At 41.4% G+C, this 144,179-nt stretch overlaps 1 protein-coding gene and 2 long non-coding RNA genes across 11 annotated transcripts; 1 reads left to right on the top strand and 2 right to left on the bottom strand.

Annotated features, from left to right (window-relative positions):
• Positions 1-17,784: 17,784 nt before the first annotated feature.
• On the bottom strand, positions 17,785-19,751 carry LOC130160668 (uncharacterized). The gene is made up of 3 exons (XR_008826042.1): positions 19,249-19,751; positions 18,459-18,531; positions 17,785-18,016 (listed from the first exon to the last, which is right to left on the bottom strand). It is a non-coding gene; the product is annotated as an uncharacterized LOC130160668 (long non-coding RNA).
• Positions 19,752-24,885: 5,134 nt separating this feature from the next.
• Positions 24,886-35,452, bottom strand: LOC130187262 (uncharacterized). Its single transcript, XR_008830427.1, has 3 exons — positions 35,382-35,452; positions 26,742-26,837; positions 24,886-25,092 (listed from the first exon to the last, which is right to left on the bottom strand). It is a non-coding gene; the product is annotated as an uncharacterized LOC130187262 (long non-coding RNA).
• A 12,566-nt stretch (positions 35,453-48,018) lies between these two features.
• Positions 48,019-142,385, top strand: epha7 (eph receptor A7). Of its 9 annotated transcripts, none has more exons than XM_056404979.1 (17): positions 48,367-49,034; positions 50,540-50,604; positions 51,195-51,864; positions 72,213-72,368; positions 81,492-81,827; positions 117,128-117,252; positions 119,627-119,795; positions 122,542-122,686; positions 125,404-125,459; positions 128,450-128,563; positions 129,002-129,187; positions 129,508-129,569; positions 129,806-130,015; positions 131,191-131,406; positions 136,330-136,523; positions 137,158-137,313; positions 138,871-142,385. In XM_056404979.1, the coding sequence occupies exons 1-17, from the start codon at positions 48,941-48,943 to the stop codon at positions 138,983-138,985; spliced, it is 3,069 nt and encodes a 1,022-aa protein (XP_056260954.1). In that variant the 5' UTR covers positions 48,367-48,940; the 3' UTR covers positions 138,986-142,385. The 9 variants fall into 9 exon arrangements, with proteins under 9 accessions (XP_056260961.1, XP_056260960.1, XP_056260954.1 ...); XM_056404981.1 differs by having other exon boundaries at positions 48,368-49,034; positions 122,542-122,650; XM_056404978.1 differs by having other exon boundaries at positions 48,368-49,034; positions 128,438-128,563.
• The last annotated feature ends 1,794 nt before the right edge of the window (positions 142,386-144,179 follow it).

Genomic DNA, 144,179 nt, shown 5'->3' with positions numbered 1-144,179 from the left:
CATCCAATCAGTCAATTTCATTCAAAACCCACAAATTTTCTTAAAGGAGTTAATTTGTAAGTTCTGCTATTGCGACATAGCTAACGTTAGCATAGCAGCTGTTGACTCAGCAGCTTCAGCCATCATTGTGCTTACAAGACAAGAGGTCATAACACGTCCTCTGAGCAGCGCTACTTCTTCAGGGCAGACTGGATGTCACAGTACCAGAAAGTGACAGCATGGGCTGACTGGGCCAAAGCTAGCTGGTTAGCATGCTAACTTGGAAAAAGAAACAGACGGAAAACAAAAAGGTTGCTTTCCAAAGCTGGACACAGCTGTTGGCGAGTAAAGGAATGAAGTTTGATGCTGAGCTCGCAACGTTTCTTCTAAACTGGAAAGTAAACAGCTGTTAATGCTAATGTTAGCTATGTAGCAAGAGCAAAACCTACATATATAGCTCCTTAAAGCTATACTTCAAAAAGCAACGGCTGTTATTTGCATTGGAAGTTTATAATTCAGTCAACTGTATGTGTATTTTGGTCATTTTTTCCACAGCAATAAATATTAGATATTAAAAAACTGAATGACCTATTTCAGCTCCCTTCACATGTTTACTATTACTGACCCCCCCCCCCCCGATGCACAACACATGGAGAGCGGTGTCAGTGACTCCAGAGTCACAAGTGACCAGACAGTTGCAACTGAAAGGTCATTTAAAATGGAAGACCTCTCTTCACGCTGACTGGCGGCTGACACGGTTGTCCACTTGTTTGAACCGCTGGCTAATGACGCAGCAGAGGCAATGAGGAGCGAAAGGATGGAGGATGTGAGGACAGATAGCTCAATGCACTAAATTAGTACTACAGCTACTGCCACTGAGGTGATGGGTCAAAGTGCCCACAATGCACCAGGCTGCAATTTTTTTTTTTACTGACACTGTTCTTTACAGATAAAGTGGATTTATTTTTAAGTTTTATTTAACCTGACTAAGAGTCATCTTAGTTTAGCATGTTAGCATGGTAACATTTTCAGATTTTAATAAGGTATATGGATTATGTTCGCATTAGTTTTAGTGAAGTACAGTATGTGCCACTTTGAATTTGTTCCATTTTTATTTTATTTTTAAAAAAAGTGACAGTTGTAATTAGCACTTAACAAATACGCAGCTGATTGGAAAGTCTAGTTTTAAATGAATTTAAGCATTGCTCAACGTATTTATTCAAGTTACAATTTTGACCTGATGGTGGTACTTGATGATGAGTCATGAGCGTGCATCTTCATGCAGGTAATACTTCCTCGCTGCTCAGGTTTTTGTCAGACTTTCACTTACTTTAAAAGGACAAAGCTGCTTTTTTCTTATTATCTGCAAATCCCATTTAAAAAAAAAACACACACAACAGCAATGAATCCTAGTAAATATTGGATAAGTGTTTGTAGGTTCTCCAGCTTCCTCCCACAGTACAAAAACATGCACATTAGGTTAATTGGAAACTCTAAAAGTGCCCATAGGTGTGAATGTGAGTGTTTGTTTGTCTCTATATGTCAGCCCTGTGATAGACTGTCGACCTGTCCAGGGTGAACCCCGCCCCCACGCCCCATATCTCAGCTGGGATTGGCTCCGGCGGTTGATGGACCGACGCGTTTATGGATCACTCGTTTGTCCGTGCCATAGAGCTCCACTGTTGTCCATAAACAAGCCACAGTGTCACGTTGAAAACACAAAGAAAACAACAGCGACTGTTTACAATAAAAACGTATGTTCCTGATTGTGCACAGTGGCCTCTGCCTTTCAGGAACTAACTTTCCAGAGACTGTGAAAGTCATCGCTGTTATAAGCCGTGGAGCTGCTTCAGAGTAAACTACAGAGACCATATTTTTTGTGTTGCTCACTGATGTGTTTTTTTTTCCTAGTGCTTTTTAGAAAAACACCGAGCAGCTCTAAGGCACAGATGAATCAGCTAAATCAGGTTCTAGATACACAGACAATCCTTGTTAGTAGGATGCATTTATTATGGGATTTGCACACAATAATAAAAAATTATAGACAATCAGAGGCCTTATCCTTTAATACAGAAAATACACTTGATTGTGTGAAGATATCACGATCTTTTAACACATCTTAGTTACGGGATGTGGCGTTTAAAAAGAAAAAAACTGAGGCAACTCCTTCCTGACTAGATGTCATCAGTGTGAATGCTCTGAGAATAAAAGAGAACATTGTATCTGTGGGTAGAGTCACAGCACTTTGAGCTTCGAGCTGCAGTGAGAACATTTCTTTCCTCCACCAACCTCCCCCCCCCCCCCCCCCCCCCCCCCCCCCCCCCCACCCCCCCCCCCCCCCCCCCCCCCCCCCCCCCCCCCCCCCATCTCAGTGTGTAGTCGCTGTAGGCCCTGCAGAGGTGACCTGCTGCCATGCAGCACAGCGTTGTGTTGGTGGAGAAGGCGGGTGCGGTGCCAGAGGCATCTCTCTGACAAACAGAGCAGATGCCTTACACTAACAAACAGGCTGGCGGGGCTCGGGCGGCCTCCCCGTCAATCCTCCTCCTGCTACATCAACTCAAAAGTGCTGAGATTTTCAGCCGCTGCAGCAAAGACTCTGTGCCCTTACCACTCACTACCACAGCCAACACGCAAAGCTCCCCGACGGGTCACTTACTTTTATTTGTCTGTGATAAGCTGCTGCCTCTGTCACCTGCAGCTTTGGAGCTTCATATGATTGTATTTTTGGTCACTGGCAAAAGGCTATTGTGAATATGCAGCTTGTATTTATCTACACAAAGGGACTATTGTCAGAAGCTTATCCAGACATTAAAGTTAAGCTGTTTATGCACTGTGGGCTGCGATGACTGTAATCTCAACTGACTGCAGAAAAGTGTGGGGAGATTGTGATTTCACTGTTTTAAACTCAAGCACCAAGTCGGCCTTTTCTTCGACGTTTTCAGCTCACACATGACCAACAGATTTACAGATCCTGGTTAAAGCTGAACACAGCTTTTCTCCCCCATATGGAGAGTGTTTGTTGCTTTAATTGTTGGATCAATCCCAACTTCAAACAAGGACACCCACCTACTCACCCACATAATACACAAAATCCCAAAACGCATTCAGAAATATCCACATTTTTTATTTGCACACATACACACATGATGCTGCCAATACAGAAGCTGAAATGAAGTCTCATTATTAGGAGCTGTGGGTTCGGCCAAAGTGCACTGGAGCGCCTTGGGCTTTGAAATAAGACACAAACAGACATTTAATTAATCTATCATGAATTTTTCAAATTTACACGCCTTTAAAGCAGAATTATTATTATTTTTGAGTGTCTTGGGTTATGGATAAATTATGAAGAGAAACAGGCGCAGCTTGCATGCATTTTAATTAATCTCAGACTGCAGGGGAAGTTAAAAAAAAAAAAAAAAAAGACTTTTTATCTGCTGCCAAGTGGTGGACCACCTACAGCAAGTGGAGCAGCGCTCGTGCTGATGGGTGTCAATCTGCCCGGCGCTGCTGACCGGCGGGTACGGAGAGGTTTACAGTGCAGCATCAGCATGACATCTTCACACACAAATCCTGCACATGACGCGGGACTCACTAGTCACTATGCGAACACCAACAGTCGGTTACAGGTAAATCCAAGGGTGTCACCTTTTACACGGATCCAGGACGGCAATTGTAGTTTCAGTTGTAGCGGTTACACATTAGTGTGAAACAGCAGCTCATGTAGAAATCCGCGAGCTTTGCTGTGCTGTCAGTTCTGACGTCAGTCTAAGTGAACAACATGCTGTTACTTCAGGGCTTCTGTAGTCATCGTCAAAGGTTCTTGCAACCACTTTTGTTCTCCTGCAGAACTAAGAGTCTGCATAGAGGTGCACCATCAGGAAAGGCAAATGCTTGGGGCCCCTGAGGGGAAAAGGGGCCCCTGATGGCCCCTCATATTGGCACATTTTGCAATGACAATGATAAACCCCCTTAAACCTCACAGGAAGACCTTATACTGACTGTGCGCTGTAGTTGGCGTCTACCCATTGCCTGCATGTGAGGCATTTAGGGAACATCTGTAAATTGCAGCATTTTCAGATTGTCTGCATGTGAGGTGTTTAGGGAATATCTGTAAATGACAGCATTAGGCCCCCCAGAGTCTGGGATCATCACTGATTCTGCGACAGTGTTCTGAGCTAAAGGCTAACGCATCTTAGTTTAGCGCTTTAGCATGCAAGTATTTGCTAATTAGCACAATCATAGCTGTAACGGGCATGTCATTAGTTTTGTGGTGATAAACCAAACTACTGGACAAATGAAAGTTTTGACCTGACGAGGACATTACAGAAAATGTTTACAATTTATTCCATCCTTATACGAAAAACAGAATCAACAAGTGCAAACCAATGCATTTGTAAATCATTGTAATCAGTAATATAGCACGTTAAAGGTATTTTAACAACTCTGTACTAACTCTGTACGACATACAGTCATTACTGTGTGCAGCTTTTAAGAATATTGCAAAACATCATTCAACAGCAAAGGTGGGCGGCCATCTTTCCCTGGCGCCTCCACTCAGAAATGATTGACTCTTTTACTGTATTTCATAATAAAAACAATCAAATAAGATCTCATTGGAGTCATGTATTATAACTAGCACTCGTCCAGTCTGTTCCATCATTGAAGCTGCTTAATAAAGCTTCCATCAATATGCAAAACTGATTTTGATATGGATAAATATGTTAAATAATAACTAATTCTGAGTTATTAAACTTTTCCAATGCCGCTCAATGTTTACTTCCATCAGTAAAACACTGCAGGAAACTAATCATGTTACAAAAGTGTATTACTTTATAAACATTATGAAGTGCAGGCATTGTAAAATGATGATTTAAATAATATTAAACAATGCTTATAATGAGCATTAAAACTGACTACCTTATTATGATAGTGCTGCAAATCTCCTCTGCTGGAAACAACTGTTTGAAATTACTTTCAGTTTGAACTTTATGAACTCACCTTGACTGATGGACCAGCAGCTGATTCTCTGTGGCTGTTTCTCAGACGCTGCTTCGTTTATCAGCAAGCTGCCTGTTATAATTAGCTGATTAGCCATGATACATACAAATATTAAACCAGTCTGTCAGAAGCTCAGATACTGTTTTTGATTTGAGGCTTTTTGATGCCCCCCCCTCCCCTCTCCCTTTCCCCCACTACATTGTCCCTGGAGAGACAGACTGACAGCCAGGCCCGGAGCGTGGCTTAAAAACAGGGTGGAAAGATTTGACGCTGACTCCGTGGTCTTGATAATAGAACACAACACCACACTGAGATTCATTTTACTTACTCGACAGCTCTTCATTGTTCTTTCAAGGTAGAAGTTTTTCCAAACTTTTCAACCATTTCACACAATCTTCACCAGCAGAAAAAGTCTGCTGAGCGATCAAATAGATAGATCTGTTGACATGTGAGCTGAGAGGCGTTAAGGATTCTGTCTATAGCACTTTTAGGACTCTTAAGTTAAAGGTCCCATATTGTATAAAGGTAGATTTCCATGTGTAGTTTGATAATAGATCAGGTCCAGGTTCTATATTAATACTGTGAAAGTATCAAAGCCTCAGTCCACAGAGAAATGCACACAGCCTGTATTCAGAAACTGAGCCTTAAAACCAGCCGTCAGGACTTCTGGAACTTTGTGATGTCACAACAAAGCAGTCACCGCCATCCGCCATGCCCCAAGCCCCGCCCACCTCGACCCACCATCCAACCTTGCAGGATTTGGTTTCTCTGAGTGTTTTACCTGAAATCTGCTTTATTTTTATTGGATCACTCAGAAATGACTAATCTACTTATTATTTTGTCAAACTAGCTCACTGGCTACATCTGGATGAGTTGATTTGCATAAATGACTCTTACACTCTAATTTTAATTTTCACTCAGTTGTCTTGGAAAAACAATGCGTTAACTGATCCTAGCAACAGCTACCACAGCTTCTGTGTTGACTGAAAACAACATTCGTGTGAGGGATGAATCAGCTGTAGCACCAGGAGGTGGGCTAGCTCGAACACAGTGTCAGGGCTGTGAGTGAAGTGAAGCAAAACAGCAATTCACTCAGATTATCAGGCTAATTTCTAAGGAACTTTGCGGCTGTAATATTACTGTCACAAGAAATTTGGGAGCTAAACTCACAAGGACAAGGCTCAGAAACAAAGTGGTTTTCGTAATTGAAAAAAGTGGCTGACACGACCACAGGTAGCTCCGATTAAGTTCTACATATTATTGGGTTTGTGATGTCACTTAAAGTTTAGCCCTTAAGCGTCACTGTCAGAGTGTCAGTCGGCACAAACTCATGCTGTGCAGCCACACACTGTAAAACTCACGGAGCCGTATCACACATTGTAGCGGAGTGTGGATCAGTCCTGGGCTCGGAGCCAGCTCACATCTCCTTGTTAAACCATTTTAAAAAGAAAAAGGCAAATCAGGCTTTTCTGAGGTCCTTGGACTCAGGGACTTAATAGGGATAATAGTGATGATCTAGATCTACAGACATGTTTTTCTATGCTCGCAGCCTTGTCATTACAAAGTACACAGCAGAAGGGTCGTGACAGCTGCTCTGCAGAGGAATGCATCTCGTATGTGATGGATCTGAAGAGGCAGAATACCTGCCTGCGAGTCTCCCCTCGCTCCGTCTCCGCCATTGAAGAGACGTCAAAACAAATCTGATCACAGTCTGTAACCTTAGCTAAGCATAATGGACTTATTTCAGGTAATTTACCCTCTCTGGTGTTCATAACGGTTAAACACGCTTGAAGAAATAGCTGACTACAAGCATCAGTCGAGACCGGGAGTTGCACTCAGCTCCCTTTGTTATGCTAAGCTTTTTAAGCAGCAACTGCTGCCTATCAGATGACAGTGTCTGTCTTGAAACCCTGTACTTTTGGGTTAGTTTCCATTATTAGGTGAAACTCTGAAAATTGGTCATTCAGAGGGAGCTGGAGTCAGCAGCGGTCGCCAAATGATCTCTCAGGGTGCACTGGGCCAACATGTGGTACGCTCACTACAGGACATGCCATGCATCCTAGACCAAAAGAAACAACAAAAAAAAACATTTTATATTACTGCTGATTATAGCAATTACACAAAGTGCAACATTACTGAACAAATAAGATAATTGTCACACATCTCACAAAACTGACACGCACTGAGAACTGCCTGAGCCTGGCAGCAGGAAGCCGGACAAGATGCTAATAATGAGGGGCCACACTTTGATCCTGAAATAACTTAAACAAAATGCAGACTCCCTCCAGCCGGGGTTCACACTCTACATCTACAGAACTGAATATGGTTAAGCAACCGCATGGCTGTTTTCTCACCGCAGATTGTTTCAGGAACAGTATTTGTGTGGGAGGGCCGGGCCTCACCGGGGGGGTGGGGGGGGCTTCAAACAGTTTCCAGGGGAGGATCAGTGGATGGAAGGTAAGTTAATACATTCGTTATCAAAAGGAGATCATGAAATTTAGCCTTAATGTGTGTGATTTGATTATAGTTCACAGATACAATAGTTTTGGGGAATTTTTTTTTTTTACTGTTTTTCCACTTTCCCAGAGTCTGTAACTGATAAAAGACTCTTTTTTTTATGTATTTGGTTTAATCTCAAGTTATGTCTAACAGCAGTATTAGACTATGTTGGCTCAATTGTCTATGGGATCAAATAATATAATCGTGATCTCATAGGCAGGGAGGGGAGGCCCACAGTCTTGGACTTTAGAAATCTGTGGTTTTAGAGGAAATTTGGCGATTAGACACAAAAAAGGTTTATAACATTGGTCAAATATAAGGCACTGGTTATATCTACGACCACTGATTCTGTTGGTCATGATAACTTCATCTCCACAGTGGTGCTGGGTATTGTATCAGTAATGATATACATGATTATGGTACAAATTTTTGTGTTACTTTAGTTTTATTTTCAGTCTTTACACACTCAAACGTGTTTGTTTTGATAAACAGCCAATCACCAGCATTATTAGATCTTGGTCCAAGCATGCTGCGTTCTGATTGCCTCACTGCTGCTAATGAGTTTTACTCATTTACTCCTTAGATTTTGAAATTTGTTAATGAATGACAATCCAGTTTTTGATCTACGACAGTATCAAACCAATTCAGTCCATAAAAGTGTCAAAGTTCAGCACCTAGACCGACACCAAAGTCAATTAGCTTCTTTATATAGCTGATTTTATTTGGAGGGAAAACACCAAAAAATGAAAAGCAGTTAATGTTGCTGCGAGTCAATCAATGTGCAGACAGTAATATAATTTTACTGACTTTGCTTTATACCTTTATTGAAGGTTGAACAATCTATACAATTACTTTCAATGCTATATCATTGAAAACCAAGTTGAATTAAACCACAAAACTTTTCCTTTAACTCACTTTAACAACTATCTGTCTTTGGTTAAAGGTCAAGCTTTTCTTTTTTAAAGGTTTATTAGTTCACACTTCTGAACTCAAACATACACCTACAGTGTTTTTCGAGACACAATGAGCAAAGCTAAATGTGACTGAATGTGCAAGGCTGAAGGAAAGAAAAAGCTTTAGTGTCAGCCACCGGTCTCAGCTAACAAACTGCAGGCTGTGAGTTCAAATTGCATCGTTTCTAATCTCTACAAATGAGCCTAGATAAAAAAAGGTTTCCGGAGTCTGAACAAACCAAAGTCGGGACGAACATACCCTCACCGAAAAGATAACCAAACACCATTTGATACAGCCAGTTGTCTCATTTACACACGTTAGCTGTCGGCATTCCCACACGTCTGTATTACAACATGACGAACTAATCTAGTACCATGGGAACGGGGTGAGCCTGGGAGTCATCTGCAGACGTATGGAGGGTGGGACTGAGCAAAGCTACTCCGTTCTCTACGCCTCGTTCTGTTTCTAATAAGTCATCAAGTACCGTCCTGCAGGCCTCCTGAGCTGTTAAGCTCTTGCTCAAACATGATCCTTGCCATGTTGGTGATTTGCAGGACAATTGGTCCACTAGGGGATATGAAAAGGTCAGGCTGAGGTGCTTGTCCGGTCCCCCCCCCCCCACACACCCTTTAAAGCTGATACACAAGCAGTCCTAATCTCCCTCAAACCGTGCTACCGGCCACCCTGGCTGGGAATGGGAACCTCTGCTGTTCCGCTGTCTCTCAGAGGACACATGAAACCTCCTGGTCTGCGCTGGGTTCAGCAAGGGTGAGCTGCAAACCTGAAAATAACCAACACAGTTTGTTTAAACCTGCAGTTTGGTTGGTTTCAATGCCAAACATACAGTGAGCGGTGTTTGTTCACTGTACACAGTACGCAACAACACTGAGTGCACCCCTGGTCAATATCGCTAAAATGTAAATGTGGAGTCACTATAAATCCTGTTCTTTTTATTCATTTTAATTTGGTCCAAGAAAAAGATGATTAATTATACTAAATTATAATAAATTAACCCATTAAGACCTGAGGTGCTCTCTAAAAAATGCTCTCCAACCTAAACATTGCTTGAAAACAACCTCCTAAAACCTGAAGAACTTGACTAAAACATTTATTTCTCAGCCTCTGAAGCAGATAAAAACATGAGATAAAAACCTTTTGAGATCTTAAACCTTTGACTTTTATTGTAAATCACTGGCTTTGCCTTTGGAATTTGATATAGATGGAAACTAAGCACATTTGTTAACATTCACATCAGCTCTATATGAAGTTAATCTTTTTTTTATGTTGTTGAACATTAGCATGAATGCAATGATTTACAATAAAAGCCCAAGGTTTAAAGTCTCAAATGGTTTTTATTTCATGTTACTATCCTCCCCCTCCTCCGACCCTGAGCCTACGCTAGCTGGTTAGCAGCTTAGCAGGTAGAAAAATCAGTGTCTGAATCTTCTACAATGTTTTTGTGGCTTAAACCGCAGAAAAAACGAAACGAAATTTCCCAAAATGAAATCATAAACTACGTGTGCACGTCTCATCCGGTCTTAAGGAGTTAATGAATTAACTGTAATGAAAAGTGATGGTTAACAAAAGTCAGCACACCCTTAATTAGTGAGATTACATTTTTTTATATTTTGTTTGTCAGCCAGATTCGAGTGCAACAAAAATCTGCGGAGAAAGGTTCTGCTTCTTTTCAGCTGCTCGTTGCTGGAGGGGTTTTCTGTTGCCTTCACTTTAAAATACTCCAAAGGTTTTCTACTGGATTCAAGTCAGGGGACAGACTGGACCAGGTCATAGTTTTCAACTTGTTTCTTCTTCACAAACTCTTGTGTGATTTCTGCAGTGTGTTTCTTGAGACCGGGAGTTATCGTTTCATTGAGTATTTGGGTTTACAGACCTGCAGCCATAGTGCCATCTATAAATGTCATCTCCCCTACAGCTTTTACACTCATGCAGCCCCATCAAACACACTCCCATCAAACACCCTCCCACCTCCATGCTTCACAGTCGGCACTGTGCAATCGCTGTGGTGGTCCTGGCCCGGTACACACCAAACATACTGCACCCCATCTGATCCAAATTAATTTATTTTGGTTTCATCTGACCAAAAAATATGCTGCCAACATTCATCAGGCCTCTATTCATGTCCTTGGGCAAAGTTTAATCTGCAGTTTTGTGCAGAGCGATGGTTTTCTTCTTGGAGTCCGTCTGTAGAGTTTGACTTGATGAAATGTCCTCACTGTCACATTATTTTTCAAGGCCTGCCACTGGCTCTTCCAATACCTCCTTAACCTCTCCTGCAACTGTGTTTCAGCTCATGTTCAGTAGCTTGCCAATATTATTGTTCCCTCTCCATCTTTATGGAGTCTCACAATCTGGTTTTTTACTTGTTCTGGGCAGTTCCTCGCCATGTGGAGCCATTTTGCATTAAACACAACCCAGGCCAGAGCTGAGGAAGCCGTCAGTCAAACCAGATTTTATTTATACAGGCCAAAATCACAAATTTGCCTCAAGGGGGTTAACAAGCTGTACAGCATTACGACACCGTCTGTGCATAGATCCTCACATCGGACAAGGAAAAAGCCCCCGCCCCTTAAAAAAAAAAAAAAAAATGGGAAAAAAATGGAAGAAACCTCAGAAAGAGGTAGAAATAGATGTTGTGTACAGAATACAGCAACAAAGTAGATTTTAAAAACAAGGAATCATGGAATTTTCTTGTTCCTTCTACAAGGGAAAATCAAATATTGTGCAGAAGTTCGCACACATTTGCACTTGCAGGTTGCTTCGTACCACCTGGTTCTTGTGATTATGCTTCTTATAAAACAGATTTTCTGTTTCAGTTTAGATGTGAAGAAACATAATTATGTGTGTGTGTGTGTGTGTATTGTGGGATTGCTTTGCCACTGCCCTAGAGAGAAACAGTGCATGGCTGTTGCGTTTTGCAGCTCATTGTTGACTGAGCGAGACATGGAGGGGCATCGTTAATTTTAGGGTTTAATCATTTCCTTTTTGTCATATGTCCTGAATGTATCTGTAGTTAATAGTTTGTTTGGCTCGCTTATACTCCTTGTATGTTGGTGCTCTAGTTTTACAATGCAAAATGTCTATTGTATGACTATATATTAAAAACCACGGCAGGCTGGTGGTGGTGGAGTTGGGTTGGGAGGGCAGGAGCTAAAATTATCTGCAAGCTAAAGTTGCCAAATGGTGTCAAAATACTAGAAAGCTTTTATTTTTATTTATTTTTGTTTTTAGCCAGAATTTAAAGCAGCTACTTTGTGGTTAATAGTAAAGTTTGTTTATTTAAATATTTATTTTAGATTAAATTTTATATTTATTTAAATATTTTACTCACAAATAGCTCTTCTATTATCTATTTTCTTCTCCTGAAGTTAGCGTGCTAACCAGCTAGACCCAGTCGCTTTCTGATACGGAGTCACTGTACTGTCAAATCTGCCCTGAAGAAGTAGCGCTGCTCAGAGGGCGTATTGCAAACGCAACAATGGCTCTTGGTAAGACTGGTGAGTAAAGAGCTGTTAATGCTAACGCTGGCTATGGAGCAATACGAAAACTTAATTGTAAACCAAACCGTAATTACAATCGCTTTACAAAGGTAAAACATAAGGAAAATAAATCATTTTGTGAAAACTTTAAATGACTTAAATGAATTTGAAATTGTTATGGCTCAAATAATAATTAAAAAAAGGTGTATAAAATATTTAACACCAGTGTAAAGAAAGTGTATGTGATAAACAACATCCTGAGGCAGATCAGAGTGTGTATCTGCTTGTAGTGACAAATATGAAGAGAGAAGATATTCAAAGGTGATGTAGTGTGAATATGTGAAGGAAAACATTCATGTGATTTCTATTCTGCCAGCGGTGTCCCCCGTCTATTCGGAGGAGGCACCTCAGCTCACTCTTCATATGTTTTATGGATTGCCATAACTGCGATACTGATACCGACTATTTCGACAGTGTATTTTGTTTCTCCGCTCTGCAGCGGGAACACAGCCACTGTTATTTCAGCCCTGCATGCCTCCACAGCAGTTTGCAGTGTGGGAGGGCACCTGCGGGGCTACAAATGATACTGCTGATACAGGGTGCCGGATGTCCCCAACCTTGATACGCCCGGGCACCTGCTTGCGAGCCAGCGCCGCCCCCCCCCCCCATGTCCTCATCCGGCGCCCATAAATTTTGAGCGAGGGATTATGGGTTCATTTGGCCGCCCCCCCTTTAGCCCCACAAAGCGGCAGTTGGCCTTTGACTGGTGGGGATTCCAAAACACGAGCCCCGCTTGCACAGGGTTTGCATGCTAAATCTGAGCCTGGGATTCAGGAAGCAGGCCCCCTTTTCCTCCGTGACAGTCGCTGCCCTGGTGCTTGACGTGGTGTCAAGCCCGTGCGCCATGGTGGCTCAGCTCCTCTCAGCGCTCCAGACAGGCCAGATCCAGGCTCTGACAGGCTTGGTCTGTGGGGAGAGGCTGAGTCCAGACGCTGCTCTGACCCTGCTGCCCTCTGTATGTTGTTTACCTTCAGGTGTTGGCACCTGCTCAAAGAAAAAAAAAAAAAGAAAAAGAAAAAAAACAGGTATGTCTGCTTCTACCTTTCCCAGACAGGAATCAGAAATTGACATTGCCGGAGCTCATAACACCTCAGCCAGACCTTGTGGGCCCTGTGGGGCTGCCAAGAACTGACTGGAGCTTGACCATGGCTTAAGCAGGTTCTCCAGGCCAAATGGACCTGGCTTCATCCTTTACCTCACAGAGCAAGTTTAATCACAAGTTTGCAGCTCTAAGGAAAAAGCACTTACACAACTTAACTTTGAATTATTGCAGTTTTCAAGCACATAATGAATGGCTTTCAGGTCATACAGCATAAAGGGGAAAAATAAAAAATAAATAGAAAAAGAAACTCAGCCATGTTTTCAGTCCTGATGTGAGCTCATGCTGAATAAATGCCTATGTGGGCAGGACCAAACTGCCACCTTGTTTCCCTTCACCTCGGTGTGAATAGGTTCTTTTGCAAAAGTCGATTTGATATCATTCCCCGCCTTTTGTTCAACAATGTGATTTCCAAATGAGAATTTCTGACAATACAATGCAGATTTAAATACATGTGGCCTTTCAAATTGAAGGTTAAAAGGAGTGGAGAGCAGCAAACATACTTTCTTACAGACGCTTTCCTGCACAGTTCTATTCTTGGTGAGCATTAGTGCATGAGTAATTATGGAGAATTATTCAACGGGAGCAATAATTATGCAAAGTCTTTTAAATGATGGACAAATCTGTCGCATTATGTGCATTGTTTTGCAAATGCGGTTGATGATTCTGTTATCTGTCTCATGCTCAGCAACACCTGTTTTGTTTAATTAAAGCAAACTTTGACATGGGATTTTGACTGTGGCAATCCGCGGTATCACAAATACTATTCAACCTCAGAGAATAGCTGGCAAACGGCTGTCCACAGGTGATTTGTTTTTCATACGGACGCTCTGTCTTACAGCTGTGTGGGCAGCAGCAGCAGCACGCTCCAAACTAGATGAGAAATGTGGATTTGAATTTATGCATCTTGGTTGGAGACTTCAGAATTGTAGTTTAAGGATCCTCACAAAATAGGCTTTTGCTCATCATTTGCATTTTATATTTCGAATCGCATGCCTTCATTTTATGTTACGCTCAAAGACGCCCACAACCCTGCTGGTCTATCCTCACTTACAGATTTATATACTTACTCTGAAGTACTGTGTAGGAAATGATTTTCATGATCGGATACTCATATTGGCACATTTTGCAGTGACAACTATAACCCCTCTTAAACCTCTACCCCTATTTTTATTAGTTTTGCTATTGCTACATAGCCAGCGTTAGCATTCACAGCTGTTTACTTGCGGTCTTGGCAAGAGCTTTAGCCATTGTTGCTTTTACAACAGGCTACAATACATCCTCCAAGCAGCATTACTTCTTCAGGGCAGACTGGAAGCGACTGAAAAAGGGGGGGGGGGGGGGGGATGCCGAAGTTAGCACTTAGCTCAAAGCACCACCGTGCCTAATTGCAGCTATACAGTGTAGCCGTAGACTTTTTTTCTTTTTAAACAAACAACAGTCTTTTCCTAACCTTAACCAAAAGCTATTGTTGCACAAACACAATCATCAAAATGTTTGCTTTGGCTGCCACATGCAGATAATGTGAGAAAACACACACAGACAGTGAACATCTTGCAGCTTTTTACATTGTTAAAAACGTAATCCAGGTGGCACCGTGTGTTTTTTCTTAATGTATTTGCCGTTTTAAACGTGAAAGCCACTTTTAGGACACGGGGTTGCAAAGCACATCTATTTGTATGTGTCTGAATATAGAGTGGATAAATAGTGTAGTGCAAATTTATGTAACACTGACAAGAAAAAAAAAAAAGAAGAAATTATGTGGAAGTCCCAGAATGAATTATGGCCTACATGGCCCCACACAGTTTATTTCTCTCAACACATACACTTACCTGGTAGTAGAGGCAGTAGAGATGGTAGAAGTAGCAGAAGCCTATATTTCTACTATTTGATGGGTACAGAAGACACTTCAGCAAAATATAGTCCTCTTCAGCAAAATGGCTTATCTGCACTTGTGACAGAATCCTAAATGAATGAGTAAAGGTGAGAAAATAGAGGTGTAGATCCATTTGGATTGTTCTATTGCTTGAACTGTAGTGTAAGTAAAAAAAAAAAAAAAAAGTGTCATCCTATGTCTGCAAATATATTCCCCCTGAGGTCAAAGTCAATAACCCATTACATGGATTAAAAGAGCCTCTTCTGTCCTTCACCGTTCACTTCTGGACGGCAAATGGCTTCTGATTTTTATTCATTGGTTTCTATCACAAAGAAATAGTTGGTTAAGAATGTGTCAAAGCAATTTACTCCCCAACATATACTCCCACACAGAACAAGGCTGCTGTTCGTCTAAGCATTGGACTTCCTGACTCACAAAGAGAGAGGAGGAGGAGAAAAATCTCCGTCTTGAAGGAAATCTTAAGCAGATGCATAGAAGCAGGAAAATCCCCCTGGATAAGCCGTTATGGTGTGAAACCCTCTCTCTGGTTATGAGCTGACAACACACTACCTTTATTAAACATGGGTTTCATCTGTGACAGATCTAGAGAGGTATTTCAGAGATACACAGCAGGTTGCGTCTAACCCAAGTGCCGGATCTGCCGGTAACGGGCTATTCGCAGCATTTAAGGTACTGCGGCAGAGAAATGAGACGAGATTCGAGCCTCCGGTCTCGCCCTTGGAATTCCAGGTTCATGCTTGACAACCTATTTACCACTTTCTATTTGCTCAGAGCACACCTGGCTTTTAATACACTTACATTTCTCACCAGTGTAACAGTATATCCACAGGATCCAAGAATCCTTTCAGAGCCTATTTTGAGCTGAGTTTATCCTTTAGTTCTAATCCTTTGGATGTACACTATGAAAGGTGTGAATGTTGGATAACACTTAAAGGATAATTCTGCTTTATGACACGAACAGTCTTATTTTGTCGCTGTACAATTTCTTTTAATTATTATCCGAACTGTCTCTTGTCAACATCCATCAAAGTTCAGAGAGAAGAAACTTTAATGTAAACAGGTAAGTTATACTCTAAAGTTGCGTATTCTTAGTTTGTGGGTCTTAGCAGTGGAAACATTTTAAGTGGGTTTGGATTTTCACCGTTTCCCAACTTTTTATCTGTTCAAAACTTTACTGCATAGGATCCTTAGTATGTAATCACCCACAATTATTCTCTAAAACCTTATTACAGCTCTACAAGTTCATAAGCTGCACTGTGGCTCACTGTGGTCCACACACAACCCCTGCTTGCCCTGATTTGGCTTCCACAAGCTGTACAGTTACTTGGGGGAATCATAGCTATTTGAAACTTCAGCACAGAACTACAATATCCAAACTTCTCTAACCCAGCTGTTTCTCCAATACATCCACAATGACAATGAATTCAATATTCTTATTTGCCCATTTAGTTCACGACATGCACCCCACACCAAAGTTGTTAAAGCAAAGCAGTGATTTATTTAGCCAATTAAACTTGGGGATAATTAGGTGGAGTTGGGGGAGGGAGCCCGGCTGGGAATGGGTCCAGTATGCAGAGGTTAATGATAATCCTCTTTGAGATAAGTGCCATGTGACCAATGGGAGTTCAGACTGGAGTGGCTGATCCAGCAGACATCGTCGGGGTCTCTGAAGTGCACCAAATGAGCGTTGGGCGAGCCCCTGGCTGATTCACTGTAACTCCCAAGTGTCACGCTCATTATTGTAATGTCTTCTCCTCACTACAATACATCCTGCCACTTATTTGATCATGTTTATTTCAACTTGATTAACACCAATGCTGTTTTTTTTCCTCTTTGCACAAAATTATGAATAATGGAACATGAAAATGCAATTATTCTCTCAGTGCACATGCTGAGGGTGGATTAATTGAAAGAAGACAGACGCGGCCTCCAGTGCTGAACATCACTGGTCCTCCTTTGTAGATTTAACATTATTGACAGTTGTGTATATAATGGAAGGATCAATACCTAATCAGACAGATTAAGTGCTATTTTCTTTCCCTGCACTTATTCAAAATTCAAATGAAATTTTGTGCCGTAACATTTAAATACAGACGATTGATATAAGTGATAAAAATGAAATTCAGCATCGGACATAATCATATGCTGTGTTAAGGTCAAAGTTTAAAGTAGTAAAAATTATAGTGGGTAATTAGATTCATTAGCCGACTACTGGGCAACGTTCCTCTCAGCTGTGTATCATCATTGCTGCAGTCAGCTAGAAGGCAGATGTCTTTTATCTGAGCTCTGTTTCAGTTGTGTGATGATTTTTATGGTTTTATTCATGAAGGAGCTTTTCAGCTTCTCTGAAAACATGAAAATCACCAAAACTGAAAGTGTTCTCCTGAACTGGATTATAGTTAAAGTGGTCATCTTGAAGATTTTCATTTAAATAAGTGTCTTTTAAGTCATAATCTATCGCCAATGGTGATTGAGCCCATGACCCACTGATGATGATGTCTGGTATGACTCACCCGCAAAATCACAAGGAACATGGGTCACAAACAAAGTTTGTGACGTGTGATTGAAAACACAAGTGGGGGTTCAAAAATCAAACCTGCAGTGACCAAGTATGGCCATAGGTGTCGCCAAAGATAACATAACTGAGATCTTTGAGGCGGCTACGCTACAAACGTGTCTGATTATTTATGCCACTAAATATGATGATGTAAAGTTTATTTAGTGTAACTTAAGGCAGGTCCACACAGTAACCACTTTAAGAAAAACATTTATTAAGGGTAACTGAACCCAACCTAAACAAACTAGAACATCAGGTCAGTAGTCAGTAGAGTAGTGTAGGCGTTGGATGCAAGGGAAAAATGGAAGAGCTCACTTAAACTACCTGTGCAAGAAGTGAGGTCTTACCTAAACACAATTCAAAACCAAACAAAACCAAGTTGAGAGGAGGGCTAGGAGAGACGGAGGCCATCTTGAGACCTCCCAGCTGAAATAGGCTCCAACCAGGTGAACCCAGTCAGAAAATCAGGAGGGAACCTGGAAGAAGGGACAGACCAAATCAAATGGTTTCATGCAGCCTTGGGCAGTCACAATGCACATATACTTTATGTATGCATACAGTCTGCATGTGTGTAAATATGTATGTAAATAGAACATATGGGCACAAGGCAGATGAAAATGTGCACTGACAGAACATAAATTATACACCCAACCAAAAGGCTCGTTCTCTAAGGTCGTGCTCAGAGTGTCATTAGCTTTACATGAGCCACATGCAGCCTCTTTATTCACGGTCTAAATTATCTGTAAAGTGAATGCAGCATTGCTACTGTTTACTATCAATCATCACAACAAGAGATAAGATCGTTGCCACTGTGATAACTTTCCAGAGCAGTAAAAATCCTGTCCCTCAGTTTTATAAACCACTGTACAGAGTTTTTGGCATCTGGACCTGGATCAGATTTCATCATCTCACCAGTACCTGGAAAGCGTCTCCATCCACAGAGCTGCTCCTCACTGGATATCTTTGTTTTTCTCACCGTCCTGAATAAAAACTGAAAGTGGAAAAAAAAAAAAAAAAAAAAAAAAAAAAAAAAAAAAAAAAAAAAAATCACAATATCAGCAGTTTCAGAAAAACTCAAACCAGCTCTTCTGACACCAACAATCACGCTGCGGTCAAAGTCACTAAGATCATATTTTCTCCTTGTTCTTATGTTTGATCTGAATATTAACTGCAGGATTTTATACATTGCACTGCTGCTGGATTATTACGTGAATAAGCAGGTGCACAGGTGTTCCTAATGAAGTGCTTGGCTCAGATTTGGAACTGATAGATAAAGAGATAAATGTTTATAATTTGCTAATAAATGGACCACATCCACCGTGTTCTTATCAAGTTATAAATGTTACATAAAGCATTATAACCTGATTTATTAGCCATTAAAAGCCATTATAAACATTTTCTATGTTAATGTTTGTGTGAAAACTGTCAAATGAAATATAATTAAAATCAAATAAAGCTTTGAAAACTCGAGATACAAGGTATACATCTGACACTGACGTTAACTACAGTGCCCTGCAGTGGAAAAAATGTTATGTGCTAATATCTTAGCAAGCACGTCGACACTTGTTTGTGCAAAATCTGTTACTGTGTATCCATAAAGCAGCTGTTCAGGATCCAAAGCAACACAGTGAGTCACAGCCGAATGCAGAGGAGACACACCTTAGCTTTCCTGTTATATACTGTACAAACACGCAGACACGGGACTTACCAACAGCGGCGGAGAGATTTGAGTCAGAGCAGACAAGTGAGTAAGGAGGGGATCACAGCTACTGTAGCGACACGTCATGAACGCATTAGCTCCTGTGAAGTTAAAAATGCAGGTCTGGACTGGAGGAAAGTGAATAGTCAGACTTTGTGTGATGATAATACTCCACGCTGTGGGAAAAAAGCTGATGTCATATATTTGGTGTTACACTCAAGAAGTAGGACTTAAACAGAGTCTGCTCATGACAGATGATATGATGCACTACTGAGTCTTTCGTGTATTCTGTAAGTACATACAAAAAAACTACCAAAAAATAAAGTGGGATCTGAGCCACAGGTGGACAGAGCAGCAGACTGGGCTGTTGTGGCATGTTTATTCCTACTCAACCCCACCCTCCACCCCCTCTATCCAGCAGGCCTGTGGAAAGTGGTTGCATTCTTCAGCCAGCTTCCATAGGTGGACCTGCAGCAGCCCAAACAAACAAAGGAAATGCTGTGGAGGAGGAGATGGCTGCTTGTTCTCCCTCCTTACTGTAAGACTTCCTGCAACATGAGCACAGACTAAGAGCCTTAATAATAACATACCCATATTCACATTCCCTCAGTTTCTTCATTGTTGGGAATAATGATGAGTAACGCCTTCATGAGTCAATGGAAAACAGGGAATTATCGAATGAATACTGTAACTTTGCACAATGTAGTTTATTCCAAAAACAAATGCAAAATTACCCATATCAAAATTACAAATATCTTTGTAAGGTCTTATGTCTACCAACAATCATGTGGTAGAGACTGTGAGTGGTGACAGTGGGACAGGGGAGCAGTAACCCAGTAGATGGGGCATAAATGACCTGGGGGCACCTACTGACCCTATAACCCCTGTTCTCACTGTGCATCGTGTACATATATAAAATATAAATTAGTTGAAGAAGAGCTGTGTTTTATGGCAGCACCTGAGGATTTAAGGCACCAAGTATGTGAACTGAAATCACAGCATTATATTCAGATAGCGGCTGTAATGAAGCCAGTGTTGAACTTCAGTACGACACCTCTTTTTTCCCCCCCCACTTTTCGAATAATAAAAAAAAGAAGAAAGTGTCTATAGAGCTTAATTAAATTTGTAAATTTTTCTGTTTTGAGTTTTCCTGCTTTATGACATAGTTTTAAGTTGAAATGGTAAAACAAACTCACATTGATCTAAATAATCTCTGTGATTCTGCAATAGTTCGCAGTAATGTGGCAGTGACTGGGGACTTGGATGGACTGCTAGGAGGAAGTTCTACTGAAAGTGAAGTTGTTCCGGGATTATGACTTTAGTTCAAACGTGAACTACTTCATTTTAATTTGTGTGAGCTGAACTTTGAGCTAGCTCTTGTGAAGTGTGGACTTGCACTATCGACGGCCGTGGGGTCATTAAAATCAAAGCGTTTTACCCCACTGGGATAAATCCTAAAAGGTTTTATCCTCTGGAGAGCATGAATGTGCTAATCTCATTACAGTCCATCATTTATAATCTTTTATGCTTTGGAATTTCAGCCTGGTGGTGGTGCTGTAGATGGTCAGGAGGGATCATCATCCAGAATCATCCTCTGGGGAATCATTAAAACTCTCATATTTCACAGGAATCTGAGCTGTGGTTGTTAATACGTCTTGTGTTGGATGGACAGATGTACTGAACCACCAGCGGACATCATCATCCTTTATCAGGCTAAAAATTTTTATTACTTTCCTCTGAGGGAAGCTTCATATCTTCATGACCTGCAAGCACCTCTGGAGCAGTGGCCTTTTAAGGATCATTTTCACGGCATTTCTGCTTTATTACACAGTTCACAGTCCGTAGAAATGTAAAGGGAAATGGGGAAATAGAGCATCAAAGGTCTAAAGCTGAATTTGTACCTTCGACTTTACAATTACACCTCAGCCACCAGCACATCCCACAAGAGCTCTTTATAAAGATTTTGGCCCCTGTCCTCCTAACTCCATAGCTTGTTAGTAAGTGCCCCATTTGAAGTTTTAATAGATTTTTGGTATTTGCCAGGAAAACATAACCTGGGGTGAAATCCAAAGGGAAAGCTGGGAAGCTAGAGCATGTGCTCCTCAGTACTTGCGATGACAAACTGCAGGTAAAAATAAAGTTGACAACAATCTGATGGGATGTCTGAACTGCTTAGTACTGCGAGACATCAGAAAGAGGAATGATTGCATATGACAGATGTCAGCGTGGGATATGTGGAATTCTAAACAAATGATTATGAGCGGCAGTGAAAGACGAGTGGGGACAGGGAGAGGAGGGAAAACTCATCTGTGTGTGTAAATGCTGTGGGTGGGACGCACAAAAGAGTCGATCCACACTCTCTCTAGCAGCTCGCACTTTTGTGGCTGAGTGTTGGTGACAGGTCATGAAAGGAGAGAATGCTGAGAGAGATATTTATCAGGATCTGAAAGACGAGAAACGATAACAATAAGGACAGGGAGAGAAGAAGAACAAGGTAACAACAGGTTTAGTTTAAGGGAAATTCTTCTGAAGAATGTTCTTGTGAAAGCAGGTTAAAACAGGTAAAACCTGATAATAAACCCTATAGATAAAAGAGCTTAAAGGCATTTCTTTTGTCATAAAACTTCCAAAACTAAAAACAAAACAAAAATCACAGATATCCTTATAACTCAAGGTTACATGTATAACAATGATTCCCTGATGGAGCACAGGTCAGCTCTACACATATGATTTATGTAGGGTGGGGAGAGGGTCCTGGGAGTATGGACTCAGCTGCAGATTCATGTAAATACAAGATACCCACTTCCCATATTCTGAGCATTTATGAAGCACCCACTTACTTTATACTTGTTAGTGTGCTCAAACTGCAAGAGGGTCAACAGTTCTTTAAAATTCTGGGATCCCTTGTTTTGTTTTTTTTGTTTTTTTACATACTTGTACTGAGACCTTGGTACTCTGTCCAACAACCCACCACCCACTTGGATGCTATGAGTGAGTTGAAACTATCTGAGTAAAGAGAGACATTCAACACCGTCTGATACTTGCTGCATTAAATGATAATCCTTCAAATCTTTCAAAGGACTAATAAGTAGGTAGCCGCTGTAGCTGAGCCTTTAAGTGAGGTTTCCAAAGTTCATCATTTAAAGCTGGAGCAGGTTACCCTGGAGATACTATCGTGAGTTAGCCCAATTTTGAAACTATCAAACTGAAAAAAATTCCACCCATTCCCTTCAGCCCCATTTTGGCACAACAACCTTAACCCTCCCAAAATATAACAAACAAGATAAATACCTGTCTCACAGAAACTCAGCAACCATTACCAATGTTTTGTTCAGCTTCATGCATTGTCCAATCAATTTTTGGTTGTACCCTTTTCTGCTACTGTCTTCCTCTTCCGAGTGCAAGCTGCTGTTGAAGTCATAGCTTTAGCTGGAACTGGCTTTCTCTATTCCTGTGCAACTTCTTGTTCTTCTTATTTTTCTCCTCCTTTAACCAAAACTGCCTCTTGTCTAATTCAACTTCCACTACAGTGGTTGCCTAGACGCCGAAACATCGGTCATGCTCAAGAGTGAGCACGGCCAGAGTACCCGCAGGCAAGCTGGTGGTAGGTCAACAGACAGGTAGATAATCTAATCATAACATTGGACCACACCTATTATGCATTAGCATAACATCACAAAAGTAAAGCCAAAACCACGTAGACAAACAAGATTGCAGTTTGCACAATTTCAGCCATATGTTGCCACACTTAAATGAACTTGAGCTCATAAACGTACATTTCACCTAACTTTACTGCCTGAGAATCAAACACAATGAATGGCTTACCTTGTGTAACAGAAGGCACTTCTTCTTCCGGCTGGCATAGATGTCCACTATCTTCTCAAGTGACAGCTTTGAAGTCAGATCACCCTCAGGCTGCAGCAGAGCCAGATTAGAAAATCTCTCTTGGGCCATTGTAGATTTCAGCCAGTTTCTAATCCTCCTCACAGAGGAGAAACTTCTCTCCAATGCTAATGATCCAATTGGCATATTTAAATCCCTACATGCGTTACTGGCTACGTCCACAAGTTTGGGTCCATGTATTCGTGCTGTTGATGCCAAATTACGACCCTACCATCTGCTGCCTCAGCAGAAATCCAGGTTCATCAGACCAGGCTACGTATTTCCAGTCTTCAACTATCCAGTGTTGATGAGCAGGGTCCACCTCAACCTCAAGGTTTCTGTTCTTGGCTGACAGGAGTGGAACTCGACGTGGGCTTCTGTGTCTACTCACCACAGTAGAGTTACCGAAGCCTTTCGGCCAGTTGCAACCAGGCTGATCCAATCGTCTCTTACCTCACTCCAACAAGGTATTTCCATCCGCACAGTTGGATGTTTATTGTCTTTGGCATCATTTTGAGTAAACTGTAGTGAAAATCCCAGGAGATCATCAGTTTCAGAAATACTCAAACCAGCCAGTCTGGCACCAACAATCATGACACAGCCAAAGTCAGAGATCACATTTGATCCCCATTCTGATGTTTGATGTGAACATTAACTAAAGCTCATTGCTGTATCTGCATGATTTTATGCAATGCACTGCCGCCACATGATTGAAGAATAAGAAGGTGTGCAGGTGTTCCTCATCAAATGCTTGATGAGCATAAATGCAAACAAAACGGCCCCAAGACACAAACTTAAAACTGCTCTAAAATGATTGACAGAACCAGACCAATAAACACAACCATATTTAGAATATTGTTAAGCTATTAAAAGGCTGCTTAAATCAGGGAACACAGCAATGCTAGTGAAAGACATTTTCAGCTTTTGTCAGCTTATTATGTCCCCGGTGTGCATGGCTCTATTAGGAACTGAAAGAGTTAAATTATGACTCAGACTAGAAGTAAAGATGTGGGCTGTTTACTTGCTCATTTTCTTCAACTTGGTTTCTTACACTGCTTTTCCTCAGTGAAAACTGAAACTGAAAGTAAATACACAAGAAATGTTCTAAATCCAAGTACAAAGAGTGTGTAAATGTAAATACCTCCTTGGTACTAGATAATTAAATGGATGGCTGCACTACGTGTGGTTTAGGTAATTATGTAAAAAAAAAAAATCTCCCCAAATATGAAATAAAACAACAAATTATGCATCAATCCACATCCATAAAGATGAAACATGTAACTTTCAAACAGAAATCCTCCAAGGCTCAACACAAGTGGATGCAAAGGATTAAAAGGGGCTATTTGTAAGTTTTCTCCACAGCTAAACATGGTTTCTTGCTGGAAGCGGGTGGTGGAGATTGTCACTTGACAAGAGCTTCAGTCATTGTTTTCTTTGTAATACAAGAGATTATAATGGGCCCTCTGAGCAGCGCTATGTCTTCAGGGCAGATTTGAGGCTACAGTTAGTCGCTATCAGAAAGTGACAATGGAACGGCCTGGGGCTAGCTGGTTAGCATGCTAACTTCATTGGAAGAAAATAAATGACAGTGACAAGAGTTACCATTGGCATTGCTATCCTCCTCTGGAGACAGCTCTTGTGAGTAAAGGGCTGATGAAGTTTGATGCTGAACTCGCAATGTTTCTTCTGGACTGGTGAGTAAACAGCTGTTAATGCTACTTTTAGCTATGAGGCAATAGCAAAACTCACAGATAGCTCCTTTAGAACAGGACGAGTTGCAACTTGTGCAAAATCTCAAGACAAAATGGCAGGTCTTAAATTATGATTTATTTATTTTATTTCTCGCCTCCATCTCTCCCAAAAGACATTTGCCAAGAGCTGGACTAGTTCCCATTGCTGGCAATAACAGATCTACATTCTCAAAGGATACTGGAGGAGGAGGACGGGTGAAGACCTTCTATGTTTTCATCGCTGGAGTCAGAGAGAAAGGTGAGTCTGCATCAGTCGAGATGTGCTTGAGAGGTCTTGCATTTATTATCACGGTAACCCCAGACATATGCATCACTTCTTATCCATACAGATGAAACGTGTAATATCATCCTACAAACAGCTCAACACAGGCGAATGCAACGGATGAAACAGAGACAGTTCTAGAGCACCTTACTGTGCAAAATGTCAAGACAAAATGACTCCTAAAAATTGTATTGTAAAAAAAATGTAGCTTAAAACTGGGTAAAAAGTCAATTTCGAGGATCTCTGTTCACTGCTTCTGGCAGATAACCACAGCGCTGATGCATGCGCTTCAGGGATATGATGCCATTCACCAAACGAAACGGGCCGTTACCTCAATTAAAATCATGGATTTCGATAACTTTTTTATAATGTAAATACACAACTCTACAAAATATAACATAGGTCTAGTCACTTTTAGACATTTTAATGCAAAAATGGTTACATACATAAAGACCATAGTTTTCAAAGCAGCCACTAGGTGCTAAATGCTCTTCACCCACATGTAACATCGCACAGCGAATAAACTTTCAAAATGCAGATTTTTTTTTTTGTTTTATAGTTATTCAAACTATTTATGTTTGTGATTTCACAGCAAACACATTTGTTATTCCAAACATTGATCTATAATAAAGACCATATTGATTGTGTTTCTTTTAAGAGTACTAGTAGCAGCAAGAGGGCCTTTTAATGCTCCAACATAACACTTTTAAAAAGCAAAGCAGAAAAAAAAGCATGAAAACAGAAAATACACAAAGAGAGAAAAAAGACTGGGAGCCATACGCCTGACAAATACAGGATTATGAGGAAAAAAATGAGAAAAGTTTCCTTTATAAATAAGTGAATGAAGCAGATATCGTAATGGTAGCAGTGAAGAGAGATCTCCATAGTGTTCTTTTTTATTGCTCAGAGAGCTTTTTTTTTATCAGTCAGGTGTTTTCTCAGTTTGCACCATGATCTCTGCAGTGTTATTGTTTTCTGGTATTAGATTACAAATATCTTCAAATGAATTTATATAGAATACATTTTGTATTCCAAAGTGAAAACGTTTCACCCTGCAGTGGTCAGTGCTGACACGTCTGCTACAGCAATAACGAACCTCAGCAGTCCTTCCACTGCTGCTCCATTTGTGAAGGGGAACAAACAAATCACTCTGCCATTAACTGTAAAAGCAGGAAACAGTCTCTTTTACTGCACAGTGCGCTGCTCTGTTTGACCGTGTGGATAGATGTAACCTGCATACATACAGCACGATCAGTGTGCCTGTGAAGATTTATTTATATAGCAACTTTCAAAACAAGTGCTTTACAAGATAAAATTGAGGATGAACAATTAAAATATAAATGATAAAATAAACAGATTTAAAAGAAGTTTGAAGGTTTTACAACATTGGGGAGGAGATATAAGAGAATAGTGCAACAATGAGGTACAATAAAAAAAATCAGACAGTCTAAAATTATGAACTTAATCAATAAAATAAGAAACAGGAGAATGACTTAATATAACAATAGATTTAAGAAGTTAGAAATAGATTCAGAGCCCAAGCCCTAAACAAGCACACATCTACAATATGTCTTTAAGAGGGATTTAAAAGAGGCTAAAGAGCTCACCGGTCTAATCTCCTCAGGGATGTTGCTCCAAAGAGTGGGGGCCAAAACAGAGAAGGCCCTTGGTACGGTGGCCCCTGAGAGCTTAAAGCACTGCATCTTCAGAAAACACATGCAAATTCAGAAAACCAAAGCCTGACGACAGCAAGCCTTAAAAGTCATCAATAAAAATCTTAAAAATCAATTCTAAAGTTTACCAGAAGACAATGAAGAGAAGCTAAAACTGGAGTAATGTGCTCTCATCTTGTGGTTTTAGTGAGAAGTCAGGCTGCTGCATTTTGGACGAGCTGTAATTTATGTAGCCTGTTGGCTCAGACGTATAAAGAGAGTTACACTAGTTGAAATAAAATGAGATTAAGACATGGACAAATATGGAGATATGGACAAAAAAAAACAAAAAAAAAAAACAAGATCATCAAGCCCCGACAAGAAACTGAAAAGGGAGTCAACACATTATTATTTTTTTTAAAAAACACACTGTGCACACTCCATCACATTCTGCTGGAAAGTTTTGGATTGTGAGACGCTGCAGCGGAGAGACTAATGGGATTATCGTGAATATCATGTGGTGATGTGGCAGCTACACTGATGACTAGCCCAAGGGTGTGGAAAAACAATTATTGTGCAAAACCACCAAGGGGAGGAAGAGGGAGCATTTTCAGAAGTGATGCATTTTTCTTCCCCTGCTCATCTTCATAAACCTGTGGCGGAGGGAGATGCTTAAGAGAGATGCTGTGTTATAATAGCTGTCACGGGGACGTCACTCAGGTATCCGCACTTTCGACGGGTCGAACATTATCCCTCAAGCCATGAGAGTGTCGAGCAGCGCACATGCCCCAGCAGCTACTGTAAAGTTGATGAGCCGTTAAAGTGACGCATTATGATTTCGGATGCCTTATCTATTATGTCAAGGGAACAGGATTTCAATTTAACGGGAAATATAACTTTACAGCAGCTCCTTCCCATGAAGTGCATTTTTCACACTTACTTTGTTATATGGTGGCTATTATTAAACAGAGCTCTTGAAATGAAGAATAAGTGCTGCTCTTGTTCTTTGTAATCCTCTGATGCTGCGATATGTCTGGAAATGAAGCGCCAAGCGTCTCCTCTCGGGCTTTTGTGTTTGTCGGAGTGGCAGTTGCGATTTCACATGTTGAATCTGACATCTTAAGAAGATGTGAGGCACAATTGTTTTGAGATTTAATTATCTGATAACATTGTATGAAGTATGCGTTTTCCAATAATTGTAAATTCATGTGTGCTGTCCCCTGTCTTGTCAGTCCTGACTCTGGGTCAGGCTTCCTTCCTTGCCTGTTTTTCTGAGCATCTTTTTGGATCATAAAATGATCAGTATCTCTATCTCATCCTGCGTCTGCCGTCCTCATATTTATCCTCTTAGTCACAAATCATACTGTCACTTTTTTATTGCCTCTATCTTTTGATCCCACATTGTCTGCTACCCTCAGGACTTTCTTTGAAATAAGAGGAAACTGTATATGATCTCAGCAGCATAGACTAAGGTTATTCTCGTGTAAGGTAGACAGAAACAAACTCTCTAACTTACGTGTGTAATAACTAAGGACTGTACGCTTGCAGCACTGCAGTTTGTTATGTTTCAATCCAGTGCCAGCTCAAGCCATTTAGAGGCACTCAGCTGCAGGTTGTGTGAGGAGGTCTGCCATTACCCTCACCTCTAAAATGTGTCTTTAAAAAAATAAGAACAGCAGACCAAGCAGCTCTCCTCCTCACATGGATGTTGCCATTTTATCATGATTCATACTGCACGTGTGCGGAATATGACGATGTTCCACTGCACATGTATGGAATGTGTCCTCCAAGCGGAGTATAAATGAAAACGGCTATGTGTCCATGTACATGTCCGCAAGCCAGTATAACTGAGGCCTTAGTCAAGGTCAGAAATTGACAATTGTTCCCCCAAAATAGCAAGTATCCCATCACAGTTTAACAAGCATTTACCGTCGACAAGGCAGAGCAGGTCTGTCTAGTTTTGGACTCATTATCCAGAGTAGTCATAAGTTTTTGTTTTGTTTTTTTGCATTTCAAAAGTTTATCTATGAATGTCGGCTTCCTGTAAATTAGGCTGAAAATGTTAGCATGACTCACTAATTACCTTACTACCAACCAACTCTTGCAGCTAACCTTGATTAGCTAGCTACAGCTGATAAAATCTGCCTGATAATTTCAAAATCAATAAAAAAAAAAATCTAGAAGGCCCCATTCTTTCAAAGAGTACTGTAATTTTCACTGGTGAATTTTCCCCTTCCTCTATCATTGTAAACTGTATAGATGTGCTAGAATGCGAAGCTTGGTAGGTGTGGCAACAGTAACTAAAAGAGGGACGGTTTATCTGTCAATTAGCCACTTTACACCGCAGGAACTTTTTCCAGGAAACCACAACATTTCAATGAGTTAAAGAAGCTCATTGTTTAGCTGCCTAGCCCCCAACTTTAATGTTCTGGTTCACTTTCATTGCTCTCAGTTTTCTTTATAAAAAATAAATAAATAAATAAAAGAAAAATCCCACTGTAAACTACTGTCTCAGCACCAGTTAGCAACTAGCTGCTAAACATGGTAGAGCAATCTGCAGCTAAATAGCCAGATATATTTTCCTCAGGTAGAGACCAAAGTCTGAGCTAAAAGAGTAAATATTAGACTTCAGGTTGACACAAACACGACTCCAAATTTATGATAATTTCCATCCATAACTGTTGGACGAGTGAATAAGCAACTGTTGCCGTTCTGACATATAAAATATTGTCTAAAATTAGTTGTGAGACAAACACGACGTCTGCTTAACGTCAATGAGCCAACGTTGAATCTTGACAATCTTTTTCTCATTTCCAACCAGAATTTAACATCTGTCCTTGCCGATAAGTGAGCTCAAGCCTCGCTAATTAATTGACGTGTTCATGTACTAAAGCAGAAATATATAACTATAAAAGATCTAATCAGCCAGACAGAATGAGTTATCTTAGCCAAGGTTGGATTTAGCTTCTTAACCAGGCATTCAGACAGATCTGTGGAAAGTTAACACAGCAACAATCATCATCTTCCCTTGAGACACTTGCCAGGAAAAAAGAAAAAAGTAGTATTTACAAAAGGTTACAAAATAAATCACCCTGAAAAAGTTAAAACTTTTTTGCCTGTTGGTGTTTTAATATAGTCTTCAAGGTTGGCAACCTCGCTTTATCAACACCGTGACCTCATGGAAATGAATGAGGAGGCTGCAATTTTTCAGACAGTAGTAATGTCTGAACGCAGCTTTAGGTAGGTGATTTGTTAATGCTGACAAACATATCTGTGAAGGTAGTTCTCACTGAATGTTCCCGAAAGCTCCTTTTCAGCCGGTAGAAACTGTCTGCTTTAGTGTGGATGAAGCCCAAAACAGATTAAAAAAAAAGACAAGCTTTGAGCTTCATTCACAATGGTGTGGAAATGCTCAGAGGCCCATAGTCATGAAAATTCACTAGGTAGGAACATGCATTATGTTCTATTAAAGGGGTTCAATGTGAACATGTTTTATTGCGCCAGTGAGCTTTGCCTCTGCCGTCTGCAGGGCAGGTTTATACTAGTTTGATTCTATTCTATTTTTCTCTTTCTAAATTAAGTAGCTACACATTGATACTGGTTTAAAGATCCCATATAGTAAAAAGGTAGATGTCCATGTCTTTGTTGATTATAAAGCAGGTCTAGGTTCTATATTAATACTGTGAAAGTATCAAAGCGCTCAGTCCACAGAGAAATGCACACAGCCTGTATTCAGAAACTGAGTCTTAACTTCTGTAACTTTGTGATGTCACAACAACGCAGTAATCGCTCTCAGCGATGCCCCAAGCCCCCCCCCCCCGTCTGGACCCACCATCCAAGCCTTAAAGGATTTGTTTTCTCTCACTGTGTCCCAGTCCAGGGGCAGCATCCTTCAGAGGCTGCATATGAAGACCGTCTCATCTACGACGGACCACGAAGGGGCCACACCTTCATAGGCCGCGTCCTCCGAAGGACATGGCCCTTCAATTGAGACACAGCATCCGAGTGATTCCATCACTCAGAAAACACTCGGCCACATTGGGGTGGTTTTTGGTTCTTAAAACCACAAATATATGTAATGAGACCTTTAAACAAAGCGATGTTCAATAAATTAATTTCATAAAACACGTTTCTCATGTCTCAGTAGAACATTTTTCCTTTTTGGACTGATATTGGTAACTTTTTCTTCATTCTCAACATCCCATAACAACCTGCAATAAACCCCTCACTGCTTCCTGTTGGAAATGCTTATTGGCATAGTGGCAGGATTTATTTATGAAACGCGGAAGGTTACGGGCTTCACACTATTTCACACTGGATATGTTTGGTGACAGCGAGCTGTAATGGATTAAAAGGTGCGAATCCGTATGGATTCACTGTAAGGGAAGTAATAACATGTTGTGCCCGTTCTTTCAGGGGGAGCGGGTGACCGAGCTGCAGACCCTGGAAGACGAACGGTCTTTTTCTTTTTTCCGGGCTTAGCGGGAACGCCGACACATGTCACATAATCACAAATGTGCGGTTTCAATCCCCACCTTCCATCAAACACATTAAAAACGGGCTGCAAAGGTTTTACACTTCGACTTTACAACTTTAGTGTTAATCAAAAAGTTTCTCCTGTGATTTGGGATTTCAAAATTTTACCTGTTAATTTGTTCATTTTTACTCCCGTTTTTATTTTATTTACCGTTTTAAAAATCTACTCTCCCCTGTCATACACCACTTTTCCCAATTACCTGTATGTGAGTTTAATCTCTCTCCAGTCCTTCATTTATGCTTGATTTCTTATTAAACTTTCTTCTTTATTAGAATTTTATTTTCTTGGCTCTTTCTTCTTCCTTCAAAAGGACTATTGAGGTTTCTGGCGCTCACCCACACAGAGTTCATTTCTTTACTCTGTTGTTCTGGCGCTATTAGTTGTATGCAAATAAAGTAAACATGCAAAGCTGTTCATTCCAATGAGCCTGGAGCATGACAATATGTTAGTAGATAATAATCAAATGACTTGGAAGAAACAAGTGGGGAAGTTGCCTGGGTTCAGTATTAAAGCCATTTACCATTAAAGAATAACTTAAAGTCACGACCTGCAGTTCTTGTGCTTTACAGTCCATAAAATATCTAAAGGTGTTATGTCAACCAAGGGAAAGTGCTATTCCATCATCTTTAGTCTGTTTTTTTATTTTATTTTATTTGATATTTCTTTCTAAGACCATACAGACAACCTTCAGCTCAAATGCACTCTTCATTGTATCCTTCAGACTGTGTGAACATCTGTGCACCCCCCCTTCCTCCTTTCCTTTTCCTTTCTCTTTGTCTACATCACAAAACGACAGACAAAGTCTTGCGTCTGTGGTTCTGACAGCAGCACGAAAACCAAAGTCACACAAGTTAACAAGTGGCATATTTCCACATGGTAATTCAGCCGCTCTGGGAAGTGGGCACGCAACAGTGACCTCTCTCTGAGTCAAAATATGCCACCGGCATATTAATGCCAATGTAAACAGAGTTGAGGGCTAAATTACAACGCTACAACTGTATCCTCTGCATTTTAATCAAAATGATATACTGTTAGTACTTTGGATTTGTTTTCAGTTGAGTGTTCTCCAAATCTCAAAAGGTCAGTGTGGTCAATCCAAGCTATAATTGTGAAATAAGCTTCAGGGTACATTTTACATAGCTGTAGTTCATGCAGCATAGCCTCCGTATCCCTAAGTGACCAGCACTCTTAAACTAAAAATAATATTAGTAAAAATCTGGAAACATTAGTGCAGAAGAATTTGCATTTTTCCAGTTTTCCATTATAAAAACTCTATTTAATCAGGTTAAGTGCCACTAAGACTGAGATCTCATTTTCAAGCGAAATATGAGTATATGTAAAAATTAATAAAAGATACTGAAGAACAATTATATGCATTGAGATGTAGTAAAATGAGAGTTAGAAAAAAAATAAAAATAAAGATAATACTAAATGAAATACCATAAACCTTTAGGGTATTAATGCATTAAAGTTTGAGCAGAAATGTAACTATTTTATATACTGTATGTTAGTCTAATCATAAGTATACATCCGATGTTATAAGCTGATTATATGTTTTATTAGAAATATGCTATGGTTACAATGATTCAAAATCACAACATGGAGTATAATAAATAAATAAATAACAGCATTTAGTGGTGCACCATATAGCAAGGATTTGATGCGTCACAAAATATGCATAATAGGAGTTTAAAGCAGTAGATAGAGACTGGATACAAACAAAACAGCAATCATATACAGGAGTTGAGAAAATGTTAATTTCCACTTTTACAAAACAGACATCATTGCAACAGTTAGCATGCTAATGGGGAATGCTAATGTTGGCTTGCTAAATGTTACGTACAAGATGTCAGTGAAAAGTGATAAAATAAAATTCTGAGATTTTAGGAAACATGTTTATTTGCTTATCTTTCCAAAAGTAACATGTGGGCGGGTTAAACACTGAACTGTATGTGTGTTAACTTAGCATAGAGAGAGGAATCAAGGGGAAACAGTTAGCCTGGTTCTGTCCAAAGTGATAAAGGGACGTGACACCCATCAACACCTCTAAAGCTAGATAACACATCGTATCTTGTTTGTTCAACACACAAACAGGACCACTGAAAATTTAGAAGGTGAGATGCTGTCTGTCTCCTGCTTCAAAGCTGCTCACCATTTCTTTCTGCTGCTTCCCCTGACCAATAATTATCCCAATCAGAAAATAAAAAGGAGCGGAAGTGAGGGGCAAGGTGTCGGCCTGTCCCTATAAATCTTACATAACCCCGTTTTGTTTCCCTAAAGGGCAAAAAGAACTGAATCTGGAGTCAAAAGTGCATGTGGGGTGGTTTAATGACAGAAACGAGCCGAAAAGTTTGGAGCTAGCCAGTGGCGTCTCATTAATATATACACACAGGCGAGAGCCGGTGTTAAAGGATGACTACCTGCTCCCATACTCTGTCTCAGTCACTGCTGATGTACTGCAGTTGAAACGAGTGGTGATGAGGAAGGAGTTTAAGAGAGGCGAGTGGCGATTGATGTTATAATGATAGCAGGTTTCTCCCAGGGCTACTGCCTCGCTGCTGGAAAGCTGATTGAAACCTGCTGAGGATTCTGACCATTTTCTCTGACTTGTTGAAGGATGGAGACTTTTTTTTTTTTTTTTTTTAGGGCTAAAATCCTACATAGTGGTAACATGTATGAGAAAAGATCAGGTGTTGTGGGTCCCACGGTTGGTCAAATCTTGAAGCAATGAAGACACAGAGCTCAGATCATCGTCTTTATAACAACATCAAAATAAAGTACTCAACATGAGCATTTTGTTACATTTCTCTAAGTGTATCAGTCTGGATTTCAGTCATTATTCCACAGAAAACATACATTACCAGAGTATTTCTTACACTTTTCTACTGCGAGCAACGTTAAAGTACCCATTCTCACCTATAAGTGACGTTCAGGCATAATCATAGGGGGCAATTTACAGCAATGGGCAGCAGTACATAAAGCAAGCTAAATGCAGCTGTCTGAAATTATACGGGACTTAAACACTTTTATGGGACCCACACAGCTCACAGAGAAGCTCAAAACAGATTCAGTATGAAACAATTAGGTAAAATCTACATTATTATTTATATTTTTAACAGGACAAAATGACACAACCTTTTTTCTTAAACAGGTGCAGCTCTGTAATGTTGAACACATGGACATCTACCTTTATACTATATGGACCTTACAGAGGCAGATGTTAGTAATTTTCACAAAAGTACTGAGTTGAAAATTACAGGTAAAGTTCGGCAGCAGCGACTACACGGAGAGCTTGGTTTGGTTTCTAGATTACATCTGAGGTGTCACTCTGACACGTTCACAAGTTCTCAGTAAATATTAAAAAATATATGTTATTATCACCTCTACAGATGTTCCCTCAAGGCAATGGGTAGCTAGCTTAAACACACATTGTCTTTGCGAAATGTGCCAATATGAAGAAACCCTCGGGGGCCCCTCTTCCCCTTGGAGGCCCCAAGCATTTGCCTCCTGATCGTGCACCTCTGCGGCTATATGCTATCATAAAATAATAAATGCAGATATATCCTAGATTCTCAAGTGTAACCATTCCTGCTAAAGTATCAGTATCTCGGGTTCTCAAAGTATTTCCAACCTAAAATCTTACAGTTCAGTTAGGTTTTTTTTTTTTTTTTTCAACCATATCCACTCAACTCAAACTTACCATGGAAATAAAAATCTAGTACATGCAACCAAGGAAATACATTAATAAAAAAAATAAAACTTGAATAAAGAACATACTCAGCCCTGGTAATAAGTGTAAGAAAAATTACATTTAAGTCTCTGTTAAACCCAAATAGCTCAGTTATAGTTTTTGTCTCTTTGATTTTTGCACATTCCTTGTTTCCTTTAAAGTTTTTCAAGTTTAACTGAGTTTTGAGTTTCTCTCCTTTGGAAAACAATTCCTTTAAAGTCGTCGGTTGACCATGGGTGTGTTCAAGAGTTTAATCAATATTTTGGACCAACAAAAATTAATCTGAGATCTCAGAAAAAAGTGCAAATAAATGAATGAATCCTCCTACCTCCCCTTGGTGTCCACAATCAGCAATGACGATGTGGCAGCAGCTGGAGCTGTCACATAATGAATCCTCCCTTAAAAAAAAAAAAAACACAAAGTGTGCAGAACAGTTATCATATTATCTTATTTTTCTTATTCAAGTGTCCACAATAACAGCATTAACACAACTTTACAATAACTATCACATTTATGAACTTAATAGTCCCTTTTACTGTAACCCAGTTTCAAAATATACATATATAATACACTGACCTTTAACAATTGTGTTTTTGTTCTTTTAACAGCACCACACATTAGCTTTAAACACAACTCACAATTTAAATACACACAATTCACTCTGTGCCTCACTAGAGCTAGCTTACACTTAACGTAGCCTTTAGCTACGCGATTAGCCGGCAGAGGTTAGCCGGCTAAACAGCTCATAACAACTGTAAACACTTTCACATCACATAAAAGCGATTATATCCCGACTGGTTTTGCTTATTAGGTTTCTCAAAAATACATTAACACACAGTTCTAATCTGTAGCAATGAAGTGTTGATGCTAATTAGCTAGCTTTAAGTAGCTAATTTACCGGGATAAGCCGTTTAATTGGATAGAAACGCCCAACAGTTGGTCCGATGATAATTCCTCTGTCAACAGCCACATCACAGTTTAGCAAGCTTCTTTCCCGGGAGTACCGTCATCTCTTCTCCATTTCACGTCACAAAAACTGATAAAAAAACAAAAAAAATGTGTTTGAAAAGTCTTATTTCACCCTCCTGTCTCACACTTGTCTGCACCACGCGCCCTCAGGTGGCTGTGTATGTGGGGGGAGGGAGGGGAGGAGCGCTTCAAAGTCCCTAGCAATATCCTGCGTGCGAGACGTTTAGGGGTCATCTGTAAATTTGGGCTACAGAAAATAATCTGGGTTACACAAAGGTGTGGCAAAGTCATTGTTTTGCAAATCGCAAGTCGTGGCTATAAAATCCAAAAGTAAAGTCCTGAACTAACAACTAAACAACTCATTATCAGCCCTTCACCAAATGTAATGTCATTTTCAAAAATTTAAAGTGTAGTAGTGCATAGAGAAAGAAATAATAAATAAAATCCCAATTTTACCTTAATGTGACATCCACAAAAGCGAACTCAGTAATAAAACTCATTTTGCAGAGTTTATCAGGGCAGTGGTTTCTCCCAGGGCATTACCGCCACCGCCTAATAAAGCTCAGAGAAAACAATCAATATTTGCTCAGCATACACATTTACTTTGACATCTGTTCTGTCATGTCCCAGTCTGTGTGAAGCGAAATGAAGAGAATACTGATGCACCCACGAGGTGAATTTTGAGTTGCTGTCTAGTCACCTGCTGGGACAGTTATGCACTACTCACTGGATTTGAAAGAAGAAATTGCTACAGGTACATAAACATAAACTTGTCTGTTGCCTCTTTAAATTCCAAGTCTTTGATGGGACAAAAGTCACACAGCGCCACACACACACACACACACACAGACACACACACACATCCACCACCACACCAACTTACTTTCTGCTTTGCTACATAAAGGACACACCGCCCCCTGCACTGGCACTGAAAGTTGGCACTGGACGTAAACCGCCCACTGCAGATCTGTTGAATGTAAATGCAATTCCTAGACATACTGGGTTGGATAACAAACTCTTGTTGACACTTAAGCCAGCTCCTTTCACTGAATAGACCGTGACACCTTTGAACAAAGATTATTTTGTTATCATACTGTTCCCAAATATCACAAATTAACTCATATATTTAGGCTACTGACTTTACACCATCTGGTTTAGAAGACAATCATCAGAATTTGCTACAATTATATTATGTTTTCAAATTTCAGTTTAGTGTCTGCCCACTATTTCAGAATGAACTACACAAATTTTTGTTTCCTGTTCTTATCACATCTTTAAATATAATGGATTGTGCCAAACAAATCTGTAAGTAATAATATAGCTGACTCCTGAGTAACAGTGTCTGGATTTAAATTTACAGTCTTGTGCTACGTCTCAATTCGTGTACTTCCATACTCACACTCGCTGTATTGAGTGTATAAGTGCGTTCAAGTACAGCAACATAGAGTGCACTCTAAATACCCGGATGGTGCACTCAAAACTGCCTAAAAATTGCGAAACAATGGACACTTCTCACTGTCAGCGGGTTGCCATCTTGGCTACGTAGCAGAAGGGGAGGGATCACCAACGTCTTTTCAAGGAGGACACATCATCGGGACATTGTAGGCACAGACAGGAGAGTAAGACGTTCATTTTTGAGTCAAGTGAGAACTAGAATTGCGGCCTCCTATCCCTCCGCCATCCAGCCGAGTTGCAGGAAATATGCTCACAGTCTCTCCTTCCTGAGTTACAGCACTGAATAATGGCCAGAAGTGTTTTTGCAGAACATGATGATGTCACAGTAAAATTGACCTTTGACCATTTTGATGTAAAAGGTCATCACTTCATTTTATCCTTATGGACATTGTGTCCTAATTAGTGAATGAATTTGTGAGTGAGGTCACAGTGTACTTCTGGCACAAAAACCTGAGATCATTGTGACCTTTGACCTTTGACCACCAAAAACAAATAATTTCATCCTTGAGCCTGAGTGAATGTTTGTGCCAAATTTGAAGAATTTCCAGTCGGCAGGTGGGCGGCAATGGTGGTCACATGTTGTGATCATCATTTCCAGTGAGTGCACAATGAGCAGTGTTTGATTTGGGACAACACTGCCCTGTTGAAATGAGTTCACAGTGAACTACATGTGAGCATACGGACTGAAGCATCTGATATGAGACACAGCATTGGTTTTGGGCCTGAATTTGAATCCAAATCTTAGTCTTGATTTAGGTTGTAATCACCACAGCTCGAAGAAATACATTTCAATTGACGGCAATAACGTGCAAACGATGATGATGATGATGAACACTTCAACACTCTAACGCACACTGAAAAGACGGAAAGAGACAGACACTTTTGCATTTTTGGCAGAGATTTGATGCTTGCATGCAGTAAAGTGCTGCTCAGTCCAGATGATTTCTGAGTTCAAGGTTATATTCTGACCTTTTTGTGCCTCTCAGCAATATATTTGACTGTCTGAGTCAAATGAACACAGGGCATGAACTTTACTGCATGTTCCTGGTATTTGCAGGGACATGAATATATTGGCATGCCGTTAGGTATGCTAATTTTGCCCGCTTCAGTACAATGAAGTCATTTCAAAATGGCCTTTGCCTGTTGGATGTTGTTATAAAACAGAAAAAAGACCAAAATTTACTTTTTTTTTTTTCCTCCAGTGGCAAAATGCAGCAAAAAACACAGACATGGGATAGCAGAGCTGGGCACGGAATTTCCCCTACAATACCTACAACAGCTTCAGCTGCATGTTAAAACAGTCAGGCCATTGTGTGGCCAGCTGACTAAAGAGCAATTGTAAAAAAAAAAAAAAAAAAGAAAAAAAAGGAAGAGGACATCTATTTCTCAGGGGTCGGGAAAGCCAGACAGGCAGTGTTGGTGTGGGCTGTATCTGGACGGAGGACAGCCGTTGGACAGACTGCCCGGGGGAGACTCAGGCCAAACGTCACCTTAACTGGATGCTGTCAGCATTGCAGCAAAGGCAGCTGCAGAAACAGAGGAATAAAACACCTTTCTGCTGCGCATCCTTCACATTCTTCTCTTTCATGCCACGGACACCCTCACTGACTCCTTCACCCCTAATGCCGAGCGCTCATTGAGGAAGTTCATTTCAGGGACGCTTGAGTAACACAACACTGCTGCTACATTTGGATTTGGGTGATATACAGTAGACCTCACAGTCTGATGTGTTGAGTACCTGAGCAGGGCAATAGGAGCCTTGTGAGCCTTGTTAATCCTATTTCACTTCATAAAAAGAGATTTATTGCCGAACGAGCAGCTGAACAATCCTATCACTAAACTGTGTTTCCAGTTGTGCCTTCACATCTCCTGTGATGGAATTCCAGGAAGGAAAATTCTGACTAAACAAATAAGACAGTATGAGTAAGTACAGGAATAAATGGCAAAAACTACAGAAATTACATAGCAAATAGTAAAACATCTTAAGAAGGCCCACACAGTATGGGCATGTACTGTACATATACTGCACATACAATATATGACCCTGTATATGTCACCTATAAGGGGAATATATTGTTATCACATAATCACATATACATCCTCTGGATATTAAGAAACATACAGATATATAGTCAAAACACACTTTCACATTAACTTTAAAGTGTGTCCAAACTGGTACTGTACACACACACACACACACACACACACACACACACACACACACACACACACACACACACACACACACACACACACACACACACATATATATGAAAATATTCTCAGTTCATGGTGAGTTCAAAGATCACCAACTTATACGTTCAGTGGATATAATGCTATGCTAGCTTACAGCTAACATCTGTACCGCAGAAACAATCCTACTATTAATCATATTCATTAATTAACTATTAATCAACACTGTGTTATAAATTGTACTGATGAAATTTCACTATGAAATAAATAGATTTTAATAAAAAGATCATTAATAAATGTATCTATGTTATTGTTATAATTAATGTTTGATAAATATTCATATATATATACACTTTTGGACTTCAATACTAGCATCAACACACTGTAAACACAATGCAGGGAACTGTACATGTCATGCCATAATATAATGCATTAAAACCCTATATCATAGCACGCTCATGTTTCACTGACGGTGGTTGCTTGGAGTCGCTTTCAGACGTCTCGACAGCGGGATTCTGGGTAAAAGCTAAACGGAAGCCATAATCAACCACTACATAAACAAACAAGAAAATGAGCCGGGACCCGTCGCTGCACATAAATGAATGAAACTAAACACGTGTTTCCCATAAGTGTGGACGTCTGGATGTCTTCATTTGTCAACTCTGATTTCAGCATCTAACAATCGCACTGAAAAGAGCAGTGACAAATGAAACAAAGCAGTTGTCAGACCAGGACGCCGCAGCATCCTGACATCCCACTGACTGAGGTGATTTTTGTATCAGACCGTTGTATCGAGTCTAAAGCAAACTAAAAACCGTGATCCTGGGACACTTTGAAAATGGACCATAAAAGCATCGACTTATGTGAGCAAGGCAGATTAATTAGTGGCTTTAATTAATTTTCATTTGCATGGAAATATCAAACTAGAATTGAAAGGGATTGTCTTTGCATGTGGTTGTCTTTAATGTGAATACATCAATTACGACAGTTGTGTTTTATGAATAGTGAGAATGTTGAATCATTTGAGGCTCCATTAGTCCTCTTTGTGTCTCATTTTCCATTCTGGCTGCTGTTCTTCCTGTAATTACAGCAAAAAAAAACCCCAAAAAATCAGTATTGCAGCAAAAATGAGTAAATTATAAGATCTTGTTCACTCAGAAGTTGCAATATCACACATCCTGTGACCCATTAACTAAGATTCAAAACACCAAACTTCTGCTGTACCTACATAACTAAAAACTAGAGCAACATGCCAGACAGAAATGTGCTTAATAAATACAAGTGCATACTTCTCTCTTTGAATCTCCTAATTGGATCACAAAGAAATGTGGATTTCTGGTGTACTTCCTTGTCTCCTGATGAACCAATTTTCATAATTGCAACCCAAGGCACATGAGTTTAAACACAGGGGAAATTTTGTGTGGAATGATTACTCTTTCTCCGGTGCTTTGCATTTTAAAACTTCCACCGGAGCCGCAGTCAGACTCCAGCAGGAATGTGATTATATCAACAAAACGGTGTCAGGTGCAAATGGCTTTGAGCTGCCCCACAACAATACCAGTTGAATTTTCAACACTTGAGATTTCCTCTGGGACAGCCATTCCATATTACCGATCTATAAAAAGAAGCAAATTGCCTGCTTGCACAACCAAACCACCATTTGACAGGGCCTCTGGGCTGCTTCTTATGGTCGCTATTAAAGCTCTGGGTGGTGTTTTCCTCCAGGGCCTGACAGGCAGACTTCAGACTGCCCCCACCCTGCCTGGATGCCAAGATCGGCCTGCACACACGCACGCGCGCACGGAGGCCCCACCGGCTGTGGGCGGCTTGTTCGCTACTTACCGACACAGCCCGAGAGGTGCATGGGAACAAGATACAACTGTGTACTTAAGTATTTCCAACTTCTTTACACATCTCAGCAGTCTGTGGGACTGTCGAGGACATGTAATTCGAGCCTGGAGGGCGGAAACACTGGGAGAGGAGTTAAGTGCTGCCTGCCGACGAGGACACTGGATGAATGTTTAACAGATTTCTCTGGAGAGGAATACAAATTGTGTCTGAGTGTGTGTATATGCTCGTGTACTTCATACATGTTAAAAAGGCCTTTAAACATTTGGACCATCATCCCACGTCACACTAAAGGTTCCCGCTGACACCAGGCATGATGAAATCCTTCATGGTGGGTTGGCAACTCACTTGGCACCGGGAACATGGAGCGGTGACCTTTAGCCCGTAGTTCATAGTTCGTTTAACTGTTCATTCAGCCACATTGTTTGACAGAAAGAAAGAAAGAAAGAAAGAAAGAAAGAAAGAAAGAAAGAAAGAAAGAAAGGAAAAGAAAGAAAGGAAATCCTCTAACTGGCTTTTCTGGAGATTTCAAATTCATCTCAGAGCCTTCATCATCAGTGGATTGAATTTGCTCAGTCATTTACATCCTGATTGTAAGATGCATTTCCTCTGGAGAGAGGCTGTAAATTAATCTTAACATTACATTTTTTTCTAAATCTGTTCATGTATTTTCTGTGCAAAACAAATGAACTTTCACGCTGATTATTTTCTGTAAATCTAATTTCCCCACATGATGGACTAAATTCTGTTTCAGGTTATAATTTCCACAGAGAAACATTACATTCCTTGTTTAATTATTATCATTGTTTGATTTATTGCAATGTCTAAAATATTTAAAGATACATTTAAAGATAGAAAGATATTGAGTCTAAAAAAAAAGGCATTAAAATAAAATCAGTGTGCAGTGTAAACTCCCCCTCAGGTAATTTAAATTATAGAAATTAATATGTGAATATTACAAAGAATGCATTTTATTCTGTATTATTTGTTTTCAGAAATATATTAGGGAAAATATAATGATAATGTTATAAATAACGTTATGATTAACAATCGCTAACATTATTAATAATATTATTAATAAGATTATTAGCCCCATCTCCTGCGTGAAACAACAAATCAGACTTAACAACAGGTAAACACCAGTGACATCTGTCATGCAACACTGATCAAGAGCCGTGGAGAAATGCTTCTGTTTGAGAACAAATGATTCTCCCCAAATATGGTGCTGCGTGGGGAGGCCAGACTGTATCCGGAGGGAAAATATAAGTGAACTTAAGCTGAATAAATGAAATGTTGAAAATCCAAATAACTGCAAATGAAATTTTGGACGGAGGTGGGGGTGTTGGGGAATTTTGGGACCGTGACCTCAGTCTTTGCCGTTTGCTTTGTTATGAATGATATATAATGATATAAGAGTGTGTTTTTCCCACTTGTCAAGCAGATTTATGGTTTTCTATCCATTCAACTTGAGGAGACATGTGATATATCTGATTTAAATGAAACTCATCTCAACAGAAATATGGACATTTGACTGACAGACTGTACAAGGATATATGCTACTTGTTGAATATAATTTTTTCTATCGTTTGTGTCCAGTGATTATATAGTTGCTTGTAGCATAAAGTAAAAATATCCTATATATATATATATATGTATATATATATATATACATACATACTGTATATATTAGAATGATAAGACTATGTTCGGTTTCATTATATGCAGGTACAAGAGCAGTAAAATTGAATTGAATTGAATTGAATTGAATTAATAAACTGTCTGTACCCAAAACTCTTTGTAACACAGTGTTGATGGTGAGTGGATTATCCCGGGGAAATTAAGTAATTGATTGATCAAGAGAGTTTGTTCGCTGGTCGATCAAACGCAGAGGACACAGAATAAAGAGGAGAATGTGTAAAACAACGAGATATAAAATTTATATCCCAAGACTATGAGTGTCAAATCCAAAAATAGATGACATGTCATCCGTTTGAACTGGTCCTGTCATGGCCATAAGGGAAGTTGTGTCCATTGTCAGTGATATGTACACAGGTGGGTCCGTAAACACTAACTGGGTCCATTAGGTTTGTGTCCGTCCACAGTTTGCAGTAACAGTCTGCCTCGGCGCATCTTGTTGTTGCGACAGCTGCGTCTTCCACTCCCCAGTCATTGTTGCCATTTACGACAGAGCACCAACTGAACCCAGATTAGCTTGAAACGGCTGCGCTGACAGGGAGCTGGTACGTGCTGACACGCTAAAAGTTTCACAGCTCTAACTTCCTCCAAGTGACCTCCTGACACGTGGCACACTTGCACTTTTCTGTGTTAGCCGATCAATTTGGAAAACAACAAGGCAAGACGATAGCGGCTTCATTACTGTCAGTGCTGAACATAATACCTCTAATGCTTTCTGTCACTTTCATATGAAGATAACAGGGAGGCTGTAATTAGAGGATAACATGGCGACAGTTAGCACGCTTAGGTTCGGCACAATGAGGTGAAACAGACAGCTTCCAATTTAGAGAGATCTCTCACATTAGTCGAACACTAAGAGCTTCTGTTAAGATAGTCAGGGTGGTCGGAGAATGACAATGACAAACATCTTTGCTGGGCTTCGACTTGTTCTTGACTTTTATATACTGTTAATCTACGAGGAGAAGTGGAGCCTGTGTTTGTCACAATGGAAGCAAAACCAGTCGAGGGAGGAACGGATACTGAAACAAAAGCGTTCTGGTGGGTCAGAGGTCAGAATATTTGTTACAGGAAGACTTGATAATATTAACACGGTAACCTGCAAGAACTGGATTTAATCTTACTGAGAATGGCATTGTTTATAGTTATATTGAAGATGTTTATGTGCATATTTTATTATATATTCATATATTTTAATGATTTAATTCTTTATTTGTTTTTATGTATGCTGCTAAGAGGATTGCTGCCAAACAGTGTGAAATATTTTTCTATTTTTTAACTTAAGGAAATAAAACATAACAGCGCATTAACATTTGGAGAAAGCTTCATTTTTAGTTTTTCCTGACGGCTGGTTTTAAGGCTCAGTTTCTGAATACAGGCTGTGTGCATCTCTCTGTGGACTGAGGCTAATACAGAACCTCGACCTGATCTATAATCAAACAACACATGGACATCTACCCTTAGACTGGATGGGACCTTGAAGCATTTTGGGATTGAACATAAAAAAAAAAGAAGCTTGCATTGGGTTTTGCAAAATTCTTCAAAATGAACGTGATGTCTGGCGGTAGAGGTGAAAAAAATCCTGATGAAATTTTCGATTAAACACTAAAATATCTCAGAATTCAGTTTTTTGTAAATTTGATCTCCTTACATGAGGGTGTAAATGCTGTTTGTCCTCACGGGCTGGGAGATAATTCTGTGGAGGAAAAACAAAATCCCTTCGTCTTAAAGCAAAGATTAAATATACCGACTCTAAAGAACATCGGAATAAGCATTTTCTCTCACACACTCTCACTATGTGCAATTTGTGTAACGTCCTCCTCAGGCCCTTAAAACAACCCCCAATTTCACAGGAAGACGACACTGAGGACAAGAACTCAGAGAAATAAGAAGTAAGACCCAAGTTGTAATAATCCAGAATGATCCTCTCAGGATGTAGGGCGCTAAAATGTTTGCTGCACTTCTTCTTAACTTTTCAGAAACATCTTTTAAAAGAGGAAACCTCCTGTCACCTGGTAGCAAAGCAAAACTGCCATATTAAAAGATTGTTGATTGAAAAACGAAGCATTGACACTCTTGACATCCCGTCTCTCACAAAGTCTGCACCAAACACTGGCGTCGTGACGGTGTCATCCAGACAGTTCGCGATCAAGGTAACATTAATCCAGATTAATTCAGCAATCATTGTACACTTCCATGCAGGATTCGACTGTGCATCAAGGGCAAACGGGATTAGTCGCAATTTGCATAATAAACAGGCCAAACAAACAAACAAAAAGACAAAAAAATAAAAAAAAGTAGAGGTAAATAAACCTTGAAGTGAGTCCTTGTCTGCTTCTGTCCATTTTTATGTACACAGTTTATTAATCAATATTTGTTGGCCATAATTACAGCTGTTTTGCTTGTTTCGGAGGTAATGGAGATTAATTAGTGACCTGCAACAAATGCTGTATGTATAAAGGGATAATGAGCTCTGCTTTATGCTTTAATTTTTAAGTGATATGCCAAGTCATCTGAGAAAGTGGGGGAATTAACTTTAGACTCTTTAATTGTATTTTTTTGTTTATCTTTGTTGTTTAAGACTCCCGCCGCTTCCGTCTTCATGGCCAAAGTCTCTCGAGCAGCTGAGCAATAATGAATCAGGTGCTGTCGTGTGAATGGCCCGTCTCAGTGGGACTTTCTCTTACTTAAGGTGACCTTCCACAGATGAAAACACCATTTAATCTCTCCGCATCAAATACTGTATGTGGCTCAAATGTTCAGACACAGTCACATGTTAGAATTCAGGAGCTGAATGGAAAGGCTTTGACACAAAACTCTTTAACTAGCTCATTATAATTATGTATTTGCCTCCATATTCTACCTTTGTATATATGACACATATTGCATGTTTTTCTTAGCCAATTCAAGGTGATAAGAACTGACTTGTGATTTGAGATTTTGAGCTATAAAAACAAATAAAAAATTCTCTATTTCTTCTGTGTTGATGGTGAATAAGCTACACCTTTCCAGTGGCAGCAGAAAACTGTGGGTTCACTTATGACCCAAACCAAGTATAGCAAGAATGGAGCACATCTTCCCTGACCTGAAGTCATTGGGTGTCACGATCAAGTGTGACAGCGTGACGCACAACGTGGTACAAATGGAGGAAAAAGAAAATGGAAGGAAAGCACTTGTTTCCTCAACGACAATGGAGATATTCTGTGCAAATGTGAAAAAATGCTATTTGTCAAGACGCAACAGTTGAAAGGAAGTAAGAATATTAGTATTTTGAGATACTTGTACTTTTTTTTTTAATATTTACATTATAAGTAACTTTATATTTGAATTTCAGAGGAAAATGTTGCACTTTCTTATAAACTACTTGCTTATATGTCTATGTCTACTCTTATGTCTACTTACCAGTCTAGAAGCAACGTTGCAAGTTTCCAGCGGTGGAAAGCAACAATTTTGTTTTGCTTCTATTTCTATCACTTCTTTTGTTCTACTGAAGTTAGCATGCTAACCAGCTAGCTCTGGCACAGTTGAATTGTATTGTCACTTCCCTATACCGAGTCACTGTAGCCTCCAGTCTGCCCTGAAGAAGCAGCGCTGCTCAGAGGATGTATTATAACCTCTTGTAGTTGTAAATGCAACAATGGCTTACGCTCTCAGCAAGACTGGCGAACAGTTGTAAATGCTACTGTTGACTATGTAGCATTACCAAAACTTACAAACAGCTCCTTTAATGTTGTGATACTTTTACTTAAGTATACTGACACTTCAAATAAAAGCTTTCTCCAGTTTTCATTTCATCTCTATCCATCACAGTGATGCAAATAATTTGGGGCAGCATCACTGGAAAGTGATAAACAAGGTCTGCAACAAGTCATAGTTTTAGTAGCAGAGCTTCTCTTTGTCTCTTTGTGTGTTTTTGTTGATTTTCAATTAATTTTCAAATGTGTTGTTGTTGGTTCACATAGGCGTTAAGTTGTTGCATCTTATCTGGAATTAAAATAATGCAAAAGTCATGTTAATCGTTCATTGATTTCAGAAACGAAGTTTATTAGTGGAAATGTGCAGTGCTGGAAGTGGGCACTGATACGATGCGTACCGGCACTTCTCACTAGCTGCCGGTACTCCTCCCTCTCCATTTCAGGATGTGGGTCATTTGTTTTTGTTTAAATAAATAAAAAAAAAATAAAAATAGCTGGAGCTCCGACAGTAAACTCAACAAGCGCCTGTCGCGGTGTCCCGCCCACAGCACCACCTGATTGTTCATACGTCACGAACAACAGCCAATCACACTGCAGGCTGCTGTGTACGCGGATGGTCACAGACCGGAGCGGCTACGGTTAGCAGCGCAGCTGTGTGTCGAAGGTAAGAGAGCAGACATCACCGAAGAAGTAATAAACATCACAATCTTCTACACTGAAGCTACAACAACATCTCACTCTGATGAACTAGTTAATTTGTTCAAGATACACTGAGCAAGAGAGAGAGAGAGAGAGCGAGAGAGAAGCTAGCGCTAACTGCTAAGCTAAAGTAACTAGCTTATCTGCTAGCATGTAAACAACTTGAATCAAATGAGAAAGTCGCTAGAAGGAGCAGAAAGCTCTGGGTGCTGGAGCAGAGCTAGTGTAAGTTTAAATGTACAGGTAGTAAGACATTGATAAAGAAAAGAAAACAGCGGCATTAACTGTGTTTAAAAGAGCAGCAATAAACTCTACCAGTAATCTCAACGTCACTAACTACGGTTACTGAAAATACATTTTACTACAGGAAAAGTAACTGTGTTGAAATATTCTCAGATAAAAGTACAAAGCAAATCCGTTGAAATGTCTGAGTAAATGTGTTACATTTTAATAGGGGAAGGGGAGGGTGTAAACATGGGATACGGCGATAATAATAACATATGATGAAACTATTAAATTAAAGTGCATATTTATGTTACCAGGTGAATCAGTTCCCAGATGAAAACAGGACCGATATCAACCAATTAATTCCAGTCAGGCACTTTGCAGTCTGTGCCGGCATGTTTTTTTTCCCACTTCAAGCACTCAAAATATGTAAATAATAAATAAAAAATATTCAAATTCCTGTTTAAGATGGAAAAGGTATTTGGATGAAAGCGGCTCGCGTGTTAAAAAGGATATAATTGTGTGTTTCTGATCGACTCTCAAAATCAACAGATCAATACTTAAATATTTAATTGGAAAATGAAACAAACTTAAAAAAAAACTGTGAAAGTGTGGAGCTCGGTGTTTGTCAGAAGAGCTGCTCCAAGTGTGTGTGTGTGTGTGTGTGTGTGTGTGTGTGTGTGTGTGTATATGTATGTATGTGTGTGTGTGTTCTTTGGTTCGTGTACTGGAGCGTCCCTTGCCCTTTTCCTGAAGAAAACCAAAAATATCTGATCCAAGTTGTGACAACATTTCCTCCACCGCGGACCCACCACCCCTACCACCCCTCAAAAAAAAAAAAAAAAAAAAAAAATCCCAGCCACCTCCGCGCGCCGAGTGGCCCTCTTATTTTCGTGACGTTTCCTCCTGCAGGTTGCGATTGGATGTTCCCTCCGCCTGTGTCTGTGACTGACATCACCGGAGCCACAGTCTCCTCCCAGCGGCAGCAGACGCTATTTGAGTGGGGACTAGCGGATTGTTGTACATAGAGCCGGTTTAGTGTCGTCAATGGGAAGCGTACGAGACAGTGGCAAAGCGAGTTACGGTCTAGAGTGAAACCCGCGGCTGCACCATGCTCTCCAGGTCTTTCCCGTGTGTGTGGATTATATTTTGCCTTCATTTATGCTGCTGTGTGGACAGCGGGGAAGCACAGAACGCGAAGGAAGGTAAGTTCTTAAAGTTTGGACTCTTCTTCCATCCCGCCGCGTTTGGAAGACATCCTTCAGAGATGTGTCCAAATCCAGCAGACAGCGTCCTTGTTTTTTTAAATGATTATTTCTTAAGTCTTTTTTTTTTTTAAACCCCACGCCATTTTAATAACTTCAAAAATGTGGATGTTTTATGCGCCCGGCGCAGTCAGATGAGGCCGGTGACAGCGCTGTCTGTGCCCGGGCTGTTTGCGAGCGACCGCACGGTGTTTTTACGCACCGCAATTAAAAGCCATAGAACGCGGGTTAGACGCAGAAGCTGCTGTTTTTAAAAAAAAAAAATATTTTACTCAGTTGCCACTGAGCTACCCTTCTCGTTATAGATTAATTACCCACCACGACAAACTAATATCCAGCGGATCGATCGCTCCGGCAGGCTCGCCTCGCTTGAAGTGAGTGAGCCGTCTCTCTGGACGCAGCTTCGGGGGCTCACTTCCTCCAAAAGTGGCGTCGGCTCCAATAGTCCTGACTGGTCTCGTTTCTTGGAGGCAAAAAAAAAAATACAGCAGACTGATGCGGAGTCGTAATCAAGCCTCAGACTCTAAAACTGACCAGAATCAAGATAATAAAACACCAAGAAAAGATGTGATGTAATGACTCCAAATTATCACTTTTAATTGATCGGATTAGTGGTTAAATTAATGAAATAATCTGATGCGTAAAAACAGAAGACCACTCTCCAGGTATTGATTTCCTCACCGTGAGAACTACAGCGTAATAACCGAGCGCGGTGTGGATGTAAACGCAGATATGAACTGAAAATCCTCGCTGTTTATAGAAAGGATTTCGCAGACCTCCATCCATATCAGTCACCTGTAAGACGTAACGGAGAATTATTTTTTACGGCAATGCGTCCTGGCTGCTGTCCCCCCTCTCCCTCTCTCCCCCCGCTCTCTGATACTGGATCTATATGCTGTTATTACACAAAATTAAAACAACTTCATTTTTCTTACAGTCGCCGCGGTGCTGCTTTGCGCGTCCTGGACTTAAACCAGGCTGTTTGTTTTTTTTTTTTTTCGTGCTTCGCTTGGTTAAAAAAACCTGCGAACAAGCCGCCACTTCCACGGCTCCACTAGTTTTATGGCCCGTTTTTGAGCTGAAAATACAGCAGCGCATGTTCTGTGAGTGCAGGATGGATACAGAAGCAGTCGCGTTTGACGTTAACGCAACAACTTCCACTTCCAAAAAAAAAGAGTTTTAATGAGCTGCTGCGTAAAATAAACCCACGAGAAGTAGATTAAATGCGCGCAAATGCGTATGCGTAACGACTCCCACCACATCTTAACCTGCTTGTCTGTTACTACACTCAGATTTCATTTTTTTTTTTTGCTTTAGCTGCTGCTGGTAGAAATTAGGTCATTGGTATATGCGCTATAGATATAGATGTGTGGCCTATCACTAACACCCAGCCACCGGTGCCCCGGTGAGATTTAACCACCTGCCTCTCGGTTTCCTGTCACTAGTGATTCTGCTGGACTCCAAGGCACAGCAGACAGAACTGGAGTGGATCTCCTATCCTCCCAATGGGGTAAGTCTGCAGAATCTCTGCATAGCAGGCAACACAGATGTACTCCCCATATCTATATACTGTATATATGTTTTATCCTGATGTCCCACATCTGTGATAGGAATTACAATATTTAAAGTAGGCTTGAAATATACTCAAGGATCCCTGCCCCATATTTCTTACTCAACAGCAAAAAAATCTCACAAGATAAAGAATACAGGACGTTTCTGCCACTGAACTCTCCTGGCTTTTGACATTCAGAGCACAAAAGCCTGAAGCAATCCACTTCCAACTTGCTAGCCAGATTAAAAGCAGGCTGCGAGAAACTTCGTAAATAAATAATGTGGACAGAAGCAGATAAACTGAGCACAGTTGTTCTTTAAAGATGTGTTTGTGCAATAAATACGCAGCCACTCATCTCCCTTCATTCACTGCAGCATTTCATATACCTTTGTCATATTCATTACAGTGTAATCGCCTCCCCATTTGGTTTGATTGCCAATCATTTAGACGTCTACCTAATGATAGATGGACGTCTTTTAGGTATAAATTCAACATGGCGTGATCCCTAATGGGTGCATTCATTTACAAAGTGTGTTATCTTGTTGCAGTGGGAAGAAATCAGCGGCTTGGATGAGAACTACACTCCCATTCGCACCTACCAGGTTTGCCAAGTCATGGAGCCCAATCAGAATAACTGGCTTCGGACTAACTGGATAGAGAAGGGCGATGCTCAGAGAATTTTTGTGGAACTGAAGTTCACCTTGAGGGATTGTAACAGCCTACCCGGTGTGGTGGGCACTTGCAAGGAGACGTTCAACTTGTACTACCAGGAGACGGATTCAGAGGTGGGCAGGAGCTTACGGGAGAACCAGTACGTGAAAATTGACACAATCGCCGCAGATGAAAGCTTCACCCAGGGTGACCTGGGCGAGAGGAAGATGAAGCTGAACACAGAAGTGCGCATAATTGGGCCCCTGTCCAGGCGGGGCTTCTACCTGGCCTTCCAGGATGTAGGGGCGTGCATCGCCCTGGTGTCTGTCAAAGTTTATTACAAGAAGTGTTGGTCTATCATCGAGAACCTGGCCACGTTCCCGGACACCGTGACGGGATCGGAGTTTTCCTCGCTGGTGGAGGTCGAGGGCGTGTGCGTGAGCGACGCCGAGGAGGAGGCCGACAACTCTCCCAAGATGCACTGCAGCGCCGAGGGGGAATGGCTGGTGCCCATTGGGAAATGTATATGCAAAGCTGGATTTCATCAGAAAGGAGACGCGTGTGAACGTGAGTACCTGCATCTTCTATTTTTGTATTAATGATCAGGAAAGAAAGTGACTCATTAGCATTCCTACAGTTGATTCTTGTTGAATTAACTTTTAGCAATCTGTCAGGGGCATCCTGGATTTCACACAACAAAAGGTGTGCCAAGGAAAAAAAAAACTGGAAATAAACTGGGGCAGTATTTATGATTTGATTATGCAAAGCAGGTAAATGACAATTTAGGCATAGCGGACTGAATAGTTGTGTTGGCAAATGGGATTAAAGCAGCTGATTTGACAGCAGTAAAGATGGATAAAGTATTGAGGCCAAACATCCTCGGCGTAATAATTGGAATCCTTGTTAATTGATTACGAGGCTCTTAATTTATAGCCACCATTCTGTTGACACTGGGATTAAATAATAACTTGAGTTTAGTAGCTCCTCAGTTCAAACACTCTCCTCTCCGTCTCGCTGGCAGGGAGCCAAGACAATCACCAGCAGAATACACAGGTCTAGAGGAAGTCCAGCCAGTCTTTTCAGTATCTCTCTTATTCTGCCCCGGCCAAATGACCTTGACAGAAAGGGAAACAAATAGCCGCCGTGCTGTGGCATTTAGGCCTCGGGATATTTATGAAGGAGCCTAACAAGAAGGTCAAAAGCAGGCAGCCTCATTTATGCTTTGTCGCCGCCACCGTCGTCGTTGTTGTTATTGGTGTTGTGGTGGATTCCTTCAGCTACAACTAACAATAAGATGCCTTCCGTCACTCAGAGGATTATTTTCAGTGGCCACCTGATTTTAAAGATAAAAATCACTATGGATTAAAAGCGGGGCGACTTAGGTCAAAGAACTTAAGTGGCCCGCCTTGTAGCCGTTTTTTTTTTTTTGCAAAGAGGGGCAGCCTCAATCTAAGCAGCTTATGAAGGAGCAGCAGCCAGTAATAATTGAAGGGAATGCGTCTAAGAACAAATTAGTGTCCCTGGCAGACAAGCTTTTATGCCACGCTGTCATCCATTAGGGACCCCTCTGAGGGAGGTGTGTTAATGAAATATATTAGGACGTGTAATTTAGAGCAACACAGCCCGCCTCAAGTTGTGCTACGTCTCTAATGTTCGCGGGCTATCAACCCCTGTAGAGCTCCTGGTTTTTATTGTTCCTGTTGTTTTAATATGCGTAGATGTGTGAGATCCAGTTGTGCCCTCGGGAGGAAAGAAAGTCCATGATTTATCTCCACAGGGGGAAGCGATGCAGCACAACAGCCAATAGCTCTGAAGCTAACAGAACAGAAGACCGCTGCATGTCTTTAATAATTAATCTGCTTGTGTGTCAGTTAAAACAAATACCTGTAGCAGCACAATGAACCCACCTTCAGGTTGTTTCTTAATGTGTGTGTGGAACAAGTTCCAGTCTCGATGCTGCACCTTTATGAGCTTTATCTCCACTGAGGCATGAGAAGCCTTTGTATTAAGGGCTAGTTAATCTAAATAAAATGAGAATCACGGTGCACCATCAGCACTTCTTCCAGCGGCTCCACTGGCATTAAATTGTCCATTCAGTAACCAACCCCCCCCCTCCCAAGAACAATCTAAAAGCTATTCAGACTATTTCTTTCAGCTGAACAGCGCAGCAATAAGTCCAAGTGGCTGTGACCGTTAGAGATGTGAGATCCTGGCTTTTGGACACTGGACTAGTTTGTCTCAGTGCTGTAAGAGCGCATCATCTTACAGCTGATGGGATATTTTTTTAACAGTTGCCCGTCAAAAAAACATTTGAGGTGTTATACACTACTCTGCTGTACTCTGTTGTACAAACAAACATGAGCAGAAGAAGATCCACCCACCTGGTCAATGGCTGTGTGCGGTAGATGATGATGGATTTTTTTGGTTTCAGGAAGTAGCAAATATTGTCCTTGATCACCTGATTCTGACACTTGAGAGAGGGTTTCAGATGCTGTTAGAGGATCTGACAGGCACTTTGTTTGAAGCATTCTGGGGTTGTGAGGGATTAGTTTTCATTTAACTTTTCAAACAAGTTTTCTGCTGTTTTGTCCTCATGGAAAAACTTAAAGGTCCCATATTGTACAAAGGGAGATTTCCATGTCTTTGTTGATTATGAAGCAGGTCTAGGTTCTGTATTCTTACTGTGAAAGTATCAAAGCGCTCAGTCCACAGAGAAATGCACACAGCCTGTATTCTGAAACTGAGCCTCAAAACGAGCCGTCAGGACTTCTGTAACTTTGTGATGTCACTACAAAGCAGTCACTGTCCTCAGCCATGCCCTAAGCCACACCCACCCGGACCCACCAACACACCATCCAACCTTGCAGGATTTGCTTTCTCTGGGTGTTTTTACCTGAAATCTGCTATATTTTTGTTGAATCACTCAGAAAACAGTCAGCCAATCAGAAGATGGGCTCAGAGCCTCCTCTCTTCTGATTGGCTCACTGTCCTGTTGTTATTATTAGAGCTCCAGAGAAAAGCCTGAGAGAGGAGATGTACAACTACATTGAGGTGGTTTTTGGTTCTTAAAACTACAAAAATATCTTCTTATGGATCATAAACCTTGTAGTTTTCCAAATTCCAGCATTCGAAAGGTGACTTCAGATGCAGTTCGGTGATCTGATAAGCACTTTATCTGAAGCAAACTGACTCCTCAAGAGAGTCCTTAACTGGCCTGTTTTAGTATCTGCAGTGTGCTATGATTGTAAAACGGTCACCAAGTAAAATATTCAGAGGGTGGGTGCAGGTGGAGCGAGCGAGTCGAGCTGTCAGTCATGTCATTTGAGGAGCTCCCCGCGAGGACGCTAAAGGCCTCCTCTGAAATGTGTTGTGATCCTCTCATTCATCACCGTCAGTGATGAGGGACCCCTTGTCTCTCACCCCTACGCCCCTCGCCCCCTCTGTCTCTCTTTAACTCTTTGTGTGGCGGCCTGTGGCAGTAAATGTCACTCTTCTTCTTCTCCGCCTGCTGTGTTCGGCGGGCCTCAGTCGCGATGGGTGTTGAGGGAAAAAAAAAAAAAAAAAGGGCCCAGTTGAAGTGTCCCCGGCAGCCTTGTGCGGCCTTCATTTTGCGAAGAAGTGCGTGTTGTGAAAATAGCGCCCATTCATTCTCTGGTCCTGTTTAGCGCTGGCTACTGGTGGCAATGGAGCCACAGAGTCGTTTAGGCAGAGAGAGGGCCCTTGTGGGAGGACACTGGTCTCTTTGTTCCGCTCAATCCCGGGAATGTATGTTGTCCGATTTTGACACATCGGATCACTGTGGTACTAAATAACCAGTGGCTGCGACGTGATTAACTGTTGACCCTCGCCCAAAAAAAAAAAAAAAAGGAAAAGGGGGAGCCCTCTATCTGGTGGAAAACAGATAAAACTGACGGTATCTTGCTGCTATCAGTGCATGCTAACAAGAGAATTAATGAGAGGATACAGCATCCTGTAGAAGCTGGCACCATCCATCTTGACTGTCAGAGAGTTGGACAGAAGTTAGTTGGAGACTGATTGATGGTTGAGCCCCCCACCGACCCCCCCACCACCTCCACCCCCTGAGGGAAGGGGCTGAGCAGTCAGGGTCTGACCACGACAGTTAACATCTATGGAAGCCACCAGGCAGCCCGGGCAACCAGACCCAGCTCCAGGGGCTGCAGAAGAAAAAAAACAAAAAAAAAACAAGACGCATTTAGCATTTCAAATGAAGCCAGGAAGCCAAGAGTAAGGAGGTCTTCATACATCTCGACGTCCCCCCCCCTCGCCCCTGATTGATAAGGTGTGAATTTAATACACAAAATGGCTGTCTTACAAATGCTCCTAAGCTTAATTATGCAAATGACAGGTGTGCGCATCCACAGGAGACCCAAATGGGTCTAAATCACTCAGGATTGAAATAAATTGTTGATGGATGGGAGCTGAACAGTAGCATTCTTCCACAGCCCGGGGCTTTTTCCCTCCTTGCAGCCACACACAGATGTGGTCACCTCTGCTCTGGATGTGTCTTCAAACTGATCACTAAGGGGAGCACTTGAGATAGGAGATTTCGGAGAAACTAAAAGTGATTAATGGCTTGACCATTTAAGTAATTTAATTTCAAATATCCACTTGTTCCTGTGTCTCAACCGTGTCTTATATAATTGTAACTGGAATATCTTTGGACTTTTGTTCAGCCAAAACAAAATATTTGAACACATCACCTCCGGCAGGGACCTTGTGATAGACATAATTGAAAATAATTACAAGTTGTAGCTCTATGCCGATTATTTTTTTTAGGGCTTTTAGAGTCCGAACCCTGCAGATATTAAATCTATTATCATGGAAGACAGAGAAAAACAGAACATTTTCACATTTGAGAAGCTGCTACCTTTTGATTTTTTGTTTAAAAAAAAAAATTACATGATTGCTGCACAGTAATTTTGTAATTTTGTGACGTACTAATGAGTTAACTAAATAATTGGCCTCAAAACAAGTTTATGTTTGAATTTGTAAGTTGGATGTTTCACAGCTACAGGGGTCCAACCAACCACTTTCTCTGATTTTGATTTTCAATATTTTCCAAGAGTTACTGTATTTTACAATCAAGCATAATCCTTCACTTTCTTGCTGCAGCCACCGTCTTAAAAGTTACTTGGACTGTGAACAAAACTCCCCATGCACAGCCAATGTCAGCGATCAGGTGCTGGTTGGTCGCAGGAACAACTGACCAATTATCATTGTCTTCATTTCGGCAGCTTTTTTCAAAAGGTAAACATTTTCCAAAAAAACATTAGAACAATATTACATATTGTCAGAAATCACAAATGTTGCACTGTTTTTTATACAGTATTATCAAAAATAAGAAAACTCACTACTGTGTACACAACTGACTGCATGAAAAAATTCAAATGTCTTTGCAGAGGAAGACTTTAGTTCTTACAGCTGTCCCTTACTTGAACTGTCTTTACCCAAGCACTGATTTCCTTACATTAGAGGATTTTCAATACTGCCCTCCCCCTCTCAATTTTTTTTTTCTGTGCTGTATATTCTGTAACAGGGCCAGTCAAAAAGGGTGTTACATTTCAGTGGAAGTTACGCTGCTGAGAGGAGATGCCGACTAGAAGTTATTACTGTACAGTTCTTTTCGCTCTATCTAGTTCCCTCTCATTAGTGGAGACCAAACCACAGCTGCTTCCTCAGAGGATGAAGAGACGGCAGAATGTTTGAAATTGTGATTTGGCAAGTTGTAATGACGAAAATTTATTTTACTTCCACATCCAATGACCCTTTTTCTTATATAGATACACATTTTCAAATGAGAAGAAGTTGTTTCCCTGGATACACTTGCTTGAACCAGTGCCAGCAGCGCTTTCTGTGGCATCCAGCTGCCTTGTCAACACGTCAAATTAAATACAAATGCCTCATTTTACTTACGAAAAACATTCACTGGGGGGGGGGGGGCTCATTCACAGAGTCATCTGGCTAGGCAAATATTTGAGTCAGAGTTATATTCATTTGAACTGTACTTGTAGAAAAAGGCAAGGAAACAAAAGGCCTGTCATGACTAATTATTTGCTCCGACTGGTTCCTGCGTTGGTAGATATCACACTGAGGTAAAAGATGGGTCTAAAACACACAGTGTTAAGCGCAGAGAGAGCTGAGCTTAAAAGGAGGACAGGAGGCTGCCAGAGCCTGGTCACTGGTAATGGGTTTGTCTCTCCCCTCTGCTGATAAGCTCCAGCTACTGACTCATGCATACATGAATATCAAGCAGCTGATGGAAAAGGCTCAATCCACTCAACTGTTGTAGGCGCACAAACCTTGTTCAGAAAACATCACTGGGATCTAAAACAAATCGTACAGAGATTTCCTTTCCCCCAAATACTTCTAACACAGCGTTTCTTTACTCTTAACTCCTCGTCACTATCATGTTGTTGTTATTTTTTAGATTATTTATATGTTTATGGCATATTTACATATATATTCACTCTATACCTGCTCAATTTAGTCCTTATTCCAGGATGTAGCACCCTGTAGCAGACACTGACAATTTTAGATAAAAAATAATAATTTTGAGGTAACTGTCAGAGCATTGCCTGTTTTTCAAACTTATGTCATGTTTATATGTAGACATATTTCATGCTAGTTGTCAGTGCTAATGTGTTTGCATTTTCAACGCGTTGACTTAAAAGAGCTCCAAGATAGAGACAAAAATGTCAAAAATGTTAAAGCCATCCCCGGACTCCCCCGCTCAGAAGCAACAGTAGTTGGCACGTCAGCGGTATGTACTTGTTGTAGGACAGGTTTTATGAAAAATAAAAGTTTCCTGTAACAAACGAAAGGTTTGCAATGCAGTGCGAACATCTGTGTCTGCCTGGGCTGAGGAGAGGTTGATGATGGTGTGTGTGCTTTCTGGTTCTGACAATGAAAAGACAGGCCATGATTTTAAATGCAAATCGCACCAACCAGCTATTTAATGCCGCTTCAAGATGGCAAGGAAGCACAAAAAGCGGAGGAGTCACGACTTATCATTATCTCAGGTCTTGGAATCTGACCTGTCAGTCCAAATTTGAGACCCCATGTCGCATCATATGAAAAGACAGAAACCCAGTAAACATCCCTCATTCTCACGCAAACAAAGCCATATGGTCAGTTGTACCGATGAGGGACTTTGTTAAACCCCCTTTTAAAAGGGAGACCTTTGTGACTTCAGCGTCAGATAGTGTTATTTCCAAGGTGACATCAGGGTCCGCATTAGTCCATGCATGAGGTCAGTGGATATTAACTTCATTTACACATGGCTGCAGACCAGTGCCAGCGCCACAATGGAGGCCTGCCTGTTGTGTTTAGTAACACGAGCGCCCCGGCTGACAGGACACTGTCAAGACGGAAGATGGATGATCGCAGCAGTTGACCCCTGATCGCCAGCAGAGTCACCTCTCCGGCCCCCCTCCACTCCCCCTCTCCCTGCATGACAAAAGAACCCTCCCCACGGTTGAGCGGCCCTCATCTCCACTTGCACTAACAGGTTCAGACATCTCCATCGATCCCTGCCTCCATATCTCTTGCGATTCCACGCTTTTGCCCTTTTTAGGTATCCAAACTGTGGCACAGATGCCTTTTTTTTTTTTTTTTTTTTTGTAATTGCTTGCCTGCTGACTGCCTGAAAGGCATGTGCTCAGACAGGTGAACCCCCATGTCAGAAGACAACGTTTTGCGGTGTTTTGTGTCTTGTCCCCGTGACATGAGGGTGAAAGTGATATGTGACTGGGCTCAGGGTTCCGCCACCTTAAGAGGGAAACGGGTAGGGCCCTGTTTGTCAGTGGAGCTGCTCCTCTGGGAGGCTTCAGACCACTGGCTCTGTACTTCAGTCTTCCTTTAAGAGGAAAATCAATAACTTATTACATAACTTCACACTTTTTTGCCCCACTCACATCCAGAGCAGAGGAAGCAGAACTTAAAATGTGCCTAGGATGGCTCTGTTGTCAGAAACCCTCATGTCTCTTCCAGAAATGAATCAATTTCTGCAAAACAGGAAGTCTTAGTGTGTGAGAATAAATAAATTGAAGGTTAGTGAATTATCTGATGCTGATTCATATAATTCCCTATCTGTTTACCCCATTCCTCCCAAGTGGTGTCTGGCTGAAAAGGGGTGAATGAGAAAATATATTTTCTTTGTAATTTGGATGAACCAACCCTGAAAGAGCAGTCCAGGTCTGAGTCAGCTCTCCTGGGTCATCTGAATCTAAGTGTCTAAGTGTCTTTTGTCAGGGAGGAGGCCACGGGGGCCTGATGAGCGGCTGGTTTGACATTGTTTCATTCCTTTCTGTTGCAGCTCTGGGACCAGATGAGAGGTTGTGGTGGATTTGAATGGGCAGGGTGCTGGGTCAGGAGGGGAGGGTTGGGTTGGGCAGGCACTGGCACAATTCAGAGATAATGCTCAGTTGCTGACAGGGGACATTTTCAGTGCCGATTTCGCTTGGGCTGCAGGGGGGCTGCGGATCGGTCAGACCTTTGGACCCCTGTGCTTTTCATCCCCAGAATGCAGTGCTTTCCTGGCTTCATCTGCAGTGTCTTTTTAGCACAGCTGCCTTTCAGAGCTGACCACCTCATCCATTAAAGGTAGCTGCCTGGCTGGCCTTAAGGGCCATCTCTCCTGTTTCCATGTGAGTTAAATGAACTAAACAAAAGGCGATTAGGCAGGGACATTTTCCATGTCACTGAGAATCCATTTCAAAATGCTCACTCTGCATGATAACTCGAAGAAGCAGAGGCCTCTTAGGAGGACGGTGTGCACAGACTCAAGATCCAGCTCAGGCAAGAGTGAGAGGCCGTAAATTTACTGATGTAATGAGTCTAATCTTAAAACGCCCTTCATTTTCCACCTCCAAAATCCATGCAGTAAATCAGCAGGAGAGCTGAAAGAGAAAACAGGTGTTCGAGTGTGTTGTTTGGCAATTTGTGTTGCTGTCGGCGGCTGACGCAGTTGTCTTTTGAAAGCTCATATTACCTCCTCCTTTATATTTCACTCATAACATCGGTGGATGCATCTGTTTGATGGTTTCAGCTTCACAGTTTTAGATTTATCCCTTAGAATTATAGTTTACAGGATGAGATTGATGTTATTTTATATTTTTCTTGTCAACAAATTACATGAAAAAAACAACTTTTTAGTTTTCGGTCCAGTCAATATTTTCTGACTTCACCACCATGTCTTGGCACCCATCCCCAAAGCCATTAGTTCCTACTTAGATGTAGAAAAGTCATAAATATACACTTTAAAATGAAAACTTCTGGAAGTTTGTGATGTCACAACAAAGGAGTCATTGCTCACAACCATGCCCCAAGCCCCGCCCACCTGGACCCACCATCCAACCTTGCAGGATTTGGTTTCTCTGAGTGTTTTACCTGAAATCTGCTATATTTTTGTTGGATCACTCAGAAAACAGTAAAATATGGAAACTATTAAAAAAGATGTTTCGAAATCTCTAAAAACAGCTGTGAATTTTAGCAAATGTTGCTCAAACAGTAATGAATAGCACATTTGTTGCTCTAGTGATAAAAGCAGGATGGTGTATGAGGGACTGACTCAAAATAAACAATGGAGGTCAGTAGTTTTAATCTTTCATGGGATTCCCCAACAATAAAGATTATAACCAGCCTTATTCTTTCAAGTGTCGGTTGACCCGACTACAAAAAAAACACATTTTAAGTATCTAGCCAAATTCTGAACTAGGATCTGTTTCTGAGATTTCTGCCAACCAATAACCCAATAAAATGTGGAGTTGAATGAATATCATTCATGGGACCCAGAGCTTTGATAGAGGACATTTAAAAAAATGTAATAATCTCCTTCTATAAACACTACACTGATTATTCTGGGTAATCCACAGAAAATGCTGTCAGCAATTTTAAAGGAACTGTTTCTTAAGTAGAAAGCAGTTCCTTTGCTGTATCGAGCTGGAGGCAAAAATCATAGATTCAAATACCACTGGAGATAGGTGATGGACTGCATTCAAATATGGGTGAATTGACTCTTTGAAAGTCACCACGGTTAGCAAAGCTGAAGCTACTTATTTCTTAAATTCAAACCAATATAAATTGAGGATACTGCAAGTGACACTAATCTTGATTTAGATCTGATACAGTGTTCACTGATTTGCTGTTTAGTTCCACTTTTAGGGTTAACTTCCTGAACCGGCTGTGTAGCATTACTTTTAGCACCGCAGCAGGAGCATTAGCCTAAATTTTCAGTATAACTTAATCAGCGTCTGACTTTGATCTTAGCTGTGCACAGTCGAGCAGGCCTGCGTTTCCTTCGGGCTTTCCCTGCTTAGAGGGCAAAGCTGCGTGCCCTCCAACATAGTGTAAGGGAATGCTAATCTTGTCTTTGTTTCTCATGGAAAGCTACTTATCTCCTGCTAAGCACAGGTACCTCAGCTGAATGGGCCGATTGTCTGTATGTGTGGAGTGCAGCAGCAAGCCAGACAGAGTCATTCCAAATATGTGTGGGGTGGAGGGAGGATCCAGCGCAATATGACATCAGGTTCTTTAACTGTTTAAAAAACTCTCTTCTTAAGCTTCATTGTAACCATGTCCTAGTGCCCCCCCCCCCCCTTCTTCTACCCAAGACCACTGGAGGTGTTGGTGTTCGAAATGAGCTTGTTTGAAAGGGGGCTTGACATTGAGAAATTCTTATCTCCGTCCCGTGAAGAGATTTTCACCACCACCTCGGTTCTTTTCCTTTTCTTTTGTGGGGTTCTGCAACTGTGTCCCGGAGTTGGGTAGGCGCCGTGCCTCTCATAAATGGGAGATTAACATGTCTGCAGGCAAAAAAAAAAAAAAAAAAAAAACGCAGCTTCTGAGCATCTCTTTCTTTTATTGGTAAAAAAAAAAGAAAAGAAGAATTAAAGCGGTGCAATGTGCTATGAGGAAAAAAGAAAAGCACACCTGCTGCTACTGTTGTTGTTCCTGTGATCAGACTGAAAAACAAAATGTGTTTGGATGTGAATCATTAAAAGTATAAGACGCAGGAATTTACACTTTAGATCATGCAAAGCTATAGATAAAATGTAAGCAAGCGCCACAGTAGGCTTAAAGCTGGAGTATGGGACATTCAAGCCCTTTGCCAAATGATTTCATACAAAGCCTATTGGCGCCCGGTAAATCTCTCTGTCTTTTGCTGTTTTAAATCTGGTGTCTATGGCGACATTCCTTCGCTAGCCCACTGGTAGCGATGTATTTCACGTCAACCAGTAATGATTGGTTGCCAGAGGAGAAGAGGGAGCAACCAAATCGACAAAGACAGAATAGAAATAAGAAAAATCTGAAAAAAGTTTCTGATGCTTTATCCATGTTGAGGCGGCATCAGGCCATTGCAGCAACAGTTCCCCACAGAATCACTTCCTCTTTGGCAATTTCAGCTATTGTAAGCTTTTATTCTGAAAAGTTCTGACAGGAAGTTCCAAAGGTTCTGTTGCCCTCTTTAAAAACCTAAAATAGCGGACATACGATGTGTGATACTGACCAGTTCAGTAAATCAGACAAACATCTAATATGTGACTGTGAGCCACAGTGCCACATGTGAACAGTAATGATGTTAATTCCAGCTGCATTTTTATCAATCAATATCTTAAATTAACCTTTAATTATGTTCTGGCCGCCATCTAATGGATTGTTAAATAGAAATTGAGACCAACCTTACTTACCGAACCCTGATCGAGAAAAGAAAGCGATCGATGGTGAGGACAAAGAATGTTTGAGAACACTATTTGTGTAATTGCTCTCATTGCCAGAAGGGGGAGACAAACATTCCGCACTGCAGCTTTAAGAAATAACTCGATTTCTCCAAAAAACCTTTGCTACAAAAAGTCCACACATCACCTGCAGGATGAGATCAGCTGAGCTGTTCTTTGGCCTTTCAAGTAAAAGAAATATACTCAGCTAGAATTTTTTTTTTTTTCCCCAGGTCTGCCCGCCTGTGTTGCTCTGAAATTACTCACAAGATGTACTGCCTCTTGCATTGCAGGGGAAAACACCAGCAGGCTTTAGTCCATAAAAGCGATGCAGCCATAGTTCAGCATGCATAAAATGCCAGTAAACACAGCCTGATGAATGTCCACACCAGGGCCAATTTATTGAGGCAAAGAACATAAGTCACATCTAATAAAAGCAACACACATACGCCCGAGGCTACATTAATGCATAAGAAATAAGCTCTGTGTGAGCTATTGACATCCTTCTCTATAATCGTGAGGCACGGTCATGGTCCTAATCGTATGCCCTGAAAGTAAAACTGAAAAACATAACGCAGGAGTTGGGTTTTTTAAATAGCATTTCATGGTTGTCTGAACAGCCAACTAAACACAGGGCATTTTGAAATAGCTGACAGAGGATGTTTATGGCAGTATTAACATTGGATTGCAGTGCAATAGAAGTGATCAGACAAGACTGAGGGAGAATATGCCTTGGTGGTTCTTTTTGTTTACTTTACAGGTAGCTCTGGATAATGGGGATATTTTGCTTGGTACCAACTGAAATGCGACCATGGCACTTTTGACATTAGGCAAATTTCTTTCCAAGCTGCAACAACATTTAACATATGAGCACGGACAAAAACAGAGAATAGAAACTAGATTTTGACACGGGACCTTTTAAAGCCAGGGCTCAGTGAGGAAGACCCACTTTCATGCTCCTGTCACTGTCGTGCTTTATGGTCCATATTCCCAAATTAGCACATCTAGCTGACACACATTAAAGCTGCTGAGGGCCTGGGGCAGTTGTGCCCTCTGCATGGTTGGTAATCCAGTCCTGCATCTGAAAGTTTGCTTCTTTAAAAATAAAAAATAAAAATAGTGTGCTAAAATATTCTTAAGTCAAGGTTCACCAGTTCCAGAGCCAGAAACACAAGTAATGTATTGCAAAAAAGTAGCATTTTAGCATTGGTGCCAAAACTCTGTAATCTCTCTGTAACTGACACCTGAATACAGAAAATAATATAGATATAAGAACGTTTCAAATAATACCAAACCTCAGGAGGGCAGCTCAGCCCTGGGTGTCAGAATCAGACGGAGACGGAGGAAAAAGACACTAGGAGGTAGCATACTTATAAAAACACAGCTGACAGCCTCCTCATTGTACCATGCCTGTGTTTAGAGATGATATTTAAAATCCGATCGGACCGGCAGCGGTAAGCGTTTTATGGAAAGAAAGCAATGGTGTTTTTTTTTTTTTTTTTTTTTTAAAAAAGAAATAAGAAAATAAACTGTTTCCTTTATCACGCTTGACCCGCTCCACCTGGCATTCATCAGCGACGGGGGCCTGCATGTTGGTCCTGTCTGCTGCTCTCCTCCCTCTGCCTCTTTTATCACTCTAATGGGGTGCTATCTCCAGGCTGCTCTCTCCGGGTCTCTGCAGCCCTGCTCGGCTCCCTTCAGCGTGCATTCTTTCCACATCCATCCCGACACATGGGCGGATTTAACACATAATCAGGCCGGACGGGAGGGCAGCCCGAGAAGGGGAGGAGGCGGCCCGGCACTGACAGGACTCATCATGCTAGGACCGTGGAGACAGAAAGGCCCACACTAGTCAATCTCATTCTGGCTCTGGCAGAGGGAATCTCCCACATTCCCACACAGCAGCTCACTCTGACCCCCGTCTGCAGCAATATTGAGACAGATGGGGAGAAACTCAATATCCCAGCTGCCCCGCTTGGACCAGCCAGTCCCCTCCGTGCTGAGTAGTAATAAGGATTGTAACCTTGATTGGATTTGTGGGTTGTAAGCAAGCAAAGACACTCAGTGTCCAGTTTTTTCAAGACAGGTAATCGTCAGAGGTTTTTTGTTACTTGCACCACACAATACTCAAGTCTCACTACCAATACCAAAACAATACTTTACTGCCTGAATACTAAAGCCATGTGTTTCCCATACATTGTTTATTTGTAGCTGCCAAATGGGCACAATCTTATTTCAACAGAGAAGACAGTTAACATAGCTGCTTGTCAATATCGTACAAGTGCATAACATTAAAGGTGCTACATGTACGTTTTTGCTACATAGCTAACGCTAGCATTAACAGCTTTTTGTTTACCAGTTTCATTCCTTTACTCACCAAGCGCACAGTCTCCGGTGGTTGAAGTTAATGCCAATTTTAACTCTTGTTTTCCTTCCTATTTCTACCACTTCTTTTGTTCTGCTGAAGTTAGCATGCTAACCACTTAGCCCCAGCCTGTCCCATCTTGTAATGCTGCTTTGTAGTGAGTCATTGTAGCAGTCAGAGGGCGTATTCTAACTTCTTGTCTTGACGACGGCTTAAGCTCTTGCAAAGCGAACATCAAAACCACCACCACCACCCGCTTCCTGCAAGAAAACATGTACGGAAACAGAGAAAACTTACGTAAACAATATATAAAAACATACATATATACATATATAGACAGTCTGGACCAGAGATATTGGTGTGTGAGGAAACACTCCGATCAGTGTGATTAGCTATCCAGTTAATTAGTTTTGAATATTTCCAGGCTTCAACCAGAGCTGCTGTGGCAGCTGAAGTGGCAAGAGAGAGAGAGTCAGGGAGGGAGAGCTGCAGCTAATGATGAGAGAGATGTAGGAGAGGAGGAGGAGAGGAGGACAGCGGCCAACACGATGCTGTGGGAGAGCCAGCCAGGGCAAAAGCAACAGGCGAGATTGAGCTGTATAAATAGTTCAGTTATTTATTTGTCACAAAGTACTTTGACATACTCGGTCAGGCTCGGAAGTTGACAGGTCTTGATACTTGATCCATTTCAGTCGGAAACTTAAAAAAGTATTGAGTTTCACAAACCAGAACAAAAAAAAAAAAGGGGGGCAAATCTGGAATTTGATCTGTCATCAAAGCTGCAAGATTTAAGATGGTGTCAAGTTGTGGGAACTCGGATAGAAACCTTGATTAATAACTCAGTATTGTAGGGCTGAATGATACGCAAAATATTTTTGGAAGATATTGCGATTGCGAGATGAGTCACGATTTTAGTTGTAATGGTCATTTTTCATTTCATTTTCATCATTTTCATTTATTTTTCATTTTTGGTCTGTTGTGTCACATTTGACCTTTATCAAAAGAATTGCAGCTCTTGTGATTTGGCCATATTGCCATTTCGATAATATTTAGATGAATTGTTCAGGCCTACTGCACAGCGTCATCTTCAACATGGGTCTCCAGGATTCAACCATTTCCTGGTCGTATTCAGTACTTTTACAGTTTTATATTCTGTATGCTGTGGATGTATTTTGGTTGGTGCTTTACATTATTAACCAGCCCCAGCGAACACACACAGAACTAGAAAACTCCTGTGTGCCCCTGTATCTCACCTGGTAGAGAATGTACCACAAACATGGCAGAGTCCCGACGCTGGAGGCCTTGGGTTCGAATCCAGCCTGCGCCCTTTGCTGCATCTCATCCCCTCTCTCTCTCTCTCTCTCCCTCTCTCTCTCTCCCCTGCATTGCTCATATCTCTCTCTACTTTATTTTTTAAGTAATAATCATAATGAAAAAAAAAACAGAAATGCTGAAAAAATAATAATAATGAAAAAGGAAAAAAAAATGAAAGGGCAAATTTGGAATCCTATCTGTCAGCAAATGCAAAGCTTAAAGAGAGAGGGGGAAAAAAGAGCCGTGGTGTCACTCTCAGACAAGGAAAATAATTATTTTCTATTTTGGCCAGGGAGGGATATGTCAGGCTGTCGCATAAGGAGCCCCCACCCCCACCCTCGCCGTCCCCCCTCCCTCCCTCTCCGTCCCTCACCCGGAGTGTCATGACACTGCCAAAGCGTGAGAGAAACTGGATGTAATTCAAGAATGTCAAGAAGCTCAGCTCGGAGGAAAGAGAAATAAACCGAGATCTTACAAACATACCGAAAATCCGTTTTCCTCCCTTCCTTTTGTGTCTGTGTATGTATGTCTGCATAAGATAAGGAGACTTTGTTTTATTCTCCGGGCCAGTGTGCGCTGTGATTGAGACACTACAGTCACAGGAGCGTTTGATTATCTCTATCCCACTGCTCCGAGGACCCCTCTCTCTCTCTCTCTCTCTCTCTCTCTCTCTCTCTCTCTCTCTTTCTTTCTCCTTTCTCATGCTCCTCTTCCTCTCTCTGTATAAAATTGCTGACTCCAGCTTACCCCCCCCCCCCCCACGCATCACTGAATGAAAGTGCTTGACCACTGGAAAGGAAATTACAGATGCTGGTTCTGTAGCTTGCCGAGGAGCTGGCTGGACTGTAAGACATGTATTTTTTTTCTAAGTTTTTGTTGTTTTGTTTCTGCTTAACCTCAGCCCACTTCTCCAAGGGCCGACTAATTTCTCAACCGTCGTAAATAAGCCGGCTGTTGTGTCTGCTGCTGAGCTTTTTTTTTTTTTAGCCGCCCGTATCAACAAGCGCAAGCCATTAGTCGCTCTTTATCTGTGCCTGAAGAAGACTAGGCTTAGATATAAATGGGTCCCTTTTTTCACACTTACACACTTCGTCCTTTCTAATGCGATAACACATTGGACTGTACGCAAGCCTCCTTGTCAAAGTCAGCGCAGGTTGTAAAGATTCTGAGGGTTTTCGCACAATGTCTTAACATGTTTGTGCGTCACTGTTTGCCAGTAAGGTGTCAGTCATTTTGTCAGTGAAGAGGCAACTGGATAAACAGACTTGTGTGTAATTGCTTTTGTAGATATTTCCATCCAGAAGGAAAGTGTTGCTGCGGGGACAGCTGACAAAGAGCCTCTCACTCACTATCGGCCACATCTCGGTGTCTCAGACTAAAGAGTGTCTCTTCGGCATCTGGTGCCAGGGAACATGGAACTCGCCGGCAGCGAGTCAGTGTGCAGTCGCTGGGACAGGAATGCTAGGCCGTGAATGCTGTGTTTGTACTTGTCACTCAATGCACTGCCAGTGGTTTGGAGAGCTGCAGAAACACTTACGTGCCCGTGTCATACAGGCGTTCGATTTTTGAGGCCTCATTTGACGCCTTGTTGCCTCTGTAAACATTTCTGGGTGCCAAAGCCGGTCGGACGCGCTGATAAACACATGAGCTGCCACTAAAGAAATGATGGAAAATGAACTGGGCTTTGCTTCTGAGCATGAATTGAAGGATAAGTGCAAGTAATTACCAAAAAAGTCCAGTGGTGCAAGAAACGCAGGCAGTCAAATAGGTTATAAATAAGCTAGCAGTTACATTAGCATCAGTGCCAACACAGACCATTAACATTATCTCTGTTCTTTCCTGTCCAATTGCTGTTGTAAGCCAACATTGATGTATAAATTACTATAGATAGCATGCCACTTCCTCCATGTACTTCTCAAGAAATGTATTTTGAAATAAAGTTAGTAAAAGGCCTTTACTTTGAAACCAAGTGTTTAGATTTAGCAAAACTCTGCCCAGTAACTCAAAATTAAGCTAGCTTAGCTTGTTGCTAAATATGGTGTAAAACACTAACCAGCTGGCCGTGGTCCAGAGGGCCACGTTCTCTCAGCCACTGGACGTGGTAGAGAAAAAGTGGCCCTCTGGGATAGAAATACCCCCTTTAAATTAAATTACAAGATATAGACATTATGTTCACATTTTGCTCTGCGATCACCGAAACACATTTCCAGGAGTGGTTCAGAAATGGTTCAGAAAATGAGAAGTGATATTACATCTTTTTTAAGATGAAATTCTCGCAATTTGGCCAAAAAAAAAAATGCTAGAATGGCTTTTGCAGTTTATTTTCTGTTTGTAAGGAAAAAGTTGGAGCCACACACAAGTGGTATGGAGAAAAATGCAGCTTGAAGCTTGAACAAAACATCTTCTCTTAAATATATATTTAACTTGCACAAACATTATCTTAATGAGTTTTATACAGAGAAGTTTACAGCTTTTATATTTGGGAAAAAATATAACTGGTGTTGGATCAGTACATGGTATCAGCGTATCCTGAGTTTGTGTATTGGAATCAGTATTAAAGTAGAAAAGTGAAGTGGTAATAAACTGGACATATTCCTTAAAGTGTTTATTTTTGAAAGCGCTCCCCTCCCAGCCTCTGCACTCATCTTAATCTGCACTGTGGACCCTCTCGTTTGCTGGAGTGGTGGCTGCGGTGAAGATAGCCCAGGTCCCTGCCAGGTCTTTCCCCCTCCGCACATCGGCCACCCAGCAGATGCGCTCTCAGAAGCCCAAAGGCAAACAGACTCGATGGCTTATCAGAATGTTTAAACAGCATGACATGGTGGGAGAAAGCAGCGTCTCAGCCAATCTTTAACCTGCTGGAGAAAGCCCTTCAGTGTCATTATCAACATCCATGGGGGAATGTTTACACACTTATCAGATACCGCGGACAGACACGGTTTACTTTACTGTTTGTCGAACATTATCACTCATCAGAACTGCACATACAGTAAAAAAAAAAAAAAAGAACCAGCTAAATACGATGAGTAAGCACGTGTAGGCTTGTATATGTTTTGCCTGGTCAGCATTCAAGTCCACTGCTCGCAGCTTCCTTGTGGCTCTGTTTTCAATTACTACTTCAAAAAATAGGTAAAGAAAGATTAGAGATAAAATCATGTGTCTTTTCCTCTTGGGGGGAAAAAAAGTTCTTGTTTCATGAAGCTGTGGCAGTGCGATAAATGGAGACTGGCAGGGCTTTGTTGTAGCTGAAATGGGATACCCTGATCCTCGGCTTCCTCTTCATGCTGCTCTGGAAGTGTTAAAATGAGAAAACTCAGATTCCTCTACGCTTCTTATCCCTGACCTGTCACAAGAGGTGGTGGTCAAATTACGTAAAATAAAAAACAGCAGAACAGAACTTAGAGCTGTAATGGCGAGAAATGAAAACGAAAATCATTGCTCATTTCCCTCCAGTGGCTCATGAAAAATGCATTTTTTGTATAATTTGATGGTTTGTATGAAGAGCTACTTAGTGTTTTAGAAAATCATGTGGCCTAGATTGCAGTTTTGCACCAGGCTTACGTAGCTCTGCTTTGCACACACAGCCGGTCACTGTGGATTAGCTGACTTCAAGGCTAAAATAGCCAGACCCAGAATAGACATTTTACTCCTTGCAAGTATTTAAAGGTCCCATATTGTATAAAGGTAGATTTTCATGTCTTTTATGATTATAGATCAGGTCTAGGTTCTATATTAATACTGTGAAATTATCAAAGCCTCAGTCCACAGAGAAATGCACACAGCCTGTATTCAGAAACTGAGCCTTAAAACCAGCCGTCAGGACTTCTGGAACTTTGTGATGTCACAACAAAGCAGTCACCAAGCCCCGCCCACCTGGACCCATCATCCAACCCTTGCAGGATGTGGTTTGTCTGAGTGTTTACCTGAAATCTACTATAATTTTATTGGATCATTCAGAAAACAGTCAATGAATCAGAATGTCTTTGTCATTACTTCCTGTCTCTCAGACAGTCATGAGTCTTTCTTGATTAGTCATATCAGTCTTGGGTCTGTATACATTCTTGGTCAAAGGTAAAATGTAGAAATGATCCACATGCTTGTGGTGGATATGTGGTCTTATCTCTGTGCTCTACAGAGGAATGTTTCCTCTCAGAGATAAGGCATGTTATAAACAAAGCCGGCCCCCTTTACTGACTGGAGGATTCGTCAGAATTAAAAATAGCGTTATTTTCCCCTCAAAAATAAGAGCTTGTAGTTTATCCCTGGGCGTATGCTTCGACATGACACTGTTTCATGGCTCAGCCTGCTTGATGAAGCCCGAGGGGGGCAGGTTCATTCAAATCACTGGCTGCTTCGTGATGAGAACACAATGGTTTGTTCTGTCATGCCCTCCTTATAATGGGAATTCAGGTGTGAAGTGAAGACTCTTTCAGGCTGTGTTTGCGCAGGACTAATATCACCCCGAGACATTCAGTGATTTGTTGTAACTGCTGAGATCATCAGTGGATATAATCCTGTGTGAACCCGGCTCAGCTGGGGTTTACTAAATAAAAATTGCTGTGAGATTTCCCAGGTACCTGTTGAATTTAATGGTGGTTATCTTTTGTTTTTTTTTTGTTTTTTTTTTAATATCAGCACGGCTGTATTAACACATTAGATAACCCATTGGTACAAATGAGCTGGAGGCCCCACTGACTCCCGACTCCTTGACTAGAACTGATGGAACACTGTCTGGCCACAGATTTGCAGTCGGCTTGATATTCAATAATATTAGATATTGTATATGATGAATATATATAATATCACAATATTCAACATCTATATTCTGTATAACAGTATAATATGGGGATTCCATGCAATTTATCATATATCACAATATTGGATATTATTGAATATTATGATATTCAGTATTATCTGATATTATCAATATTTCTTAGTCATTTTCATTACATTTAGATTTTACACAATCTGTTGAGTCAGACCTTGATTTCACTGTTTGTTTACATTGTGCTTTACCATGTGAAAAATAAAACTTTGAACTGTTTATTGGCAGCATCACTTATAGCTGGATCATAAAATACAGTAGTATAATTATATATTATAAAATATATATATATCGCAATATTCAATATTTTTTATAATATCGAAAACTTATTTATTTTTTGCAGTTTTGCAGTCCCTCAAGTCTGACCCTCATTTCACTGCTTTGCTTTCACAATACCTGTGTCATATAAATCTTTGTGGCAGCATCGCTACACCTGAAACATAGAATACAATAATATAATTTATATTATTTTTAAAAATTCCCAAAAGCATTAAAAAAAAATCAAAACAAAGTGAACTGAAATTTCATTTGGGGGCGACTGATCAACTGTATCAGATCCCATATTGTACCGTTTGTGCAAACAGGGTTTATAACTTCATGTTTTTGTCTTTGCCGTCCTCTCTTTCCTGTGACCTTACTCTTTTTTTTTTTTTTTTTTTTTATCTTTCCTCCACAGCATGCGGTCGTGGTTTCTACAAGTCTTCTTCCCAGGACCTTCAGTGCTCTCGCTGCCCAGCGCACAGCTTCAACGACCGTGAGGGCTCCTGGCGCTGCGACTGCGAGGACGGTTACTACCGAGCGCTCTCTGACCCTCCATCTGTGGCCTGCACAAGTAAGTCTGCCATGCCGTTGCTAGGTAAACACAGCGCAGACCACTTGCCAGGATCTGTATTTAAACAGTCGCACATGTGAGAGAGGGGGGGGGAAAAAAAACACACACATACACACATTCTGGTTCCCCTGGCCCGACCTGTTCAGTCAGTCTGCCGTGGTCTCATGAAAGCCCCAGATGTGTTCCACAGCAGTTCGTCTGCCTCCCAGTATGTCATTATAATTATGTTTGCAGGCTTGCATGTCTGTTTTCTGTCTTAGCCGGTTGCTAATGATGAGAGGAGCAATTTGCCATTTCCCGTCTGAAAGATTGCAATTACAGTCAGCGGCAGCAGCCCAGGCAGCACCCTGCGTCTTCATTTGCCCTGGCTAGTGTAACAGTTATGTGACAGCCATCGATGGCTTATTTACACAGGCCCTGGGGGTGTTCAGTCTGACGGGTGCGGCCCATTTGCTTCCAAATCCATTAGAAAACATATATTTTATTTCAAGCTGCTTCTGGATGTTTTTTTTTTTTGTCGTTTTTTTTTGTTAGAGGCACCCAATGTTATAGCACCCTGCTTTATCTGGAGGTCAACAGCCCCCCCTAAACACAATCTCTGCACCTTATCTGTGTGACTTCATTCTGCTGATAATGTATCACAAGACTCCCGGATCGGCCCCGCTGGCCAGATATACACTTATGTCATTCTCTTTATTTTTGATGTCTCTGTTAAGAGGAGCAGATAAATTCATATTCACAGATTGTGGTCATTTATTTTGTACCATTTTCTGTTGATTTGAAAAAAAAAAAACGAACAAAACAGATAATGTATATGCTGGAAAATAAGCATGCCTGGTTCACATCCTGAGCGGTGCCGCTTTTTCCCCTGAAGACCCAAAGTAGGCCAAGTCACAATCTCTAATGTGTGTGTGTGTGTGTGTGTGTGTGTGTGTGTGTGTGTGAGAGACAGAGAGAGGGTGAAATGTTATGCAAGTAGCATAATTTTGTACGGCTGCATTGGGTTGTCTATGCATTAAATCTAGAGAATGAAAGACAGGATTACACAGATTGCAGTTTGGATTTGCTGTTGTAAAGTATTGAGTGTCTGTAAAGCGAGTGTGTTGAGCAACATCTCTTGTCTATTTCTTGCCCTGAAGCCATTTCACCATGTCCTCAGTGCACAGGTGTGTTCATGCCGCCAGATGTGTGCATGAATTATTTGGCAGAAGCCTTAAATGTTTGCACCTTTTTATATAGATTTCTTTTTTCTTTTTTTTTTAAATTCCACTCTCGAGGAAGAATAATTATATTTCTGGTGGCTGTAGGTTTGTGATATAAGGGATTATATATTAACAGCAGAAAAAAAATTTAATTAAAACACAGGGTGAGATAAAAGGACGCAAGAAAAAAGTGTTAAGATTATATCTTGTGTAAGAAAGTTATCTATCTCCTATTATTAATGTGCTATGATTTCCCAACACCATTATCTATCTTCAAAACACCAGCCCCCTGTTTTGCATTTTTAGCTGCCTGTGTGCTTGATAAATTCGGAAGCAATGTTCTTCGTATTAGTCTTAGTCTGTGTACATCACCTGAACTGTCCACAGATTCAGCCATTTTGTTTTTGTTCCAGCGCTAACATGGTCACAGCGGCCACATACTACACACTTATTCTAATTATGGTTTGAGCCTAGAGTGTGTCCACTGTGGGAAACTGACAAAACAAGTCAACCTGAAGTGCTGGTATAAAGACTATAATCACATTTTATTCTGCAAGTTGATGGACACAACTGCCTCAATTTAAGGAGCTATACTTACAAAAAGAAAAGAATAGTGGACTGTGGTGGGAACACTGTGGCTACAGCGCCAATAACAAATATATGAAGTCATGAATCATCAACACAACCCGCTGCTGGGGTCGTCCATTTAAAAGGCTGGTGTACTTAAGCTGCCGCAGAAAGCTCCTGGTTTATTGGGTGACAACTGGTTCGTGTTAATTGATTGAATGGCAGGTATTGACAGGTACATATACAGAGCAGGGAACAGGGTGGGGTGGGGAGGGAGATCAATAGGGGCCCAAAGCTTATTTTCACCTTCAGCCCCCCCCCCCCCCCCCCCCCCTCTATTGTGTTAATTCCGCCATGGTCATTTCCTGCTAGTAGAAAACAGGAAGTATTGAGCCTTTTCTTTGGTTTCCTGCGAACAACTTGAAGATATCACGAGCACATTTAAACTGAGACCAGGTAAAAGACTCATTTTCAAGGTTCAAATTAAAAGTTGGTTTTGCTGCTATAGTCGTTCCCAGTCTGGTCTGAGCAGGAGCATGTGGTGGCTATTGTTGTGTTTACCTGTGGTGTGGCTGACATTACTAAATCAGCTGACTTTATGAATCTCCTCCACTTGTGTTACTTTTACGCTACATTTAGCATTAACATTTAAATGGAAGTAAACATACTGAATAAAGGCTTCCTTAGTCTGAGTCTGCATGGACCGTCCTCAGTGTTAGCACACCCACTGTGCATACGCCAGACAAGTAAACTGGACGCTTCATGCTCCATATATATCTACTGTTCATATCGTTGGTCTCAAGTATTCCTATCAAGTGTGGCTGTGTAGAATGTGTCTGTTTTACGCATACCCCTGATTGCAGTATGAGTAGAAGCGTGTCCGCAGCGTCGTATCCATCCAAGGGCATGGGGGTTGAACTGACCTTTAGTCAGGCTTCCAAAGAATGAAGCAATCGACACTAGGAAAATAAAGGAGATTATCCCATACAAGTTACGTAGTCTTGCTTTAGGGGAGCAGGCACTCAAGAATCACAGATGGAAGCATTATGAAATTCAAAAATGACTAGTGTCTCCAGAAGGAAATCAGTGAGCTCAATTTGTTCACATTCCTTACCAAACCGAAATCTCGTCTGTTTGACTCCATTCCCGTCACCCGTCCGACACAAACAAGGACATAACTCAGGCTAAGCATAACTGAGGCCCGCCGCTGACCACAAACCACCAATCTCTCTGCGTAGCACATAAGCAACCATACAGATCTTATTCTAAAAGACAGCTCCATTACTCACTTCTCCAACCATCCTAATCGGATGTTAATGCTGCTCTCGAACGTCTACCACTGATCAAGGGAAGGACACACATGCAGCGGTTAGAAGAGGAGAAAAGTTCCCTCTTCTTTGCAGTGTCCTCTGGCTGTTCCCTTCTGGGTAATCACCTTGGCCAAGTAGCGCAGTAATTACTGAAGCTGGCTAATGCACACTTTCCATTATTCATTTTCATTAACTCCGGGTCTACACTTGACGACCCCATACCATTATATGTAAATATGTATTTTTAACTTGTATGAATAGCTTCCTCCGTCCTCCTCATTCACCCACTGCAATTTCTGTACGTGCATTTCCTCATTCATTGCCGGATTAAGTCGGTGTGACCAATAGTCACTGTGATTTCCTTTTTTCAAGCCTTACCCAGACCAGGAAAGAATAGTAATTGAAAATGAATTTGCACTGCCTGAACAAATAGCTTGATTGACAGGTTTTTTTTTAAATAGGGGTTTGTAAAGCTACCATATTGTAGGCCTTAGCAAAACAGTGAGATGGATCTCTGGCACACACAGATTAAGAATGTGTCTATGAGGATTTGAGAGGAAATGAGATGAAGATGTAATGTGGGGACATGAAAAGCCAAAATCCGTGCTGAATAAAGATGAGGGAAGAAGTTCCAAAAACACAGTTACAAATACGTTGTTTCCCAAGTGCTATGTGTTGAGAGGGGGCGGACAGAAGAAATGCTTTTGTCTGACGAATGTTTGTCCATGCCATTCATATGCAAAGTTGTGAGAAAATGAGATACATACAGGGGGAACGGCTATGAGGAGGCATTTTTACCAGAGCCGGGGCACAGAGTGGAGTTGTTGACAGGTTGGGGAGTGGCCATCAATCATGCAACAGCTGTGAGCGGTGCTGGTGCAAGCGAGGGGCTGAGAGGAGCAGTTGCGAGTGGTCGTCTCCTCCTCCCAAACCCCCACCGCCCTAAAAATGTGCCACCTCAACAAGTTGATATCCGTCACAGGGTCCATCCTGCCTGGAGTGGCTGGGGGAGTGGAGGAGGGCTGCAGAATGTTGCCACCAGATATCAGAAGTAGGGAACGCAGATGGCTGAGAGTAGGCACGGTGTTCAGACCCCCCCTCCCTCCTTCAATTCACCATTGTCCATCTCAAGTTTCATGGTAGATATTGTCACATGGTAAACATCACCCAACCCTAATCAGAACTCATGTTAAGATTATTATTATAATTATTAAATACAGGTGTAATCGACCTGTGTCTTATATTTATTTCAGTCTATAAACTATACTCTCCACAGTTTTTGTATTAAAAATTGTATTTTTATCAACAATTTTGGGTGCATTCAGTTTCAATCTTTTTCAATAATCTGTTTTTTTTTTTGTTTTTTTTTTTTACAATTTTTCTGATTTTTCTGCCCAGGTTTATGCCCTAAAAGACCTTGTTGAAGTAAAGTCAGCGTGACCCCAGATTTCACAAGTTACTTTGGTCAGGGCTGGATCTACCAACAGGGACGCCTGGCACGAAAATTAGCCATGGGCACCTTTTAAAAATCTAAAAGTCTGTTATTGTATAAAGGTAGATGTCCATGTGTAGTGTGATTATAAAGCAGGTCTAGCTTCTATATTAATACTGTGAAAGCCTCAGTCCACAGAGAAATGCACACAGCCTGTATTCAGAAACTGAGTCTTAAAACCAGCCGTCAGGAATTCTGTAACTTTGTGATGTCACAACAAAGCAGTCACCGTTCTCAGCCATGGCCCAAGCCCCGCCCACCCTAACCCCAGTGTTTACCTGAAATCTGCTTTATTTTTATTGGATCATTCAGAAAACAGTCAGCCAATCAGAGGAGAGTCTCAGAGCCTCCGTTCTTCTTATTGGCTCACCGACCTGTTGCTACCAGAGCTCCAGAGAGAAGCCTGAGAGAGGAGATGTAAAACTACATTGAGATGGTTCTTAAAACCACAAATTTATCTTCTTATGGATGTCAAAACGCCAAATAAAATATGGGACCTTTAAGAAAATAAACTATAAAGACATTTGTCAGTCTTTAGTTTGGATGCAATAATTGGAAATGTTGCTGATCAAAACATCAAGCCTCTTTGCCCCAGTCATGCTCATGCACTTCTCTTGCCCATATTGTAATTAGCTGAGGCCATGCAAACAGGAGCCGCATACAAGGATAACCAAGAGTTTATATTAAGACATCACACTCACAAGGCTTTGATCATCGTTCTAAGACTGATTGTTTCACTGACATGACAAAAGAGGCCGAGCTCCATGTAGCACAATGCTTTCATCAGCAATGCTCGAAGCTAATGCAGCTGAAGCACACAAAAATGTTTGTATTGTTCTAACAAAGTCTTTCTTAGTGATGGCTCACTTTATTTTATTTATTTATTTTTATACCATCATACACTCTCTAGAGAAATTGAATTTCCGATTGCAGCACACATCTTGTGCGAGTGGCAAATCCAATATTGAATTCAGCGCGTTGTTGAAGTAGTATTGAAATTTTAGTCATAATGGCAACAGCAGTCAGAAACCCTTCAGCTAAAATGAAAAAAAAAAAAACCAAAAAGAACTCATCTTCTTCAAGCTTTCCTTCTCCTCTTCAGCATGGCTTCCGCTCATACAGGTTCTGCTGCAGCCACATCATTAGAGGCGAGGTCACGGGGTCACAACACACATTTGTAGAGCGAGGATTACCTCATGGGCGATTTGAATACCACTCACCCCTGCCGCCCCTCTCCCCACAGTTCCCCAATTAGAGCACAGCCTGCTAATAGGCTGCGGAGAGTTAAGGCAGCCCTTAGCACATCTCGAGGCCGATAAGCGCCGGATTCTTCTCTCCTAAGCTTGGATTTAGTCAGGTCTCGCAACTCAACAAAGAGTGGAGATGGGCTTTGAGAAATGACCTAAAAACGATCTGCTGCTCTACCATGTTTTCTATATGGTAGATTATTAGATGTAGCGGTTACCTCGGTGCAGTTGAAGGCCTTTTTTTTTTTTTTACGCCACGAAATTACAGATTCTGCTTTAAATCTGTGCAATGTTAGCATGCAAATGATTCAGCAGGCAACTTGAACTGTGCATGCACATATTCCATATTTATGCCCAACAAAAATACTCTCTCACACACACATACACTCACGCTCGCTCATGCTTGGTCACAGTGGCAGCGTTGGAGGGAAGCTAGCAAGTGATTGAGACATTTCAGGCTGTGGGGGCTGGCGGGCTAATCCGTGAAATGAAACTTGACTGGGAGGAGGGGTGAGAGGAGCGAACACGAAAGATAAGACAGAGAGGGGGAGTGAGAGGGGGAAAAAAGAGTAAAAAGGAAGAGGGAGAACGACAAGCCCTTGAGCTATGAGGATGAGCAGACAGACAGACAGTGGAGGGCTCAGGATGCGGTGCAAATCTGCGCTGCAGGTGAATTGGGGGCAGAGAAGTTTCGTATTCCTGAGTTCAGACGGAGACTATTCGGAGAAACAAAGAGACGCCAAGGTAGAAGAAGAAGAAAAGGGAGCTGAGGGGTTCAGCGTGCTTCAAACAAACTGGGTAGCGTGATGTGTGTCATCTTACCATATCTGAAGGGAAAAGTGTGTATGCCATTTACAAGTGGCCACACTTGTGGCTGGGTAAAAGGTTTGCCTCCGTAGCTTTCTCCCACTGCCTTCATCTCTCTCCAAGAACTTCTTTGTAGTCTTCGCTTTCAGACAGTCGTCGAGACGCAATGTTTTCAGTCTCTAAGACAAACCGACGTCGAAACATATACTGATGTCTCTGAAGGAAGAAACACAAAACTCGCAGGGTTGTGTGCATCTGAAAAAAAAACCAAAGACAAAAGACAAAGGTCAGTCAGGTCCACGAACAGTCTAATCTCATTTCCTTTCGTCTCTTGCTGCTGTGAAATCACCACTTTGATCTGTGGCACCTGAGACTCAAATGAGAGTGGCACAAGCGAAATGAGGTGTTATCAGCGTTATAAGCGTGGCCATAGAAATGGAAAAATAAAAGATCTGTGAGGTTTGGACTTAGTAATGGGAGGTGTGTTCCCGTGTGCGTATGTGTCGAGGCGCACCTTGCCTTTGTCCGCGAGGAAGATTGAGAGCAACGGGTCGAGTGTCAGTGCCAAGGCTGAAGTCGAGTGGCGCTATCAGCAGTCACTCCTCTCCACTTCACCTGCCACAGGTGGCTCTTTCATCTTCCCAGTCCACAGTCTGTCTCTTATCTCGCCCGATAATCATGAATATGGATGTCTCCGCCGAGCCCTCGGTTCTAATGGGTGGAACACGGAAAAACAACTAAGTGCCGTATTAATGAATATTGTGATAGAAGTTTTGGCTCTATGCATATGCATGACCTATTTTGTTAGTTAATGTGACAAATTTAATGAGTTGAGAGGTCCCTCCCCGAGATTCCCTCAAAGAATATTTCCTGAGAGCAGTTTAAATCTCCCAGAAATGAAGAAGTTCTCCACAACGTTCATAAACAAAGAATACAAGTCATATAATCTTTACTGTGTTTGGGGGGAAGGGGGTTTATTTATATCAGCATATGGGTCATAAAAGCCAACAGGCTGGAATTTGAAAGATGAAAGCAGCCATTTGTTATTCATTGTTTTATGAGATGAGCTAATCTCCTCGCCATTACGTGAACGTTTACAGGCGATCGGTCTGTGGTCGTGTTCACGTTTGATGCCATAGATCGTAGTTGTTATTATATGTCAAGTGAAACTGTATATGGCAGTTACAGGAAGGTGATAATCCAGATTTAAATCTCGTGCATAAATTCTGCGGGTCAGCCAGGCTTTGAGTCTTTTTTTTTTTTTTTTGGTAGGCATTAACTTTTAGTGTCCTGCTGTCCACATGATATACCTTTTCCAAGAAAAACCAGTAAAGACGCTGCCTCCAGCTGGGGGATGGTTGTATATTTTTGGAGAACAGGAAGACTTAGAGATAGGCCGTTTGTGGCTTTTGACTCCCTGCTAAGCATTTGTCCCACCATGTAATCATGTCTCAGTCATTTCCATAGCAGCTGCAGATTTTATGCTGTTAACAGTCGCTATGTAAACAAAGCCTTCAGACCATCTGGATGAATCAGTGGCTATATTTGCATGCACGACTACACTGTTAAAAAGCATTATGTTGTTTCAAAATTAAAATATGAAAAATGGGGCTGCCTTAAGGCGACACTAATCACCGTTTATATGTTAAAGTTCCTATGTTTTTATATGTTTGTTATCTGAGTGACGCATGGCCAGGCCAACCGCAGGTAACAGATTGGATGCCTACTACCGTTGCTTGGAAAAACTCACCAGTAAATGCAACTGGCGATTGTCAGTCAGAGCTGAAATGAGCCAAACAGATGGTCAAATTGAGTGAAATGCTGCCGGTATTCCAGACAAAACATAAACGTTAGCCACTGGTTCACTGATATTACTCTCCTTAGAAAGGCTGTGCAGTGATATATTGGCGTCCATCTTGTAGCTTGCTAGCTGAAGGACAGAGTGGCCGCTTGGTGTTGTGTTGTTACTAAAGTTACAGCAGCAAAAAAAGTTAGTTGTGGGTACAGTTGTGACATCACAAAATTAAGGAAGTCCTGATGGCTCGTTTTAACATAATGATACGTAAGGTATGAATCATAATTCCCATATACACAATTAAACAGTGACAAATATACAGTATATATGTGTGTATATATAACAATGACATAAAAACTGTGGTGCACTGTGGTGCTGTCGTACTCTGACTTTGAAATTATTCTTCCTTTGAAACTCTGGGCTCCACTGCTTGATTTCACAGCCTCGTTACACTGACCTTGGTGCCTGCCAAAGCTGACTTCCTTTCTGTGTACCTGTACCATTTTTTTCCCTGGATCTGAGTCTTATTATAATTGAGTGTCAGTGTTTGGCTCTAGGGCTAGACCTGGCATGTCCCGTAGTGTTTTTTTTTCTTTCTCAGAGAACAGAGAAAGCACAGATCCAGTCAATGCACAGTCTTGGCTGTCACTTTCCTTGGCACTCAGTTATTTAATTCTGTTTCCTCCGTGTCCACCTCTGACAGGACCTCCCTCGGCACCACAGAACCTAGTCTACAACATCAACCAGACCACCGTTAGCCTGGAGTGGAGCCCACCGGCCGACACGGGCGGGCGCAACGACGTCAGCTACAGGGTCGTATGCCGCCGCTGCAGCTGGGAACCCGAGGAGTGCGTACCGTGCGGGCCGAATGTGGGATACTCTCCCTCACAGTCAGGATTAGTGGACACTTATGTGACCGTCATGGACCTGCTTGCCCACGCCAACTACACTTTCGAGGTGGAGGCTGTCAATGGGGTGTCGGACCTGAGCCGCACGCAGAGGCTGTTTGCGGCAGTTAGCATCGCTACTGGTCAAGCAGGTAAGGACTATTACATCAGTGTTTTGTTTTTTTTAATAATGTTGATAATGCAATTTTCTCCCAATGTTCTGTGGGATGCACTTTTTGATTGAACTACTGTGTGATCTTCTGAACTTTTCTGGATATTCGCAAAGTTTGTTTCAGTTTGTTTGCTATACTTTTTTTAGTTTTCCCATCCCCTGCGAACCCAGATCCCTACAGCGTTTTGTTGTAGAGCGTTGACTTGTGGCATGTGGTTTGTATCTATTTGTGTTTTTGTTTCTTCCGGTTTCTTTCAGTTTCAGTTCTTTCAGACATAGTTCAACATCTTTTTGAAAATACAATTATTTACAATCTTTCCGCGAGTTAGATGAGAAGAGTGATACCAATCTGATGTCAGTGCGTTAAGTCCGGAGCTGGAGCCAAGAATCGATTAGCCTAGCATTAACTGGAAATAGAAAGAAACAGCTAGCCTTGCTCTTCTCAGTGTTCAAAAATACACTTACCAACTCATCTAAAGCCTACTTTTTAGACTTACATTATTTTTGGTGTGTTCCAAACACAAACCAAACAGTGGGAAAAATGCCAATTTGTGCCTAGCAACCAGTAGTATAACCTAAGATGCTAAACTGTTTAACAAGAAATGCAATGCTTTACTCTGGTTACATTACAAGGTAAAACAGGTTCAACCTTGTTAATTACATTTACATTTACTCATTTGACAGATGCTTTTATCCAAAGTAACTTTTTAGAGGTGCTAGCTACTAAGTTAGGATCACCTGGCTGCAGTTTTGGACTTAACACACAAGACAATAGGTTGATTGGAGATTGAGAAAAGTGACTTTTCTTAAAGATGAAGTCAGTATTTGGCTCACACCAGTAAATGCACAGCTTACAGGTTGTAGGTTATCCTATATGATAGTATGGGACTCAACTTTTGCTCCAGCTGAGTGAGCCTTAGACATTAGCAACATGGTGATTGACAGTTTAATTTTAAAAACCTCTCATATGCAAACTATGGTAATGATTCCCCATTAGCATTAATGATCATAGTCTGATATGATCCATAATATTTCCAATATGCATATTACCCAGATTAATTTAATGTGTATATCAGCACTACAGTAGCAAACATTATTAGCTCAGCAATGATGCAGACTCCCAGCGGAACCTAAAGAGCTACTACTGTATTTGCAGCTCAGTCTCAAGGGGATCCACTATAATTAAAATGCTGTATTTTACGGTGACAAACTCTAAAGCCTTTTTTTTGATTAATTATTTCTATGGATCCACCCAACAAGATTCCTTTTTCATGCTCGAGCATCCATGTAACAAAGTTGGCCCAAAAGACTATGTTCTGACGACGGGGATTAAAAGAAAGATGGAGAGAGAGCACTGAAGCTTTAGCTGGATATATAACCTCTGTTTCCGGCTATCTACGCCTGTCCTTTGCCACGTGATGATGGCCAATTATGTCCTGCTGCTTTTACATCATCATGATCCTAATTTCTCTTTGAAAACATACATGAGAATAGGTTATAGGATTGTTACCACAGCTAGTACACAGACATAAATATGTCAGTGTACTGGATGTGTTAGATCTAGATCTAGTACACTGACATAAATGTGTCAGTGTACTAGATGTGTGTATCTGTGGGAGGGAAAGATAGAAAGAAAGCGGCTCTCTGTTGAGTACGTGTGTGGGTTACAGTGTTAGGGATGATGTATTTCGCAAAGCTCGGTTCATGACAGTGACACAAGCTGGACTGTGCCGAGGGGTTGCTCGGCCAAGGACACGAGGACGTCAGCGGGGGGATGACCCGCAGGAAACAAGCCAGGAAAAAAAAAAAGAAAAAAAAGAAGAAGATAAAATGAACACTCGCTCTTGTAGAGTCACTCATAATTATACCTGGCATGTCGACAACAGACAATTACTCAGTTAACCCGGCGGAATATTTAGCCATTAGCTTTTGTGAAAGAGAGCGGCGTGCTTGGCCAAGATGGTGTCATGTTTATAATTTCGTGTAAGTGGCACCGTTTTAATTGCTATAACACTGTAATGAGTGTAATTGGCTGGGGTGGGACAGGTCACTGATAATTTAGTTGATCGATTCCATTAAGTTTTGGTATCAATCATCAGTATCTCTAAATGTATTCATTTTCATTCAAACAATTACAAAGATGCCTGAATTTTCCTGAATTGTTTTAAGGCATCGGGGTGAAACAGCCTCTGAAACACTATTTAAACCATGACGCAAAACTAAAAAAATTCCCTTTCGAAACCGAGACTAATCAAATTCCTTTAGGGTTAGCAGCTCTTCAAGCCAGGGCACCCCAATCCATCTGTTCAATGGTAGAACAGCTCTGGGACAGAATAATACCTTTTAGATAAAGGCTGAGTACAGACATTAGCATTGAAAAGAATAAATTAAATATGCAGAAAGATAATCAGCATAGGCTTATTATGTTATTTAATGTGAGTTATTCTTGATAGAAGGTCAGTATTTCCCCAATGGCATTCTAACCCTGGAGGATTTTTTCCAACTAGTTTGCCAAATTCCTGTCAGAAAGTTTTGCTTGCTTATGAAACATGAACTAAAATTAATCTGTTTTCTAACTAAACAACAACGGAAAAAACTTGGCCTTTGAAAACCACCCATATGACCATATTCTGGCCGTTTTGGGAAGGTTTGGCACAAAAACTACTCAGTTCGGTCTCCACTCAAGGACCACTTACTAGCTTTCTTCATGGTTGACTTTGAATAACGTGACCTATGTATTTATCTTCGCTCAAGGTCAAGAACGACCTGTTTTGCCTTTCGTTAGGGTCGGTCTTCACGGTTAACTGCAGAACTACTGGGTTAAAGTTAGGGAACACTTCATGTCCTGGTTAAAAATAATGAGTGTTGACTCTCAGTACGAATCGAGCAGTGGAACATTGGATGCTTTGTTGGTCCATCCATCAACCTCAACTTCCTGTCTATGCGGTTCCGTGGCAGGTCAATAATCAGCATTGGGTTGTTATTGATGGTCTTGTGATGCGATTCCCTCCACTTTCCCATCTTGAGCAGACATTAGCTCCACGCTGCAGGGCTCATTGTCCTGCTCACTGGACCATCATTGTGTCCAGCGCTCTCCGGGCTGTTAGGGAATGCTTGAGCGCTTTGTAATTGGAAGGTCGGGCGCTTCCTAAAACAAATGCTCCTTCCTGAGTAAGCATGCAGGACCGCTCATTAAAGAATGACTGCATTATTAAAGCTTTTATGGCTCATCATTCAGAATTGATTAACCTTTGCGTGGTGAGGCACTGGAGCCCCATAGCACTGAAAGAACCTTAAAAAAAAAAAAAGGAGAAGCCCTCTCCTCCATCCCGCCCATCTCCACCTCCTGCATGATAATCAGCGTGAACATGGGCTCCTAGCTGGGGACTGAGGGAATGAGCGCGCATTGTGTGAATGCAGATGGTGATCCATCTGATGAGGAATTCACACCTCCCCTAATTACACTAAAGGAAATGTCTGGAGCGAGAGGCTGGAGCTACACAAGGTGCTGAGTGCTTATTGTTCCCAGAAACCTAATTACACCTCAGCTCTGTCTTAAATGAGTTTAAGTAGAGGCTGCGAGTGCGTAAGCTTGATTTCTCCGTCCTCGCGGTGGTTGAATAGAGATTCGTCATGTTGAGGATTTTTCGCTGCTTTTTGCCGCCGCCATACGCTGGAAGTTAAGAGTGTGTTTCAATCAGCACTCCATTGTGAGTCAACAGTGCCACAGAGCCACCCTCCGAGGGGCCCTCCGCGCTTTAGCTTTCCTCGAGCGCACTTGTAAACAAGGCCTTTTGTTCTTCCAGCACACTTGTGAGTGGGCACTGCTCATAGAATAACCATTAATATTTATTCAAGCGGGTGTTCACATCTCTGAGCCAGGAAAAATCACTGTGGAGAAGGGCACTGAAATAGGATTTGAAATTGGTTATGGGAAAGGCTACAGGACCTGAGTGTATGTGTGTAGTGTGAGTAGTGTGAGTAGTGTGTGTAGTGTGTGTAGTGTGTGTGTGTGTGTGTGTTTACATACATACACACACATGTGTACATGCTGCACATACACACTCAACTCGAGACCAGTGAAATGGGGTTTAGGTGCGATCAGCAAGAGGTATAAACAGTATAATGAGCGAAAGGAAGAGCCTGTGGAAATTGATTTTAATGTTGACTGCTTGTATTAGCCAACAGCACAAAGCCTGTTACACTCAGATAGCAACTTTTCACAATAGTTGTGCTGTGCTCTCAAGTATTCAAAGGCTCCATGAGTCAGAGCTGAAAACAGGGGCTGTAGCCAGATGTTGCCGGATGCATTATTTAGACTGTGGCGAGTGCGAGTAGAAATGTCTCAGAATGCCATGGCTGTCATTTAAAAAAATAAACATAATATTATAACATAATATGTTTATATATTGGCCTTTTGTCTTTCATATTGTACATCTTCATCATTTACAGGCATCATGGAAAGAGCCACATTATAGTACTTGTCGATGGGTGTTTTAAACTTTTCCTGTGTTTTATTTTGAAGTTTTAATCCATAAGAAGATATATTTTTGGTATTAATATAGAACCTAGACATGATCTATAATCAAACACATGGACAATTACCTTTTATATTATATGGGACCTCTAACACGCTGTTTAAGCCTGAACACGCCCCTTTCACAAATTCAAAAAATGCCTTAAAACCCCGGCACGCACCATCACCGCACTGAACCACGCCCTCCCCTGTGATAACCCCACAACCACTGACACTCCCACTGCTCTCCCAGCTCTGTCGCATTGTTGCTCTAGTGTTCCCCAGGCGTTTGAATAACAATAACAACAACAGCGCAATAACATTTGATGGTCGTGCAGCAATGATGGAACCGTAATGTCGTATGCAACATCTATCATGTTTCACTTATTTGCCCAAAGCTTCTTTGTTCACTGGGCAAGGATTGAAAGCAGCAGCACTAACTTAGTCACATTTACATGACAAGATGAGTGTGTGAAGGGAGTGGTGACTTTGACGGGATTGTGTCAAACGCCAAGAATGCTGTGGTCACCATTCCAAACATCTGAGAAGACAGAGTCATAATATAAAATTTTATATCATCCTTTGTTTTACATGCAAGTTTCCCACATCTTACATGGGAGGAATTTAGAAATCAGCTTAACTCAGTTTTCCTGCTGTGTGTATTTTTAGCCGTTCCTTGCTTCGTTTCTCGTGCAGCTGCTGTGAATGCGGGATGATGTTATAGTTCCCCTCAAGTACAAACCTACTTACACATTCAAAGAGAACAACAGGCTATTCCCTTTAGTACAATCTCTCAGTGCAAAAGAGAAGAAAAGAAAAAAATACTGAACCACATAAGAATGTAATCTAAGCATTTCAGTTTGATCCGCTCTGCCCCTTGCAATTGCGTAAGAAACAAATATTCCCTTTTAGTTTGACTGCGTCAGTCAAGTGTCCTCCAACAGTTTGGTGTCTGGCAGTGCAGAAAGGAAAATAGCAGAGTTAGTTGCATGGTTTGATAATTATTAAGCTCTACAAGAGAGCAATGATCATTAAAGATCATTATTTGACACTCTTTCTGTTTTATTTCAAGTGTTGATCCATAAGAAGATATATTTGTGGTTTTAAGAACCAAAAACCATCTCAGTGTAGTTTAACATCTCCTCTCTCAGGCTTCTCTCTGGAGCTCTAGTAACAACAGGTCGGTGAGCCAATCAGAAGGGAGGAGGCCCTGAGACTCTCTTCTGATTGGCTGACTGTTTTCAGAGTGATCCGATAAAAATAAAGCAGATTTCAAGTAAACACTCACAGAAACCAATTCCTGCAAGGTTGGATTGTGGGTCCAAGTGGGTGGGGCTTGGGGCGTGGCTGAGAGCTGTGACTGCTTTGTTGTGACATCACAAAGTTCCAGAAGTCCTGACGGCTGGTTTTAAGGCTCAGTTTCTTAATACAGGCTGTGTGCATTTCTCTGTGGACTGAGGCTTTGATACTTTCACAGTATTAATATAGAACCTAGACCTGATCTATAATCACACTACACATGGACATCAACCTTTATACAATAAGAAACCTTTAAGATATTATTTAATCATGGGTGCAAATTAGTGGTAATCTATACGGCCACTTTATTGACACTTTATCATCGCTAAATTGATATAATTCAGTGCATTCGTGAAAGTAACACTTGGGGAACAATAGGACCATTGATTTATCCCTCTTTGTGTTTTAATCTGCCATGGTGGCCTTAAACAGAAGGATTGATTGATTGTGAGGAGTCCCCACTGACCAGTGCCAGCCAGTGTAATTTTCTAGTTAAGCGGATCCTCCTTTGTAGCATTTGTCCCCGGTTTTACGTTACCTGGGAGCCCATTCTTTTCACCACCCTCCTGCTCCACATGCTTTGCGGTAATTTGATGAGAGCCGGGCAAAGCAGCGAGATTCAACAGCTGCAATAAAACTGTGGTGGTCTCAGAGCAGCAGCTCGGAGCACTTAACCTGTAGCTTTTTCTGTAAATGCCTCCTGATTTGTCTGTCACCCAATCCGTCAGCAATGAATAATTTTCATGGAAGGTGCACTTTAATTACTTTCCCATTTAAATGGCATTATCATGGCCTATCTTGGTAATTAATCTCACCAAGTATCCTGTTTCAGCCTTTTATTGCTGGCAGACGAGCTCCCCTAAATCCCCCTGAATCTGCCGTGCTTGAATGAGTCCTCCCTCATAGAAGCTGGCGTTGCCTCTTTCCCCTTCACTTGGTCCCTATCGCAGCCGTTGGACAGTCCTTTCTCTCGGCGCAGGCAGCCTGTCAGAGCAGCGGGCTGTTTCACTGCCTTGGAAAAGGACACAGGCAGACACATCCATGCAGGGCTGTAGTCAAGAATAGGCCTTGACTAATGTGGGTTTAGAGAGCTGATAGCTGCAGATAGGCTGGCGATATTCTGTGTTTTTCTTCCTGTCAACAAATCCCATAAAAGAACTAAACCAACAATAAATAGTCTCCTACTAAGAAGTACTTGTGTGTTTATCCAAATACATGATTTTTTCCTGATTGAGAAACATTTGCTAAAAACAAGCGACCAGTTGTTTTAAGAAATTACCAAACCTTTTTTGGAAATGAAACAAAAACTTCAGATAATAACCCAATTGGCTTGGGTAGGGAAGTCAGAAAGTATGAAGAGACAGACAAACTTGTTGTTGGTTTGGGTCTCATGGGATTTGTTGACAGTGTAGAAAGGACAGAATAAAACCAGCCTCATACTTAAAATTAGCTCTTTTAACTCAGCCTTCCATGAATCCACTGTTTACACACTTGATTTTATTCTGGTCATTGATGAAAAGTTTAGTAAATACCATTTACGAGAGCTCTTGGTTAAAGTTGATGCTTTAGTTTGACAGCGTCATTAGAGGAAAGGTCATAGATTCACCCTTCCAGGGAAGCGTGATTGTGATCAGTGAATTTTAGAGGAATCTGCAGTTGGATTGTAGTAGCTTGTCGTATAGTTAGAGATTCATTTGCACTTTTTATAAAGGTCACATTTTATATAAGGTAGATGTCCATGTGTTCTTTATAGATTAGGTCTAGGTTCTATATTAATACTGTGAAAGTATCAAAGCCTCAGTCCACAGAGAAATGCACACAGCCTGTGTTCAGAAACTGAGCCTTAAAACCAGCCGTCAGGACTTCTGGAACTTTGTGATGTCACAACAAAGCAGTCACCAAGCCCCGCCCACCTGGACCCACCATCCAAACCTTACAGGATTTGGTTTCTTTGTGTGTTTACCACAAATATGCTATATTTTTATTCAATCATTCAGAAAACAGTAAGCCAATCAGAAGAGTCTCAGAGCCTCCTGTGTTCTGATTGGCCCACTGACCAGTTCTCCAGAGAGAAGCCTGAGAGAGGAGATGTAAAACTACATTGAGATGGTTTTTGGTTCTTAAAACCCACAAATATATCTTCTTATGGATCAACACTTCAAATAAAACACAGGAAACTATAAAAGATATGACCTTAAAATGTTGCTGCGCTCAGTCAAATGCTCTCCAAAACTCTAGGCAAGTCCGAGAGACCAGATCTGGTTATTTTCAAGTCAAGACACAACCAGCGCCAGAGCAAATCAAGTCCAATTATTTACTTATTTTAGCAAATGATAGAAAATAGCAAATGCAGATGTGTCAGTACTGGAGGAAATTTTACAGAGAATCAAGAAAAAAAAAAAAGGGAGAGTCAGCATCCAGTTATGGACCAGAGGAAAACCAAAACATCAGCAAAAACTGTTTTAAGATTGAAGATGTGCAGCTCAGACGCTCACATGAAATATCCTCATCCCTTTGTACTTTTGTTCAAGCAGCTTCATAACAGGTGGTTTTACTGGTTGGGCAACTGAACTATTCTCTCAAATACAATGTTTAATAGAGGGAGAGAGAGTTAACACTGAAGCAGAAACCATGCATGTAAAGCATTTATATAATTACCTGCTGTAGATGGATATTATTACTTTTAGTCTTAATGTCATTACTATAATTCTATTAGCCCTAAATTTTGTGTTTGTCTTTGACTTTTCCGTGGATTATTTTTGTTTGTTTATGCAGAGAAGTCTGTCTTCAGCTCTGTTTATTTGTGCTTGGATGCAGCGTTATTAATTTGGCACATTTGTAGAGAGTGATATTATTTCCTTCTGAAAACTGTCGGGAAAAGTTGCAACATTCTGATGTTTCTGGCTCAGCTGGGAATATGTTGGAAGTTGAAAAGGCAGCAGCCGATTTGCATTCAGATTCATCCTATAGGCTGTATTCCGCCAGAACAGACACAGACACAGCTTTAATTATTCAGACCTCGGCGAGGCAGCAGAAAGAGACTGAGGCAATGTTTTTTTTGGCAGTCAATGTGCTGTTTACCTTCCACAGAGCAGCTCAACGTTTCAGTCAGACCTTCACCTTTCTGAAATCACTCCTCTTTCCCTCAGTCATCAGCCATTCGCGCTTTTTCAGCCGAGCAATTGACAACTCATTTTCTTGCAGGAGTTGGCCACCGAACAAGTTTCCCTGAGCGTTGTGGCACTTATCAACATTTTTGGGGATATTAAATTGGCGTGTGTGTATTTTACGATAGCTTAAACCCGTGTGTAAACAAATAAAAATTTCTCTGTTTGAATAAAGCAGGAAGCTCAGACAGTGAAGAATGTTGACTAGACTCCACTGCGTGTTTACATGTCGGTGACAGGCGGGCTGAGCGGTAAGAGTGACAATCCACTGAGTTAAATGTAGTGAGTCGCTCTCGCAGAGCGGTGTGTTGAAAGTGTCTTTTAAAAAGAAATAAATGGAGCCGTTAGTCTGTGCCGCGTTGCAGGTGAATCTGAATGAAGTGATGAGCCAAATACCTTAAATGTGCAAAGTTATCGAAGTGTCAGCAAGGCTCAGATTTTTATGATCCCTCTATTAGCAAGTCTGTCTTTACAGAGAAGCTAAATAAACATCTCTGGGGGAAAATACTGCAGTTGAGCATGTGTCATTTTCCTGCCTCATTATGATCGGGACTCTGTTACTAAATGATTTAGTGATGAAAATGCTACTAAATGGTTTTAGTTATGGTACGTCCCCTAATGTGATAGTACTTAGAACAGATACTTCCAATGTCCAGAAGAAGAAGAATTTATTTCCAAGTATGTTTAAAGGTTCAGTTCACCCGAATCACTCTCTCCAATACAATGGAGGTGAAGGATTTTCAGTTTTAGTGCTAAAAGCGTTGGAGAAAAAAAAAAAATGAAATGAAGCAATGATGCCTGTGAAAATTCATTTAAATAAATTAATCATTTGTAATTAGATACTCTAATCCCTTTTTTGCCACATCGCGCATGAATTAATTAATCATATCATTAGGAATTATTTGTTATATACTGCTGGGAAGTAGTGAAAGATCTGATGTACACGTCAATAAATTCATGTAGTTTTACTTTATTATCAAAAAGATTTAAAATTGCATTGTCCATGGTACTAAAGTGGTCTTAAATAGCCTTGAATTTACAGATACCAGAGTCTACTATTTAAAAAAAAAAAAAAGCCCATAGGTCGTCAGTGCAAACAGCGTATCACGACCTATAGTTATGTTTTCTTGTTAGACGACCTTTAGTGGATGTATTAATTATGACAGGAGCAAAGCAGAGTCAGCTGACATTGATACCAGAGAATCCTCTGTTTCCTGTTTCCTGAAACCAATAGTCACAGTGTAAATAAAATTTTAGAATTTAGCATTTAACTACAGTTTTTGAGGAGCTGACTTTGGCCAAACCTCCTGGGATCTTCACTCCCGTTGTTCAACCCTAGTTTACAGTGGAACTACTTTATGCTGATGAAAGATGTTGACAGTAAATCTGTGCACACTTTTTTTTTAAAGCTTTGAACACTACAAAACAAATTCCATTCACTTTTATTGTAGGGGGGTAGAGGTACAAATGTTCATACCTGAAAGAATATGTTGCTTGTTGTTTTTAAATGTGGGTGAACAGACTCTTTAATGTATTCAAATGAGCTTGCTGTGTGAAGAAGCATCAGCTAACCTTGCTTCTTGCCTGTATTTGAATTGTATTTTCCACCTATATTGTAATAGCACATGAGCAGATTAAGGCATGAGTGCCTGATCCCTCTCCATGCCACCACCACAAGCTGACAGATCATGAGCAGAGAGTATTCGCACGGTGAAATTACAGACCTGAGGGGTAGTTGATGAGAAATGTCACTGTCGACAAAAATGGAACTCTAATATATTCCATCTCAGGTTTGTTGGACACTTATTAATGTCTCCCAGTGAGTGCCACTAATTGAGGTAGTCGGTCTGGTGCAGCACATGAAGTGTGCGACAAATAACAGTGCGACCTGGAGAACAAAAGAGCTGCGATGAGAATATACATATTTAGTAGCACTATGAATAATGATAATAATCATAATAATGTTAATCATAAAAAAAAAACCCCATGAGAACAATAGAACCATTGTTAAAAACAAATGAATAGCAGTAACACATATTCACATAACAAAGGAAGGTGAGAGAAACACAGACAGAGGATCACAGGAAGGCTAGACTATAAATGTGTATTTTAAGAAGATATTTAAATGAGGAGATAGATTTAGCCATCGGAGGACCTCAGGGTCCCTGACAGCACATGGGGAGTTAAAAGGTCAGGAATATAGCGTGGGGCCAAACCATTCAGAACTTTTAAAATGATAAGTAGAATTTTAAAATCAACTCTTTAACTTGCAGCCAGTGCAAAGAAGAAAGGACAGGTGTAATGGGCTCTCGTTCTCTGGCACCTGTTAAAATCCTGGCGGCTGCATTTAGGATTAATTGACGAGATGAGAGAGACTTTTCTGCCGCTGCAGACGGAAAAGAGGGAGTTGTAATAATCTAGCCGTAAAAGCATGAATGACTAGTTGAGTTCTGATTGATAGAGATGGCTTAATTCTTGAAATGTCCCTAAGTTGAAAAAAAAAGCTTGACTGTATGACAGATCTGAAATCACTGTTCAAGGTGAGGTCGTTGTCAATTAAAACGCAGAGGTTTCTACAATACAATGGTTGTAGGTCTTTGATTTGAGTGTATCTCAGACTATTTTTGGAAATATTGAGCCATCTGTTTATGAATGTCCTTGAGACATTTTACAAGTGAAAACATTTCATTGAGGTTATTGGGGGTCAAAGCTGAACTAAAACTGTGTATCGTCTGCATAGAAACGGAAACTGATGTTGTGCGATCTTATTTGACGTCCCAATAGCAGCATGTAAACGGTAAACGGTATGTCACCAAGTATCAAACCCAGAGGAACCCCATAATGTAGCCTAGAGGTGGAAGACCTCAACTCTACCTTACCAGTTATAAAGTCCTTTGTGTAAGGTATAATTTAGACCACTGATGCCCATTGCTTTAAGCGGAACAAGAACACAGTGTGATCAACTGCGTCCTTGATGTTAAGAAGGCCAGTGTATTTACAGTGGTGGTCTCTAAAAGGCTATTGGCCTGCAGTAATCTTCTCCAGGACTCTGGCTAAAAAGGGAAGTTTGGATATCTAAATTTGGAGGTCTACATTTTTTATTTTTTTTTAGATAATTTGAGTTGAGTCTGGGTTTCTTTAACAGCAGTTTGAACAAGAGCATTTTTGAGATAGTTAGCCATGATACCAGAGGAGAGGGAACTATTTAAAATATTCAGTATAAAAGGAGAAATGGATTAAACTTCTTTAAAAAAAATAAATAAATAAAAAAAATGGAGCGTGTCTAGAGGGCAGGCGGAGAGGTTTCATTCTGTTGATAATTGAAGAACTCAGAGCACACTGCGTTCTCAAGTTGAGCATCAAAGACCACATTATAACATAATGATGCTCCTGATTATTCATCATCATTCTTTCAGTGTTGATGATTTTTTTCTCACTGCTTGTGAAAGAGTTTCATTTCTAACAATGAGCATTTCTAGCAATGAAATCTGATAATAATAATAAAGTTTGGAAGCCAGTTAATGAAGCTGTTTTATTCTCTGCTAGGCCTTATAGATCAGAAAAATGCTTTGGCTGCAAAAAACGAAACACAAAAAGCAAAGCTATTACTAATATTTATTGATGTTAAAGCAAAAAAATAAACATTCTTCCTATTGCAAAGGAAAGTTTGAATTCATAAGCAATAAAACACATCCTAGATCAATTCAACACACCCAGGTGTTTTGTTGCTAGAGCCTCACTTGGTCTGGTATGACCAGCTCATGGTGGCAAGTGTTAGTTACGTTAGGTAGCATTGTTAGGAAACTTTAGATAGATAATTGCTGTGTAACTGAAAACAGTAAGACTCATCCACGACTTTGTCAACTTGTCTCCACTTGTACTACGCTTTCTTTTTTTCGTATCTTTAAAGTGACTGACTCAAGAGAATCGTGGCAAATGAAAAAGACTTGCGGCCCCAGTAGTGAAAAGTTTAGCAGACTCACATTGTGATGATACGATTGTGTCTTGTAATGTAATTGTTATGCAAATGTGTGTCATCCAAATGAATTAATCAGGGTTCAGAAGCTGTAATCGAAATTTATGAAAAGTTTTACCCACGTTTTGTCTGATCAATAGATAACAGCATGTAAATAAACACATAGAACTATATGAGTATTTAGATGCTAGTTCATAGCCTACATACATTGCCGTATTGTGATAAATACTATATCACTCATATAAATATTCTCATTGATTTGAGCTTGAAAGTTCACTCTTGTCTTCGGAAACAGTGTTAAAAAAAAGAACAAGATCAAAAAAACTTAAGGTCCACTTATTAGCCTTTTTTTGTGCTTTCAGCTACATGTAATGGTCATCAGTAGATGATCTCAGTCTCTGGTTATAGAACACGTTTAATGAACATAAATGTGCTCTTGGGTAGGAATGACTATACAACTATAACTAATTATACAATATACCATATTGTACTAACTTTACAATACAAAGTCCTAGTGAGCCTGCTGAAACATTTCAGTTACGATTACGTCATTGTTTTGTCAAGCAAAATGCCAGCCAATCGGCTGTGTTGATTTTCTGCTTTTCTCTTTTGTATCCTATTGTAAATTGAATATCTTGGACTGTTTTCCACACAAAGCAAGCAATTTGAAGATGTCACTCCGGGCTGACTGAAGTTGATAATTACATTTTTGACTCATTGCTAACATTTTACAGAATAAATGATACACGGAGTAATCAGGAAAGTAATCAACAGTTGGTTGGTAATAAGAGCGGTTGTTACTTGCGAGAAAATGTATAAAAGTCATTGGCCTTTTTTTTTCCTCCCCGGCGAGTTCTAACTGAAAAGTGAACTTCGGCTTCCATATTTAAAGTTGCCATGTGTGTTTTCAAGCGTTGACCGGTCAGTGGAGGCAGCTGGCTTTAACTCTGGAATGCAGCAGCTCTCCGTTTACAGCCCACGGGTAACTGTAAGGCCTCAGTAAACACCAAAATACTTTCTTTCCTTCTCCCTCTTTATCTACTCACTCGCTTGCACTCCCGATGTACATTCATGCAGACGCACACACACACACACACACACACACACACATACATACCACAGTCACCCTGTCAGCATGCACCTGTGACTCCCAGAGCCTCTCTTTATATGGAACACATGCTCGGGAATCTCACGGCCCTGGCTGCAAATGGCTCCGGCACTTTGCAATAGAGCCATTCAAGTGTTTCATTTCCTGCCGAAGGAGTTAAAAGAACTTCCAAGGGTAATAGAAAGCCAAGCAGGGTTGCATTCCGTAGGTGCCCAAGAGCGTGCACACACTAACACACAAACACACAAACACACACATACACACACACACACACACACACACGCACACGCAGACAGCAGCAATCCCACGTCAATAGCTAAACTTTGATCGCTGTTTCCTGTAGTCACTGGTATTTTGTCTGGTGGTTCAGAGAGGTTGTTCGGTGGCTAACGAGTGTTAGCATGTTAGCTGGAGAGGGCACATTTTTCTTATCGCACACAGGCAAACAGCAGCATCACACGCATGATAAACTCAGTTCACCTCAGCTCTACTGAGCTTTTTGGTCAGCTTATTATCTTATTGTTTTGGTTTCCAAAATTACTCTATCAGATGTGGTGGGTTTTTTGGCCAGAATAATTTAATGCATCTCATCTTCAGAGTTGCCTCAAGTTGTAGCATGTTAGCGTCGTAGACAGCTGTGGCGTGAAGACAGAGGTGCTGTCACCTTTTAGGTCGGGTCCCTCTACAAAAGATTGTCAAGATTAGGTAATAATGAAGCTGGGGTAGTTGTCCACTTTGTGCTGCTGGCCATTTAGCTTTCCTCCTGAGACATGATATGCAATGCTTGTGTGTAATATAGCATTGGTAATGATGACCAATATATTTTCTGTGTGATTCCAAGTAGGATATGTGTGAACTGCTACTGGAGATTTAAAAGATTTCACACTATTGAAATAACCTTTAAAAATGGGAAAAAAAACAAAAAAAACATGAGAAAATGTTAGAATTAAAAAAAAAAAAAAGAAAAGAAAAAAGAGCAATAACAAGATGTTGATTAAATCTGTGTCTGATTTGCTGCTCCTGCGGTGAGAAAAGTACATGTAATTAATCAATTGATCACTTAAAAGCGGCTGCGCTTGATAAATGTTTGTTATTTTTCACCTATAGTGAGCAGTTTAGAGTCAAGGTAATAAGAACCTTGATTATAATGGACCGTCTAATTAGATATATTTAAATGTACATTTTGATTCGTTTCCAGCACTTTGACTGAACATGATCTGGGTTGTGTTTGCTCGAGATCATCCTCTTTCAAAGCTTTTCCTCCTTCATTCCAGAGGTCCATGAAATGTTTTACGGTCGTAGAATTGGCAGAGGTTTGTGTTGGATAACACAGTTGTGTGTTGCAGTTGCAGGATGTGTGGGGATTTTTTTTTGTTGGGAGGGATGGTGGGGGTGGGTCGGGGCGGGGGGGCCTCTGTGAGCATTACTCACTGGAGCTTTGTGAGATGAAAGAATCGGGGGAGATTGACAGCTCGGCTCTTTTTCCGTCTTTCATTGTCTCATCAACATACTGTCTCCTGCAGTGAGGAAAACTAATTATGTCTTCGACCCCCTGCTTCACCCCCTCCCCTTTTATTCAGATCATCATCACACTTGGAAATCATAATGAGTTTGTGGCCGACCACTTTGGCTTTGGAGAAAGGAAGGGAAAAAAAAAAATTCAGAAGGTCCATTTGCCTCCACTCAAACAGGCCGCTGGCAATTACGGACAACCTTTTGACCCTCGAGAGCTGTCGCCTCAAATTCTTTCAGGGCCTGACTGAGACTTAGTTTAGTCCTGCACACCTGCTAGCTTCCTCAGCTGTACTTTAAACCAGCGCTGTAAAACCAGGATTTTACCAATTCCTTTTGTTATCAAAGCAGAGAGGGTATGTGACAGCCATCTGCTGGGCTGCTTTTAATTATTTGGTATAAAACAACGGTAAAAACATTATGGCAGGCGAGGATCTGAAAGGACGTTGGTATTAGCTGCGCAGCAGATGGGCTTCACATCTGGGCTGGAGAAAGTTAGTGAGGGCGAGAGGGACGCTGTGACAAGGTAACGTGGCTGGGAGCTTTTTTTTTTCCCCCGCGTCCCTTTGTATCGGATGATCTCCTTCACCCGTCCGTCCTCTCTGCTCGCTCTGCGCCGCATCCTTGGACAGCTGGGACAAAGAGTTACTTGGAAGTGTTTGGATGTGACTGAGGCACCGCGAGTCCTGCTGAGAGAAAATAATTGCCCATTTAACCTTGTGATGTCAGACATTGTTGACAAAATGCAAGAGTAGAACACATTTTAGCTGGAATCAGATCAGGTACCTTCAGAGAAACAGCTGCTCGGCTGGAAACTGAATATTTCCTCAAATTGCTCAGAAGAAAAAAGTACATCGTTAGATGCTTTTCCAGTGTTACATATCTGCAGTTAATGATGTTATGAGTTAATTTGTTAGTATTTTTTGGTGATTATCTTTTCCTTCCTGATGCCTCTGCCTCTTCTTCTTCTTTTCTGGTTTGTTTAGGGTTTACATCTCTTGTGTTATTGTAGCACCTGCTACAACACCAGGTAGCTTTAAGATAAAAAGGACCCTGAACTAAACCATGTTCAAGCTTAACAACATATATTTTCCCTTTGATGTTCATTCGTCCGTAGGTAGGGGTTCTTGTAAAGGCGCTAACATTTGCTCCTGGACATTCAGTTTGGCAGACTTCCCTTGATTCAGTGTGATCCTGTGAAGGAAATAATCAGCTTCACATTATCCCAATACCCTCTAAGTAGCTTGATGTCTTAGGTCTTTGTCGAACAAACCGGAGTGGCAACAATTAGTGGATTGATTAGTTACTTTTTAAAGGAAAAATGATAAATATTTGCTGGTTTCAGCCTCTCAGATGGAAGGATCTGCTATTTTTCTTTGTCTTACTTGATATTAAACTGAATATATTTAGGTTTTGGACTGTTGGTTGGACAATATAAGCAATATAAAGATGTCACCATGGATTTGAGGAAACTGTCTGGTTGTTAATCTGTTATTTGGATTGCATTTTGGTTTGCCTGCAACACTGAAGAAATCTGGTAACTAACATTAACATACTTATACTTTTTGGAGCCCTGTAAGCATGTCCCTTCGCCTTTGCATCATATAAACGAGCTCAAACTGCGCTCGGCCAGGACGTATTCGCTACCTGGCAGATGCTTTCATCACCAGTAGATGGAGAAGAAAAAGAACGACAAAAATCTTACTCTCTGGTGCACCAAAAAACCTACCAAACCGCGACCCCAAAACCGATGCGTGCCCCAAATGCGAGCTGTGTGTTCACACTCTGTAGATCTAAGCAGCCGCTGTGTACTGCGTGTAGTGGAGTATTGAGACCGAGCAGAGCTATTCTTCTGTGAAAACCGTGTGATGAAATGTATTCTCCGAAGAAAGATTACATTAAATGAAAGTTGGAAGAGCTTGTATCCTTAGAGACTGAGTTAATTAAATTTGTAAATTCCTCCCAAATCATCTCCCTATCATACTGGTGACTCGCCATACAATGCTGCCAAAGAAGTATGTCACAATGTGTTAAGACCAGTATACTTTGGCTGTAGACGTCTAGATGAGAGATGAAATTAAAGGCCTGCAGAGACCCCCCCCCCCCCTCCCCCACCACCCCCCACCTCGTGTTTTCAGCAGGTTCATCTTTTGTGAAAACACTCCTCCAGTGACGAGAGATAATCACTTATTAATGTCAAGACGGTATTTGATTTTGTCTGCCATGCAAAATTAAATTACATCTAGCTTGAAAGATTCAGTGACTTAATGCACTGATTGGATATATTTCAACTGTTACGGGCTTGTTAATCTGACACGCTGCAGATAACATCCTGTGCTTTCTGGCCTCAAATCGCAGATGATAACACAAGGTGAATTTAGTCTGGAAGTCCAAAGTGTGACAGCCGCTGGAGACGAGTGCATACTGTAAAGTCACCCCCCCCCCCTACTGAAAGCGTAGCATGGTGTACTGCAGGAGGGGAAGACTTCTCCCCCAGACTGTCAATAAGGTTTTTTTTGTTATTTTGTCACCTCAAGCTAACTGAAGGTAGCTGGTTTTAAATTGTGCGAACATGCCTGGCATTTGCATCAGAATAACTTGTCGCTCTCCAATTAACTGGTGACAAAGTGGATTGGAGATACGCTAAGTAAACATGCCGGACGCCTGACACAATGAGGCAAAAGCCGCCTGTCTGTCATTGTTCCAGGGGTAATTGGGAAGGGGGTCTGAGAGAAGCTCAGCACCCTGAAAAGCAAACTCTCGCACGGGCCCTCCCACTAAGTCCTAAGCCTCGCTTCCCTCGCTGCCTATCAGACAGAAATCACCAATTACAGTAATGGCAAAATCCTGCAGCCAATACACAAAGGCTGACAATGATGTGACACCTTGCCGGCTTTAATCAGGATGTCGGGCTTCATCTCTCAATTGGGAAGCCCTCTGTCACTCGCTTTGGTACACAACTTTCAGCTGCTTTGGTCCGGTTTCATACGGTGCTGTTATGCTATTTGGACTTCGTCAGGAGAGAAACTTTTTTATATAATCATAGCCAGTAACTTCAGCGAGTTCATACAGTCTGAGCTCTGAGATCTAACCCCAAGATAGCTTGCTTGCAAGTTTAGCAAGATAGCTAGTAGGTATTCTCAATAACATCGCAATTTCCTGGCCAAAGAAAAAACAGACAACAGTAGTAGAAGGTTAAAGAGAGTTTTATTCATACACAGAGCTGGGCATTATTTGAAATTTGGCTTATTCTGATTATCTACAAAGCAGTTTCTTCATTTATGAAAAAAAAACCCAACTTCTTAGACGCTAAAATATCAGAACCCAAATTAAACAGCCCAGAATTGCTATTAGTTGTTATTTGAATCTGGAATCACCTGAAATGAAAGAATAAATGAGGCTACATGAAAGAATAAATGAGATCATGACAGCAGTACTGTGTGCTACAGACACATTTCAGTCTTCGCAAAAAAAGTATTAAGTTTTGAACTAGACCTAATTAACACCCGTATGAGTTAAAGTCTTTCATCAGCTTGTTCGTGCAGGCTGAGGCACACTGACATCTCTGCAGTCTGCTGGGTGAAATCCTGAACCTCGCTCCATCACATCACCGGGGGGGGGGGGGGGGGTTGACACCCCCGACGACCGGCTGATCATACGTGTGACTTCCACAAGGCCAGAATCTGCCTGATATACTGACAAACCGACATACTGTATGAGTGTGTGTGTGTGTGTGTGTGTGTGTGTGTGTGTGTGTGTGTGTGTGTGTGTGTGTGTGTGTGTGTGTGTGTGTTTGTGCTCCACACTGCTGGTGGTCCTCTTCTAGTGGAGAATCTGCATCACAAACACCCCTACCAACACACACCCCATCCCTCACCCCTCTCCCTCCCGGGTCCCTCACCCACCCACCCCCTGCTGCTTCTTTCTGAGCCTGAATCCACACAGCTCTGCGCAGAGCAGCCGTCTATATAGATATGAATGGTTCCACCAACTATTCTTGAGTTTAATAGTGAAGGATTAAGGCAATTCAGACAGATTTACAAAGGAAGGGCTGGGGCAGCTTTTTTTTTTTTTTTTAATTGTCCCAGTGTGACTAATGGCAGTTGTGGGCATTTTAAGAGACAACACAATGTGTTCAAGGCATTGGCTGCTGATTATTTCCATGTGGAGGCTGAGAATTTATTTGACCAGAGCGTGGTATTTGCAGCAGGGATAGATTAAGAAATTGCTTTTCATTCCTTTTTTTTTTCTTTTCTGTAAAGACCCACTTTGACAGCGTCTCTTTGTGCCGTACCTGCTTCTTTCTCCATCTCAAACAAAATAGAAATATGATTCTGAGCAAAGAAAAAAAAAACAGTTAAATACAGATTGAGCTTCTTTTTTTTTTTTTCTTGTCTGGCCGGTCTCCAAACTTTAATCAGTTTGCTGACTTCAAGAAGGTACAAGACTTTCCAAAGGCTTCTTCTTTACCCAGTAGGGAAAGTGATTCATCTGCTCAGCCCGCAGTTTTATGTAACCATTCCTCGCCTCTGTCGTTTTAAGCAGCTCTCTCCATAAGCTGGCCACAAAGCCATGAAACAGCCAAAATGAGAAAACATTATACAGCTAATAGAGCTGTTACAAAAAAAAAATGCCTTTCTAGATTGCTTAATGCCACCAGGTGCCACCTTGAGCATGCTGGGTGTATTATGTTGCTCAGCTCACAGCAGTGTTTTGAAGTCCTTCTCAATATCACCGCTATTTTCTCCCCGAGCTTCGCTGATGATCTCTGACATCTCATTAGAGTGTCTGTTATTCGTATTACCTGCGCTAAGGCGAAGCCATCGCGCTGGATATTGTGAAGTAAATTTCTGTAACCAGCCAAAAGAAGAAAAGAGTCATTATCAAGTCCAATATATAGTTGGCAGCAAAACAGAGACACTTTGCTCGAAGGAGAAAGTACAAGCTATGAGATTGTTTCCCAAGATACATTTTCAAGGCTAATTATCTTGCAATAATGACATCATTATAATGATAGTGAGCCGGGGCTCAGACTGTTGAAGAATGAAGCTTTGTTCACACAGCACTCACACACAGTCTGCCATGAACAAACACAACTCAAATCATTCTTTTCTTTCACCTAAAACAAATAATATCATAGAGAATCTTAGATATTCAAAGGAGCTGCAGGTATGTGTATTTAAATACAGATTTCTGCTGAGATTACAGTGTTATATTATCTCGCTCGGATGTCCAGTTCTACAGTTAGCTTAATGAAATGAAATATTGCAATTTATCTCCGGATATTCACTGTTGTTCACCCGCCTTTTTTTTTTTCTTTTTTAAAATAAGTGATTTCATGCATTTTCCCTGACTTTTGACAGCCCTCTGAGAGGTGCTGTGAACTTCTGCTGTCAGCTGTGGGCTTTATGCACAGGTGGAGAGAGCAGCAGGCAGAGGAAAAAGTCAAGTCGAGAGAAGGCAGAAGTCACAGCCCTGAGCTCAAATAGTCTTGCGGCTGTGAGGAATTCTAGTCTGCTCTCGTAGTCTGTGGCTGGAGGAGCTGGCACCTCCTCAGTCTCCGTCTGTGGTGGGGTTTCTCCAGTCACTCATTCACTGAATGTTTTTGTAGGATGACAGCTCCAGAGGAAAACATGTTTTGGAAGATGCTCCGATGCTCATATGGACCATCTTTTCTGTTCGTCTGTGAAAAATAAGACCCCAACAACAAAATAACAGGCTTGGACCTATATTTGATATTGATAATATTGAATATCGCAATATTCTATACTGTTGGAAATATTGTAATTTCCCACCATATGTGATAGTTTTCTATTTTTTTTTGTTTGGCAGTAATATCATATATCGCTGAAGCCTGAAAAATATAGGTGGAAAACCATGGCTAGGTAAAAATGTTAAAGGGACCCGAGCAAAATATTGTGTTGGACAATTTCTCGCATTTTTGTTGAATGAAAGAATTGATTATTCTAGAATATCAATACATTAATCAGTCAGTTACAGTTAGTTGCAGACGTAGTCAAGATGTATTTTTGCCATAAAAGAAGATTTTATTTGAAACGGCGACCCAAAGTACCATGTGAGCACAATTTTGGGGCCCGTGGAGCAGCTGTTCACTTAACCTAGTTATAATCAACTGTAGTGTAGAAGCGAGGCACTTTGAAAAGCTTTTCTAATCATAGCAAATGTTTTCAGGGGGATTATCAGTTTAACAAGCGCAGTGGCAAACAGCAACATCTCCCACCTCAGCAAGCCCTCCTGCAATCCTCTGTCCAAGGTCAAAGGTCATATTTGCTTCATTCATTGCCCTCTTCCCCCAGAAAAAGACTCGGAGAGAGGATTTAGGTTGTGCTCTCTCTCTCTCTCTCTCTCTCTGGGAGCCCTCTGGTTTATCTAGCAGGTGTAGCAGCGTCTCTCCATGCAGCGAATCTGACTCTGTGCCCAGCCATTACGGCCTGGAAGCCAGCGGTGACTGCGGGGAGACGTGCTGTAGGTGTCGGACAAAGGACAGAGGATATGCCTTTGTAGGGCAGAGAGGGGAGCTGGGAGCCAATCTGTGCCGAGTTCGGCCGAGCAACCTGAGAGCTGGCTTTTGTCTCCGCGAGCAGCCGATCACTCAGCGCAGCTCCGGCTGAAAACCGGCGGAGGGCGGGCTGCGCTGGTTACGAGTCTGGGAATACTCTTGTTAGACTCGACAGCTTTTTAGCACTGAGAACAGCTTTTACATGACGCTCGCTAATAAATCATCGTTATGAATTTGATCTAAACAGATTGTTACACTCAATGAGTTGTGGCAAACCATCTCTGAAATTGTTCCAGAAGCCTGATATGTATTTCTTTTAATTTTTTTTTTTTTTAAATCCCACAATATCCATAAGCGCCACAGAGATCGAGTCACTGCTTGTCTCTCTCTGTGTTTAGCAGTCATTAATCATAATCAGTTAGCTGCTTCCATAAGTTAACAGAATATGAACATGAAAAGATTTGGCTCAGGAGGCCGATCGTTTAAAGGATCAACACTTTCCACGCGGCGGTACACACGAGTTTACCACTACAAAGTGTCTCTCCAGGACAAATACGCCTGGTGTGTGTGTTTTTGTTTTTTTCCGTGGAGTGTGAAGCGACACACCCAGTCGCGAGCGTTTGTGCGCTGCTGTCTGGTTCCCTTCACGTCCTGTCATTTGCTTTTTGTCTGTGCATAAAGAAGACATCAAGTGAGCTCATAGCAGACAGATGAGCGATAGAAGAGTTCACTGCTGATGACAGACACACACACACACACACACACACACACAAAAAAAAAGCCAATCCCTGCAACTACAGTCAAGCCACTAAGTAGGCTTTTGTGCAATTTTTCTTTTTTTTTGTTCCCCCTTCCACATGCCGTCTGGCTGGAGGCCTGTCTGGAGTGTCTGGCCTTGGGGTTACTCATCACGAAAGCGGCTGCCGGCATCAGGCCGTCCCCTTGATTACAGGGCTGCTGCTGAGTCGACTGGGCGTTCCGGTCTTATCCCTTATCACCAGGTGCTCTTTCACTCCGGCTCTGCACCGCTCTTAACGTCCTGCAGATGCAGGCGATTGATTCAAACCCAAGTGCCCATTAAAATGAGTCCCGTACTTTCCCTGTAAGGTCATTATCACTGTCATTTATTGGATCAGTGTGGTTATTTGAAAAACAAAAACAGAGGCATCAGAGCGTTTACCTTACAACTGCCAGCGTGAAGGTGACTAAGCATGAACACCTTTCAGCATGAGGTATTTTTTAAAATAGAGACGTCAGAATCACAAGGCCATGAGGAGACGTCGCTCTCCCCTTTCCCCTGAAGTATCTTTAAGGCTGTTAAAATAATCTTATTCCATACTGTCTGACACCGTCATATATATTCTGTGTTAGATTGTGCATGGCAACCATAAGGCCGTGCACCCAGGGCCTGATTATCCCAGTCCTCCTTCCTCCCAGTCAAGACTAATGCAGTACAATACAAACAGTATTGGTAACCTGATGGTCATTTTCTTGATTACTCGTGAAAACAGTAAAAATGACACAACACAACATCCCAGAGCACAAATTTAACATATATCTGTGTTTTATTTGAAGTGTTGATCCATTAGAAGATATATTTGTGGAACCAAGAACCATCTCAGTGTAGTTTCACATCTCTTCTCTCAGGCTGCTCTCTGGAGCTCTGGTGACAACAGGTTGGTGAGCCAATCAGAAGAGAGGACGCTCAGAGCCTCTCAGAGGTCTACGGTCTATAACCATAGATGACTAAGAAGTATACATATTTATAAAGCAATGGGTTTTCTTTATTAAATGATCAGTTAAATGACTCATTGTTTCAGTTCTCCATTTACACTGTGCCATCTTTAGCCTGGAGCTCCACACATCGATCAATACTCTTATCTTGGAGTTTGGTCCATCCGCTGTTATGAAAAGTTCTCATTGTTGGGTTTCTCTCTATAATTCTCTGTAAAGTAAATCTGTAATGCGTGTTAGGATTTGGTGCTGTACAAATGAAATTGAATTGAATTGAATTAAATATAAAGGTCTTAAGAAAAGTATCTCGACCCTTCTAGAAGAATGGGACCCCAGATTACATATGGTGCATATGGCCCTTTATTATTTGCACCATCAGATGATCACAGTGGTCCTGGGGCTTTTGGGGCAGTTGTCCAGGTTGCCTGGTTGGTTCTGGTTTGACCTGAAGGTTCAGGGGAGGTCGGTTGTTTTTGCTTGTTGTCATGTCGAAATGAGATTTCACTTTGATGAGGGTGAGACCCTCTGGAATGAGGTGTGTTTGCACTCTTTGCTGCTTCCTCCCACTTGATGTGCGGCAGATTGCTTTCTGTCCTCTTGGAAAATGAAATCTGAAAAACAGCAGCCACGGCTGCTGAAATAACCAAAGTTGGCGTGCTGTCACTTCATCTGAACTTGTCGACAGATTCAAGGTGCTCAGCAACCCCAGACTACAGCGCCGAGGGAGCACATTCAGCACCTTACGCAGCTGTCTGCCGGCAGTTTTTGAGCAGGGGTCATTTTCGGTGCTTGCTGGACTCGTCTTAGACTCTGATTTAACGGTGTGGTGTCTTGGAGAGCTGCAGGCCTGGCCTAGATCTGTTGGCAATCAGCGTCGTGTTGGACTAGACTGCTCTGAGCAAAATTACAGAGGCGGCTGGAGGGGCCCTGGATATGATTTCCCTGGGATGGAGCCCGTCCAAGACTGTGATTAAAGAGCATATGAGCACTGATTAATATGATCATCTTCCTGATGACAGAGGTATTTCTATAATAAATGGATGTTTATGATGCCAGCCCTCAGCGATCATATGTCCCCCACATCCTGCAAAACGGCAGCGGTGGCTTTTAATTTGAAAATTTTAATATTTTTCACGTTGAATGCCAAAACATTTAGATTTATTCGCTGGTGATAAGGGAGTGAAAGCAGCGTCAGGAGCAGCTGCCTCTGTGTGAAGCAGCAGATAAATGCGACTATAGCGGGTGAAACCTCCAAATAATAGCAGTGCCTCCGGATTGTGACCAGGTGTGCACCATCGGTCTGCGGCACAGTGCATTTTTGTGAATTGTATCACTTATCAATCCCCCCGTGGTGCTCATACGTCCAATCACGCTTTCAGATTGGAGCGCAGGGCCCTCAGGCTGCGCTTTGACATTTAAAGGAAGCAAAGAGGTTGGAAGGCCATTTGGCTGCTTAGCGGCCCCTGTAAATATCCAGCGTCGACCGCGCCTGCTCCTCGCCGTAATCGGCTCTGTGTCTTTTCACTCCGTGGTCTTTGTTTTATTAAGATAAACGATAAAGCCGCTGTGTATGCACACGCATATCTCTATGCTTAGCCCGGTCGTGTATTTGAAAAGACGTGCCTCGCAGCTGCTTGTAGTGGGGGGAGAAAAAAGGTCAGTGAGGCGGCGGATAAGCAAAGCCAAGCATGTACATTATAACAAGTACCAGTGCTTTCATTTCTCATCTGGCTTGTGCCTGTTTGTTTCACAATGTATTCTCACTGACAGTGCCGGAGTTAGATAGCATCATTATAACACAGCTCACCAGCAGAAAAAAAGGGGGGATTTGGACAAGCATGGCGTATTTTTATGACTTCATCAAGCTGCCTGGGCAATGAATTCAGGAAATTCAGCAATTAAGCACGAGGATATCAGGTTGTACATCATGCAGCCAGGCACTTCTTGTGGGGATTTACTCTGATTAAGTGGGTTCAGATGAAAATGGACTGTGAACAAAAACCGAGGTTTATTTACAAACTCGCGGAGCTTTTTCCTCTGTTTTTGACCCTGTCATTTATTTCCAGCGACCTCCCTGAAAACTAGTCTGCATCTCAAAGCGTTTCGCTCCGTCCCACCACGCCACCTCACATCACATTGCATTACATCCCCCCGTGCACACACACACACACACACACACACACACACACACACACATGCTGGCCTGCTGTGTATTGTCACAATAATTATGATTGCCAGAGTAAGTCAACAAATGTTCTTATTTGGCAGCCTGGGACGTTCATTACAAACAACTGGGCCCCATGTTTCTTAATGTGGACGGTTAAGGATTTTAAATCAAGAGGCTCTGTTTTACGTCTGTGGTGAATACATGGGGGGGGGGGGGGGCACAATCAAGCTGCAGTACACATGTAGTTTATGTTCCATGTGATTGTTCTGTGAATCATACTGCTGTTTCCCATCTGTCCCGCTAATCATTTTGACCTTTTTTTTTTTAACAAACACGACCTGGTTCTTCTGCGAGACACCGGAGGAAATTACACTTCACACCTAGCGTTAAAATACGGCTCAACAGACTTGATTTGCTTCACTGCTCATATTTTATTTTATCTGTGGTGGCAAAACTGTGAAAAGAGGAAACATACATGATTTGAACTGGCAGTAAAGCTGGAGGAGAGGATTGCCGCGGCGTCACATGAACGCCTCAGAAGTTGGTTTGAGCTGCAGAATCAGAATGAGTCCAGTGAGATTATCCCTATGAGGTAAAACGGGGGGAGTATGGCCGCCCTGTGTCGGATAACAATCAGCCTTTATGCATTTTTGAAAATTTTCTCTTCACTTTATCACTGGAAGTATATTTTACACCATCCTCGCCACTAGAGGGCCCCATTCTTCGTTGGCTGAGCAACAGAAACCATTTCCATTTGGCGATAGAAATGTGCCAACAAACAGCATTTTAGCTATCCTTTCAGTGTCTCATTACAGCAACAGTGGTTGTACAGAATTAGGGCTGAACGATATGCAAAACAAAAAAATCATATTGTGATTAATTTGTTTGATTCATGCGGTTAATTTCTCAGCCCTGTACAGAGTGTTTGGATCAATGTGAAGAAAGCCTTTCCTAGACTGGCCAAAAACTGCTGCACCCACATGGGTATTATTTTATTCATTAACTGTTTATGAATTGAACTGTCAAAAATGTCACTATATTGTAATATAAATTAACTGGTAATAATAAATCATTAAGATAATCAGATAGATAAATAAGATAATTAACTGATTAAAGAAGAATCTTTAAAAACAAATGTTATATCAAACATATTTGTGTTTATATAAAAGAGGAATATAGCTGACATTTTGCTGTCAGATCTATCAGTAATCAATATCAGTCTCACACTCAGGACTCTGACATACACAGCATTACAACTGAGAGACTGAATATTGTTTGTCTGTTTTCTGTAAAGGTGAATCAGCCTGGTGTCGCCTCCCCCCGGTGTGTAGACCTGTCCATTTGTGACAGGATCACCCCAAGATGTGTTTTAGTGCCCAGTGTGAACAGAGCCATCATTTCACCATTACCGGCGTATGATTATGTAAATTCAGGCCACGGTACAATGGAGTCGAAATGACTCTATTCATGCCCTACATGAGGGAAAATAAATATGGCTATTGCAGACCCAATTCTAGCTGACTTGAAGAAATCAGGGATTGTGCTGAGAGCCACTGATGATAGGCTGCCAGCCCTGCTCCCTAATTTGGATACTGACACAGGAAAGCTAAGTGCTTCTTCAATAAGCGGGGTCCCTGCTGGCTTAACAATTATGTAACAAAGCTGACCACTGATTTCTGCATCTGTTACAACCAGCAAATGGCATTTTTGATATGAACATGCGAGCGTGCGGGCCACGGGAAACTCCGCTGCAGGTTAAAATGAGCTCACCGTCGGGAAGAATTGGAGGCGCAATCATGCACAGTGTGCCTCACGTGTGCGTGTCAGTGTAGCATGAATGCAATTTTCCCTTTGCTGACCTTCCGCTGTGATTCTGATTCTGGGCTTCGCAGTGGAGCACAGGGGCTGTACTTAAGCTGTTAAGTGTGGGTGATGCACTCTAGGAGGAACAAAAAAAACAAAACATTTACCTGCTTGAGCACTGGGAGAATTCAAGAGGGGGGTTCTTTTAACTGTAGAAACTCTTATTGACATCTAATGCGCTTCCTCTTTGGCCGAACATCCACCGTCATCTGATAAGCACATTTCATCAGACCTCACTGTTGCACTTAAGAAAAAAAAAAAAAAAAAGCTCTGAGGAAAAGAGAATTGGATTTGATACCTCTCTGTTGATCCGCAGAGTCGATGTGAATATATGATAGTGGGGTCCTTGAACTGCAAAAATAATGAGGGGGGAAATTTGATGGCTGTGTTGAGCTGTCAGCGGTGAAAACATCTGATATGTATTAATAATCATCCCATCACCTCTGAAGCTGTCAGCCCTATAGAACATGAAAGATCCCAGCCTAGGTCTCCTTCAAATCAGGCCCCGGCTAATTGCTTTCAAGCAGAGGCGCCTTTGACCTCCCTGCATGGTCACTAAAGGTGTCCCCGCCTAGACCGGCATTGTTATGCAGCGAGCACCCTGTCCTCTGCCAGGCTCTTTAAAACTCTATTTTCAAACACAGTTGGTTCAAGGGTATTTCATGCACCTCCACCTGAAGCGTTAGCGGTGAATTGGCATCGTCGGACTATCAAACTGTTCCAGAGATGATGCCGCCACCGCTTTGATGGGAAGATACGCTGCAGCTTTTTTGCTGCGTCCTGACACCAAAAAATCCACATGGTCTTTGTAACGGAGATCTTGTAAGCGAATTATATTGATCAGATGGGATGATATAAAGTCCTTCAAGGATCTGAGTTTGGTTTTAAAAGGGAGGGGAGCAGAATGAAGTTGTGGGTTTATCACAACTGTTCTTACGGTGGCCCTGAGAGCTCAACTTAAGAAAACACATACAAATAGACAAAACACAAACACATTCAGAAAACACAATCCATTTGACAACATGTGCTGCAAATACTTGCTATACACTCAAATACACAAACACGCTGCAACAGACAACACGGGCCACCGGACTTCCTTCCAGAAAGTGGTTTGTAGGCGAGAAAACCAAAACAGGCTAAAACGGGCTAAAAGGTTATTTAAAATTTAAAAATAAAAAGATGCTATCCGTGGTGGCATGGCACCGAGTGGAAGTTGTTCAATGCTTGATCTTGATCCCACCAGCGAAATCCAATGAACCACTGTAAAATCCTCAGCTCATGCAACGCATTTTTTTTGAGAATGAGTGAAGTCTTTTAATGTCATCCAAAGTGGTTTTTCATTTAACTTTACTAAGCTGCCTAGCCTTGACCTTAAAGGGGAATTCCACCAACTATACACATGAAAGTCAGTTTACTAGTCCTCCGTGGCTCTAGAGGAGCTTTGTCAAGTCTTTTCAAGTCTGAGAAAATAACTCCTGACGATGTCTTCAGGCTTGGATAATAATCCAATAATAATAGCTGGAGTGCACCTTCAAATGCACAGTATGTAACTTGTGCCAATAGGGGTCTCTCAATCAAAACAATAACAAAAGACGGCATTGGGTGATGTTGGTTGTTGTCTTCACCGCCATTGCCGTAAGCTTCTCCTGGTTTGGATTCCTTCAGTGTTAGTGGTCCTCTCCGCAACAAACAGACCAGGTGATCATGGCCGTTTATATCACTGAATAAAGCAGTTTCACATTTAAAGTCAGTATTTTTCACCGATTGCTGTATGGCGGACATTTTTAGGGTACTGTGCGTAGGCCGCTCCTTAAACGTACGTTTCTCCTGAGCTGCCAACATTTAACATAAGCCACTCTCTGCTCTGTTATGAGAGTCACAACATCAAGTAGAAGTAATCCTGATTATGTCATACCTTGTTAGCGTCAACCACGCCCGGGACCAAACTGTCGGCAGTCCTTTTTTTCTTCACAGGCTGCTGTAGATAATGTGTTAAAAAGACTTCAGTCTAATAACCTGAGTCTCCCCCTGAACTGTAAATATTCAGCTCAGCTGCAGCGATGAAAGAGGAAACTGAATAGACCTACACAGCATGTCAAAAGCATCAACAGAAGTCAGAGTGTAAAATATTTGATGTAATGAGGAGCAGAGCCGGCTGGTAAAGCAGCATTTTAAGTATGTTTAAGGTAGATTTCCATCGTTAGCCTCCTCTCTTCTGATTGGCTCACCGACCTGTTGTTACTAGAGCTCCAGAGAGAAGCCTGAGAGAGGAGATGTAGAACTACAAAAAAAGTTTATATATCTTCTCATGGATCAACACTTCTAATACCGGAAAAGTTTAAAATATGAGACCTTTATTATTGATTTTTGCAAAAAAGAGCAGCACAGCTTTAAGCTGATGAAAGAACTCTTCATAATGTGTCAAATGTGCTTTTACTCAGCACATAGTGTCAGTTGCTGCTCTAAAATGTCCAAATGTCTGCACTGTTTCCTTTGTCAAACATTTTTCATTTCCACCTTTTGACACTGTAAGTCAGACGTGCTTTGCGTTTGTTTTCTGTGCCCACATTGAGCCCAAAGGAATTTTTTTTTTTTTTTCCTAAAGGAGACATTTGACATTTCCTGTTCAAATTAAAAAAGATTAAAAACCTTTAAAACACTGTTAAACACCAACAATCCCGTGCACGTCGACACAGATAGTGCTGTTGGCGTTAAGACACACAAGCACATCTTGAAAACAGCAGTAATTAATATATGAGTTTATAGCATCGGTACGGTCCATGAGGCGAGCACAGAGGCAGAGAAAAAGACGCTTATGTAATGAACTACCTCCGCTCTGCTGTTTTTTTTTTTTTCTGCCTCAGAGTTGAATCAGCCGGCTGAGTGAAAGAAGAGGATATTAAAAAACGCACCGTCTAATGTATTCATAAGATATTCAAATGCAGAGCACGCCGGTGACTGGCTTCTGGATCAGTTAGCTTTAAAGGAGGAGCTTTTCAGGGTCACTAACACATTTTCTAATATTGAAAAATGAATGCACAAATGCCTTTCCAGTCTCTTTAAGAGCGGCATGACAATTATACAGTTTTCCGCCGTGTTAAGCCCCACAGGTACGCTGTCTGAGAGCGGCTGACTGGGTCTGCTCCGCGTGATGTCAAGTCAGTCATTAATGGCTTGTCACCACAGTGCCTCCGCGGGGGGGGGGGGGCAGAGGAGCAGGGTTTTTCTAGAATAATGCACAACTCCGGTCTACATTCACAGCCCAGAGAAATGGAGAGTGACTGAGTTTTCTTTCTGAAAATCACCTTCGTGGAATGAGCACCTTTTAGCCGAACTGGAACACCGCGTCCGCTAATACCGTTCACTGATCTCATGATCTCAGTGGAAACACAAGGGCCACGGCTCTCGCTGTCACCCGTGGCGGTGGTAAGGGAGTGAAGGAGGGGCAGGGATGGGCTGGGCTAGGCCGGGGTTGGGCTGAGTCATTGCTACTGCAGCTGTGGGCCAAAGGGGGGTAAATGGGGCAGATCTGGTGCCTGAGCCTGCGTCACACTCTGGAAAGAGGAGAAGCTGTGTGGGAAAGTAGCTCATCATGCTGCCTGCCGGCTCTCTGTCTCAGGCAATATCACTGCTGCCACTTCAATCATGAGTGAAGAGCGCTGCCGTCCTCAGCCAGAGCCATATATTCTTTTTTTAAATTAGCACAGGGTTGATCAAACTCAGCCTGCTCAGGCTGGCGGGTTAAGACCCTGGTTTGACCGACAGCTTGCATCAAGGTAGGTGTAAGATCCAGCATGTTTGGGGCTTGAACTGTACTAGGGACCAAAAGTCAGGATATCTAAAAGGCTAGATCTGGTCTGAGATTGGTAGTTTCAGACATGTTGCATTTTGGGAATTGTATGATCCAGCGTTTTTGGAGCTTGCCCCAAAATAGGGACTGAAAGTGAGGATATCTGAAGGATCTCAGGATATTCAAAAGGCTTCGACTGGTCATTAGGTCAGCAGTTTGAGACACCTGGTCCCACTCATCTAACCAAACATACCGCTGAGTTGCATCATGGGAAAGGCAGAATCCAGTGTCTTTGAAGCGTTTGCCATACAAGGGACTAAAAGTCAGGATTTCTCTGCCTCTGCTGCATCCAGTTTAACGGCTCTCTTGTTAGTCCCTCAACTTTATGGATGTTCAGTTCCAAATAACTGGAGCCTTCCCCTTTCACGTCATAGTGATGTATTGTAATAGAATAAGATCACAACATGTAATCCTCCTTCTTAGATTAAGACATTTTGAATATTTGTTGAATAGTTAAAGGCAGAAAAAAAGCAGATCTTCAGTATGTTTTGTCTGTGGTTGCAAGCGATACAGAAAAAGGCAAAGAGATGGATTTGGATTGCATCACCATGAATCATTATGTTTTCGTTTTCTTACCGCTTTCTTAAAAACAGCATGTGGGTCCTTTTCTTTCTTATTGATGATCTGAAAAAGTGCTGTAGGAGATTTATGTTCAAGGCAGCGTGTTGTGTCACAGCTAGTTACATTTCCAGTGAATTTTCAAAACATTACGTGCAAGCCCCGCCCACCTCGACCCACCATCCAAAAGTGTAAAATAAGTTGCAATGTTTCGCTATTAGTCACTGAAACTTTACTTTATATGTCTATTCTGTAAATATCAGTGTCACTATATGCACATGCAGGGTAGAAAAATGCATCTGCAGGGCATGAAAGCAAATGTCAGATTAAAGCAGTAAACACAGACAAGAAGCATCACTTAGTGCCCATAAAACCCAGACCAGAATTAGAAGCGGGAATGAGAAAGGTCCATATTTCAAGGACACCGTCTGGACGGGGGCAGAGAAAGCAGCCAAATTGGACGGAGTTAAGCTGCACTAACTGCTTGTTGTGACTCGGGAGAGAAAACACAATCGTCCCTTTGACCGGCCGACTCCGCTGAGAAAGGATACATTGTTCCTGTGTTTTGGGTGGATTATGAAGGGACATGTCACAACAGCAGGTTTTTGACAAGGTCTTGGGTGTCCGCTGTTGTGTGCTTTACTTGTGAGGAATGCTGATGAGGCCTAATGAGGTTTTAATCCAGCCGGAGTTATTAGTGGCAGGTCATCTTACAACAACCTCGGGTCAGGCTGCATTAAGGCTGCAGAGGTCCGCTCCTATTGGATCACTGAGCATGACACAGACACGTCAGCGCTTCAGCAGCTTTTAACCATCCAGAGAAAAGGGTTTTATCCTTTGTCGTCTCTTGACAGTACAATTTGCAGACTTTGGAACATACCACACCATCAAACGATTATTATATGAATTGCTCATGATGACATGATCGACCGGAGTCATGAGATTACGGTGCCATTTAAGAATCCACATGTTCTCTGGAGTTAATTCTTCATTCACAAGCTCGGCTTTCATTTGAAAGCACTTTGCTGATCCGTGGAAGAAAAAAAAAAAGACCCAGGAAACAAATCAAAGCACGACGTCTGACAAGTGGCTTTTACCTCAGAGTTCAAGTCGTCCCCAGGACAGCTTTTCAAACTTGCTAAGACTTGTTAATTAATATGTTTTGCCCCAAGAGCAGCATGAGTCATCAACATTTCACAGTATGTTTACAGAAAGGATTTTTGGGGCTGTTTAGTGTTGCAGATTTGCAGTAAGCATTTTTTCTTTTTGAAAGCATCATCTCCTTGGGGTGAGGTTTAGTAATCCAAAAAGCTTACTCTTTTTTTTTTTTCCTCACCGGGGTCCTTAAGAATGGTGCTGTAAAATGATGGTGATTATAATTAAGATAATGATGATAATGATGTAAAGGTAATGGAAGTTGCACTAGAAGCAGCAAGCACAGCTGCAGAAGTAGCAGCAGCAGTGATACACTCCAGCTTATCAAACTCATTTTCTTTAGGGTCTGTAAGCAAATGAAGAATATTTCTGCTTTTTAATAATACAAATCATCTTCAGGAACTTTATAAAAATTAGCATTTATATCCTAACACAAGAAAGAATAAAGCACAAGAATCAAGAAAAACAAACATCAATTTTGCAAAATACTTGAAGCAATTTTCTTTTGTATTGTTAACAGGTCGAAATTTTGCAGTAGCAGACTTAAAGCAACACTAATCAGAGTTTTTTGGTATAAATGGATCAAAATATTGTAATATGAACAGGGTAGGTGTCGTGACAAACAGTATTGCTCAACTCTGCAGTTGCTCTCTGTTATGCGTGGCATTTCAGCAACTCTCATCTCATTGTTTTTGTCTATTCTTAACTCTCATCAATTCATCTCCAGCAGCAGCTATTATCAGTGGAAAAAAGCTCTAATTAACCCACTGTGCACTCCCTGCCCAGCACCAAACAGCAGACAAAGTTAGCAACTAGTTTATGAACAACAACTTCACCATATCAACTTTATAAAGTGACAATATGTCAGTGTTTTTTTTTTTTTTTTTTTACGTCTTGTTCAGTCGCCAAGAAATGTGCTGCTTTATCGACCTTAAATCACGTTTGATTTCCATGTAATTATAATGATTGATTTAGCAGCAGCAGTAGCAGCAGGAGGAGTTTTAGCAGCATTAGCAAGTAGTTGTAGTAACATTCGTAGCATTAAGAGTAGCATAAGCAGCAGCTGTAGCCGTGGCATCATTAGTAATGACAGCAGTGGCTGGTGCTTCAGCAGTGAGAGCAGCAGCAACAGTAGTGGTGCAGTAGCAGGGGCTGTGCTGTCGCAGTAGTAGCATTAGGAGTAGTTACGGTAAATAAAAGGGCTGTAGGTCTCTGCTGAGACATTACATGGCACCAGTGTGGGTTTTAAGCTCCATCTACACAAGGTTGTTAAGTTCAGTGTCATCATTTACCATTGGTATTGACATCTAATAAATAAAACTGTGTATATGTGCTGTTTAGCAAATCTAAATGTGATAGCACTTAGTCGGGCAGCCAGACACTTGAAATGAGTCACTCAAAGAGCCAGAGATAATTGGTGTGCATAAGACTGGTGTCAGAGGGTTATAGGTACACCCCTCTCCCTCTGAGAGGCTTTTTCAACAGCTCTGTCATCAGGGAGAGTAAGTGCCTGCTTGTTCCACTGGAAATGTTGGAATTAATTGAACTGAATTGTTATTCATAATCTACATGTTGCAGTTTTCCACTGGCTAGGGGGTAACGCTATCTTCCGCTGTTTGCACTGTAATTGAAATTTCGATCATGAGGTGTAAACATTTAGGAGCACGCCATGAATATTCATGAGCTGGGTGAGTGTCTCTGAGTGAGTGTTGGCGGAGGAGTCAGTGCGGCTGATTTGTGACTGGTTCGTACATGTGTGTGTGTGTGTGTGTTTGGGGATGTGTGTGTGTGTGTGTGTTTGGGGATGTGTGTGTGGGTTTGCCCTTCGCTTATTGACATGTTCTTGTCTAAACAGCTCCATCCCAGGTCAGCGAGGTCATCAAGGAGAAAGTGCAACAGCGCAGCATCCAGCTCTCCTGGCAGGAGCCACAGCAGCCCAACGGCGTCATCACGGAATATGAAATCAAATACTACGAAAAAGTGAGTTTGTTTGTGTCTTCCTGAAACCTTTTCCCTTCCTCTCAGTTCGCATTCACTTTTTGCCGACTCCTCATTTTGTATTCTATCTGCATGCTGCTGTGAGTGGAATTCACAAGATTCTGCAAGTACCTTCTTTGTCTCATAATTGCAATAATGAATGAGATGCTCATAAGATTTTAATCAGGCTATAGTCCTTCACAGCCACCCCCACGCACATGTTAGCACGCACACACAATCCGTGACTGCTGCACTGCCAGAATTAGCAATCTGTTACTGTTATCTCCTCTCCCCTCCCACATAGATTATACTGCTGCCCCCCCCCCCCCCCCCCCCCCCCCCCACTCCGTGTTTCAAGTCTGAACACATCAGCTCTTTACAGCAAAGGTTTAATGGAGCGAATTTAACCCCGCAAATCAAAGGCAGGGTAGCAGAGCTCCGGTGCCAGTCCTGCTTGGCCACAGCCTCTCGCACACACACTGACAAATCAGTCTCCTATGTCACGTACTGTGGCTTTGGTCTGCCCAGCTGTAAAAGTGGAAAATTGGAAACAACGACTACACCCCTAACAGACCCTGGCATTCCATTTGGGCTTTTGCCGAGCAAAACATTTACAGTTCAACAACAGAGTACACAATGCGTGCACACTGTGCATCCAAATGGATTCTTTGATGGAGAAGATATATTTTTATACGTGTTTATGTTCTCTATGTGGCAGGACATCTCATAGTGAGGCAGTTATTGCAGTAAAAAATTTGAGGTTTTTCTGTAACCTACAATAAATATAAAGCATAATTACCAATTTTATGAATCTCAAATATCATCAAAGAAAAGCTGGTACTAAACTCTGCTGGGCTGCGCAATATGGCCTATAAATAATAATAATAATAAATAAATAATATCGCAATATTTTTAGGCTATATCTCGATACACGATGTATCTCGATATTTTGAAATATCTTCTTAAGCACTTCATAAATGAGCAATTTAACCCTTTGATGCATAAAATCCCACCAGTATGATGACTGTAGTCCCTGCATTAAAACATTCTTCTTTACTGTGAATTCACTAGTGTTTTCAATTGGAGCAATATTAAATTTGACAATAAAAAAATGGGCATTAGACAAAATTCCCTGAGAAAGACATTTAACGAATTTGTCCGCTTCCATTTTCAGTTACTGTTTCTGATCACGTATAAACTCGCTTTGGCGCTTCACTTCTTCTTCGTTCTATCCAGTTCCCTCCGCCCCAGATACAAAAACACACACACACACCTCACCTCCTCTATGTCACACACGTGGCACGATATAGTCATTTGCTACATCCCACGACCAACAAGCAGTGATATATCCGGTATAGTCATTACATCGCCCACCCATAGGTGGACTTTGCTATGGCTCAATAGTTTGTATGGTATTTTTCAGCATAATGCACATTTCCACAGCAGTTATCAGTTCATCAGTGAACTTTATGTTTTTAACAGAAATACTGGTTTTCTTTAGCTTATCATTCTCAACTGATTCAACTTTGCTGTTTTTTTATCACTATATCAATAAACCCTGCTTCCTCATGACATTTCACACAAGTCTACCCAGAAAATGTGACCTTATGCCCTTTAAAAGCCACCGGATGGTTTTTAATATTAAACATCTGTGCAGGAACCCTTGTGTTTCATTGATGTTAAAAAAAAAAAAAACAGCAAAGTAGAAGCAAGTGTAATTAAATTGTGACTGAAAACAGCATTTCTTAGAAAGCAGAAACTGAGAGTGGCAGAGCAGTGAGTACGATATGCCTCTCCCTGTTGTACAGAGGGAGGTGGTACTGTAGAAATATACGTTATGCCTAATTTACTTAGACAACAAGTAAACACAGGGGACGTGTTGAGGGTGTATCAACAGCAAATTAAACCATGAGCCGATCAGAAAAATGCAGATGGATCTTACTAAAGTTTGAAAATTTATACTAAAAAGAGGGAACATGGAGGAAAGCCTTTCTCTTGTAAATGAAGGCCTGGTTGTCTCTGCAGCTCTGATAAATGAAATGTTAATAAGGTTTACACTATTTTAGAATTTATGATGTATTGACTGAATATAACAATGGCTACTAAATTTGAATATTTTCATCTTAAATCACCACTCTGTGTATCTAGTTGGATGAAACTCGGTTTAATCACACTCATTTCATTTTCAAAGTGCAGGTAATTACATCCTCTGAAGTATATCCGTAGTTTTGAAGCAAAGACGTTAAGATAACAACACTTCAATAAGACTCAATTATTAGCCGGGCTTTCACACAGCAGTTAGATGTTCTTTTTTTTTTTCTTTCCCCCCTATAACTGTTTTTTGGAATAAAAGATGATTTTTTTTTTCTCTGCACAGGATCAGAAGGACAAGATCTACTCCACAGTCAGGTCCAAGTCCACATCAGCTACTGTGAACAACCTGAAGCCCAGCACGGCCTACGTGTTCCAGATCAGGGCCTTCACAGAGGCAGGGTACGGGACCTATGGCCCCAGACTGGAGATAACTACCAAGGAGGAGGCCACAGGTAGGGTGGTTGTGGGGGGTGGGGGGTACACATCCTTTTCCACTGCTACTGCTGCAGTTGTGCATTATATGCTTCCTGTATAGCAGGGATGTAAACAAATGTGTATAAATTATTCAGATATGAACAGAAAATGGGCTCTGAGCATATAAACAGCATCCACATATCACCCAAAGCAATTCTGTTTTGTTTTTTTCCCACAGTTTAAACCTCCTGTTCTGTTTCCATTCACCTCATTTCCCCACGGACTGTGAAGACATTTAGATTCAGTTAATATTTTTTTATATATTTTATGGTTAACTAAACGTATGCATACACATATGAGTATAAATTGCAGTGGAAAACAACTGAACACAGAGAAGGATGCAGTATAGACAATTTCTAATGTACATTGTGTTTCATAGAACTTTGTTGTCCTCAGTGCTGACGAATTGGTCATTTAGAGGAGATATTTGTAAGTTTTGCTATTGCTACATAGCTATCGATAGCATTAACGTCTGTTTACTTACCAGTCTAAAAGAAACGTTGTAAGTTCAGCATCAAACTTCATTTCTTTATTCACCAAGAGCTGTCTCCAGAGGTGGAAAGCAACAACAATGTTAACTCTTGTCTCTATCACATCTTTTCTTCTACTGAAGTTAGCACGCTAACCAGCTAGCCCCAGTCCGTCTGGTCACTTTCCGATACCGAGTCACTGCAGCCTCCAGCCTGCCCTGAAGAAGAAGCGCTGCTCAGAGGACGTATTATAACCTCTTATTTTGTAAACACAATGATGGCTGAAGCTCTTGGCAGGCGACAGTCCCCACCGCCCGCTCACAGCTCGATAGAAACACAAATAGCCCCTTTAAGTAGGTCAGTTTTATGTGGAAAAAATGTTTTTCCTTTTCCATACTCATCAGTCAAAATTATTTTTAAGTCATTCACAGTCCAGCCATCTTTTTTCAACAATTCTGAGTCAGGTGCAATTAGTTCTGTTAACATGTGTGCAAAATAAAAAAGAAGTCATCTTTATGTGAAATCCACCCTAACTGGCCACGACAGAAATGTAAAAGTGTGAATGAACTTGCTACACTCACTCACTATATGAGTTAACAAAGGTAGTAAAAGTGAAGACTGATGTGTCATCGTGATGCAGTCTTACGTTTCCCACCTCTTCAATGGTCATCCCCTCTTTTCCTGCAAGTTTGCCCCTGTCTGATTTAATAGATTTTAGTATGTCCTCAAACGCACCGACGCCTACCCCCCACCCTCCCCAAACAGAAGCAGCATATGACCACAGCAGTATATCAGCACATCATTTTGTAGCACTGGCTTTCAGCTCCAGATTTATGTACAACCTGTTAATGTTTCCAGCTATTATAGTAATAGCCCTGGGAAATTATTTGCTTTCAAGCAAAGCAAACACAAATTGCTTTGACTTTATGCTGACAAGACATCATGGGAAAAAAAAAAAATCTCAAAGCATAAGGACAAGCTACTGTAGCGTCATGAGGATAAACTCATTTAAAGCTAATCAGTTACATTAGCTCTACCCTGAGTATCACAGTGTGTTACTGTGGGTTTTGGAGAGGGAGGCTGCTGTGAGCTGTTTGTGCTTTAGATATATATATATATAGATACTGTAAACATGGACACATCAGGTTGAGTTACTGCTGTTCCTTCCTTTATTAAAGGTTTTGGAAAAATCATGGGTATGTGCTATGTTCAAGGAACATCCACAATGTGAAAAATATGCCTAACACGGGTCTTGGTGTAAGTCTGTGTGTAGGCACAGTGTTACCAAATCTGGCAACATGTCTGTGTCACGATCACAGTGACATCTTCACTTCTGTTGTTAAAGATAATGAAGAATTATTATAATCCATCACATAGTCATCATTTCTCCTTAGTTTGTAGCTCCACCATCATCCAACCTGCCCAATAAAATACGCCCCCGCCCACCTCCCATCCAACATTTCTGCACAAAAGGACACGTTAATTACTCATACCACACGCAGAGTGTGTCCTGTAACAAGGTTAGAAGTTTGCAATCCAGTGAAAGTGTCCTTGTCCAGCACAGTGAACCACTAGTCTCCTCTGTGACGGCCTCTAGAGAGAAACCTGCCGGTGTGTAATACGACAGTTGAGTCCTTTTAATTCCTCCCGAATTAGACAATTGAGGGAAATATTGAACAGTAACAGCTGATCAAATGTCACCACGTTTTTCATCGCCCTACTCCTCAGACAGGCCAGGAAAACAAAACAAAACAAAACAAAAAATAATTCTCTTCTCTTTCCAAGTATTTATACATCTCAGATTCACTTGATTTAAAATGCATGAATTTTCCCCCGACAAACACCCCTCGCGTTGACTTTATACGGGGAGCCATTCTTCGGAGCAATCGGCAGTGTGTCAATGCAAACAGTCTGAGCACTGTGAGAGCTCTGAATGGGAAACAATCCAACCTGAATGTGTCTTTGTTTGAGATGAAGGGCATCGTCGTTGCCGTCTGGGACTATTAAGCCCACTTTCTGAAACAGTAGAGCCGTGTGTATAAGGACGGCTCAAAAATAGAAGCGTCCCTCCTCCACTCTCTGAGGGGAGCAGAGGAGGGGGGGTGGGTGGGTTTATCAATCTCCAGGCCGCTCATTGGCTCAATTATGTCCTGCAGATTGTTGCTCTTTGATGTGCTTGAAGTTCTCACTGTGCATTTCTCTCTCTTTCTCTTTGTATGTTTGTCCATGTGTGTGTGTGTGTGCGTCTCATCAGCTGCGATTGTCTCCAGCGAGCAGAACCCCGTCATCATCATAGCGGTGGTGGCCGTGGCGGGGACCATCATCCTGGTGTTCATGGTGTTCGGCTTCATCATCGGGAGAAGGTACGCTCTCGCGGGCCCCATTGACTCTCCGCTCCTGTGAGTCTGCGCTTGTCAATTAGCCTTTCTGTCACTCACAGGCCTCCACGTCTGTGGAGTCGTCACATGCGCACACACACGTGCACCCATCATCTTGTGGCATGCTGTGCTAATGGGTTGTAATGCATCATTTTTTATTTTTTTATTTTTTATCCCTGCAGCCCCAACAAAAAAATTTTTAAGCCATTTTTTGCAGAGCCATTATGAGACAAGTACTCGAGAGCGAGAAAGCTTTGGCTCTGCATTCCTGTGTGTGACTGTGAGATCCTGAGGGCGGGATGAAGTATGGCACTGCGCTTTTTTTTCCACCATCACAAAGCACCCTGCCCATTGTCATTATCACCATTTCCTCACATACTTCAGCTGTGTTTCCATCTGCACGAACAGCATTTCATCACAGCTTGCTGTTAATGTTGGGTTCATTAGAATTAGCTTCTCCTTGCCCGCCTTCTTCTCTGAGACATAACTTAGTCAGACCAGGATGTTACAGATGTCAGACACATCAGTGTGACTTTAACTCTCCAGTAATAGCAGAATCTGTGGTGGCAATCAAAGACAAGATCCATTAATCTGAGTAGAAATCATGTATAAAAAGACACTAATTCACTTTATCTTCAGTTTAAATAACAATCCACTTGATTATTGTTTGGACATCCAGGGTTAGAGGACAAACAGGAGCTAAAGCTAATGCTAACTTTTCCCAAAGACCAATCAATTACCTCTACATTTGGATTTTTAAACTTCTATAAACCATGGTGCAGTTCCACAAAAATGTAATATTTACATTATATAACGTAGAATTATCCAACGTTAAGCATAAGAAAAACAGAGGTCAACTTTATCTCACAGCTTACCCAGACAGAAATGTAATATATATTATATATGTCCTTATATCAAGAGTGATGTTGCTATGAATGTCACCTATAAGGTGATATATAGTTATTACAAATATACATCCTCTGGATTTCTGAAGATATAAGTTTTATATGGCACAACACAACCACATATATCAATGATATACAGTATATTTAATTTATATATATATAAGTTTAATAAAACAACACACTATATATAATACCATATATACACTATATATTTTTCTTATTAATTTCTCATTAATTTAAACAGTCAACATACATTGACAGGCTTTAGGATGGATATATAAGCATACAGTGCATAAACATATGTATTTGTATGAGCTAGACATACTGTATATGTCAAGGAATGAAATTGCCTATTGTCTAATAGGTATCATATATTATTTTACATATGTTTTTATTTTATATATATATATATATATATATACATAGCCTATATATATTAATATATGCACATATATTACCTTTGTGTATGGGAACTCACCAACTCCATGACGACATTACGCTCCCTGCTTGCATCACCCAGGTGAACCAAGTGATGCAAACAGACATACATCCCAAAGCTGCCTGTAAACTCCCATGTCAAGATTTGGTTTTACTGACACTTACACTGAAACGCAGCTCTCCCCTGGTAAATCTAACGCCACTGCAGGTTTGTAAGATAACCATCAGTTTTAATTATTTCAACTTCCTTTGCATGTAATGGAGTTCTACACTCTGTGATTGGATGCACCTTGGATGTCAGAGTCTTTAAGTTTGAATGTACACAGGCTTCTGTACTTGACTGTTTATCAGAGAAGCAGTTATGTTCATATGCAGTTGCTCGTCCTTTGTTGATTCTGTATCTTCAGCCTGGAACATAGTCTTTGCATAAAATAAGTGAGACTTACAGCTCCCATGTTGTGAATGTATACGATGAAGAAAAACAGGAAGTGACAATCTCCATAAAAATTAGTTTTTGGTTTGTTTGTCTTAGATTATATCTCAGGAACATGGACACTGCCGTCTGTGCCAGTGGTTCTCAAACTTTTCACACAGTTATTTCAAACATACTGTCATTGTGTTACTTGTGGATGGAAATGTAATGAAAATAAATGATTCCGCTTTTTGCTGGGTGGGGACCCCCAGGAACAACCTCAAGGACCCCTGGGGGTCCCCAGACCCCACTTTGAGAACCACTGCTCCATGCATCCATATTTCAATTTCAAAATAACTGCATAAAACTTTTTGTTACATAAACACAGTACAATCAATAACACATCGGTCGATGGCATTTCTATCTTAGTGTGAATAAAGCAACATATGGCATGAGCATGAAAAGTCTCTCTTCACATTGGAAACATTAGAGTTTAAAATAACTTAACTAAAGGTTCACTTCCTGGCTTTTACAACTCAGTTCAAAATAGCTAGAGATGCCTGAGTACGATGTGTTTTGATGATGTCATAGGCCTGTATATGAAGGCAGTGAAAAACAGGATGGAGTTGTAAGAGTTAAAAAAATGCAGAGTGAACAGTGGAGACTTGTTTTCATCTATAGTAAGTGCATATCCATCACTTGTGGCTTGAGCGAACCTTCAACACGTTGATATTTATGATAAGACATGTTGAACAGTCCTCCGCAGTGTGTGTATTATCTGATATGTTGCATGAGTGAGACGCTCGAGCTACTTTTCCCAGGCTGGGCTGTTGGGTTCAGTGCTCCCGGTTTTGTTGGGAGATTTGTCAGACGCAGCGTCAGTCACCACATTAAAATTCTTTAAACTGAGGGCGTTTATTTCTCCCGCACAATCAGCTGATTCTGCCACTCTCTTCTTCTCTCTCTCCTTCCCCTTCGTGCAGACACTGCGGGTACAGCAAAGCGGATCAGGAGGGAGATGAGGAACTCTACTTCCAGTGTGAGTGCCTTCGTTCATCAGCCCAAACACACACTTTTATATGTGTATACACAAAGACAGACATTTGAAGTGCTTGCAGTAATGAACAGGAAGGGTGCCCTAAAACCTATTAGCACCCACGAGCCATGATTGTTTTATCCCAGTTCATTTGAGTCGAAGCTGGGAACAATCAGGCTAACATCTGGTGCTGATCGGCTGCGCTCAGGCTGCCGAGATGAAGAAGTCAGGAAACTACAAAGGCATGAATGTGACAGCTGTCAGGGAGGGAGTAAAGGGCTGACCCACGAGGGAGGAGGGTCCTTTAAAAATGTAAAAGCCATAACATAGATGGTTTTAACAAGTGACAGAGTTCCTGGTGTACACACAGTATGCTCTGTCGTAGGTGCTGCTTCTACGTATCTTCTATCAGTGTGAGGGTTTTTTTATTTTTTTATTTTTGTAACACTGAGACACTATTCCTAATGATGCCCCCGGAGATACAGCTGCAGCCAGCTTCCCCAAGTGGAGCCGTAATGATCCACGCTGTAGGTAAACTGCTGATTTGGAAACAAAAGGGTCAGGGGTGTCACAAAGTGTGCAGCTAGAGCAGAGGCAGCGCTGGTGAGCCCAGGTTTGGCTACCGCTAAGTATCTGCCAGATCCACCTCAGCGGCTCGCAGGTCACACCTGCTAAAGAAAGAAAGAAAGAAAGAAAAAACACACAAACAAGGCTTGTGTCGAGCTTAATGGAGGGATCTGCCATGCAATATCAAATGACGAGAGGCTGCCAGGGCGACAGAAGCCAGATAGTGTCCAAATTCAACATATAGACCCAATTTGTCTGCCATGTAGTGGCGAGGAAGTCGCGATAAGACATCTCCTATCAGATCCGCTGACATCTCGAATGGACAAAGCAATTATGTGAGAAAGTGGAGGGAAATCTCAGCTGCCCCCCCCCCCCCCCCCCCCCCTCGCTGGAGCACAATGCATTTGTTGTATTTACACTGCTGGATTGGCCACAGTGCCGTCTCTCCAGCTGCTGAGCTCGCTGCTCAGTTGTGCTGTTTTGTCCAGTGTTTATCCAGAGTATTAAGGCTGTACTATCTCATTAAATTTTAAAGTTGACAGGTTATATTGTTATCAGTGGAATTTAAAATGCATAGTATAACAGGCCCCTTGAGTGGTCTGTTCACTTAATAGTGCATAATACTGTAATTTGCTGTTAATTTGGAGCACTCTATAAAAATGGTAACCCCCCCTACCCCGTCCGTGGCCTTTTTTCTAACCTTGTTGGTTTTTCATTATTTTCTACAAACGGCTTCCACTCTCACTTCATGGATATTCATGAAACGGTCACTTATCAGTGTTATTTGAAATTGCAAGGATTTCATTTTTAAGAAAACACTAAATGTCTCGCCCAAGGCTTCAGATTAACAAAAAAATTAAGAAACCTGGTTCCCCACCTTCCTACAAAATCTGCTTCGGTTTCATTTATAGAGACTTACTTTGTATTTCCAAGTTTTTTTTTGCAGCCCCAGTACAACAACTTCCACCAATCAGATACAAAGGCTGATGTACGGTGGCCCTGAGAGCTCAACACACCGCAGCGTAAAAAACAAAACAAAAAACACACACACGCAAATAGACAAAACACAAGCGAATTCAGAAAACATCTTCATCAATTTTACAACACATGTGCTGCAAACACACACAACACAACTAAATACAGAAAGGCACTGCAGGTAGCGCAGACGACAACAGAAGTGTTTCCAGGGGACACTAAAAAGTGATGAACCTGGCTGAGACCCACTCGTTCGACGCTTTTTAATTTCAAAAGACACAAAGCGTTGAACAAGTGCGTCCCAGTCAGTGTGTTTGTGTATTTGGTTATGATTTGTCTATTGGAATGGGTTTTTTTAAAGGTCCCATACAGTCTAAAGGTAGATGTCCGTGTGTTGTTTGATTATAAATCAGGTCTAGGTTCTATATTAATACTGTACTAGAGCTCCAGAGAGAAGCCTGAGAGAGGAGATGTGAAACTACATTGAGAGGGTTTTGGGTTCTTAAAATATTTTTGTGGATAAATGGATAAAAGTGTAAAATATAGGACCTGTAAGTTGCAGTGTGTTGAGCTCTCAGGGCCACCGTACTGATGGCAGCAGAAACAACTTAACACCTGATCGTCCAATCCAAAGATCATAATCGTTTTTAAGACATTATTTTGTCATTTTATTGAAAGTTTAAAAGACATTTTGCATCTTTACCGTTTGGGTTCAAAACTTGTTCAACAGGTTGTTTATTTCCTCCACAAAATAAGTAAATTTTTTACTTGACCGTTACCTGTATGTGAATTCAAGCGGTTTGAAATCCGCTCTGTAATCTCCAGAAGGTCTGAAATTGTCTTTAAAGAGAATTCAAACCACAAAAATATTGTTTTCAAACTAAAAACATTTTAAGGTTGTAAAGTGGAACTTGAACAAGTATTTAGAAGTGCTGCTTGCAAAATTCAAATTATTACAGAGCTTCTTTCAGTCCTTCCATAAAAAATGTTTAATCACTGTCGCTTGCGCAGCTTATTGCTGTGAGCAGACTAATGTTTTTTTATCAGCTTGAGACACTCTAGAGATTTAAGAGAGTAAATCAAATTGAAAGTGTAAAAAGGGAAAATTTCGGAGTGATATCATGCAGTGTGAGCTAACGTGAGCTGGTTGTGGCAGATTCCTTTTCTCCAGCGAGCCAGTCTCAGCTGCAGCGAGGTGAAAGGTAACTGGCAGCCTCATAAAAGCCACCGCGTATGGGTTACTCAAATCTTTGCTTCCCCTTTTTTGTCATGAATTTCCCCCCTCAGCGTGTGAAAACCCCTCCTGACACTTGCCCGCTTTTACTGTTCTAGCAATTCCCCCTGAATCACTGGTCTTGGTAATCTTTTGCCTGTCAAGCGCCCGCTGGCGCGCTGTGTGCATATTTAATCGTAACAGTAATCCTCTTACCTTTCTACAGTCAAATTTCCAGGCACCAAAACCTACATCGACCCTGAAACGTACGAGGACCCGAACAGGGCTGTCCATCAATTTGCCAAGGAGTTGGATGCCTCCTGCATTAAAATCGAGCGGGTTATTGGAGCAGGTGAGCCCATCCCCGTGTCTCTCAGCTCTTGCTGTTTAGTCTCTCCGCGCTCTCATATATCACGCTGACAGCCAAATATTTACACCTTGAGTAGGGACACAGCTTTATGCATTGTATATTGATAGCGCAATTGCAAAGAGGGGAAAAAGTTCATTGCAATTAATGTGTGTCTGGTGGAGGCAGTCGCAGCCATTCCCGCAGCTGAAAAAATTGCTGCCACATGGGTTTTACAGAGGCGGTCAATGACAGTATCTATGCATCTCTAGCATGTCTTATTATAGGTCTTGGTTACACTCCCCTGAGTATAACAAGATGTCGCACTCCCAATTTGTATTCCACCACAGCACAGCTGCTTTGTCTCAAAACGCACTAATAAATTTGTCATGGTGAAGTATCACACCGATCCCCTCACTCACAAATGTTTTCATCGCCGCACAGGAGAGTTCGGGGAGGTGTGCAGCGGCCGGCTGAAGCTGCCCGGGAAGCGGGACGTGTCGGTCGCCATCAAGACCTTAAAGGTGGGCTACACCGAGAAGCAGAGACGGGACTTCCTGTGCGAGGCGAGCATCATGGGACAGTTCGACCACCCCAATGTCGTTCACTTGGAAGGCGTCGTCACGAGAGGTAAACCGTGAAGACAGTTCAAGTCCTGATCACGGAGATATATGTAGCTTTGGGAGGCAAAAGCGCCACAGTTACGAGTGACATTATATCTGATTAAATTAGCCACACTCCCTGTTTAACATTTTCTCATTTCGACACTGTAATAAAAAGAGCAGATGGTAACTTTTAATTAAAAGCCAATGAAACCCGCAGCTAAAAATAACTTGGAAGCAGTTTCGGCTCGGTCGTTTATTGTGAAGCATTTTGTAAGCAAACAAAATTTAGGTATCAATTAATCATCTCCCTTTTTGTTTTTGTGTTTTTTTTTTTTTGTTCTCCAGGAAAACCAGTCATGATTGTCATCGAGTACATGGAGAACGGCTCATTAGACGCTTTCCTCAGGGTGAGTATCACCTTCGGAGCGCATGAGGTTTAAAGCAGCATTTTTTCTAACTTCTCTAGAAAGTTTTTTTTTTTTTTTTTTTTTCCCAAATTGGAGGCGGGCGAGCTGCAATATGATCTGTGCGTTGCATAAATATCATAAATCTTGTGCTAGAGCTGCTGCAGCGGCTGCTGTGACCTACATTTCCCTCATGGTCAGCGAGTATGACTGACCCGCCTGCTGCTTTCTCTGTGCAGAAACACGATGGTCAGTTCACAGTCATCCAGTTGGTGGGGATGCTGCGGGGCATAGCGGCGGGAATGAGATATCTGTCTGATATGGGATACGTCCATCGAGATCTGGCTGCGCGAAACATCCTTGTCAACAGCAATCTCGTATGTAAAGTGTCTGACTTCGGCCTGTCAAGGGTGATAGACGATGATCCGGAGGCTGTCTACACAACAACTGTGAGTCAATTAAAGCTCTCTCTCTGTCTCTCTCTCTCTGTCTCTCTCTCTCTCTGTCTCTCTCTCTCTGTCTCTCTCTCTCTCTTTCTCTCTCTCTGTCTCTCTCTCTGTACCCCGAGACCTGTCAAACTTCTCTAATCAAGTCACAGCGGCTGCATGAAAATAGAGCAGAGTGCACGCCCAGGTAGTCTGCACCACATTTCAACACAAGGCGCTGATAAATCTCTGTTTATAAAGCGTTTATACGTTACTAATTCTTTACTAATGGTCAGTAATCATTAACTAGTGCTCTATAGATCAGTTACAAGCCATTAGTTAGAACAACTTTTGGGTTGCCAGGTTGTGAAAAATCCCTTTGACTGTTCAACAACTTGAGATCAGACTCACAGAGTCAGTTTTATCTTATTGTGTGATGTCTTTTTAATTACATTTACACTTTGATTTGTTTTGATGTTTGACATTTGACTAGTTGGAAGCACTTGTATTGAAAATTGCTATACAGATAAAGTCTTACATTATTTTAATATTGTGTATTATTAAAAAATTTTATCATTTACCAAATATTAAGTCAGTTAATTACAAATGCGATGCTTCATTCATGGACATTCGTCTTGTATCAAATTCATAATATAAATCAAGCACATCTTACTAGAAGCAAAGGCTGCAACAACCAATCACAAGAGTTCGTCACAAACATCTGATGCAGCTACAATATAAATAACAAAAAAAAACTGAAAACAGAGAAGAAGAAACTACATGGCAATGCAAAATAAAAAAAATTAAATCATACAAAAAAAACAATTGTCTCAGTTACTGTTGAATATAAAATATGAGGAAAGAGTTGAATATTTAATGCAAAATGAAATTTGCTGGTTGTATATTCTTGCATGTGAGAAATATCTGTGTTTTTCACTATTGTTTGAGGTTTGATAGAGCAAATGATCAATCGATCAATCAAGAAAATAATAGTCAGGTTAATAGTAGCAGCTATACTGATGTCACACAAAATAACAAGCTTTTATTGCAACTAAAAACTCTCAATTGAAAAGTATCACAGGTACAAACTTGTCAGTGCAGCTCTAATGAGGCCATTCAGTCTGCAGATGTTTTGAAGCTGTGAGTTTGAGTGTTGACCCTGTGTGTAATTGTAAAACTCTCTCTAATTGCTGTTTTAGGGGAAGATGCAGGATGTAATGAATGTGATCTTTACTCCAGCCACTGACCTGCGTTTTACTGAACAGGGCGGCAAAATCCCCGTCCGGTGGACCGCGCCAGAAGCCATCCAGTACCGTAAATTCACCTCCGCGAGTGACGTGTGGAGTTACGGTATTGTCATGTGGGAGGTCATGTCCTATGGGGAGCGGCCTTACTGGGACATGTCCAATCAAGATGTGAGTTGCTACCTGATGAGAAGTCATACAATCACAAACACTGTAACTCTGGACTACCTTATAACCAAAGAACATAATCTCTCAACCCAGTCTCACTGCAGTTCATGACATGTTGTTTATTGATTGTATTGATAACAACAGGTTGGAGAGCCAATTAGAAGAGAGCAAGCTCTGAGCCTCTTTTCTGATTGGCTGACTGTTTTCTGAGTGATCTAATAAAAATATAGCAGATTTCAGGTAAACACCTTGAGAAACCAAATCCTGCAAGGTTTGGATGGTGGGTCCAGGTGGGCGGGGCTTGGTGACTGCTTTGTTGTGACATCACAAAGTTACAGAAGTCCTGACGGCTGGTTTTAAGGCTCAGTTTCTGAATACAGGCTGTGTGCATTTCTCTGTGGACTGAGGCTTTGATACTTTCACAGTATTAATATAAAACCTAGACCTGCTTTATAATCAAACAACACATGGACATCTACCTTTAGACTGCATAGGACCTTTAACCAGCTAATGATCCAAAGAGAGGGCATGAATTGTAAAGAAAACAAGATTTTTCCAGCATTAATCTCTAATTATCCCTAATGAAGTCATCCCACCAAAACACAGAAAATCACTGACAAAAATCCCAGTTTGTGATTTTTCTTTGAGCCTTTCTCTCAAGACCCTCATGAGAGCAGCTCTGCAGGGACGGTAACCTTGGGCTTAATTAGTTCAAGAAGTCTTGCTATATTCATGGAGTTTGAATCCATTTGAAGGAGAAACAGTCCTGAAATGGGACAGGCATGAAAATGAAGTCCTGACTGAGAACACGGATTTGATGATGCTATTAATACGAATAAGAGGAGTGGAAAACTCTTGTCATGCAGAGTGCTTTTGGTTCAGATTTCTTAAGTTCATAATGACTTATGGTAATGGGAACCAGTGTGAGAGGCAGCATGGAGCCAATAACACAGCTAACATATCGTGCATATTTTACAGTTTACAGTGAATTTACTTTGTTTTAGATGTAGAATTTTACCATTTTACACATCAGGTTCATTCACCGTGGATAGTACTCCTCAACCTGCCTTCTGTAGCTCTGCAGGAGCTTTGCAAAGTCTCAGAAAATATTCCCTCATGATGCCATTGTGACTGAAAGGATGACAGCCTTAAGCTGAAGAGATGCTATCAAATCAGTGCATTATGGGAAACATTTCAATGTTATTAGAGTTGGATCTATACCATATCGTTCTCTGCTGCACTAATTTTGACCATTATTTTTTAATCTTAATCTTTCCAGGGCCCTAACTTTAGTGAAGTGCGATACTAAATTACAGAGTAGCTCTTTAAGAAGCCCCTTTATAGTTGTTTGGACACCTTTTAAATGACATTTAGCTCACTCATTCCCTGCGAGGGAATTACTTTACACCTCTCTTATTGCACATAAAACACTGTAATAATTGCACAACATACAGTATATATTGAGTAAGTAACAAATCCTAAACATGAGTCAGCAACATCAGTTTGTACTGGTATCCCAAGGTAATATGACTCTTATTTTTTATCTAAGTGATACAGTCGAACTGCAGTCAACCATAAAACAGTCAAAACAAGACTTTCCAGCTCCTGTAGCAATGCAGCTAAAAAGAAAAGAATACACACATAATACAAACAGTGACACTGCTTCAAGCTCCCACCTCACTGCTGATGTTATGAAACTCAATGCACCAGAGCTGGAAGGGGAAATTTGAAAATTTCGTAATTAAATAAGATAATGTATCTTTAAAGGTGCCGAATGATAAAACTAATTTGAGTCGTGAATCTGAGATGGGTAATCATGATTCATAATCATCGTGATCATTTTTATACCCATCCCTGTCTCCCCATCAGCTAAATTGTTGAGTGCTGACTCCATGACATTGCCCACACTTTTCTTCCTCAAAGAACACTTCTGCGTTTTTAGTCCCACACATCTTTTTTTTTTTTTTTTTTTAACAAATGTCACAAATTGCTATAATGATTGACTCACCCGCAGTTCTCTGAGTGCTGTTGCCTGCTTTCCTGCCAACTCCCACAGAGAGCGTCCAACTGTGCCAGACCACTTGAAGCTTTTCCTTATTGTCGGACACTTGACACATTTTGATTGATGGCAGAAGGCGAGCTAGTCCTGGCTTTAAGATTCCTGCATGGCGCCCGGTGTTCAGTACTCACGGCATCAGGGCTAAACATGATTAAGATTCTCGGGTGCTCCGGAGCAGAGGCCTGCTGATTGAACAATCAGATGTTAGAAATGCTAAACAAGATGTCCGGCCATTAAATTGGTGCATGTGGCGTTTTGCTACTTGACAGACATCAATGTCAGAAATCTTTTTTGTGCTTTGTCAAGACGTCAGCAAACATCCTCCGGGGATGCTGGAAGAACATTATTTGCATTTTCCCCCCAACAGTTTCAGTGTTTTGACACCTTTTCCCTCCATGACTCATTCTTGTCTGAGAGGTCCTGACATGAATAGCTGATGAATATACGCAGAAACAAAGGAAGAGGAGCAAGACGCTTAAATCAAGGTGCCCACTGCACCTACTGTTGTCATGGCATTGACTTCTAATGAAGTCGTACTAAACTGCTTGCATCATGCTTGCTTTTCTGTTGTTTATCGGAGACTTACGTATAAACAATGTGGGACATTAATCTCAGGGAAACAACTCTGTCTGCACTGTGGCATATATCTTAGTAAATGTCTGCAATGCAACCAGAAGCATGACCCTGTAGTGCCTTGAAGGTTATCAGTAAAATCTTACAATCAATTCTAAAACTCGCAGTCGACCAGTAAAGCTAGACAAGGATTGGCGTAATATGATTCCATCTCCTAAAGTGTTTCTGTAAAAGCCCAGTCGTAGCTTTTAGCGCTGACTGAGTGAAGGCAGGAGATTGTTTTCTTCCTGAGCCCGGTGAGAGCAGAGATGCACTAATCAAGCTGAGGCAAAATAAAGAGCATGCATAACCTTTTCAGGATCAGTAAATGATAGCTTGATGAATGAAGTTGAATAAATTACACAACCTTTTTTAACATGACCATCAAAGTAAAGTTCATTTATTATTTTCATTTATTACACGATGGATCTCATTTCCTTTGTCTTTGCCGTTATCACCTATGAATTATGATAACATTTTCCTCAGCAGCTTCACTGATGAGATGTAGAGACTAGTTAGACAAAGCTTTGTGCGCTGGGAATAAACAAGCAGTTTACCTAGGCAATTGACTATTGAAGCAGACACTTTGGCTGCATTTGCATTCAGAATCTCTTCCAAATAAGTGGTTTAGAAAATGAGGATGAACAGGGCATTTGTTTAAAACATGTCCGAATGTGTGAAAACAACAGAGATCTCAGCAATCAAAATGGAGAATTAAATGTCACCGTAACTGATTGAAATGATGGAGACTAAACAACATGACTAAAACAAAGCCAAGTTCTGGCAATTTCATATCACACTTCCACAAACTTTGGGGAACTTGTGAAAGACAAGAGTCCAAAAAAAGAAAAGAAAAGAAAAAGTTAAAATCGATGCTGTAGAGGCGCATATATCCCTTTTAATCCCTAGAATGGGTCACATTCCAAAATTGCTGGATCCTACACTTCCCATAATATGATTATGTAGCATCTTCGCTTAGACCTCCTCCCCGCCTGGTAAATCCCCACGCCTTTCAAACTCCATGCCCCCACTAAAAGTCTCCAATGTCAAGATGAAATACGTGGGTGATGGCACATGAGTAATTCTTTCAGACTTGACAGAGACGTTAGACAACGGTAAAATTGACACGGACATAACACAAACTTGGTGAATCGTTCAGTCAATAATTTTGCGGACAGCGCTTGACAAATACAAATGGAGATCATTAATAGCTGTAGCAGGGGGCAGATACAGAGTAGATAGATCTCGGCAGCCTCATTTAGAAAGAGGAATACTTAGATAGTTAGTATCTGAGTGGAATATTGGTGGGATGGGGTATGATCAGAAACTTGTTTCACCCTCAGTCCAGCTACTTTCACACATTGACACACAACCACCCAATCCAGCCCTTTATTCTTCAGAGTACAACATTCTTTTGATGATTAAGCCACAACACAGTTTATTACACACCTGGCGATTAAAGGATGAAATGTGCATTAGGAATAGTAAATTATTGACCTTGCCAGAAAGGGTTGGAGTTAAGATGACACTAAAGACTGATACTAAAATTTTAGGTTTAGACCAAAGGCTTCTAATACAGGGTTTGAGGTTAATGATTTGGGTGATACCTGAGGCTGATATCAAATTGTTTGAGGTTAGGGTTATGGTGATACTAAAGGTTGATACCAAGTGGATCGGAGTAAGGGTGATACTAAATGTTTTGGGGTAAGGGTTAGGGTGATTTCAAGGGGTTTGAGTTTAGAGTTAGGGTGAAACTAAAGGCTGACACGAAATGGTTTATGGTCAGAGTGACACCAAAAGGTTATGGCCAGAGGTTTGGGATTAGAATGATACTAAAAGAGTTTGGCGTAAGTGTTATGGTGGTACTAAAGGCCGATATCAAGAGGTTTGAGTTTAGGGTTAGGGTGATACTAAAGGGTTTGGGGTAAAGGTTAGGATGTTATTAAAGGCCAATATCAAGGGGTTTGAGCTTAGGGTTAAGGTGAAACTAAAGGCTGATACGAAATAGTTAAGGGTTAGGGTGATACTAAAGGGTTTGGGGTAAGGGTGATATCAAAGGGTTTGACTTTAGGATTAGGGTGACACTAAAGTCTGATACAAAATGGTTTATCGTCAGAGTGACTGAAGTATGGACTAAGTATGTTATGGATAGGGGTTGGTGGTTAGGATGATGCTAAAGGTTGATACCAAGTGGTTTGGGGTTAAAGTGATGCTAGGTGCTGATACTAATGATCCATCTGTTTTGTATTCTCCAGGTCATAAAGGCAATAGAGGAGGGCTACCGTCTTCCAGCCCCCATGGACTGTCCACCAGGCCTGCATCAGTTAATGCTCGACTGCTGGCAGAAAGACAGAGCCGAACGTCCCAAATTTGATCAGATAGTTGGCATCCTTGATAAGATGATCCGTAACCCTAACACCTTGAAAACCCCAGTGGGAACGTGTACAAGGTGAGGAAATAAAAAAACCCAGAATGATTCATTTTAAAATCTGGCTTCATACGATAACGAATTCTAACTTTTATTTTAGTGCATTAGTGGATGATCCAAAGCGTCCAGTGGATGATTTAGCTTCTGTAGTTCACAGATGAAAGATAAATCCCAGGGGATCGATACCCCAAAGCAGCTTCCATGACTTTATGGTCAATAGCAGGGCTTTTAAATCAATCTCTATAATGAGTTCCTGGTACTTTAAAGTGCAGCGGGGACTCCAGACCTCACTTTGACGTCTGTCAAATGAATTCTATTTGCAGTCAGAACGTACTTTCCCGAGGTGAGATTGAGACTCAGAGGTTACAACTGGTTAAAAGGTACTTTACTATATGGAGACTATATGGCTTGGGTGTATTCAGATTGAAAAGATATTGACCAAAATATTTTTCAGAAGCAGAAAGCTGACACGCTGCATCTGTTTGTGAATTTTGTATTGATTGAAGCCAACATTCAGCTAGTTTCTCCCCTTCTTGCAATTTGCTGCACCGCTGGAAGCCTTTGGTCGTCGCTTTGTCTCATCTCCTGCTTGATTGTGTTTTCGGCGTTCTCTTTTCACATAAGACATAAACATCTCTCTGTGCTCTTCCCGCAGACCAATTAGTCCACTGTTAGATCAGAGCACACCAGACTTCACCGCTTTCCGCTCAGTGGGAGAGTGGCTGGAAGCCATCAAGATGGAACGATACAGAGACAACTTCACAGCAGCTGGCTACAGTTCCCTGGAATCTGTGGCCAGGATGTCAATCGAGTGAGTAGATACGAACACCTGAAGGGGTTAAGCATCGGTAGTGAACATTAATACCAGCCGCATTTAGAGATCTCACTTACACTTTCTTCCATCTGAGCAGGAGTAAATGGATCTACCCTGTTGCATTTTACATTCAAGTCGAGCGTTGGTTGACTCGCCGCCATCCCTTGAGGTTTACGAGTTAATGTAACTTTATGTCAAACATTGGCCCGAGCAGATAAACAGGCCTTTATTTCTGATTCCCCTTGTTTTATTAATGTAGTTTATCATGTTTTAGTCATTAACCTCCTTGTTTATTGACTCTGCTGTTCCTCCTGTTTTAATTTTCTCTTAATGCAAACTAAAGACTTACCTGTTTTATTGATGAAGTCAATAAAGTGTACATTTCCACAGAACTAATTCCTTCAGTTTAAAAGCAGTCAAGTTGTATCCACTGCTTTATTGCTCTGACTGTGTCTTTACATCAGAAAAAAAATGTTTTCAGTCACTAATTCCCTCTCATCACTTCTACTTTGCCGTATTTTTGCCGTAGTGAGTGTTAAGCTAACATTACTGTTACGTTTTTTACGCAGCTCTTTCACATTAAAAGTCTCAGCAGCTCAAAGGGCGAGATTCTTCCCTTTCCCTCTTTTGGCTTTTAAAGCAGTGGTTCTCAGTATTGGTTTTCACCATAATTCCATCCATAAGTAATACAATGACAGAATGTGTGACTGTGGGTTTTAATACTTTCAGATCTGACCCACGGCCCTTTGCTGCAAAAGTAAAAATGGCGTGACTCTTGTTGTTCTCTCCTACTTAGCATGCATTTGTAAAAGACTCAGACTTGAAACCTCTCACCTGGTCAGTGAATCATGTAGGCCTTAGGTAGATTTGGATCAACAGTCACCCAGTTAAACATCGGCAATGAGGGCTGAGTCACAGTAGTCCCAACCACCAGTGACTTATTCAGCTGTAATATTGCAACTGAGTTCCTCACTTCCTGTTTGCTCAACCAATTTTTGAATCTACAGCTTTTTTTTTCTAGAAAGCACAGTTAGCTGAGGGCTACTCTACTTTACTGTACAACAGATCCAAAATCCATAACCTCACAAGATAAAACATGTTGTAAAATATTAAAGATACAAGATCTGTGTGAAGTGTTCTCACCATATCATATTGAAGGTCCTTATAGTGTGTCTACATCTGAAACAGCACGAGTCAGTGTGAAGTCTTGGCTGTGACTTTTCATTCTTATTGGCTGAGAACACGAGCATCAGCCCAGACTGCGGTTTGCCCTCGAGTTGTTACTGAGAGTTTCCAGTCACATCATGTGTCAACATCCATTTCCACATCCCCATAAAACGTTCAAAGGTTCAGAGTAAACTTTCCGAGCATATTACCCAAGAAATAAATGAAACTTTACACTCCTTCGGATCGTCTTTCTTGCGCTACATCATTTGAAATTGATGTTAAAATGCATTATTGAGACTCCTTCCTGCACGATTACAAAAGTCCTGAAGCATGCTTTGTCCCGTACTGTGGTCCGGTGCATTGACCGTTGGTTGTCCTCTCTTGCAGGGACGTGATGAGCTTGGGGATCACGCTGGTGGGCCATCAGAAAAAGATCATGAGCAGCATACAGACTATGAGAGCCCAGATGCTCCATCTCCACGGCACGGGTGTCCAGGTGTGACTGGGACGGGCCACCACCACCTCAGTACGGGGGTCAAAACGAAACCAGAACTGATCCGGAGCAGCGCCTGGGACGTAACCGGGGATAATGGTCAAAGTAAACAGACATCTGCTATGTCTGACTCTTCCGGCTGCGTCCGGAGCGAAATCATTCCTTTGTTCCTCATTGAAGGATTGTGGTCTTCAAAGGGCACTAAAGAGAGGAAAAGGGCAAAAAAAAAAAAAAAAAAAAACGGCAACAAAAAAAGAAACTACCTGGACGAGACTTTTTCTTTAGTTTTTTTTTTTTCCTTTATTACTTTTTAAGAGGCGCTTACAAACTCAACCACATATCAAACGGCACATTGGAGAGGAGTTTGACGCTTACGTTTCTCTAACTTAATGAATGATTTAAGTGCACACCACGGCGATGGAGTTCCTTTAAAAAGAACAAAAAAAAACAAAACAAAAAAAACATCTTGTCTACTTGCAATCTGTGTTTTCTAATTTGTTAATTTCTCTTTGTATCTGCCACCGTGACATGTTGTTGCGCATGCAGCGATTCTTTTGATTTTTGGACTTGACAACAGGGTAAACTCTCTTTTCTCCTAAAACAGAGGGGAACTTTTTAGGTGCAGATTCCAAGGTACCTTTTTTTGTTTTTCTTTTTTGTGCTGAGACACGCTGGACTGTTTGAACCGTTTGCAGTGTTTTCATGGTATCCTCAAAAGTGCGTGTTCGCCGCCTACAGGAGTGACTTTTTGACGTGGTTTCAATTTTTTTTTTTTTTTTTTTAATCAAGGAATTTTTCCGAAGAGTGCAACACTGAGGAGACGCGAGACGTGAGCTGTTCTCCGAATCACCAGACTTCTTTTATATCAGAGTAGCAATATCCTTTGTCTTAGTGTTCACTACAGGAAACACGGAAACCGTTAACTTGGTTATTGAGTAGAATGTTTTAGCACTGTTGAAAGATTGTATTGAAATTGGAGCCGCCGCATGTTGTTTTGCCTAAAATGTCGCACACAAATGTTGGTGCATTGTACAATTTTTTTAAAGGGTGGATCCAAGAAAGGTGTAGACGTAATACTGCCTTAAAATATGTTTGAGTATTGCCGCTATTTTAGGCACTTCAATGGCAATGCTTTCTGCAGAGGGTGGACAAGCTCCCTGTTTTTATTTTTTCTTTTGTTTGTTTTTTTTTTGTAGTTTTCTTTTTATCTGGAACTTGACCTGGTCAGATCAAGTTCACGAACACGATTTAATGCCACGAGTGACAGTCAGCGAAGAAGAGACGAACTAAACAGAGCAATAATTACCAGGTAGAAATGGTCCTCACCTGAATTTTTTTTTTTTTTGGTGCTAGGTGTAAACGCATGTGTGTGCTGTGCTGAGACAAAAACCCCTTTGGAAATATTCAGTCATCGCTAGAAAAGGAGAGAACCCAGGTAGCAAAATAAATCCGGCCACATGCTTGTCGCCGTCTCGCCCAGGATACGACGGGTTTCACGGCCCGGATCTGGCCCATATACAGCATGACTGCGAGATGCTACCTCCACATCTGGACCGATGCTGGCGCACACACAGAAAACTTTCCTGGCTGTCAGCCGACACTGGAGGATAAAAGCCAGAATCAGCCCAGATGTGGAGGTATATATGGGCCAGACTTGGGCCAAGGATTCAGGCATATGTTGGGCCACAAGTTTCATTTTGCTCTCTGGAAAGGAAAGGAAAAGGAAAGAAAAGGAAAAGAAAGGAATGTACCTCTTTGACCTAAAAAAAAAGAAAAAAGAAAATGTTTGGGAATGTGCTCAGAAAAACTGCTGTGCCAAGTCATCAGACAAAATAATCATAGTCGTGTTTTTGCCACTTGATATGCTAAACGTTTGATGAAAATCTAACACGGCATGGAAGTGTTGAACCGAGTGGCTGCAGAGATGAAAGAGGCAACATTCGAAACACTAGAAAGGTGCCAATTAGCCTTGCTGACATCATCTTCTGACACCAGTGCGCCGCCCAGAAATCAAAAGAGCCCCCTTCAGGGTTCTGGGTATGAAAATGCTGGGGACCAAATAACCAGAGCTCGTGTCAGACGCGGATCGTGCTGTTGAATTTCCCATCATCCCCGGCTCCGTCGGCCGCCACCACGCAGCTTCTCCCTTGTTTATTCATGCGTCTCCGCCGCTCTTCCCCCTCACAGGCACAGATAAAAGTTAAAGTGTCTCTTAAGATTTGCTCCTCTTTTCTTCCACACAGCTTTGTATGGAGAACAGAGGCGAGGCGAGGTGGGGGGGGGGGTTTGCAGAGGATGTCCTAAAAGCCAATCAACCTACTTGGTGCCATCTGTCTCCACTTGGAATGCAAAAAAAAGAAAAGAAATGAAGACACATTTTCCATGTTAAATATGTTTTAGTGCAGTTTTCTTTGATAGGAAAATAGTCATTCAGCCGTCGTGTAAAAAGGGGAGTGTTGCTCACAGAGGAAAAACCATTACAACTTCTTTTATTTGCTGCTGCAGCCTGAGATGTGAATCTATATTTTCAAAGACACAAGTCATTTCCTCAAAGTTTTGCATAGGAAAAAAAAAAAAAGAAAATACATCAGGAATTGTTGAGCTCACTGACGAGCGGTTTTCATCATTTCTCTCCATTGTCTAGACCACATCCGCATGAAGTCAGCTCCATCCGCACTGAGCCTTTCACAAACACCCTGCACTCCACTCCTCTCTCTGGGTGAATCATTCGGTGTAATGGAGGTGTTGGAAAAGAATCGGTCCGTCATCACGGTGGAGGGCTCATCGCTGCCTCTCTGTGATCGCTTAACTTCAAATGTCAGTGACACAGTACGGGTGTTGTCACTTGATCAGAAAATGAATATTTGATCAGGGCTGAAAGTACAGCGATTATTAGTTTCAGTCAAACTCCCAGTTATTTACTCCATTCAGAAAATAATTGTCTGGGCTGGAAAAGGACAGAAAACAGTGAAAAATGGCTGATTTTAGTCTGTAATAGGTAATAATAAGATAATAGGAGAATATGAATAACAGCAAATACTTAGATTATATAACTCACATGAACAATTATCAAAACAGCCACAATCAGAGGTGATCACAGAGAGCAGCAGTGGACTGAACGGATGTTTAAAGGTCCCGTATTTTACACTTCTCTTGTGTTTTATCTGACGTGTTGATCTATAAGAAGATATATCTCAGTGTAGTTTTACATCTCCTCTCTCAGGCTTCTCTCTGGAGCTCTAGCAACAACAGGTCGGTGAGCCAATCAGAAGAGAGGAGGCTCTGAGCCTCTAAGGGATTTTTTCTTTAGCATTATAGTTCAGCTAATCTGGATATTTTCACAACCAGGGACAGTGTTTTCAGCCCAGTTGGGAGACCTTTTATTTAATTAGGCTGGTAAAAATTATATTGGGCATTTGTGTTACTTTTTGTACCAAAAAAAAAAGAAAAAATGAGGCTGTATTCCAGTAAATCAGTCCTTCTCATCCAAGCTGAACAGGCTCTGTGTGACGCACAATGTCTGATAACTGATGACCCACAAAACCAAATTTTCATTTTGTCATAGTGACGGAACATGTGTTTTTCTTAATTTGGATGATTTCCACCTTAATTTTGACTCGCGTCGTGATTTCGTGATCAGTCAATGTTTTTTTCTTTTACATTGTTATCTGTAAAATTTCGTTAAATATTCAAACTGACACGACATTCATTCTCACGGACCTCTAGTGTTTCTAACTTTAGGGTTTAGGGCAGAGCTGACGTTGCAGGATAGTCCTCCGCTTTCTCCCTTGGCTCCCGCTGCTGTCGCCTGGGCGATAAGAGGCCAACCAGCGCCACAATAATTCCCAATGTTTCACAGCTCATTAGCTCATTCACTCACTCCGACTTCAGTGCTGTGTTTTCATGATTGTAAGTAGAACCGATTTCATGTTTAGTTTCCAGTACTGTCAGCGTAGACTGTGACAGCAAGGTCGCCGGTTCGAATCGGGCTCAGCACCTTTGGTGTTTGCCTCTTCCTGTTTGTGCCGATGGTGGGCTGTGTTCATACACATGTTGATTGTGCTTGGATCCTATGTTTTAAACACTTAGCTCAATGTAGCTAGGCTCTGATTGGGCAACTTTTCGTCAGACCCGATCTGGCAGCACCAACCCGTTACCATATTGTATGGTATATGTGTTTCAGAACCCACCTGTAGTTGTAGTGCACAGTTTTGTTGTTCAGCTGTTCTCGTGTTCAGGTGTTTTAGAGCGAACGGAGAACGTCACGCGAACAAGCCGCGACGCACATCATTAAACTTTCCACACCGTTTTCAGGATGATCCAGCTCACGATGCTTTGATGCATTTTCAACTGCGGGACTCACCCTGACCAGCTCTGAGCCCTACCGTGTCACACACAAACACACACACACACACACACACACACACACACACACACACACACACACACACACACACGAACACACACACACTCCCTTTATCCGTACAGCAAAGCTCAGCAATTGGGTCTTGGCCAGCCCTTTGAATTGAATACCGGCATAAAGTCATTCAGTCAGCACAAAACTCCCCAGTTCACAGGCAGCACTCTGTCTAACCCCCCCGGCCCCCCCCCCCCACCAACAACACCACCACCCCTCCACCCCTGCTCTCATTTTAAAACCAGGACCCCTGGAGGCCCCTCACACCCTAAAGTACAACTCCTCTGTCCCCACCCTTTTTTTTTATTTTTTATTTTTTTACCTGTGCTGGAGGAAGTTTGGGCCAAATTGAGATTAAAGTTCAGGATAAAATCGATCCAACGTCCAAATCACCTGCAACCTTCACCAACGAAGTCACTTTACTGTCTGTTTCAGCTTGTTTCTCAACCTGAGGCTGCTCAGCTCTGGACAAAGAAATAAATAAATAAATAAAAAAAAGTTGCAGTTCAGCAAAAATACATAAAAACAAACAAAAAAAATCTTGGATGTGGAGGGTTGGCTGGAATCAGAAGCAGCAGATAGAGCAGGAAGTTATTTTTCAAACCTTGTGGTACAGCAGTTGGAAATTAGTTTCACCGCTTTTGGCGAGGTGGTGGGTAATTCCAAAGAGTGCAGCACTGTTGATTGTGTCCGAAACGAGTCGAGATTTGAGGGAATCTTTGTATATGTTCTAATTGTAAAACTTGTACATTTTATTTATATTGTTTTTTTTTTGTTTGTTTTCTT

The sequence above is a fragment of the Seriola aureovittata genome, chromosome 19 (genome assembly GCF_021018895.1).
Source record: "Seriola aureovittata isolate HTS-2021-v1 ecotype China chromosome 19, ASM2101889v1, whole genome shotgun sequence".
Taxonomy (NCBI): domain Eukaryota; kingdom Metazoa; phylum Chordata; class Actinopteri; order Carangiformes; family Carangidae; genus Seriola; species Seriola aureovittata.
This window is presented reverse-complemented; position numbering and strand designations above follow the sequence as displayed.

Excerpts from the sequence above, each read along its gene's own strand:
- epha7 (XM_056404978.1), top strand. The coding sequence starts at position 48,941 with ATGCTCTCCAGGTCTTTCCCGTGTGTGTGGATTATATTTTGCCTTCAT. Across the intron at positions 81,828-117,127 it reads CATCGCTACTGGTCAAGCAG|CTCCATCCCAGGTCAGCGAG; the intron begins GTAAGGACTATT and ends TTGTCTAAACAG. Across the intron at positions 129,188-129,507 it reads GGAAGGCGTCGTCACGAGAG|GAAAACCAGTCATGATTGTC; the intron begins GTAAACCGTGAA and ends TTTGTTCTCCAG.